Source organism: Schistocerca cancellata, chromosome 7 (assembly GCF_023864275.1).
Source record: "Schistocerca cancellata isolate TAMUIC-IGC-003103 chromosome 7, iqSchCanc2.1, whole genome shotgun sequence".
NCBI classification, from domain to species: domain Eukaryota; kingdom Metazoa; phylum Arthropoda; class Insecta; order Orthoptera; family Acrididae; genus Schistocerca; species Schistocerca cancellata.
The window spans coordinates 183,924,594-184,027,540 of record NC_064632.1 but is presented as its reverse complement, the minus strand read 5'-3'; the positions used below and the strand labels follow the sequence as shown (position 1 = coordinate 184,027,540).

The 102,947-nt window shown below is 42.3% G+C and overlaps 1 protein-coding gene across 2 annotated transcripts; it reads left to right on the top strand.

Annotated features, from left to right (window-relative positions):
• The first annotated feature begins 12,102 nt into the window (after window positions 1-12,102).
• Window positions 12,103-70,307, top strand: LOC126092100 (heterogeneous nuclear ribonucleoprotein A1, A2/B1 homolog). Of its 2 annotated transcripts, none has more exons than XM_049907526.1 (7): window positions 12,103-12,260; window positions 18,101-18,246; window positions 44,382-44,713; window positions 48,148-48,390; window positions 64,953-65,177; window positions 66,086-66,150; window positions 69,779-70,307. In XM_049907526.1, exons 1-6 carry the CDS (start codon window positions 12,240-12,242, stop codon window positions 66,130-66,132), a joined length of 1,014 nt encoding a protein of 337 aa, XP_049763483.1. In that variant the 5' UTR covers window positions 12,103-12,239; the 3' UTR covers window positions 66,133-66,150; window positions 69,779-70,307. The 2 variants fall into 2 exon arrangements, with proteins under 2 accessions (XP_049763483.1, XP_049763482.1); XM_049907525.1 differs by having other exon boundaries at window positions 66,077-66,150.
• The last annotated feature ends 32,640 nt before the right edge of the window (window positions 70,308-102,947 follow it).

The following is a 102,947-nucleotide window of genomic DNA, read 5'->3' as shown; positions in this document are numbered from 1 at the left end:
CAACAAATTCCTGATAAGTCCGACACGTCACTGCCACACCCCGCATCTTTTCCGCGGCTTGGCCTTCGATGTGTCCACACATGAATTCTAATTTTGCCTGGGTTGGCCATGATGCCGGTAATGAATTTGTGAACTGCATCACCCAGCTCTTCGGATGCATCGACCCTCCATTTTCTTTGAACTTCTGGAATTTTAGTATCGACAGGAAGTGATTGTGATCAAAATCCTGTCTGATCCTCGCACTGGTGTTGTCACTCGTTTCCGATACTTGCACGTCTGCTGAGTGTCCTGCTCTATCTTGCTGATAACTGTGATGTGCTACCTCTGTATCACTCAGAATTCACTCTCCTAAGTGGGCTATAATTATTGGAGCTATTACTCGCTGTTTCTGCGTGTGCATTGTTAGTTCCGCACTCGGTCATTGGGCTAGAGCACGGCGGGCTTTTCCTCGGAGACACAATTCCGTGTACTCCATCATTGGTATCCGAACGCGCAGTGCTCGTGTACCCGTTTCGCTCTAGTTTTGCTATTCGACTCTCTACTTCTTTCATTCGTTTCGTGATGTTCGTAACCGCGATATTACCTTGAGTTTTTAAGAATGCTAGGGATTTTGAGTGGGCTTGTGTCGCACGTCGCAAGCGACCTGCGAGTTGAGAAGTTACTTTTGCGATTTTCATTGCTCCTGTTGCTGCCGTTTTGGCTAGGCCTGCTACTTTTTGTGCTACCAATGACATTTGTTTTGCTTCTCCACATTCTTTCTTTATTGTTAGTAATTCCCCACGAATTTTCCCTATATGCGAAATTATTTCCTGAGTGTCCTTCTTACGCTGTTCGTCAGCTTCTTCCTTCTCCTTCTTACGTTGTTCATCAGCTTCTTTCATTGATCGTAGGAAGCTCAATATTGGGTTTACGACATCTTTTTGATCCTCTTCAAACGTGGGAGATGTAACACTGGACATCTGGGTGCTAGAGCTCTGACGTGGCCGAGCTAGCCCCTGTCTGCTCTCGTTCGTTTGATTATAAACTTCTGCTACCGTCTCGACCTGTGTGCCTGTCTCTGTTTCATCCTCTACTTCACTATCATAATCAGGGCCGCAACGCTGCTTTGAGATCGCGTCCAAATCACCTTCCTCATCAATGACCCTGGCGTCCTGTCCTGCTAAAAATGTGCCCATCTCATCTCCGAACCTATTCCCGTCAGTAAACTGCCCCTTATCCATTATGCTATCCTCTTTTGTTTCAGCTTTGCTCGATAATAGTCGTGCCTTACTTCTCGTTATCATTCATGAAAAACAAATTTATCTAAAATGCTCAATAAAATTAATCTACTCCATATATTTTTACACCTAGACATAAAATTTCAACAACGCCTCTCCAACACTGTAATTATACGCACGATTTGTTGTGGTACAGAAATCGCACACAAACCCGACAAAGCGTGATGTGATACGGACACACCATCAAAGGAACACAAAAACAATGAACAAAAGAATATATACACTGAAAACAAAAACTGTAATCATGCGCCGCTACTTAAAACTAAACGCAGAACTACCAGAAAAAAACTTGGGTATTAATCAATAAAAAAAATTAAGCAAAAAAAATTCTGAATGTCCCTACTACTAATAATACTAGCTTATCAGCGATTCACAGGAAAGATCCGAGGCTAAGGGTCGCCATTTTATGCGAGGTGCCGGGGCTAGCAGTGTATTTAACACTAAATTCTTCTAGAATCTACATATGTAAATGATGCTCTAAGCCCCCCCCCCCCTATTCTAACTCCGACTTTTGCTGTTGCACAAGGAGAAAAAAAATACGCGAACTGACTCTAATCAACCCTGCCAGTGGAGTAGAAGAGAGTTTGGCACCTGCAATAATTTAATTTGATAAATAAGTTAAATAAACGAAGGTTTCATTAACATAGTGAGGAATGATAGGGATACTCTACCGATTAACAGAATGAAAGTACTGCCCATAATAACAATATGATTTATTAAGACTAAACACAAAATAATAAACAAAAACATATGAAACATTTACAATACATCAAATTGGCTCAAATTGGATACTCAAACAAACGCTGTGAATGTGAAGTTGTCCCTAAACTAGATTGTGAGGATTATGACGAAGTGGTATGTGCAGCCAATTCCTTGCAACTCAAATCTTAGAGAAAACACATAGCCAACCCAACATTAATTGCTGCTACCCAAGACAGAACAAAGTTAGAAAAAGACGAACAGGCACGCTCTGCTGAGCTCTGATTATCACCTAGGAAAATCCCTGTCTGCCGGTGCTGCGGACATACCTTACCAATCTGTCTTCTTAACTGCCAGAACACGATCTGGCGTACCGGAGGCGATGGCTGGTTGCTTCGACGTCCTCGACCGAAAGGCGAGAGCCGACTACCTAGAGCAGCCGTACAGGCCGAACACACAACATTCCCGCCCCCACGACAGTGGCCGTGGTTAAACGTTCCAATCAGCAACTCGAAAACCGGCGGAAAATTCCCCTCCATTGCCGGAGCACTACCATTCCACCAATGGAGATTCTTGGCGCCAATTTCTGCGCTGATTTTGCTACGTCACGGAGCTATGCCCTGAGCAAGCCAATCACAGTTACTATTTTGCAGAAAGCGCTGGAATTTTCCCGCCACAACTGCCTGGGTACACAAGTCATTCCCACGCCTCGCTGGTAGCCCGCCAGAAAGTGTTTTCGCTAAGTTTCTGCGAAGTAACGGAATCTCTAGCCCAGCCGCTACTTCGGACCCCTCCGGGCGTGTCTTTTGACAATGTCGGCGTCTGCAAAGAATTCACTCGACTTCCTCACACCCGTCGGCTTAACGCTCGCCAGATCAGCAGAGCCCGCCTGTCACCGGACCACCCGGGTGACGAGAGACGCTGCGTGGGAAGTCCGCGTGTGAAGGAATAGCGACTTTTCACTGCATGCAATTAGAGAGGAAAATCGTAAGATAGGAATATGAGAGGGGGCACATGCCACCTCTCAAACTGTGACAGCGGATGCCATCTGAGCGATACATGGACATGAGCGCTCGATGCAGGGAAGCAGCAGAGACATTCCTCCCAACGTTTACGTTCCAACGGAAGCGGTGGCGCCACCAGCGCACACATTGACACCATCTGCAGTACATAATCACCGACCATTCACATCCGACCTATCAGAAGCCGTCCACGAGCTATATAAGGCCACCACAGGAGCAGTGAAGACAATCAGTTGCTCCTGACGATGGAGGCTATCGTCGAAAGCTTGAGGTTTTATCCTGAATTGATGCGGCGAGAAAACCGAGAATGTTTTACATCTAATATGCAACTAATTGACAAATTATTCACCATCAGAAATGTGCCCTTAAATGCTCCATTACCTGTAACAATTTCCACGAGCATCTGCCAGATGACATTCTTTGACTTGGCGCCAATGGCACCTACTACTCAACAGTTCTTTATTGGTAATGTGTGAGGTGTACCCTTCTCACATATATGCATATATAAACTGAGAGAAAATACATTAGCCAGTGCACATATGTCTATAAAAAAAATGGCTCTGAGCACTATGGGACTTAACATCTATGGGCATCAGTCCCCTAGAACTTAGAACTACTTAAACCTAACTAACCTAAGGACAGCACACAACACCCAGCCATCACGAGGCAGAGAAAATCCCTGACCCCGCCGGGAATCGAACCTGGGAACCCGGGCGTGGGAAGCGAGAACGCTACCGCACGACCACGAGATGCGGGCACATATGTCTATAATTATTACAGTAAGTACCTTATCTACTATCGCAGCAAAGGCAGCTTACACTACGGTTTTGTTCTTTACATGGGTTCTTGTCAGAGAACAGCTAATCACGCATATCTGTTGGGACATTGTATCTCATTAAATGTATTTGTTCACTTGTATTGCCCCCTACACTATTCCTGACCACTGGTTGAGGACACAAGGTGGCCAACTTCAGTCTGTTGAATTGCTAGTGTTGGGTTGATTATTCTCAATTACTTCTATGAGTCTAATGGGTTGATTATGTGGTCTCCAATTAGGGTTACCACTATTACTATTATTACCCTGACCTGGGTTAGAATTTTGCTGGTTTGCATTCTGGCTTGTAGAATTTTAATGCCAGTTACTTTGCAGATTGGCTCGCCAAGTATCTGACCTTTTATTATCGTTGTTTCTATAGCTGGGGTTAAACAGGTTGTCATACTTTCTTTCCTTGTTGTATGGGTGTGCTTCGTGGTCTAAGGCACCTTGTCACGGAAAGAGCGGCTGCCCACGTCGGAGGTTCGAGTCCTCCCTCGGGCATAGGTGTGTGTGTTGTCCTCAGTGTAAGTTAGGCTTAGGGACCGATGATCTCAGCAGTTTGGTCCCATGGAACTTAACACAAATTTCGAATTTTGTGTGGGGGCCAGTTGAAACTGTCATTACCAGAATTGTGCCCAAAGTTTTATTGTAGTGAGGCCCTACTTTTAGCATTGCCATTGTCATTACGGTTGTGATTATTACTATTACTATTATTATTATTATTGTGACTATTTTGTTGCTGTTCTTTGCCTTCCCTGCATTATTGCCATTCCCTTGATTATACATTTTAGTATTCTCATGGAGCAAATCAATTGAATCAACCACTGACATAAATTGTTCAATATCTGTTTCTGATGCATGCAGCAGAAATTCTTTTAGGTGCAGAGGCAATTCTGACTTAACCCTTTGCATGACATGTAGCCCTTTGTGGCCCATGCGGTAAGTTAACGGAGTTGTGTTGTCATCAATGGAGGTGATAGGAGCGCATATGTGAATACGTTTCAGGTAGTTACTGAGTGGCTGGTGTATTGATCGCGACCTCAAATGTTTTACGATAAGGTAAAAACTTGGTTTTTCTTATTATACTGTGGGCCATTTCGGCCTACGTGTCATGCAAAGGATTCAGAACAGGTATAACATCATCACAGTACCAAGATTTATTTACATATTTTTCGAAATATTTCCTTAAGTCCCCTATTTGCTGTTGTAACATTGTAACATTCTGGGCTATAAAACTCCTTTCTGAGATGTTCCTGAATACGTGGAGACCAATACTTAGCAATAAAAACTTTCTCAAATTGTTCATCTGAATCACATCAATCTATTACTTCAGATGTCCACCTCACCCTGGATGTGTGGTACGACAAATTGTACTTTCTGGGTGTCTGTCCCTAGTCTAGGGAGGACACCACGAAAACTCTTCATGACTCAAATGGGTGTGGACCTTTTTTTATCTGGTATGTAGACCTGAAACTGGATGTGTTTTAAAAGACTTTCTTGTATGAACAACGCCTCGCATTGCGGGTAGTTTGCGTACGGGCTTGTACGACCACTTGGTTCCCGGTAGAAGTATAGTATTCATTGCTGTCGGTGGCTCCAGCATCAGAGGTCTCACTCATATTATTACGCATGGTGGACAGCTCCTGCCGTAGCTTGCTCATGTGAGCCTCCATACTTTCCTTCCATTTCGGAAGTTCCTGTGCGAGTATAGGTCACCTAATTCGGATTTAACTCCTTCGCTGTTATCTTTACGATTAGCTGCAACATTTTCACTTGCGTTCTGTACTACCGATCTTAATTCGTTTTTCAAAGCCACATTAACCTGAGCATCTATCTGTTGAGGCCATTTAACAAATTCGTCATTGATCTTGTTGCTTTGAGCGGTTAAGCACTCGCTAATCTGTTCGTCTTTTTCGTACCGCCATCTTAACAAATTCAACAATATAAGCAAGGTCGGAAGTGTCAGTGGTGGCGGCCGAGTGTGCATGAGATGTGCTTGCTTCTGTGAAAATGTGTTGTTTTCTTTGCTGAGAAAGGCTCTGGCCGATAGCTGCACGTGTAAGAATCTTCTCGGGGTGCTTGTCTGCCACTCAGCAGGTCATCTTTACAGTATCAGTCTATCCCATTCCTTACACTAACACGCGCAAACAAAGTTGACTATCGGCGCATCGGCTGGTGGGAGCGACCGTAAAGGCATCTCATTGAAAACTGGAAATTTGTGGTAAGGTCTTATGGGACTAAACTACTGAGGTCATCGGTCCCTAAGCCTACACACTACTTAATCTAACTTAAACTAACTTACGCTATGGACAACACACACATTCGTGCCCGAGGGAGCAGTCGAGCTCGAGCCTCTGACGGGAGGAGCCGCACGGAGCGTTTCATTGTTCAACTAACAAATCCGCTATTTTTAGAAGTTAGCTGCTGCATGGTATTTCGTAATTCCGAATGGTTATCTTTCAGTTCCTTTACTTCTGATTTTAATTGCATTACCGAGTCCGGTGAACCTTTGCACGCTAATTTTAAATTAGGTAGGTCTGTCCTTATACACTACTGGCCTTTAAAATTGCTACACTACGACGATGACGTGCTACAGAAGCGAAATTTAACCGACAGGACGAAGATGCTGTGATATGCAAATGATTAGCTTTTCAGGGCATTCACACAAGGTTGGCGCCGGTGGCGACACCTGCAACGTGCTGACATGAGGAAAGTTTCCAACCGATTTCTCATACACAAACAGCAGCTGACCGGCGTTGCCTGCTGAAATGTTGTTGTGATACCTCGTGTAAGGAGGAGAAATGCGTATCATCATGTTTCCGACTCTGATAAAGGTCGGATTGTGGCTCAAATGGCTCTGAGCACTATGGGACTCAACTGCTGTGGTCATAAGTCCCCTAGAACTTAGAACTACTTAAACCTAACTAACCTAAGGACAGCACACAACACCCAGCCATCACGAGGCAGAGAAAATCCCTGACCCCGCCGGGAATCGAACCCGGGAACCCGGGCGTGGGAAGCGAGAACGCTACCGCACGACCACGAGATGCGGGCAATTAGAGGTCGAATTGTGGCCTATCGCGATTACGGTTTATCGTATCGCGACATTGCAGCTCGCGTTGGTCGAGATCCAATGACTGTTAACAGAATATAGAATCGGTGGGTTCAGGAGGGTAGTACGAAACGCTGCGCTGGATCCCAACGGCCTCGTATCACTAGCAGTCGAGATGACAGGCATCTTATCCGCATGGCTGTAACGGATCGTGCAGCCACGTCTCGATCCCTGAGTCAACAGATGGGGACATTTGCAAGACAACAACCGTCTGCACGAACAGTTCGACGACGTTTGCAGCAGTATGGACTATCAGCTCTGAGACCATGGCTGCGGTTACCCTTGACGCTGCATCACACACAGGAGCGCCTGCGATGGTGTACTCAACGACGAACCTGGGTGCACGAATGGCAAAACGTCATTTTTTCGGATGAATCTAGGTTTTGTTTACAGCATCATGATGGTCGCATCCGTGTTTGGCGACATCGCGGTGAACGCACATTGGAAGTGTGTATTCGTCATTGCCATACTGGCGTATCACCCGGCGTGATGGTATGGGCTGCCATTGGTTACACGTCTCGGTCACCTCTTGTTCGCATTGACGGCACTTTGAACAGTGGACGTTACATTTCAGATGTGTTACGACCCGTGGCTCTACCCTTCATTCGATCCCTGCGAAACCCTACATTTCAGCAGGATAATGCACGACCGCGTGTTGCAGGTCCTGTACGGACCTTTCTGAATACAGAAAATGTTCGACTGCTGCCCTGGCCAGCACATTCTCCAGATCTCTCACCAACTGAAAACGTCTGGTCAATGGTGGCCGAAATACTGGCTCGTCACAATACGCCAGTCACTACTCTTGATGAACTGTGGTACCGTGTTGAAGCTGCAGGGGCAGCTGTACCTGTACACGCCATCCAAACTCTGTTTGACTCAATGCCCAGGCGTGTCAAGGCCGTTATTACGGCCAGAGGTGGTTGTTCTGAGTACTGATTTCTCAGGATCAATGCACCCAAATTGCGTGAAAATGTAATCACATGTCAGTTCTAGTATAATATATTTGTCCACTGAATAACCGTTTATCATCTGCATTTCTTCTTGGTGTAGCAATTTTAATGGCCAATAATGTAGTTTCTAGATTTGTATTTAATCTATTGAATTCAGCAGATTGTCTATTAGCTAATCCCTCGCAATCCTTATTCATTCGCTGTTGGATACTAGTACTATTTAATACTGCTTGTCCATTCGAAAATCGTTTGAAATTTTCATCCATCCTCGCTGTTTGTTCCTTCGCGATATGAAAAAAAATCAAAACAAAAAAATCATCTTAGCTCTCTCTTCCTTTGCGAGGTGGGCAAAATTTTCCTTCATACTCTGTTTATATTGTTAGTAACCTCGGTCCGGCACACAGTTTTAATCTGCTAGGAAGTTTCATATCAGCGCACACTCCGCTGCAGAGTGAAAATCTCGTTCTATATGTTTAGTAATTTGTATCATCTCTTCATTTGCAAGTTGGACAACAACTGAGGCTAAACCTTTATACGTTTCAGGAAACTGAGATGTTAATGGGCGTGGTAATTCAGCTTTTCCTTCGAGCTCTGCCGGTAATTCGACTTTACTCATGGCAGAACTCACACTTGCAAACGTACTAACAAAACTTGCCTCCGTTCCAGACCCACACTCACAGGTGGATGTTCCAAGTAAGAACAAATATTCATTCGCCTCACAGATTTAACGTTCCTGAACTCGCCTCCAAGGCGGATAATCCATCTTATTCTTTAAGTTATTTCACATGATTTTTTTAGTTACCTGATCATGCTACAGCTTAAGTTATATTTTAGCGAGTTTGCTTAGGGGAATTTGGAGCGAACAGCTTGTTGAGAAAATCACAACAACCAAATATCTTATTTTAAAGTGTAGTTTCAGTTAGTTTTAGTGTTGTTCTCTTTCTTTATAACCTACAATTTTACTCATTCGAAATATTTTCTGTACATAGGTACGCACTTTACTGTCTCAATTTTGATTCAGTTTACTATGTGTCATTCATTTTACCATTGCTTCTTGGTTGTTTGCTAGTTTGTGGAGATAGGTAGCTACATTTTTTGCAGCTCCTTTCATTAACTACACTGGTGTCCAAAGCTAAAACAACAAACGAAAATTTTGCAAATTTTGCTACAAAACACTATAAACAAGCGATAGTAAAGTAGGAACAGTGTGTAGAATACAGAACGTAAACAACTGCAACAACCATAACGGTAGACAAAAATGTTCTTTTTTTTCTAACTTACCGGCTTTGTGCACACATTCCGACAACCGGTTAATGTGCTCAGTATGAGATGTGGTCACCTCTTACAGCAATACAGGCTGACAACTAAGGGGCATATTGTGAATGATGCTATCAATCTCATTCTTCTTGCAGAGCTGCTCGCAAGAGTTGGAGAGTGGTTGGTGGATGTTGACGTGATGCAATCCGTCTCCTTAGTGCATCCCAGACATGATCTATGGGATTGAAGTCGGGAAAGCGAACGGGCCACGCCAGGCGTGGAGTATCTTAAATTTCCAAGAAAACATAACCACTCATGCTCTATGAGGTCGAGCATTATCATCCATCAATACGAAGTCTGGGCCCACAGCACCTCACAACAACCGTATGTGAGGCCCAACGATACCTGACAGCATTTGAACCTTGCCAGTTCACCTGTAAAATTTCATAAAATGGTGTTAGAGTGGTTAACATAATCCCTGCCCACACCATTAGGGATCCTCCTGGACACTGGTCTCTTTCCATAATGTTTGGGTTCCTGTTCTACGTGTCCTCCAGATGCGAATCCGTCGAGAATCACTCTCCGGACCAAATCGGCACCCGTCAGTAAAACGAACATTGGCCCTCTGCTGGACTGTCCAGGTGGCATGTTGACGACTCCACGCTAGATGTTCCCTTCCGTGAAGACGCGTGAGAGGTAAACATGCAGCGGGTTTCTGACATTAAAGGCCACTCTGTCGAAGCCTTTTGTGCACCGTTTGCCTCGTTACAATACGTCCAGTGGGTGCTGCGAGGTTAGATGCCAGTTGCAGTGCAGTACTAAGGCCGTACGTCGTGCCCTTACAGCTAAATAACGGTCGTGTCTTTCTGATGCCACGCGTGGTCGGCCCTGCCCTCGTATCCGGGATACAGTTTCCGTCTCTATAGACTGTCGCCACATCCGAGAAACAACAGAACGATTCACATTAAGCCATCGGGCCACATCAGTTTGCGACTGTCCTGTTTCCATTCTTCCTACGGCTCTTCACTGCAGAGTTACTGGTCAGCGTCTTTTCTGTGCCATACTGCACCGTCTGTGACAGTGCACTCAGCAATTGTGGGACTTCCCGGCAGACACTACCCCGTTTCATAGGTGCCCTGACGCCGTTCTTGGCGTGGTTGTGAGTTGACCGGAATGCCATCTTCCATGCAGAACACGATCCTACGGACATCTGTTGACAGTTTGTATGACTATATTGTGAATTAGCACAGAACAGGGAAATTGCGGTTCGTTGCTTTAATTTTGAACACCAGTGTGCTTTCAGTGGGTAAATTGTAGCGTAGATTGTTCCTAACTCAGGCTGTTTTTTTAGAGTGGTATGACTGGAAAAATACCTGCAAATATGTAAAGCAGACGCAGACGAATTATGCAGATGACGGGGGAGATGCGTTCTGAAGGCTCTGCCTCTGAAGTTGACTCCACAGATTCAAATGCTCCTGAAGAAAACGATCTGCCAACGTAATGACACCGCTCAGGCTCAGAAATATACGGAAACGAACTGAATAGAGTATTTTGCTTGAAGAGAATGCAACTGTTACCAGTTGTAGTTGATCGTCGCCAACGTGTCACATACGATAAGCACGGAAATTAACCTTCCAAATTCGTCAGTTAATTCATATAAGATCTAACAAAGTGACTCTGTTCGTTACTTCTGTACAGCTAAAATACTGTACAAGACTGTTAAAACTTACTTTAAGACTGATGGATTTCCTTTCCGCAATTGAGCAAATAAGCTGGTCTTTTAATTTCAACGGTTTACTCATTTTTAATTTTCGGATAAATCCTAATATTAAGCAGTGGAAAACAAGGATGTTCGCCCAACAGGTGGATGTTCCAACAAACTGTCCGCCTCCCAACGAATGTTCCCGGAACGCACTGTAAAACGATGTTGCTAGCTGAGTGTTAAACAGCAGGACTCGTACCCTATATGCAGCATAGAAGGATCACTGGAGCCAACGGAGCGGCAGTTCATTGTCCCTGAGCACAACTGCGCCACGGAGGAAGAAATAACTGGAGCACTCAGCATTTTCAAATGTTGCTTAACATTACTTCTTCACGTAGCATAAAGATCAAATGAACGGTGGTGTGTTCTTGACATTGTTGCTGCATTCGCTGAGCCACTGATGGGTTGTGCACTGTTTTAGTGTTCGGTTCTTTGCACTCCAGTACGTTTGCTTTTTGCATTTCAGAAAGGAAGACTTCAAAACCCTGGTTTTCACTGCTAATTTATTGAATCTCGACATTGATAGCACGCAAATGCTTGAGTGTGTCTCCCATTGTCGTGGCACCATATTTAACTGACCGCAAAATAAACTGTACATACTTATACCTATTCCTTCATTATTGGGATCACCAGTTATTTGGATAAGATTTACGCACCACGTAACATAGCACGTATCAATCTGAAGTGTACAGAATTGCTTTTGTTATAATACAAATTCAGTTCTGTCTAAAGGCTAGTATTAACGAGAAATGTGCTTAATATTTGGAGAGTGAAGCTTCAAGTTCATTTTACAGAGTATGAGCTCAAAAAGTTTGTGAATTACGGTACTGTAATGTAAATTTTTGTTCTCGTAATCAGAATTTATATAGCTTTACATAGTGATCTCATTACTGAGAACTGGCCCATGCTGCTTCTGATACTAGTACAACTTTTCGTTGCGAGACCCTGTGTTTTTTGCTTATCATGGACCGCCATTTTACTAATGTAATCGCCTGATAAGAATGTGGCAAAGCTTATCCAAAGATGATACTAAACTCCGTATTGCTAATTCCATTTTGCGAGGGTATTTTGCATACATTCCAGTAAACTTTTTTTCCTAATGTGATAACCTAAAATTCTTACTTAATCATGGTTAATTTTTACAAGAGTTCATCTTTTTACGTACTGGTGAATAACAGTGTTTTTTCGTAGGACTAGCTTTTGGCATAAAGTACTCACGAAACAGTTGGCTACAGTGAGTTTGGAGTTCATTTTCTTTTCTTCGCTGGACGTGGACGCTGGCATAGTGGAATTCAAGCGTGTTTTAGTTTGGAAGGCGATATTGCTGAAGGTGTGAGGAGAAAATGGTCAAGTCGGAACCGGAGGTGAGCCAGAACATTTGCTAAGTTTCTGATTAATTCTGCGCGGTGTTCTTTTCGTAATTTTTCTGTAAAAACATTACATGTAAGTGGAGCGGGAACATTCCTTAAATCATTATGGAGGTACTTTGGAATATTGGCATAGAGAATCCTTCTATGCCGGTTGGAAATATTTGTGTGAAAACCATAATATAATTAAAGAGTGCTGCGAACGTGAGGTTTTCAATATTAAATCTCTTAAAATCTAGCAGTGAAATGTGCAAATACCGGACTCGATTCGGCAACATGTGCATAAAATTCAAAATATTTGCACCTCAATCGACAGAAACATTACTGTGCTGAAAAACAGATAAAATATATGGTAATCTCGGCACGGAGTAAAATATATGGTAATATCGCCACGTAGTGATTTTTATACATTAGATTTGTTGCCTTTTTTCCCTGTAGGCTGGTGACGATGTAATTCCTTCATTTGTTTCTTATCTCTAGATGCTTCTTCGGAACAAACTTTGTAAGTTACATTAAATCACATTCGTCGTCAAGAAACGAACAAATTGACTTCCGCGTTTGTTAGGACTTGGTTTATAAGTCAGATTTGTTACGTGCATGTAATACGTGATGATAATAGATGTGCAGGATAAGGACAGTTTCGCTCAGTGCTATTAAATAGTAGGCCTACTGGGTTGTGCATTTTACTGCGAGGAGTATCTTCACGGCTGCGTACAGCAGCTATGGGAAAGTGTGTGTTATTGATAAGTTTATCCTACTTAAAGATTGAAAATTTAACACATGTACTGGTGTCTGAGAGGTCAAATTATATAAACAAATTAGATGTAGGCTTGTTGTCGGTGCCCTACTCTAGCAGCCATCTGGGTGTTTACTGCCTGAGCGTAGGTCCTGAATATTGTGAAATTGTTGAATGTTTATTGTTCTCCTTTTTCAAAATCAGGTTATGCATTCGAAAATTATGGAATGTATGGAGGAAAGGTATTTTATGAAGAGAAAAAGCACGCTGTTGTTGCTGTACACTGAATGACTAATTCGTAAAATTTTAGCTCTTTACTTGAGAAATACAGTACTGAGGTGTGATTTGGGGGGGGGGGGGGGTTTCTATTGTCAAGTGGGACAGTTGCACTAAGTTTTTGAACAGTCAAAGACTAATATGATGAATAGTGTAAATAGAAATAAAGATTGATGGTAATCATAAGGAAAGTTTTTACCTTCTCTTTAACTCTGGATGTTTGAAGTTAACTCCGCTGTTACCAACTTTAAAACTTTGTCATGAGTAGTACAGCAAATGGACATCATGTTGCTCACCATTATATAAGAGCGGTGTGAATTACAATACTTATTTTCTTTTGAAAACATTGGATTCACACTAACAAGTTTTCATTTAGTGTGGTATTGGACAGACTGAGCAATAGTGCAACCTGAGGTCTTAAGTTCAAAGGTGACACTTCTTAGTTGGCTCTGCCAACGAACGTTAAAGCTGAGACTATGTGGTAACAAATTGACCTGTAGTGAAGCCTAGAAAAACAAAAGGGGATCAAATTTTCTACATGATGAAACATCAATTTACATTATTAAAACTTGTAAAAACTGTAGTCGAAGTCACTGGTGGGAGGAAGAATTGTCAGAGGTTAAACTCATGCGAAGTTGTCCGCTTTGTTAACTTAGAATTAAATTTTAGTGTCACTTGAAAATTGAATCAGTAGTTTACACATTTAGACCTCACTTCCTAATGAAACAACTGGTGGGGAAAGTTTTGGTAACTATAATTTCAGTACAGTATTACTGTAACAGGAGTATCCAGTTATTTGGCATAAAAATTTACCACTTAAATATTAAGCTCACCAACTAACAAAAATGTCTAATTTCCTGAATAGTTGTAATATAAAAAATGCAAAACCATAAACAAATTTGTAAGCAAACACAGTTTCTGTGGTGGAAAACTTGATCCTTTGTTCTTTAGGGTGCCCCGGCGAAAGTCGGTACCTTGGTGGTCACTGGAAATTGCTGAGGCCGTTAAAGAACTTCGACGAGCTCTACAGTGACATCAGCGGCATCCTTCCCTAGACCACCTAATAGCTTTGAAACGGTTTTGTGCCCATGTTCGCCAGCTTATAATATGACAGAAACAGGAGTGTTGGGAGAGCTGTGTGTCGATCATTGGGTGTCATACATCACCTTCCCAAGTCTGGACGATCAGATGTGTTTGTGGTTACCAGACCCTGACAGGTGTTACTGGTATTAACATCAATGGTATGTTATCCACTGATGCAAATGCTATTGCCGAGCACTTTGCTGAGCTCTATGCTCGAGCCTCAGCATCAGAATATTATCCCCCAGCATTTCGCACCCTCAAACAATGGATGGAAAGGAAAGCCCTCTTGTACACTGAACGTCACAGTAAACCCTATAATGCTCCATTTACAAAGTGGGAGCTCCTCAGTATCCTTTCACATTGCCACAACACAGCTCCTGGTCCAGATTGGATTCAGTCAGATGATCAAACCCATCTTATCCAACTACAAGTGATATCTCCTCGTCATCTTCAACCAGATCTGGTGCGATGGTGTCTTTCCATTGCAATGGCGGAGAGCACCATCGGTCTAGTGCTTAAACCTCGTAAAAACCTGCTTGATTTGTATAACTATTGGCCCATCAGCCTCACCAACATTCTTTGTAAGCTGTTAGTCGGCGGTTGTGTTGGGTCCTGCAGTCACGTGGCCTACTGACTCCATGCCAGGGCAGTTTCCATTGGGGATGCTCTACCACTGATAATCTAATTTCCGTATAGTCTGCCATCTGAACAGCCTTTTCCAGGCGCCAACACCTGTTTGCCGTCTTTCTTGATTTGCAAAAAGCATATGACGCCACCGGGTGGCCTATCGTTGCCACATGATGCGAGTGGGGTCTCGAGGCCCGGTTCCCGTTTTTTTAAATCCAAAATTTCCTATCGTTCCACACTTTGTGTCAAAGTTAGTACCTCTCATAGTCCTCCCGCCCCCCCCCCCCCCCCCCCCCCCCCCCCCCCCCCAATATCCAGGAGAATGGGGTCCCGCAATGCTCTGTATTGAGTGTGTGTCTATTTTTAGTGGCCATTAACGATCTAGCAGCAGCTGTTGGGCCATCCGTCTCACCTTTTCTGTATGCAGACTTCTGCATTTTGTACGCTCCTCCAGTAATTGAGTTGCTGAGCGGCGCGTACGGGGAGACACCCACAAGGTGCAGTCATGGGCTCTAGCCCACGGCTTCCAGTTTTCAGCCGTGAAGTCGTGTGTCATGCACTTCTGTCGTTGTTCCATTCATCCAGAACCAGAACTGTACCTTAATGATGATCCACTCACTGTAGTGGAGACATATCAGTTCTTAGGATGTCACCTGAAGTGGAAGTGCTGGCAGCACCTCAATGCCCTCCGCTGCCTGAGCAACACCAACTGGGGTGCAGATTGCTCTACGCTGCTGCAGCTCTACAGAGCCCTTGTTCAATCCCACCTTGACTTTGGGACTCTGGTTTATGGTTCGGCAGCACCCTCAGTGTTGCATTTACTCGACCCATTGCACCACTGTGGTGCTAGACTGGCAACGGGAGCTTTTAGGACAAGTCCAGTGACCAGCATCCTGGTGGAGGTTGGAATCCCTCCATTGAAATTTAGGCATGCACAACTTCTCGCCAGTTAAGTTGCACACATTTGTAGTTCTCCTCCACATCCAAATTACCGCCTTCTCTTCCCGTCCACAGCAGTTAATCTCCCGCATCGGAGGCCCAGTTCTGGGCTTACAATTGCAGTTTGCACCCGATCTCTTCTGTCTGAAGTGGAGACCTTGCCTTTACCACCTATACTTAGTCCATTCACGTACGCCTGCATGGCATACACCTAGGCCGGTACAAGCTGTTGACCAGTGCTACCCCCACCATCCTTTGGAAGTGACCATCCAGGAGTCCATCTATGCCCTGGAATGGTCCAGTCGTTCTGTGGTGTTTGTGTGGACCCCAGGCCACATTGGAATCCCAATAAATGAACTTGCCGACTGGCTGGCCAAACAGGCTACACGGAAACTGCTTTTGGAGATGGGCATCTCTGTAACTGACCTGTGGTCATTACTAAGCTGCAAGGTGTTTCAGCTTTGGGAGATGGAATGGCATAATCCCAGTATGCACAACAAACGGCATGCCATTAAGGAGACTAAGAATGTGCGGAAGACCTCCATGCGGGGCCTCTCGCAGTGACTCTTGATTCTCTGCCAGCTCCGTATTGGCCATATGTGGCTAACACACGGCTACCATGACAAACTACAATAAAGTGTAAGAAATATTTGCAACAATGGAAGTGAAAAGAAATAACTGCAACGAAGACAATAGAAGTATACATTGTAACAAAGAAATTAGTAAGAAAAAACTTCGTGAAGATATACATTACCCTTGAAAGTTAAGAAAATGTTTTAAAATAAAACATGTTCAGCTTAAAAGTGGAAGCTTTCCTTTACAGAGAATGTAGTACTACATGGTACTAATCACCAGAAAAACCAGACTTTTCTGGATTGGCATTTTTGAAAAACATTTTTTCTGTGAATTATAAAAAAATTCAAAAGGCATCAGTAAAATAACTTTGACAGGTATGTCCAAACAGAGGATACCATTGTAATTGTAAAGCAATTATCTTTCAAATAAAAAACTTGTAACAAAATATCTAGAACTATTAAAAAAATTCTGAAATTTGCATCTTCAAATTGGTGTTCACAATGTCATCTTTGGAGGCACGTACCTGGGGCAGGAATTTTTTTGGAGAAAACAAAAAATACAGGTTTCTTACTCCTGAAATTTAACATGTGCGAAATTCAATAGCATCAAACACTGTGTGTCTGAGACAAACTATCTTCATTTCCCACTAATCTATCCTTTAGATACCCTTAAATTTTTCCCAAAAATGCCACTACTATTTTCTTCAGTTTCTAATCAGATTTCACGTTGTGGGAGATTAACTGCTTTTTAGGAGTGCTCCAATCTGTCACTTCACTACGAATGCTTCAGCAGTTAACTGCTTGAGTTTTAATACTCTCACGAGAGAGGAGGAGGAGGAGGAGGGGGGGGGGGGGGGAGAGAGAGAGGAGATACTGTTCTTTGGATCTTTCACAGATACTTATGGGTATTCTTCATCTGTGTGTTGGATGGAGAGTTGTCTAATCTAAAAAAAAAAAAAATTGTCTGCTCCTCACAGGTCAGCTACCTGCTTGGTAGCAGTGTGATATTACTAAATCAACTGTGTACTATTCGTGCTTGCAGCCAGATGCCCCCATGATTTAGACCCTTTGAAATACTCATGGCAGTTGTTCCTCATGTACATGCTGGTCACTTAGTCATTTGCTGTGTGCTCTTCATAAAGCAACCATGTTGTGAATTCTGTTACAATCCCAGTGCTGCATTCTTCAGTGTGTGACAAGATTTTGTAAATGAAATGAATGGTCACTATCAAAAGTATCAACTACCACCTCGAGACCTACCATGCTGTTAATTTCACATGTTGCTATGCAACAATGTGGTCATTCTTTTCAAAGACTAACTTCTTCAAAGTGCACAGGTAGGAACTATTCCTTGAGTGCTATATGAAAAAGGTTGTCCACAAGTTTACCCACTGTATAGAAAATGTTTACTTTTTGGTTATCTGCTTCATCTTAAAAATATGAACTTAATTATGTATTTTGTACAAAAAAGTAATCCCAGACTTGATTTTCCTTTATTTGTAGCTTTGAAACCCCTGTGTGCTGCTTTTACAGGTATTGTTGAATTGTGAACATGATTATATTGTTATGAAGTTTTAGTATAATTGATTTTCTGCTTTTAGGGGGACAGGCCAGAACCAGAACATGTCAGGAAGCTGTTCATTGGTGGTCTGGACTACCGAACAACAGATGAGTCCCTGAAGAAGCATTTTGAACAATGGGGTGAAATTGTTGACGTTGTAGTCATGAAGGATCCTGGTACAAAGAGGTTGGTGTTAATGAAAGAAGCTATAATTTTCCATATTTTTTCTATATCATGTAAGTTTTTTGTAAATAATGAGCACCTTAGTAATTATACTAATGGTGTGTGTGTGTGTGTGTGTGTGTGTGTGTGTGTGTGTGTAGCATGGAGAAATACGGTAGCAAGGGGTAGAGCACAGTATTACACATACGGTCACAAGTATTTTGGAGGGTATGCTGATAATTTAGTGTTTGTTTCTAGGTAATTTCATGACAACTATTTTACAATTGGTCATCTAAATTCACTTAAATACTTCACAAGCCACTATATGGTATGTGATGGTGTGTACCTTGTACCATTACTAATTATTCCATTTCCTTATCCCACGTGCATATGGAGTGAGCAGAAAAGGACTCTGCTTGCCTCCATATGAGCCTGAATTGATCTTACTTTCTTTGCTTCCTGTGTGTGAAATGTAGCTTTGTGCCAATAAAATTGTACTGGCATCAACTGCAAATGGCAGAATGTTGTCTTGCCTCAAGCAATTACCAGTTTGAATCTGAAGCATATCACTAATAATTTAATGTTGATGGAACCTACTGGTAACAGATTACAGCACTCCTCAGAATCGCTTCAGTGTTTCTCTCACTTGAGCAGTACTAAATAATGGAGTGTACTAATGTTCTATACTTTGTCTCCTTTATAGGTAAACCACACTTAAAATTGTCAATAAACCAAAGTTGACCATTTGCCTTCCCAACTGTGGACCTTATATGCTTGTTCCAAAGATAAGCCTAGATATTTAATTGGTGTGATGAGAGCAGGCCGCCATTCATAATACCAAAATAGAAATTCTGTCCAAACATTTCTGTATTCTTCTACAGTCACATAACGTTTACACTTTCCCATGCACTAAGGCATCATGAGCAAATTGTTGTAGATTGCTGCTCACCCTATCTATCAGATCATTCGTGTACATAAGAGAATGAGAGTGTTTCTATTGTAAATTTGTCTATAAATACTCTCATCAAGGATAATATACAAAAGTGGTCCTATCATTCTGACAAAACCCTTGTCTGACGAATACTCACGGTCACATACTAGGCTCTATTACTTAAAAGTGAAGGCTATGACATTGGGACCACATATTACTTCAAACTTTGCACACCTTTAGTAGGCCATTAAAACATAATGGGGCAAGTAGTAAGGTGCACTACTCTGGCAGTTCAGAGAAAATTGCAAGAGAAGTTTCTCGCGTCTATTAGGTAACTGATGTATCTATGTGAAGGTAAGAAATCATTGGGCTCAAGCGGTTAGTGTTTGCAATTTGAAAGAGTTTCGTGGATGAGGTGACTGTTCGAAACTTGCCAACACTTATTTTTTAATCACTGGTCCATTATGACATTTGATAGGTAATATAATGAAAAGAAATCACAAGCGATTTCATGAAGTTGTAGTAAATTTCATATGTTGGCTATTTCTAATTCAATTTCCAAGGACATGGATCAGGCTTGGAAAGATCAAGTCAAACCATGATAAAAAGTGATGCAAATGACATTATTCACAACCAGTGATGTAGTAAATCACAACATACTAGACCACAAGAGTAATGTGCACTCATCGGATGTGCTCTAGACATCACACATAGCAGAATGGTATATATGATACAGACATGGAAAACATGAATTGAAACTTCATTTACAACATCAAATGCAGTTTTGCTGCATGTACTGGGAATTTTCTTCAGATAGTTTGGATGCAAACAATGTGCTAGTGCAACATTTTGGCAAATATAGGTGCTTACAGTTGGTGGTGTACAGTGGAATGGATCCTAATAGCATATATATGAAAAGCAGTTTTTCGTTCAGTGTCAATCCGAAATGAACAGTTCTGAAAGTGCGTGACTAAGTTTTTTACTTGGCAAAATAAATAAATGGTGCATGGTTGACTTTAACTGTGCAGGTGGGAAGACCATTGATAAAGGTGAGACTTCCTGACAGATTAAAACTGTGTGCCGGACTGAGACTCGAACTCGGGCTGTGGCTGAGCCATGCCTGCGCAATATACTTTCTTTCAGGAGTGCTAGTTCTTTAAGGTTGGCAGGAGAGCTTCTTTTAAGTTTGGAACGTAGAAACTGAGGCACTGCCAGAAGTAAAGCTGTGAGGACAGGGCGTGAGTTGTGGTTGGGTAGCTCAGATGGTAGAGCACTTGCCCACGAAAGGCAAAGGCCCCAAGTTCGAGTCTCGGTCCGGCACACAGTTTTAATCTGCCAGGAAGTCTCATATCAGCGCACACTCTGGTGCAGAGTGAAAATCTCATTCTGGGAACATTGATAAAGGTGTCACCATATAAATCAGGATTCTGGACTTCTTTGCACCTGATATCCAGCACGGTAGCCAGTCCGTTGTGGTGGGGTTACCATGTACCCTGTTGGTTGTAGCCCCCTGACCACACAGGGATCGCTCTGCTGATGCTTGCGCCATTAACTCCCCATGTATGCTAAGGGGTAGAGGCCCATTCCCCTGGGGCATCGGGACTCCTGGCTATGGCCATCCTGCCAGGTGGCCTTTGATGCAGCTGGGTGGCACCCATGGGGAGGGCCCCTGGTCAGAGTGGGTGGCATCAGGGCAGATGACGCGATAAAGTGTAGTCCATCATCTCTTGCTGGTGGTGAAACACCAGCAGTCTCCAAGCGTTCACAAGCTCAATTAAATGCACAGAAGTACGAACCCAAATCGTTCCACCCTGGCCACACTATGGGAGGAACATCAGGCTAGGATGGCAGCGGATCTTATTTGCCCCAGTACCTCGTATGTATGAGAGCTGATGGGAATCTTTCATGACAATGAAGCCTCAGTTTTTTGTTGAGCATTTAGAGGAAAAGTTTGGGGCTTGTCCAAAAGGAGATCTGGGTCAGTCTTGGTCAAAACAGCATCCTCTGCCCAGTCATGGGCGTTACTCGCTTGTGACAAGCTGGGGAATGTTTCTGTAACAATCATGCCCCATAAGAACTTAAATATGGTCCAGGGTATCATATTACACAGGGACCTTCTTTTGTAGTCTGATGAGCTGCACGCCAATTTAGAGTGGCGAGGTGTACATCTCGTCCAGCGTGCCCACTGGAGTCCGAGGGATATTCAGGTTGTCACTGTTGCGTTCATCTTAACCTTTGAGGGTGATACGTTGCCCGAGTACGTCAAGGTGATGGCCTAATGCTGTGATGTAAAACCCTATATCTGTCGTCCCCTGATGCAGTGCTTTAAGTGCTGGTAGTTGGGCCATATGTCTTCCCGCTGTACTTCTAGTGTCGCATGTCGAGGTTGGGGACACCCATGACATGCCTATTCTCCATGTGCCCCACCTACCATCTGTGCCAACTGTGGAGAGCACCATTAGCCATGCTCGCCAGACTGCAGGATTCTCCAGAAAGTAAAATCACGGAGTAAAAGACCGTGGATCAATTGATGTACACTGAGGCTGAGAAAATTTGAATGCCTGCGTCCTGTGCGTATGACATCGTCTTAGCCACCGCTACAATAGCTCTGGGACCATCAGCTCCGCAAACTCCAGTCACCTCTGAGCCGGAAGACTACACTACACCTGCCCCCTTGATGGTGGCAGTCATTTCCCTCCCTGTTGCTCCTGCATCATCTACTTTTGGAGCAACATCCCCCTCCCACCCCAACCCTCGGGGATGTCTGTCCCCCCTTCTAAGCCGGAGAAGCGTAAGTCTTCTTTGGTTTTTCTCACTAAGAAGGGGGTCCCTAGGGTCACTCCTTTCCCAGGTTTCTGCTAGTGGGAAAGACGACACCCACCTGTGGCTGAAGAGCCCAAAAGCAGCTGGTCGTAGGGCTTCATGCTCATCTACAGTCCAGGAGACTTGAGCCAGCGAAGTCCTCCCAGCCAGGGAAACCAAAGGAGCAGCGAGACAAATCCAACAAGAAAACCCCCAAGACCAAGAAAATTGCAGTGGCGCACACACCACCACTATCTAAAAGCTCTGTGTCTGAGGATGGGGTGGAGATTTCAGCGTCCGCCGAGGACCTAGATCTCGCCAGACCCTCGGACACAATGTATAGAGACTCCTTAGGCAGTGGCAGCAGGTGACTCTGAGGTGTAAACTACCTCATTAAATGTTCCATACCTTCCCAGAGGAATTTCGGTGGCTTTTTCCACCACCTGGCTGAGCTACGGCAACTGTTAAGCAGTAAAACTGGTATCTGAATTGCCATCCAGGAAACCTGGTTCCCGGCAATGCAGAATTCTGCCCTCCGCGGCTATAAGGGTTGTAGTGACTATAATATGTGTCAGGTGGAGTTTTCGTTTGTGCTAAACTCAGTATGTAGTGAAACTGTGCCCCTTCAAACCCCTCTTGAAGCAGTGGCTGTCAGAATGATGCCACAGGAAATAACTGTCTGCAATGTATATCTTCCTCCAGATGGTGCAGTACACCAGAACATATTGGCTGCACTAATTGATCAACTCCCTAAACCTTTCCTACTTTTGGAAGATTTTAATGCCCATAATCCCTTGTGGGGTGGCACTGTGCGTACTGTCAGAGGCAGAGATGTCGAAACTTCACTGTCTCAGTTTGATCTCTGCCTCTTAAATACTGGGCCTCCATACATTTCAGTGTGGCTCATGGTAGTTACTCAGTCATTGATTTATCAATTTGCAGCCCAGGACTTCTCCCATCTATCCACTGGAGAGCACATGACGACCTGTGTGGTATTGACCACTTCCCCATCTTCCTGTCACTGCCCCAGCATCAGGCACACGGACGCCTGCCCAGATGGGCTTTGAACAAGGCGGACTGGGGAACTTTCACCTCTGCTGTCACCACCGAGTCTCCCTCGTGTGGGAACATAGTGATGGTTGAGCAGGTGACAACAAGAATTGTTTCTGCATCAGAAAACACGATCCCTTGCTCTTTAGGGTGCCCGAGGTGTAAGGCAGTCCCTTGGTGGTAGCCAGAAGTCGCTGAAGCAATTAAGGAGCGTCGGTGAACTCTACAGCGGCATAAGCGGCACCCTTACCTGGAGCACCTCATAGCCTTTAAACAGCTCTGTGCCCGTGTTTGCTACGTTATCAAACGATGGAAGCAGGAGAGTTGGGAAGGTGACATGTGGCACCTAATGGTCGAGACATATCTCTTCCAAGTCTGGGCAAAGGTAAAACGTTTTCTCAGGTACTAGACCTCAACAGGTGTTCCCAGTGTTACCATAAATAGCTTGTTATCTACCGATGCAAACACGATTGCCAAGCACTTTTCTGAGCACTTTGCTTGAGCCTCTGTGTCGGAGAACTACACCCCAGCCTTTCGCACTCTCAAACGGCGGCACAAAGGGAACATTCTGTCATTAACTACATGCCACAGTGAATCCTATAATGCCCCATTTACAGAGTGGGGGCTCCTTAATGCCCTTGTGCATTGCCCTGACACAGCTCCTAGGCCTGATCAGATCTACAGCCAGATGATTAAACATGTGTCATCTGACAACAAGCGACATCTTCTCGTCATCTACAACTGGACCTGGTGTGATGGTGTCTTTCCATTACAATGGTGGGAAAGCATAATCATTCCGGTGATCAAACCCGGCAAAAACCTGCTTGATGTGGAAAGCTATCGGCCTATCAGCCTCAACAACATTCTTTGTAAGCTGCTGGAACATATGGTATGTCAGTGGTTGGGTTGGGTAGGGTCTTAGTCATGTGACCTACTGGCTCCATGTCAGGGTGGCTTTCGCCAGGGTCGTTCTATCACTGTTAATCTTGTGTCCCTTGAGTCTGCCATCCGAACAGCAACACCTGGTTGCCGTCTTTTTTTACTTATGTAAAGCATATGACCCAACCTGGTGACACCAAATCCTTGCCACATTGTGCAAGTGGGGTCTCTGGGGCCCGCTCCCTATTTTTATCCAAAATTTCCTGTTGCTCACAAGGGAACATCCCCATCGCACCCCCCTCAGATTTAGTTATAAGTTGGCACAATGGATAGGCCTTGAAAAACTGAACACAGATCAATCGAGAAAACAGGAAGAAGTTGTGTGGAACTATGAAAAAATAAGCAAAATATACAAACTGGGTCGTCCATGCGTAAAATAGGCAATATTAAGTGCAATGTCAGGCGAGGAGCGCCGTGGTCCCGTGGTTAGCGTGAACAGCTGCGGAGTGAGAGGTCCTTGGTTCAAATCTGCCCTCCACTGAAAATTTTGCTATCTTTATTTTCGCAAAGTTATGATCTGTCCGTTCGTTCATTGACGTCTCTGTTCACTGTAATAAGTTTAGTGTCTGTGTTTTGCGACTGCACCGCAAAACCGTGTGATTAGTTGACGAAAGGACGTGCCTCTCCAATGGGAACTGAAAACATTTGATTGCAAGGTCATAGGTCAACCGATTCCTCCACAGGAAAACACGTCTGATATTTTGTATACGACACTGGTGACAGCATGTGCGTCACATGACAGGAATATGTTGTCGACCCACCTAACTAGTACACTTGGCGAATGGGTGAAAAGTTTCTTCTACCTTGCCCGATTTAGGTTTTCTTGTGGATGTAATAATCACTCCAAAAAAAGTGATGAAAACATGAGTTTTTCACATAAACTGAAAATAAAAAGTTAAAATATTCGGTCGAGGGAAGGTTTGAACAAAGGACCTCTCGTTCCGCAGCTGTTCATGCTAACCATGGGACCACGGAGCTCCTCGCCTCACAATGCCCTTAATATTGCCTATCTTACGCATGGACGACCCAGTTTGTATAATTTGCTTATTTTTTCATAGTTCCACACAACTTCTTCCTGTTTTCTCGATCGATCTGTGTTCAGTTTTTCAAAGCCTATCTACTGTGCCAACTTATAACTAAATCTGAGGGGGGTGCGATGGGGATGTTCCCTTGTCAGTACTTTTCATGTCCAAGTTGATGCCTCCCATGGTTCCAGCCATGTCCAGGAGAGGGGAGTCCCGCAGGGCTCTGTATTGAATGCGTCTATTTTTAGTGGCCATTAATGATCTGGCAGCAGTTGTAGGGCCCTGCGCCTCACCTTATCTGTATGCAGACGACTTCTGCATTTTTGTACTGCTGCTCCAGTACTGGTGTTGCTGAGTGTCGCCTACAGGGAGCCATCCACAAGGTGCAGTCATGGGCTCTAGCCCATGGCTTCCAGTTTTCAGCCGCAAAGTCGTGTGTCGTGCACTTTTGTCGGTGTCATATCATTTATCCAAACCCAGAACTTTACCTTCATGATGATCCACTCACTGTAGTGGAGACGTATATATTCTTAGGACTGGTTTTTGATGCTCAATTGACTTCGCTTCCTCATCTTAGTCAGCTTAAGTGGAAGTGCTGGCAGCACCTCAATGTTCTCTGAGCAACATCAATTGTGGTGCAGATAGCTCTACGCTGCTACGGCTCTACAGAGCCCTTGTCCAGTCCCAAATTGGCTATGGGTGTGTGATTTATGGTTCGTCAGTGCCCTCAGTGTTGCATTTACTCAGCACTGTGCACCACTGTGGGGTTTGAATAGCGACGGGAGCTATTAGGAAGAGTCTGGTGACCAGCATACTGGTGGAGGCTGGGGTCCCTCCATTACAGATCAGATGTGCACAACTGCTTGCCAGTTATGCAGCACAAATTCGTAGTTCTCCTGAGAATCCAAATTACAGTATCCTTTTCCCGTCCATCTCCTGCATCGGCGGCCCAGTTCGGGGCTAATGATTGCGGTTTGCATGCTGTCCCTTCTCTCTGAACTGGAGTCTTTCCCTTTACCACATCTACTCGCAGTGCATTCACTTACGCCTCCATGGTGTATACCTCGGCTGCAGCTTTGTCTGGACATTTTGCATGGCCCTAAGGACTCGATTAACGCTGCGGCTCTCCGCTGTCACTTCCTCTAGATTTTGGCGTGTTTTGGGGCTCTGAAGTGGTTTACACAGAGTGTCGATGGCTGATGGTAGCGTTGGCTTTGACTAAGTTCACAGTTGCCATATTGAACAGCATTCTTTACCATTGACTACAATGTATTCGCTGCAGAGATGGTGGCTATTTCTCGTGCACTTCAGTATCTCCATTCATGCCCTGGGGAGTCTTTCCTATTATGTACTGACTCCTTGAGCAGCCTGAAAACTATCGACCAGTGCTACCCTTGTCATTCTTTGGTAGCGTCCATCCAGGAGTCCATCTATGCCCTGGAACAGTCCAGTCATTCAGTGGTGTTCGTCTGTACCCCTGGTCACATCAGAATCCCAGGAAATGAACTTGCTGATAGGCTGGTCAAACAGACTACACGGAAACCACTTCCAGAGATGGGTATCCCTGCAACTGACCTGCGTTCGTTATTACATTGTAAGGCTTTTCAGCTTTGGGAGACGGAATCGCAAATTCTCAGTATGCACAATAAACTAAGAGCCATTAAGGGGACCACAACTGTGTGGAAGTCTTCGGTGAGGGCCTCTCACCAGGACTCTGTGGTTCTCTGCCGGTGCTGCATTCGCAGTGCCTGGGCGTCCCACAGCTACCTCCTGTGCTGTGAAGACACCTCAGTGTCAGTGCCGTGCCTGGTTGCCAGTGGCCCATGTTCTTCTGCTCTGTCCTCCTTTGGTTGTCTTGTGACTTCATCTTCGGTTGCTGGACTCATTACCATTGATTTTAGCAGACAATGTCTCATCGGCTGATTTGGTTTTACGTTTCATCCATGAGATAGGGTTTTATCATTCGATTTGAGTTTCAGCGCATGTCCTTTGTCCCTCTGTGTCCTCCACCCTAATGCTTTTAGGGTGGAGGTTTTAATGTGTTGCAGGGTGGCTGGCTTTTTCATTTTATTTCTGTGGTCGGCCAGCCACTGTATTCTGCTTCCTTGTTTTACTTTGTTCCAACTGTTCCTTGCATCTGTATTTTCCTGTCCTCTTTTGTTCCTTAGGAACAAGGGAATGATGACCTTGTGGTTTGGTTCCTTTGCCCCTCTTTTAAACCAACCAAATCAGGATTCATTTGATGCCCAAGAATCTATGATTAGGAAAAATTCTCTTTCCACATTAGGTGGCATGACACTAGTGAAAATGAACTGTAGAGCTGTGTGGTAAGGTTCCCATACTTTCAACAAGTTACAATGACTTTTGAAAAGTCTGTTGTTAATTTCTTAACAGTTTGTTGCATTTTTGGTCCAAACTTACCTGTAGCCTCTCACAAACACAAACACGTACAGTGTTAACTCACCAGACACCATTATCGCATATTTGCTGTGCTCGCGTGTTACCGTGTTCATATTGTGCCTTATAGCATACATTTTTTGATTTTTCAGTGAGAGTTCTGTTTTAAGTTGACTGGTACTGGCAGCCTGTCTGATCTGTATCGATCACCAATTTTTTGTTGAACTTGGGCATAAAGTCCTTCATCTGCAGTTGAAACATAAAGCTTCCAATGTTTCTTCCCCCAATTCACAGATTCCCTGTTACTTACAAATGTCGTGATCTTCCTCTGCTGAATTATGTGTTATTGATTGAATTTCTTAGCCCATGAAAGTGATGCTTTGAAGATGATGCCCTCAGATTGAAATTGGCGTGCAGCTGCCAAAACTCACTGCTGTAAAATCCTGGTTGTTACCTGAAACATAAAATCAAAGTTGCATATCATGGTCATAATCTGTTGTTAAAATATGGTTGTTGAAGATGAAAAGTTGACAAAAATGAACTTACTTGCTGCTGCTTTTTTTTTTTTTGAGCCTCCATGAAGCGTTCATTAGTCCACGAATTAATTAGTGCATATTTATAGATTACTGAGCCTCCACTTCTTATATTTTCTTCTCCATCTTTTCCAATGGTCCTTTCTAGGAACTTAAAATTCTTTCCTCTGGAGGGTTTGTAGAGTCTGCATGGGATGTTCTTTTGTCGTTGTTACTGCTTCTATTTTTGTCTCCAGCCTTATTTTCAGCTGGTTCAAAATCCTTATTGTCAGAAATATCTTAAACTTCACGAAATAGACCTCACTCATCTACTTTGTCAGAATGAATGAGGTCTTCGTCAGTAATAAGTCTCCGTTCTCTTAAATTTTGACTATACAATGTTAAAGCACTCTCCAATCGCCATTGCATCTGTAGAAATCACCGGTGATTGCTCTTTTTCAATAAGGTCAACTTCTTGAAGACTTTCGCAGTAAAAGAATGCATCTTTTAACAAATGTTTCATAATTGCATTAAGCATTGAATCCTCATGACATTCATTTTCTGTGCTAGTCAAAGAACAGAGATATGTCTTAATTTTTGTAGTACAAGTGCAAATTCTGATACTCAAAAAATTTGCAGCTACACTATTCGTTCTTGCTACATTAGCAATGTCTCATCACTATGCAGGTTAATCGCCAAATAGGGCATGTCTCTGTGTCTGCAGCTCAAAGCATCAAGGTGCAAATAGTTCCGGGTACCTTACCTGATCGTATTTATAAGGGATTTTGCTAATCTCGATAGATACAAATTTTCAGGAAAACTGAGTTCTTTGTTTACTGTCAATAGTTTTAAATATGTGCTAATTATTAAGTTTAATTAAAAATAGTAAGTAGTCAAATAACATGAAATTCACTAACACTTCATGCTAATATATGTGGTGTTTCAAATGTTATTACCTCTCAAATGTCATATAAATTAAATATGACCAGTGATGAAAAAAGTAGATTAATAATTAAGTTTGAGAGAGAGTGGAACTGTTGCCACATACATCTTCACCTTACGAAGCTCAAATGCTAATCACTTGACCACCATGAACTCTTTAACGACCAGCACCTACACACAGATCCAAAAGTGACTCAATAGATGCATAAAACTTCTCTTTAGATTTTCTCAGAATCAAGAGTAGTGCACCTTACTACTTGCACATTGTTGTTTCTAATGGCCTACTAAAGGTGTACAAAATTGGAATTAAATCTCTGATCCCAACTTCGTGGCCTTTGCAGTGGGGATTGTGGTTTCTGTAAATCTAGAAATATGAAATTTGCCTGCCTTTCATCCATGGATTAGAAGAAATTGAGTGAGAAAAAGGTAATCTGAGTTGCATGACTGATACTTTCTAAGTCTTTGCCTATTTGCCGAGAGAAGTTTTTCTGTCACAAGGGGGACTTCTTATGTTCAGACTTAACATATGATCAAGACAAACCTGACGTTGAAGACATTAGCCTGTAATTCTGTTAAGGCTGTTCTTATACCATTCTTACGCAGGGGAATGGCCTGCGTTTCTGCCCCCCCCCCCCCCCCCCCCTCTCCCAGTCAGTTGAGACTTTGCACTAGGTGAGAGATTCATGATAAATGCATGTTAAGCAAGGTGCCAATGCTGAAGACCTGGACCTAGCGACTTTCTTTCTTAAAGTCTTTTAGTTGCTTCTCCATGCTGGGGACGCCTATTGCTATGCCGTGTGTGTGTGTGTGTGTGTGTGTGTGTGTGTGTGTGTGTGTGTGTGTTAAAACGTCAGCTTACCTTTGCTGTTTCCTATGCCACGCCACACTAGTCTAAAAATGACATATCCACTTAGTAATGTTACATATGACCAGAATTGTCTCGGTTGCTCAACAAGGCCTCTCACTGAGGTATTGTAGTGAAAGTTGTTGCTGTGTTCCATGCATCAATCTTCCTGTAGATGCAAAAGTTTCTGAAAACTTGCCTGTTGACTTTACCACATTCTTTTTGGACTGAGAATGCAACAATATCATGATCACTAATCCCCCTCTATACTCACACCATTGAAAAGGTCAAGTCTGTAGCTACAAGGTCCAAAATATTTGCATTGCATATGGGTTGTCAAACCTGTTGCTCAAGATAGTTCTTGTAAAATGTGTTCAGAACTACTTTACAAGACTGTGCACATACCACCTGCAATGAATACACATTTGTCAAAGTCTGTACTTGGTATGTTTGCTTCCAACTAATATTGCATGATCGGAGTACTGCTGTGCTGTTGAGTGTAGACTTTGAGTGATTCTACTACTGATAAAGTGAAATAGTGGCTGATAAAAACATTCAGTAATTGAGTTCACCTCACATCCAGCTAAATTTGTGGTCACACGTAATGTCATGTCGACAGACAGATATTTTCATAAAGTGCAGTGGATACTACTACCACTACTTCCACGGTATATAAACTGCCTTATTGGTATAAATGCCATGCCTCATTAAATACTGTGGAGCTTTCTACTTGGGTTTCGTCCAGAGCTCTCTTCAGAGTACAGTTCGAGTTACAGCTTTCCTGGAGGGCAGTAAATTTATGGATGTTGTTAAAAAAGCATCAGCAATTTAGTGTTAAAATTTTGATGTTTGAAATTCCTTCACTTTATGTGCAGTCTGATTTTGCTCTGTGTTTATCGGCTGGAGTGTGTTCATCAGAAGACATCAAACTACCACCTATGCTAAAAAAATGTGCACTCCACAAGTACTCTGCTACCAAGTAACTTCTTCTTTTGTGTACAGCACCCCAGACCTATTGACAGTCCTAAAATTCTCCACACCATAATGCAGCCCCCCAGGGGATCCACAACTCTTTTGTGGATACGTGCGTAGCGAGCACGGGACCCCGAGCTAATGTGGCCCTACTTCCTTTCCGGGCTGCATACCTTCCCTTTCCGCATCCTTCCCCATCCCCCATTTTCGCCCCCCCCCCCCCCCCTCACCTCTGGCTCTTTCCTTCCCTTGCTCCCCCTCTGGGAGTATGGTTTGCACCTACGTCCGGAGACGGACGCTCGAAACTGTTCCAACTTCCTTGCTTTCTACCCTTGCAAGTCTTAGTCCTTCCTCTGTCCTTCCCTTTTCCTTCCCGCTTCTCTCTGCACTTTCCTCCGCTGCGGCGTTTGAGACCCCTCTTCTTTCCTTTCCCTTTCTCTTTTTTCCTCCCTGTGCGTGTCTGAAGGCCGACCCACACACTTCCATGCGTAGCCGGTGACGGGGTAACGCGTAATTCCCCGCCCCGGGTAGACAGGTAGGACACGTACGTACCCCCTGGTAACGGCCAGGCCCAGGGAGGGGTGATTACCTGAGCTGATAACTTCCGAAAGTGCCGATTGGTCCCTCCGTCCGTTTGTCGGGAGGTGTGACCTGAGGTGTGAACAATCACCTAAGGCAGGAGTGCCCTCAGTGAGGGCCCCCACAAGGGAGGAGCGCGCCATCGGAGACGCTGGTAATCATGGGGGATTCTTCCGCAATGGTTTCCTCACCTTCCACTATGTCTGCTCACAAACGTAAGTTCACTGAGTCTCAGCCACAGCCAGTTCTTCCATCGTTGCCACAGTTCCTTGTTGTTTCTCGGTCTGACGAAGGTCACGACTTCTCCACGGTCAACCCTTTCATTATTCAGATAGGTTTCGACGCAATTGCGGGTCCTGTAAAGTCTTGTTCCAGATTACGGAATGGCACCCTGTTGTTAGAAACAGTCAGTGCCCTCCAGGCACAAAAATTGCTGTGTACTTCTCTGCTCCACATCTTCCCTGTCCGAGTGGAACCGCACCATACCTTAAATTCCTCGCGTGGAGTCGTTTATACACGCTCCCTCGATGGATTGTCTGACGAAGAAATTCAGCACTACCTGTCTGACCAGGGCGTAACGGCTGTTCATAGTTATGAAACGGGTTGATACGAACATCATTCCAACCCGCACTGTCTTCTTGACATTTGACAAAGTTCAACTCCCATCGAAAATCAAAGCAGGTTATGAGATAATTTCCGTTCGCCCTTATGTCCCAAACCCTATGCGTTGCTATCGGTGTCAGCGGTTCAATCACACCAGCCAGTCCTGTTCCAATCTGGCCAAATGTGTTACGTGTGGCAAGGATGCCCATGAGGGTGCTTGTCCACCTCCATCCCCTCGCTGCATCAACTGTATGGGTGACCACGCTGCTTCCACTCGAGATTGCCCCGTTTTTAAGGGTGAAAAGCTCATCCAGGAAATCAGAGTGAAGGAAAAGGTGTCGACCTTTGCTGCTCGAAAATTATTTGCCAGTCGCCAGCCCACCGTGCCTCAGACAGGAAAATACAGTACTGTCCTCCTTCTCCTTGGCCAACAAAGGAGGCGGCCACGCAGACTTGCGACCTCACCTTTAGTGCCACAGTCGTCAGATCGGCCAGTGCAAAGATCGCCCGTTCAACCTCACCACTTTCGCCTGCCCACTCTATGGCTCACCCTTCATCGGGTTCTGCTAAATCTCGAGCCCAAAAGTCAGACACCAAGCCTTCCAAAAAAGAGCATACTCGTGAAGAGTTTTTACAAGGCTACAAAGAAACCCAGTTCCTCTCCTTCTCCGCCAAGGCGTGTCCCATCTACGGCACCACCTGGCGGAAATCGCCCTCGGCCGTCTTCTGTGTCGCCGAGGCGCACTGCTGGTGGCCGGTCAACCGGCCGATCGCTGGTGGCAGGAGCTGCTCCTGACCAACCTATGGATCAGGATCTTCTGCCTTCGGCTGAATGCCATTCCATGCTGTCGGTCGCTAGCTCCGAGCAGTCTTTGAGTTGACAGCAACTTTGGTCACATTCCTCCATTTTCTGTTCACCCTATGTCCATTATCCACTGGAATATCCGCGGCATTTGAGCCAATAGGGATGAATTGTCGATCGACCGCTTTGTTCTCCCTCATTTTCAGTCCGTCCGATATGATCTCCCCTCTGTGGAAGGCACTCCAGCCCATGGAGCCCCCCTGTGGGTCCGGGGATTAGAATAGGCCCGAGGTATTCCTGCCTGTCGTAAGAGGCGACTAAAAGGAGTCCATCCCCCTCACGGGGGTAGTTAGCGCCTGCGTCCGGAGACGGACGGTTCCTCGACCTATTATTGTGGTCTTTTTGGTTTTTCCCTTCTCGTTTCTTCCTTCCTTTTGTTGGTTCCTTTCTTTGCTCTTCTCCTCCTCACTGTCTTCCTTACTCTTTCCCTTGACTTCTCCTTGCCTTCTCATTGCCTTCTTCTCCTTGCCTTCTCATTGCCTTCTTCTCCTTGCCTTCTCATTGCCTTCTTCTCCTTGCCTTCTCATTGCCTTCTTCTCCTTGCCTTCTCTGGTCTCCGCCTCGGCGTTTGAGACAGTCTGTCCTCTTTCTCCCTCTCTCTTCTTTTTCCTCTTCTTCCTTCCTCCCTGTGCGTGCCTGAAGGCCGACCCACGCGTTCGCACGCGTAGCCGGTGTCGGGGTAACGCGTAAGTCCCCGCCCTGGGTAGACATGTAAGGCACGCGCGTACCCCCTGGTAAAGGCCAGGCCCGGAGAGGGGTGATTGCCTGAGCTGACACCTTCTGACCATGCCAATTGGTCCCTCCGTCTGTTTCTCGGGAGGTGTGACCTGAGGTGTAAACATTCACCTAAGGCGGGAGTGCCCTCTGAGAGGGTCCCCACAAGGAAGGAGCGCGCCATCGGAGATGCTGGCAATCATGGGGGATTCCTCCGCAATGGATTCTACTCCATCTCTCTAGACTTCGACCCAAAAACGGAAACGTGACCAACCAACAGTGACAAAAGTACTACCGCCTGCCCCACAGTTCCTCGTAGTTTCTCGATCTGAGGACGGAAAGGATTTTTCCTCTGTCAACCCTTTCGTTATTCAGAAGGGCGTAGATGCCATAGCCGGATCTGTCAAATCTTGTACCAGGTTGCGTAACGGTACCTTATTACTAGAAACTGAGAATGCCTTTCAGGCACAAAAACTGCTTCGGGCCACCCTCCTGTACACGTTCCCTGTCCGGGTGGAGGCCCACCGAACTTTGAATTCGTCTCGCGGTGTAGTCTATACTAGCTCCCTCGACGGATTGACTGACGAGGAGCTTCAATCTTTCCTCGCTGAGCAGGGCGTGACGGCTGTCCATCGGGTCATGAAAAAGGTCAACAATGACCTTGTACCGACCCGGACACTTTTCTTGACCTTCGATAGTGTTAAGCTGCCATCGCGCATCAAGGCGGGCTACGAGGTTATTTCTGTTCGCCCCTATGTCCCGACACCTACGTGCTGCTACCAGTGTCAGCGTTTCAATCACACTCGACAGTCTTGTTCCAATGCGGCTAAATGTGTCACTTGTGGCAGAGATGCCCATGAGGGTGACTGTCCACCTCCGTCTCCTCGTTGTGTGAACTGTCAGGGTGACCATGCCGCATCCTCCCGCGACTGTCCTGTCTATAAGGAAGAACGCTGTATCCAAGAAATTCGGGTCAAAGAGACAGTGTCCACCTCGGCTGCTCGCAAGCTATTGGCTAGTAGGAAGCCCACGCTGCTCCCAGCGGGGAAATACAGTACTGTCCTCGCCTCTCCTCGGACTACCCGGGAGGTAGCAACCCAGACATGCGATCTGACCTTCAGCACCACGGTCGTCCGTTCGGCCAGTGCTAAGATCGCGCGGTCGACGTCTCCTCTTCCTCCCATCACCCCACAGACACCAGCCCCTTCCTCAGCTTCTGCTAAGTCGAAGACCCCGAAGTCAGATGCACGGGCCTTCAAGAAGGAACCATCCCGTGCAGACTTCCTTCGTCCCTCGACCTCCCAGCCTTCGACTGGTACTTCCACCAAACGTCCTTCCAAAAAGGCGCATAGGAAGCACAGTTCTCCTTCTCCGCCACGGCGCATTTCTTCTCCTGCGCCACCCAGCGGTTGCCGCCCCAGGCCGTCATCCGTTTCGCCTGGCCGCACCGCTGGTAGCCGTACATCTGGCCATTCACCGGCGGAGGAAGCTCCCCCTCCCGGCCATCCTCCCGAGATGGCCGATGACCCTATAGACCCCATGGACGATGACTGTCCGCCTACTGATAGCGGCGGCAGTGCTCGCTCGAAGCCAGGCCCTAAGCGGCCTTCGAGGTGACCCCTTCTCTCATCTTCCTTTTCTTACGATGGCACTTATTCACTGGAATATTCGCAGCATTCGCTCCAACCGAGAGGACTTGAAGTTGCTGCTCCGCTTGCATCGTCCGCTCATCGTAGCCCTCCAGGAAACGAAGCTATGCCCATGCGATCAAATTGCCTTGGCACACTACACCTCTGTGCGTTTTGACCTACCCCCTGTGGTAGGTATCCCAGCTCATGGAGGGGTTATGTTGCTGGTCCGGGATGATATTTACTACGATCCCATCACGTTGCACACCGGCCTGCAGGCAGTTGCCATCCGCATTACTCTCCCCACTTTTACGTTTTCCTTTTGTACCGTTTACACTCCATCATCTGCCGTTACCAGGGCAGACATGATGCAATTTATTGCTCAGCTACCTGCACCATTTTTGTTAACTGGAGACTTCAATGCCCACCATCCCCTTTGGGGCTCTCCAGCATCCTGCCCGAGGGGCTCCTTGTTAGCAGACCTTTTCAACCAGCTCAATCTTGTCTGCCTCAATACTTGCGCCCCTACTTTTCTTTCGGACACATCTCACACCTATTCCCATTTAGACCTCTCTATATGTACTCCCCAACTTGCACGCCGGTTTGAGTGGTATGCGCTTGCTGATACATATTCGAGCGACCACTTCCCGTGTGTTATCCATCTCCTGCAGCATACTCCCTCTCCGTGCTCCTCTAGTTGGACCATCTCCAAGGCAGACTGGGGGCTCTTCTCTTCCAGGGCGACCTTTCAGGATCAAACCTTCACAAGCTGCGATCGTCAGGTCGCACACCTCACGGAAGTCATTCTCGCTGCTGCTGAATATTCCATCCCTCACACTACTTCTTCTCCACGTCGCGTACCGGTCCCCTGGTGGACCGCAGCATGTAGAGACGCTTTACGTGCTCGTCGACGTGCTTTGCGCACATTTCAACGCCACCCTACAGTGGCGAATTGTATCAATTATAAACGATTACGTGGTCAGTGTCGTCGTATTATTAAAGAAAGCAAGAAAGCCAGCTGGGCTGCTTTCACAAGCACCTTCAACAGTTTTACTCCTTCTTCTGTTGTCTGGGGTAGCCTGCGCCGGCTATCTGGCACTAAGGTCCACTCCCCAGTTTCTGGCTTGAAGGTCGCGAATGAAGTCCTTGTGGCCCCTGAGGCTGTCTCCAATGCCTTCGGCCGCTTTTTCGCAGAGGTTTCGAGCTCTGCTCATTACCACCCTGCCTTCCTCCCCCGCAAACAGGCAGAGGAGGCTAGGCCACCTGACTTCCGCTCCTCGAATTGTGAAAGTTATAATGCCCCATTCACCATGCGGGAACTCGAAACCGCACTTGGCCGATCACGGTCCTCCGCTCCAGGGCCTGATTCTATTCATATTCAGATGCTGAAGAACCTTTCTCCTGTGGGTAAAGGTTTTCTTCTTCGTACATACAATCGCATCTGGATTGAGGGACATGTTCCCGCATGCTGGCGCGAGTCTATTGTTGTCCCGATTCCTAAGCCGGGGAAGGACAAGCACTTGCCTTCCAGTTATCGACCTATCTCGCTTACCAGCTGTGTCTGTAAAGTGATGGAGCGAATGGTTAACTCTCGATTGGTTTGGCTGCTCGAGTCTTGACGCCTACTTACCAATGTACAATGTGGATTTCGTAGGCGCCGCTCTGCTGTTGACCATCTGGTTACCTTGTCGACCTTCATTATGAATAACTTCTTGCGGAAGCGCCCGACCGCGGCTGTGTTCTTTGATTTGGAGAAGGCTTACGACACCTGTTGGAGGGCGGGCATTCTCCGCACCATGCATACATGGGGCCTTCGCGGTCGCCTCCCTCTTTTTATTCGTTCCTTTTTAATGGATCGACAGTTCAGGGTACGTGTGGGTTCTGTCCTGTCCGACACCTTTCGCCAGGAGAATGGGGTGCCACAGGGCTCAGTTTTGAGCGTCGCTCTCTTCGCCATCGCGATCAATCCAATAATGGATTGCCTCCCAGCTGATGTATCAGGCTCCCTTTTTGTGGACGATTTTACCATCTATTGCAGCGCGCAGTGTACACGTGTCCTGGAGCGCTGTCTTCAGCGTTCTCTTGACCGTCTTTACTCCTGGAGTGTCGCCAATGGCTTCCGTTTTTCTGCTGAGAAGACGGTCTGTATTAACTTCTGGCGCTACAAAGAGTTTCTCCCACCGTCCTTACGACTCGGTCCTGTTGCTCTTCCAATCGTGGAGACAACCAAATTTTTAGGCCTTACCTTTGACAGGAAACTTAGCTGGTCTCCACATGTGTCATATTTGGCCGCCCGTTGTACCCGTTCTTTAATTGTCCTCCGTGTTCTCAGTGGTATGTCGTGGGGAGCGGATCGAACCGTCCTACTTCGTCTATATCGGTCGATCGTCCGCTCCAAGCTGGATTATGGGAGCTTCGTATACTCCTCTGCACGGCCATCCATCTTACGCCGCCTCAACTCCATACAACATCGGGGTTTACGACTTGCGATCGGAGCATTTTATACCAGTCCCGTAGAGTCTTCATGCTGACGCTGGCGAATTGCCACTCAACTACCGGCGCGATATACTGCTTTGTCGGTATGCCTGTCGGCTACTGTCAATGCCCGACCATCCGTCTTATCGTTCCTTTTTTGACGACTCTCTCGACCGTCAATACGGGTTGTATGTCTCTGCCCTGCTACCCCCTGGAGTTCGCTTTCGTCGCCTCCTTCAACACCTTAATTTTTCACTCCCTGCAACCTTTCGAGTGGGCGAGAGCCGCACGCCACCTTGGCTCCAGGCTCAGGTCCGCGTTCACCTTGACCTCAGCTCGCTCCCAAAAGAGGTCACCCCCGGTTCGGTCTACCACTCCCGTTTTTTGGAACTTCGTTCGAAGTTCAACAACATGACTTTCATTTATACAGATGGCTCTAAGACCAATGACGGGGTCGGGTGTTCCTTTATTGTCGGGGCACAAAGTTTCAAATACCGGCTCCATGGCCATTGTTCGGTCTTCACAGCTGAGCTCTTTGCCCTCTACCAGGCTGTTCTTTACATCTGCCGCCACCGACATTCTGCTTGTCATCTGCTCAGATTCCCTGAGCCCCATCCAGAGCCTCAGTGATCCGTACCCGGTTCACCCTTTCGTACACCGGATCCAACGCTCTCTTCAGCAGCCGGTGGGTGTCGGTTCTCCGGTTAGCTTTATGTGGGTTCCTGGCCATGTCGGTATCCCTGGGAACGAAGCTGCAGATGCTGCGGCCAAGGCTGCGGTCCTCCAGCCTCGGACAGCTTCTTGTTGTGTCCCTTCGTCCGATTTTAGCAGGGTCATTTGTCGGCGCATCTTATCGCTGTGGTATGCCGATTGGCTGCACTTACCGACAACAAGCTTCGGGCCTTAAAACCTCTTCCCGTGGCTTGGACGTCCTCCTCACGCCCTTCTCGGCGGGAGGAGGTCGTTTTAGCCCGGTTAAGAATTGGACACTGCCGGTTCAGCCATCGCCATCTGCTGACGGCTGTGCCGGCGCCGTTCTGCCCATGTGGGCACTTGCTGACGGTTAGACACATTTTAATGTCCTGTCCAGATCTTAACACACTGCGCCTCGATCTTAACCTGCCTAATACTTCCGATGCCATTTTAGCGGATGACCCACGAGCAGCTGCTCGTGTTCTTCGTTTTATCAATTTGACAAACCTCGCTAAGGACATTTGATGATGATGTTTTTTAATCCTATGCCTGTCAGTCTGTCTTTTATCGTGTTTTCCCTTTTAGTTGTTGTTGTCAACTTGTGCCTCGCGGTGCATTCTTAGAGTAGTCAGGGCGCTAATGACCATTGAAGTTGTGCGCCCTAAAATCACAAAAAAAAACAGCCCATGGAGGACTCATGATTCTTCTCCATGATACTCTCCATTATCACCCAATCCCCTTAAACACTTCCTTCCAAGCTGTCGCCGTCCGTCTTTCCCTTTCCAGATACATGTTCTCTCTGTGTACTGTATACATTCCATCGTCCACACCAATGGCACGAGCTTATCTCCATCTTCTTGGTCAGCTTCCACCCCCCTATTTGCTGGTTGGGGACTTCAATGCCCACCACCCGCTTTGGGGATCTCCACATCCTTGTCCACGTGGCTCACTATTGCTAGACGTCTTCCACCAAGCGGATCTAGTTTGCCTCAACACTGGGATCCCTACATTTTTATCTGCCTCCACGCCAAATTTATCTCATTTGGAACTTGCAGTCGGAACTGTTCCGCTAGCTCGGCGCTTTGAATGGTTCGCCCTTGATGATACACACTCGAGTGACCACTTTCCATGTGTCCTTAGACTGCAGCCTCAACTGCCATCCATGCGCCCGCGACAATGGAAGTTTGCCCAAGCTGATTGGACACTTTTCTCGTCTCTAGCGACATTCGATGACCGTCACTTTCCTAGCGTCGACGATGAGATCACACATATTACCGACGTTATTCTTACGGCTGCGGAACATTCTATACCACGCACCTCCGAATTGCCCGGCGCCCCCCCCCCCCCCCCCCTCCCCCCAGTTCCTTGGTGGAATGAGGCATGCCATGATGCAATAAGTGAGCGGCGACGTGCTCTCCGTGTTTTCCGCCACCATCCTCCTTTGGCCAACTGTATCTGCTATAAGCAGTTCCGTGCGCGATGCCTTCGCGTCATCCGCGATAGCAAGAAGGCAAGCTGGAAATTCTTTATTAGCTCATTTAACACCTTCACTCCCTCCTCGGAAGCTTGGAGTCGGCTTCGACGGTTCTCAGGCGCGCCTAGTTTCTCACCGGTCTCTGGGCTCACTGTCGCGCGTGATACATTCGTGGACTCAGTCTCAATTTCTAACTCGTTGGGTCAGCACTTTGCTGAGATTTCGAGCTCTTCAATTACCCGCCAGCGTTTCTCCCGAAGAAACGTGCAGCGGAAGTGCGACCTCTTGCTTTCTCCTCTCAAAATCGCGAAAGCTATAATACTGTTTTCTCCATGCGGGAACTCCAACATGCACTCTCTTCTTCTCACTCCTCCGCCCCAGGACCGGATGGTATCCACGTCCAAATGTTGCTGCATTTATCAACCCATAGTCTGCATTACCTCCTTCGCCTTTATAATCGAATTTGGACCGACAGTACTTTTCCAGACGATGGCGGAAGCTATCGTCGTTCCCGTTCCGAAACCTGGAAAGGACAAACATCTCCCCTCCAGCTATCGCCCCAGTTCTCTCAAGAGTAGTGTCTGTAAGGTTTTGGAGCGTATGGTGAATTACCGTCTAGCGTGGTGGCTGGAGTCCCGCAGTCTTTTAACACCTGCCCAATGCGGATTCCGAAAGCATCGTTCTGCCGTTGACCATCTTGTTGCTCTCTCCATTTAAATCGTGAATAAGTTTCTCCGGAAACGCCAAACAGTAGCAATATTTTTTGATCTGGAGAGAGCATACGATACCTGTTGGAGGACAGGTATCCTCCGCACACTGTTCTCTTGGGGCTTTCGAGGTCGGCTGCCCATTTTTCTTCGCGAATTTATGGCAGAGCGCACATTTAGGGTGCGGGTGAACACTACTCTCTCCCGTACTTTCTCCCAAGAAAACGGGGTACCCGAGGGCTCCGTGCTGAGTGTTGTACTGTTTGCCACTGGCATCAATCCAATTATGGATTGTCTCCTTCCTGATGTCTCGGGCTCCCTCTTTGTGGACGATTTTGCGATCTACTACAGCTCTCAACGGACCAGCCGTCTTGAATGACGTCTTCAAGGCTGTCTCGATCGCCTCCACTCTTGGAGCATCGAAACCGGCTTCCGTTTTTCTCACCCAGTAAGACCGTTTGTGTTAATTTTTGGCGACGTAAGGAGTTTCTTCCACCCTCCTTACATCTAGAACCTGTCAACCTTCAGTTTTCAGACGTCGCTAAATTCTTGGGTCTTATGTTTGACAGAAAACTATGCTGGTCCTCCCACATTTCGTATCTTTCGGCTCACTGTCTGCGATCCCTCAACACCCTCCGTGTCCTGAATGGTACCTCCTGGGGAGCGGACCGAGTGGTCCTTCTCCGCCTCTATCGCGCCTTAGTGCGCTCGAAATTGGACTATGGAAGCATAGTCTACTCCTCTGCTCGGCCGTCTATTCTTCGGCGTCTCGACTCTATCCACCACCGTGGATTACGTTTAGTGTCTGGAGCTTTTTACACCAGCCCTGTGGAAAGCCTTTATGCTGAGACTGCTGAACCTCCGCTGTCCAATCGGCGAGCAGTCCTTCTGAGCCGTTATGCCAGCCATCTGTCTTCCATTCCTGCTAATCCAGCCCATGACATATTTTTCGATGCCTCCTTTGATGTAGGGTATGCAGGCCGCCCCTCCTCCCTACTACCACCGGGAGTCCGCTTCCGTCAACTGCTCCATTCTCTTTCCTTCCGCTTTCCAAAAACCTTCTTGACAACTTGGGGTACAGCACCGCCTTGGCTCCGTCCCCGGATCTGCCTGCTCCGTGACCTTTGTCGATTTCCCAAGGATGGTACCCCTTCACTTGTTTATCGTCAAGCAGTTGCTGCTCTATGTGCACAAATGACGGAAGCCACATTTATTTACACCGATGGCTCGAAAACATCGTTAGGTGTAGGGAGTGCCTATGTTGTTGGCGACACCCCAAATCACTTTCGGCTTCCTGACCAGTGTTCGGTCTATACTGCAGAGCTTTACGCTGTTCTCCGGGCTGTCCACTACATCCGCCGCCATCAGCGGATACAGTACGTTATCTGCTCCGATTCTCTCAGCTGTCTCCTCAGTCTCCAAGCTCTTTACCCTGTGCACCCTCTGGTCCACCGGATTCAGGACTGTTTGCGCTTGCTCCACCTGGGGGGCGTCTCGGTGGCGTTCCTCTGGCTCCCGGGACACGTTGGTATCTGCGGAAATGAGGCGGCTGATATTGCAGCCAAGGCTGCAGTCTCTTCTTCGGCCAGCTATTCCATCGATTCTCGTCGCCGATCTACGGAGAGTTTTATGTCGTCGTGTTGTTCATTTATGGCACGCGCACTGGTCGACACTTCCCCAAAATAAATTGCGGGACGTGAAAACTCTTCCTTGTGCTTGGACCTCTTCCTCCCAAACGCGTCGTCGGGAGGAGGTAATTTTAACTAGACTCCGGATAGGGCACTGTCTTTTTAGCCATAGACATCTTTTAAGCGGCGATCCTCTCCCACTCTGTCCCCACTGCTCTCAGTTGTGGACGGTAAGACACCTTTTAATTGAGTGCCCCTATTTTACTCCGTTACGCGCCCGTCTACAGCTGTCGCCTGATATATCGTCAATTTTAGCAGATGACACGCGATCGGCCGATCGCGTTGTAGAGTTCATTCGTGCCAGTGAAATGTCGTCAGCCATTTGAAGTTTTTTTTGGGACAACCAACCCCCTTCTGTAGTGAATTTTTAAGCCTTCCTTCTGCTTTTAGTTTCTCCAATTTTATGACTTTCGTTCCCATTGCTGCTAGTTTCAGTTTTCCTTTTTTTACTGTTTCCTAAGTCACAGACCGGGCGCTAATGACCTTAGCAGTTTTGCGCCCTAAAACCATAACAAAAAAAAAACCATAATGCAGGGCCAGAGATCTGCAACCTTGGAGGTCATAGAATCTGTGGAGCTTCTGGTTGGACCCTCCAGTAGGCTTCAAACAGAATCGTGATCAGTTCTGGACACCATACTGCAAACTATAATCTTTCACAAAGTGAGTGAGACCACCAGCTTTCACTTCCGCCATCACTCTTGAACTGCAGGTAGGCTCAGAATCCAACATGTCATTGGTGCCAAGATTAGGCATGACTTGCAGATGACTGTGGCCTGCACCCTGGATAGTTGCAAGTATGGATTTCTCCATATCTCTGATGTGGCCTCCACCCAGATTAAGAGTTCTTTCCAGCCCTGGATGATATTTCTGTAACTAGCAAACCCTGTCCCCCATGCGGCTGCTTTGACCCTGTTGGGGTAGTGGCCACTTGGCCCACTAACAGAGTGAACCGGCAAGGCTAGGCAGCTGGTCCCCAAATACCCCCGCCCCCTCCAAATTGGGTTTGCTATTAGGTGTCTTTGCAGCAGAGACTGTGGGTGAAACAATTGCTACTTGAGATGTGCCCTGTCAGCTTTTCTGATGGCACAACACACTGAAGCAGCAGCCTGCAAATGGCTGACCACGGGTGAAATTATTTTCATCGGATTGCGAACTGCAGCTAGCTACTCCTCAGTTGGCACACAGCACGCACACTTCCTATTCAATCTACTACCAAAATTCAAATGAAAAAATAGTTAACAATTAGATAATGAACCCTGTTGTCTTTTAGAAATGGATTTACACTACCAAACTTGTTTGGAAAAACAAAAACAAACAAAAAATGCGAACCCAAGCTACAAGGAACTACTGACGTCATTGTCACTGACAGTAGTTCACTGCCTGCTGATATCAAGTAATGCAGCTGAAAATTACACTACATAATTACATAACTCACTCAGTTAACAAATATGCAAACTCTTACAACAAAATAAATAGCACTGCTAGAAACAGATAAAAATCACTCTTCACTTCTGCTCAGCCTGTAAGACTGCCACTGAACTAACAATGTATACAGCCTGTGTACAGACGATAAGCTGCTGCTGAACTCCACTCTGCTATAAGACTGTTACTCTGTTTGGGATTGGTAACAGAGGAAGGGAAGAGCTTTTACATAAACAAATAAGCAAAATAGTGTTCATTGTGTACATGTGTTTGAGTAGTAGCAGAAATGATTCCCCATGTAAAGTGGGACTAATAGAGAAAGTGAGCAATTAGGCTGGGTAACAGTAGTCTCTCTGTCCAGAATATATAGCATGCCAAACTTGGTTTGTGTACGTCAGTTTTACCTTATGTGCAACTGGTCCAAAATGAGGGCAGAGGTCTTCTGCTACGTCTGTTTGTCATCTATACCTTTATTTTTGCTTTTATTTTTATATTCCTTTATTATCTCCTCAGTTTATTACCTCCTTGTTTGCCCAAAACTATTGAACTGCTTGTGGGAGGTTCACTCTTTGATATGTATAATATGTAATTATTGTCAATTCTTTAATTTCGTTGTCAAGGCACAGGTTACAGACCCCTTTCTCTCTCTGTGTGTCTCTGTGTGTGTGTGTGTGTGTGTGTGTGTGTGTGTGTGTTTTGAAGTTGATTTGAAAATTCAGAAGATAAGGTAAAGATATAACGGTTGGTGTTTCATTTATTGATCTGTTCTTCAAACATATTGCTCTTATATTAGCAAACCTATTTAGCTTACACCTGCAGTTTATTCCTTTAGGCTCGATTATCATTTTCAATTTCTTACTTTGAATTTGGGAGATGCAATAATTATATTGTTGCCTGTAGGTCCCGTGGCTTTGGTTTCATCACATATTCAAGGGCACACATGGTGGATGATGCACAAGCTGCACGGCCTCATAAAGTGGACGGACGTGTGGTGGAACCAAAACGTGCAGTTCCTCGCACAGAAATTGGCAGGCCAGAAGCTGGTGCCACAGTGAAAAAGTTATTTGTTGGTGGCCTCAAAGAAGAGGTGGAAGAAGATGACCTCCGTGAATATTTCCAACAGTTTGGCACTATTGTGTCATGTGCAATTGTTCTCGATAAAGAAACAAGGAAAAAGAGGGGCTTCGGTTTTGTAGAGTTTGACGATTATGATCCAGTTGACAAAATATGTCGTAAGTACTTTTTTATTCATTTTGGATTGTAATTAGAATAGTTGCAGCAACCAGATTTTTATTACTCATGCAATTTGTGGTAAACTGTGCTGAAAACTAAGAATTGAATTTGTAGGTATCAGCAGCTAACTTTTTGAAATGGTTCTTGGAGTATACAATTTTCTGTGAAAGGTATCTGTATAATTACTGTTATGTCTGCCTGGACTACTTTTGTTGAAATTCCTCTTTGCAGAGGCCTGGTTGGTAGAACATTTTCACATGGAAATGGATCTTCGTTCAGTTAGCTGGCTCAAGTGGACAGTGCAAACCTTTAAAACAATCTGGTTCATGTGAATAGTGCACACCTTAAAAATAATAATGGAAAACCTAAAGTTGAAGTGAATGACTGGTTAGTGGACAACCTTATGGACACCTGCTGCAACTCATTTATATTACGCTGGCTCAGCCTGATTCGTTAGCCTTTTTTGCACATGAGATGGTTTCCAGTTTTTCTTTGGAAAATGCTGCTGTTGGGGCAACTATCTGAAAACAATGCAAATTAACTGATGAAGGCATTAAATGCTCTAGATATCTTGGAATCAAACAATGAAAAATCCAGGGTGGAATGTAACTATATTAGGGAAGGAAAGTTGCTACTCCCTACATAGTGGAGATGCTGAGTTGCAGATAGGCACAACAAAAAGATTCTCACAATTATAGCTTTCAGCCATTAAGGTCTTTGTCAAAAACACATGCACATGCATGCAATTTGCACACAAGACTGCAGTCTCAGGCAACTGAAACCACACATTATTATGATCTTTGTTGTGCTGATTGGCTTAGCATCTCTGCTATATGGTAAGTAGCAACTGCCCTTCTCTAATATTGTTAGGGATCTTGGAATCTGGCTTGTGAATTGTAGATAATCACGTAATGCATCATCTGATGAGCAGCCAAAATTGTGTGTTTGAAATTAATTTTACTCAGATTTAAAACCTATTGAAGGAACTCAGTCTTGTAAATGACCTGGAAAAGTGTGCTTGCAGTAGAAACATAAAATTTTTAAAATGCCTCTCATAGTATTGCAGAACAAATAAGTAAAGGACTGAAGTCGATATAGAACATCTAAAACAGGGAAAATCATTGTGCCTATGTAAACCAAGCTTTAAAAATTTATTTCGCTATGTTACTTGGCTGAGAGACTACCTCTGTTGTGAGAGAACTGAAGGTAGTGGCAATATCGGTCAAGAACTGACATAATGTAGCTTTCTAATGATGATTTTAGATAGGCTGTAGAATCTGCAGTGCAGGATACACTATGTGGTCGACTAGCTCCTGTTCCTTTGCTTAAGCTGTTGGCGAATCTCGTTGTCATTTTAAACCTTCCAAACCAGATCAGAGCCACAGTTAATCACTGATAGGTCAACATGCCCACTGTTCTTACTTACACTGGAAAATTGTCTATTGGGGGAGGTTTCAACTCTGCTCCATGGGGTGTGGGTTCTGTCCGCTCACCTGCAGGCAGATGCAGGTGACTAGGCTACTAAGATACTTACGAAAGTTAATTAAAAGAACATGGTTCTTGTTAACATGACAGTCTGAATTGGAGAAATGTTTCAATTAAATGCTTATATTAACTCTCAATTAAGTGTGTACAACATACTCCTCCTTGAAGGTCTCCACTTCACACTCAATTTATTGACTACAATTTCATCCTTTTCCTTTGCTCATTAGCATGTGTGTCTGCATTGCTTGACATCAAAATTGGTAAAGGCACCAATTTCCTCCAAATATTGTCTCTTGAAACAGACCATTTGCCATCAAATAACTTAACTTCAACTTTACACAATATGAAAACTGGTGGGCAAGCTGCCTATTACTGCTGCATGTTAACGAAGTCTTGCACACTCACTTACAGTGAAACATGTTACACAGTCTTAATCTGTCTACACCTGAAGACATAAGCAGTGCCTGTAAGAAATCTGTCAAATGAACTGTATGTTCAGTTAACTGGGTGTATTTGAATGTAGTATTCAGGGATTGGTCATTAGATTATGAATGTCATCCACAAAGCTACTCATACATCTATTGGTCATCAGGACAACTAAGTAAACTGAGTCAGTACTGTCCTGCCAGATTATTCATACAAAAGAAGTGTTTCCCAAGGTAGTCTTTTATTATTACCATCACCTTCTTCTCCCCCCCCCCCCCTTCCAAATCACACACACACACACACCTAACTTTTTAATAATTTTGAAAAACATCCTTAAGAATTTTGGGGAAATTTTTGACCATTTAATTGTAGAAATTTTAATACTTCTAATGGTCTTCTGACAACAAAAGAGACAGTGTGGTACTAAGGTGCAAGATTCGCCCGTCTCTTGCAGTTGACTCACATGTTGTGTGCAGCCTATCTTCTTCTCGGGTCAGACGGCTGTGTCGATCTTCACACTCTTCTCCGAAGACTCTAGCTGGTTAAGGGAATTTCAAAATAGACTGATTCTGTGCTCTCAGGATACTTTTGGTCAGCTGTTATATTTTCAGCTCCACAATAAAAAACTTCACAAATTTCACACAAGCGTTCAACTCTAAAGAGTCAACCACGTTTTGGACCATTAGAATACAATTATAATTAGACCCATCCCCACTCTCTCACCCTTGTACTTAAAATATCGGGTGTCACAGACAGTGGAAAGCTGAGTGTCTCTAGAGAATTTACACTGAAATTCTTGAGGCACTACATACTTCATCATGAAAATACTGTTTTACTTTTTGTCTGTGTGAGGACTTTACCAAAAAGATTGCATTATACCATTAAAAATACTCTGTAAAGTAGAAGCAAGCTGCCATAAAGGAAACTCAAATGACTTGCAGCATATTTCATTAATTACGCCGTAAATGAGTGTAGACATATACTCTCAAAAGGACTTAATGGCACTATCAGAATATTGTGGTAACTGAGGTTGCTATATTCATGAAGAGTACAAGAAAACTAATAGTGAGAAAAAATTAGTGTGTCTTCAAAAAGGGCAATAATTTCCAATCGGTTCTTTGGGTAAAGATCTATAAGAAAATACTAGGAAGTTCTGACCATATGTGAAGTCAATGAACAAATCCAATAAACTTACAAACTAATCTTTTGTATATTATAATGGTGTTGGAAATATCAAATTGTAGATTACAAATTCTATTAAGCATGAAGAAACTGGCTCACCAATGTTTGGAAAGTGTCTGTGTATGTGTACTCACAGCCAGTGCCCCCCCCCCCCCTCCCTCTCTCTATCTCTCTATATCTCTCTCTCTCTCCCTCTCTCTCTCCCTCCTCCCCTCCCCTCCCCTCCCTCCTCTGTCCTCCAAATGTTGCCTCTTGGAACAGACCATTTGCCATTAAATAACACGCTGCACATTTTACACAATAGTCACTCTAAATTTCTGTTAATCTTATGGCTTTTCAGTTTCAAGAAATCACCAGATTAATGGAAAACACATAGATGTGAAAAAAGCATTGCCAAAGGGTGATGTAGGATTGAGCCGTGGAGGACCTGGTGGCCGTGGAATGGACGGACCCCGAGGGGGAGGAGGAGGAATGGGTGGTGGAAGTAGTTGGGGTGCCCGTGGTGGCAGAGGAGACTGGGGCAATGGCCCTGGTTTTGGAGGAGGATTTGATGGTGGCAGAGGCATGGATGATGGTTGGAGAGGTAAGTGCAGTAATATAATAATGTTTTGTTCTATGTTATGTAATATTTAGTGGTAGATAACATTATTTCCATACCTCACTTGTGTACTCTTGTATTTATGATGATGCCACGTGCGAATGCACTATAATAAAATGAAAAATACTTTCATAGAGCTATTAGAGGTTGTGTTTTTTCATTTGATTTAGTTTGGTGTCATTCAAAAGCCTCACCTGGAAACAGATTTTATTCAAAGATTTTCACTCTTTGCTTTTTTAACACTTTCTCTCACACCTTTCTTGGCTTTTTAAATTGTGGTTCCCACTTTGGGTTTGACCTCCAGTTTCCAAATTTTACGAAAGTGTGTGCTGTTTGGGGAGGACACCTTACTGTTGGGTATTAACTCTCCACTGTGCCTTCCCAGGGAGCCCACAACTCTTTTGCGGATACTTTTGTGTCGAGCATGGGGCCCCGAGCTAGTGCATACCTTCCCTTTCCACATCCATCCCTGTCCCCAATGCTTCCCCCCACCCCTGCCCCCTTCCTTTCCCCTTCTCCCTCTTTGGGAGTATGTTTTGCTCCTAGGTCCGGAGACGGACGCTTGTGAATGTATGATCCGGTTTCTTTTCTTTTATCTCTCTAATGGAAAGTCTCTGTCCTTCCTTTGTTCTTATCTTTTCCTTGATTCTTCTCTTTACCTTCTTCTCTGCTGTGGTGATTGAGAAATCTTCTCTTCTTTCCTTTTCTTTGTTCCTCCATTTCTCTCTTTCCTGCGCATGTCTGGAGGCCAACCCACGTGTTCCCACACATAGCTGGTGATGGGATAATGCGTAAATCCCCGGAGGGGTGATTACCTGAGCTAGTACCTTGCGAACATGCCGATTGGTCCCTCTATCCCTTTCTCAGGAGGGGTGACCTGAAGTGTGGACAATCACCTAAGGTGGGAGTGCCCTCAGAGGGCCCCCCACTAGGAAGGAGAATGCCATCGGAGGTGCTGGTAATCATGGGGATACTTTCATAATGATTTCTTCTACTACTTCCCACAAGACAAAACCAGATGAGTCTCAGCCATGGACCATTCTTCAGTCAGTGCCAAAGTTCCTAGTTGTTTCTCAGTCTGATGGTCAAGAGTTGTCCACAGTAAACCCTTTCGTTATTCATAAAGGTGTTGACCCAATTGCAGGTCTTGTAGAGCCTTGTTCGCGATTATGAAATGGCACCTTGTTGTTAAAAACACAGTGCCCTCCAGGCACATAAATTGCTTTAAACTACACTGCTACACACGTTCCTGTCCGGGTGGAAGTAAACCATACTTTAAACTCATCACGCAGTGGTTTATACAAGATCACTTGATGGATTATCCAATGAGGACATTTAAAATCACGGCGTTACGGCCATACATGGTCATGAATAGGGTACTCTCTTCTTGACATTTGACAGAGTTCAACGTCCATTGAACATTGAAGCGAGATATGAGAATTTCTGTTCACCCTTGTATTCCCAATCCTACGCATTGTTATCAGTGTCAGCAGTTTTAATCATACCAGCCAGTAGTGTTCTAATACAGCCTTTAGAGTCTGTCCTATTTTTAAACAGGGACGAATTATTAGGAAATTGGAGTGAAGGAAAGGGTGTGAACTTTCGCAGCTTGCAAGTTATTTGCCCGTGTGCTCTTGTGCTCCTGGTGGGTAAATGTAGCACTGTCCTTGCCTTCTTAGTTACTAAGGAGGTAGCCACGCAGACTTGCAATCTCACCTTTAGTGCCACGGTTGCCAGATAGGCCAGCCCAAAGACCACCCCTTCAGCCTCCGCACTATCACCAGCTCACTCTAAGGCTCAACCTTCGTCAGATCCTGCTAAATCACGGTTCCCAAAATTGGTCAGACTCCCAAGAAAGAGCCTACTCGTGAAGATTTTTTACATACCCAGACCTCACAACCATTGACTCCTCCCTAATCTCAGTGCCCTGCTTCCAAGAAGGCTCATGAGAAACAAACTTCCTCTCCTTCTCCGCCACGGCATCTCTCTTCTACAGCGCCACCCAGCAATAGCTGCCCTTGGCCATCTTGCATGTCACTGAGATGCACAGCTGGCAGCCGATCAACCAGCTGATCACTGGCGGCAGGAACTGCCCCCCCACCTCCCCCGAACAGTGTACGAGTCAGGATCTTCTGCCTCTGGCTGAATGCCGTTCCACGCTGTCTGCCACCGGCTCTCAGCGGTTGCTGAGTTGGTGGCAACCAGGACGAGATTTTTCCCTTTTCCATCTACCATATGTCAATATGGGAATATCTGTGGAATTGGCTCCAATCGGGATGAATTGTCGATCCTCTTATCCTACTCCCCAATCATCTTCTGTCTTCAGGAAACAAAGCTACATCCCCATGATTGCTTTCTCTTCCCTCATTTCCAGTCAGTCCAGTTTGATCTCCCCGCTGTTGATGGCACTCCAGCGCACGGACTTGATTCTTCTCCATTGTACCATCCATTATCACCCAATCCCCTTACACAGTTCCTTCCAAGCTGTTGCTGTACATTTTTCCCTTTCTGGATACATCTTTCTCTCTTTGTACCATGTACGTTCCATCACCCACACCACTGGCAAGAGCTGATCTTGGTCAGCCCCCCCCCCCCCCCATTTGCTGATTGGAGACTTCAACGCCCACCACCCACTTTGGGGGTTTCCGTGTCAGAGAGGCTCCCTATGGATTGACCTCTTCCACAAAGTGAATCTTGTTTGCCTCAACACTGGGGAACCTACCCTCTTCCACAAAGTGAATCTTGTTTGCCTCAACACTGGGGAACCTACATTTTTGTCTGCCTCCAAGTCAACCCATTCTCACTTGGACCTTTTGGTCGGGGACTGTTCAGCTAGCTCGGCACTTTAAATGGTTTGCTCTTACTGATACACACTCAAGTGACCATTTTCCATGTGTCCTTAGATTACAGCCACAACTGCCATCAGGCACCCAAGATGCTGGCCGTTGTCCCCAGCCAATTGGACACTTTTCTCCTCTTTAACAAAATTTAATGACCGTCAATTTCCTAGCATCGATGATCAGGCCACTCATGCTACAGAAGTTATTCTACAGTTGTAGAATGGTCAAACCTCGTACCTCTCCTTTGCCCTGGCGCACTCCAGTTCCTTGGTGGAACAAGATGTGCTGTGACGCATACGCGAGCGGAGACGTGCTCTTCTCATTTTCCGCCGTCAACCTACGTTGGCCAACTGTATCTGCTAAAAGCAGCAACATGCGTGATGCTGTTGCATTATACGCTGTAGCAAGTGGGCAAGCTGGCACTTCTTTCCCAGCTCCTTTACCACCTTCACTCCCTCATCTGTAGTTTGGAGTCGAATTCGATGGATATTTGGCATGTCTAGTTTCTACCCAATCTCTGGGTTAACTGTCGCACAAGATACCTTAGTGGACCCAGACGCAATTATAACTCAATGCTTTAACACACTGCTGAGATTCAAGCTCTCCAAATTACCCACCAGCCTTTCTCCTGAAGAAATGAGTAGCGGAAGTGGACCTCTTTCTTTCTCCTTTCAAAATAGTGAAAGCTATAATACTTTTTTCTCTATGTGGAAACTCCAACACGCACTCTTCCTTTTGCTCTTCCGCACCAGGACCGGATGGCATCCACGTCCAAATGATGTTGCATTTATCATACTGTAGTCTGCGTTACCTCCTTCGCCTTTATAATCGAATTTGACCCGACAGTGCCTTTCCCAGATGATGTTGGGAAACTATTGCATTCCTGTTCTGAAACCTGGAAAGGACAAACATCTCCCATCTAGCTATTGCCCAATATCTCTCAAGAGTAGTGTATGTAAAGTTTCGGAGTATATGGTAAATTGCGGGTTTGTGATGGTGGCTGGAGTCCCAAAACCTTTTAACACGTGCCCAATGCAGTTTCCGAAAGCATCGTTCCGCAGTTGACCATCTTGTTGCTCTCTCCCCTTATATCATGAACAATTTTCTCAGGAAATGCCAAACGCTAGGTATATTTTTTGATCTGTAGAGGGCATACGAGACCTGTTACAGGACAGGCATCCTCCATACACTGTTCTCTAGGGGGCTTTCGAGGTTGGCTATCCCTTTTCATCCGTGAATTTATGTTAGAGTGCACATTTAAGGTGCAGGTGAACACTACTCTCTCCCGTACTTTCTCCCAAGAAAACAGGATGCCCCAGGACTCCGTGCTAAGTGTTGTACTGTTTGCCATCGCCGTAAATCCAATTATGGATTGTCTCCTTCCCGATGTTTCGGGCTCCCTCTTTGTTGCAGATTTTACAATCTGCTACAGCTCTCAGCGGACCAAACTCCTTGAATGACATCTTCATGGATTGCCTCCACTTGTGGAGCATCGAAACCAGCTCTAGATTTTTCACCCAGTAAGACCGTTTGTGTAAACTTTGGGCGTCATCCAGAGTTTTATCTGCTGTCCCTACATCTAGGCCCTGTTGACCTTCCGTTTGCGGATGTTGGACAGAAAACTGTGCTGGTCTTCCCATGTTTCATATCTTTCGGCTTGCTGTCTACGATCCCTCGATACCCTCAGTGTTCTGAGTGGTAACTCCTGGGGATTGGGCCGAGTGGTCCTCCTCTGCCTATATCACACCTTATTGAGCTCGAAATTGGACTATACAAGCTTAGTTCACTCTTCTGCCCGGCCGTTTATTCTTCGGCACCAAGACTCTGTCCATCACTGTGGATTGCATTTAGTGTCTGTAGCTTTTTACACCAGCCCCGTGGAGAGCCTTTACGCTGAGACTGCTGAACGTCCACTGTCCAATCGGCGAGCTGTCCGTGTGAGTCGTTATGCTAGTCATGTCTTCCATGCCTACTCATCTGACCCATGCCCCTTTTTTTCGACACCCTAAAGGGTATGCAGGCCACCTTTCGTCTCTACTACTACTACCACCACCACCACCACCGGGAATCCGCTTATGTCAGCTGCTACATTACCTTTCCTTCCATTATCTTAAAACTTTCTTGACAGATGGTGGTACGACACCACCTTGGCTTCTCCCCTGGACGTGCCTTCTCCGTGACCTTTGTCAGCTTCCCGAGGGTAGTAACCCACCTCCCTATAGTTTGTTGGGCATTTGCTGCTCTATGCACACAAATGGAGTATGCCACGTTTATTTATACTGACTGCTCGAAGACTGCATATATGGGAGTGCATATATTGTTGGCGACACCCCTGTTAGATTTTGGCTTCCCGACCAGTGTTTGGTTTTTACTGTGGTGCTTTATGCTGTTCTCCAGGCTGTCTAATACATCAGTCACCATAAGTGGATTCAGTATATTATATGCTTGGGTTTGCTCAGTTTTCTTTTCAACTTCCAGTCTCTTTATCCTGTGTACCCTCTGATCCACTGGATTCAGGACTGCCTCCACATGCTCCACTTGGGGGCATCTCCATGGCATTCCTCTGGATCCCAGCGTGTCTTATCTGCAGAAACGAGTCAGCTGATAGAGCAGCAAAGGCTGCAGTCTCTCGTGCTCGGCACACTGTTTGCATGGTTCTCTTTGCTGATCTACAGAGTGTTTTATGTTGTGTTGCTCTTTTATGGCATACACATTGATCTGCCCATCCCAATAAATTACGGGACATCAAACCTCTTCCCTGTGCTTGGACCTCTTCCTCCCGGTCTCCTTGTCGGGAGGAGGAATTTTAACTAGACTCTGGATTGGGCACTGTCTTTCTAGCCATAGACATCTTTCAAGTGGTGATCCTCCCCCACTTTGTCCACACTGATCTCAATTGAGGATGGTGAGACACCTTTTACTTCAGTGCTCCTATTTTAATCTGCTGTGCACCCGTTTACAGCTGTCGCCTGGTATATCTTCCCTTTTAGCAGATGACACATGCTCAGCCGATTGCATCCTTAAATTTGGACTTTTTACCCTTCAGTTAGCCACAGGAAAAATAAAAAAACTCCACTGTGTGCTGTTGTCTTTTGCACCTACCATTCAAGTAGATATTTCGCTGCACCTGAAATCCAGCACAGTAGCGAGTTAGTAGCAGTGGGGTTGTCATGTAGCCTCTCGGTGGTAGCCCTCCGACAACACAGGAATCTCACTGCCGATGCCAGACCCGTAACTTCTCTCTGTCGGCCAAGGCATTGATGCCTCTAAGCTTCAAGTTACCGGGACGCGGGACAACAGCTACTGAGGCAGGTAGCCTTTGCCCTGGCAGGTTGTTACCCATAGGGAGAGCCTCCGATTGCAGTGATTGGTTTTGGGATGGGTGGTCTGCAATGACATGGATCAAACTTACTGGTAGCCTTGCCAGCACAAACATCCCAGCAGTCAGGAACAGTGGCTTTAAGGAGAGGTTTACCATACTACGGTATTTACTACATTCTCAGTTTCTCTAGATGAGAGCCAGATAAGGAGAAATGGAAGTGAAAAATTTGCTGAGTTCTTGGTACGTTTCCAAACTGATGACAGATCTTTTGCTACAACAAAGCCACTCTTTTTCATTGAAAATATGGAAGATTGGTTTGGGGAGGTTGCAGCAATAGAAAAGATAAGAAATGAATCTTTGCTGATCAAAACATCATGCCAACCAATCGCCTGCACTTCAGGCATGTTTAAAGATAAATGTACCAGTCACCATTTATCCTCATAACAAGCTCAATAGAATTCGATGTTACCTTCCACCAGGACCAAATGCTGCAAACTGATGATGAGATGTGTACTAATCCAGTGCGGTGTAGTGCCTGTTCTGTTCCCCACATCCACAAGGAAGCCAAAGATAATACAATGGACACTGGAGATTTTATCCTAGCCTTTGATGGCAACATTTTGTGTGAGAAGGTTAAGGTCATGGTTTATAGGTGTGATTTCAGGCCTTATTTTCCTCCACCGATGAGCTGTTTCAGCTGCTAGTGGTTCAGACACATGTCCTGGAGCATTAACGAGGCTACCTGTCGGACATCTAGATCAGCATCTCATGAGGGCAGCCCTTGGTGACCAACCCCCTCAATGTGTCATCTGTCTCGAACCGCACCCTCCTCATTCACTGCAATGCTCAGTGTTTAAGAGAGGATAAAATTGTTGTTGTGGTCTTCAGTCCTGAGACTGGTTTGATGAAGCTCTCCATGCTACTCTATCCTGTGCAGACTGCTTCATCTCCCAGTACATTCTGCAACCTACATCCTTCTGAAGCTGCTTAGTGTATTCATCTCTTGGTCTCCCTCTGATTTTTACCCTCCACGCTGCCCTCCATTACTAAATTGGTGATCCCTTGATGCCTCAGAACATGTCCTACCAACTGATCACTTCTTCTAGTGAAGTTGTGCCACAAACTCATCTTCTCCCCAATTCTGTTCAACACTGCCTCATTAGTTTCGTGATTTACCCATCTAATCTTCAGCATTCTTCTGTAGCACATTTCGAAAGCTTCTATTCTCTTCTTGTCCAAACTTCCATACATGGCCACACTCTATACTTTCAGAAATGATGTGCTGACACTTAAATCTATATTCAATGTTAACAAATTTCTCTTCAGTAACGCTTTCTTTGCCATTGTCAGTCTATATTTTATATCCTCTCTACTTTGCTCTGTCTCATTCCCTTCCCATCCACTGCTTCCCTTTCATGCCCCTCGTCCCTTACAACTGCCATCTGGATTCTGTACAAATTGTAAATAGCCTTTTGCTCCCTATATTTTACTCCTGACACCTTCAGAATTTGAAAGAGTATTCCAGTCAACATCGTCAAAGGCTTTCTCCAAGTCTACAAATGCTAGAAATGTAGGTTTGCCTTTTCTTAATCTAGCTTCTAAGATAAGCTGTAGGGTCAGTATTGCCTCACATGTTCCAACACTTCTACAGAATCCAAACTGGTCTTCCCCTGAAGTTGGCTTCCACTAGTTTTTCCATTCATCTGTAAAGAATTTGCATTAGTATTTTGCAGCTGTGACTTATTAAACTGATAGTTTGGTAATTTTCACATGTCTCAACACCTGCTTTCTTTGGGATTGGAATTATTATATTCTTCTAGAAGTCTGAGGGTATTTTGCCTGTCTCATACATTTTGCTCACCAGATGTTAGTTTTGTCAGGACTGGCTCTCCCAAGGCTATCAGTAGTTCTGATGGAATGTGTCTACTCCAGGGCCTTGTTTTGACTTAGGTCCTTCAGTGCTCTGTCAAACTCTTCACTTGGTATCATATCTCCTATTTCATCTTCCATTTCTATAATATTATCCTCAAGTATATCACCCTTGTATAGACCCTCTATATACTCCTTCCACCTTTCTGCTTTCCCTTCTTTGCTTAGAACTGGGTTTCCATCTGAGCTCTTGATATTCATACAAGTGGTTCTCTCTTCCCCAAAGGTCTCTTTAATTTTCCTGTAGGCAGTATCTATCTTAACCATAGTGAGATAAGCCTCTACATCCTTAAATTTGTCCTCTAGCCATGTCTGCTTAGTCATTTTGCACTTCCTGTCAATCTCATTTTTGAGACATTTGTACTCCTTTTTGCCTACTTCATTGACAGCATTTGTATATTTTCTCCTTTCATCAATTAAATTCAATATTTCTTCTGTTACTCAAGGATTTCTGATAGCCCTCATCTTTTTACCTACTTGATCCCCTGCTGCCTTCACTACTTCATCCCTCAAAGCTACCCATTCTTCTTCTACTGTATTTCTTTCCCCCATTCTTGTCAATTGTTCCCTTATGCTCCTGCTCAAACTCTCTACAACCTCTGGTTTAATCAGTTTATCAAGGTCCCATCTCCTTAAATTCCTACCTTTGTGCAGTTTCTTGTTTTAATCTACAGTTCATAACCAATAGATTGTGGTCAGAGTCCACATCTGCCCCTGGAAATGTCCTACAATTTGAAACCTGGTTCCTAAATCTGTCTTATATAATCTATCTGAAACCTTTCAGTATCTCAGGGTTCTTCCATGTATACAACCTTCTTTTATGATTCTTGAACCAAATGTTAGCTATGATTAAGTTGTACTCTGTGCAGAATTCTACCAGGTGGCTTCCTGTTTCATTTCTTACCCCCAATCCATATTCACCTACTACATTTCCTTCTCTTCCTTTTCCTACTATCGAATTCGTCACCATGACTATTAAATTTTCGTCTCCCTTCACTATCTGAATAATTTCTTTTATCTCATCATAAATTTCATCAATTTCTTTTGTCATCTGCAGAGCTAGTTGGCATATAAACTTGTACTACTGTAGTAGGCGTGGGCTTGGTGTCTTGTCTTGGCAACAATAATGTGTTCACTATGCTGTTTGTAGTAACTTACCTGCACTCCTATTTTTTTTATTAATTATTAAACCTACTCCTGCATTACCCATATTTGATTTTGTATTTATAACCCTGTATTCACTTGACCAAAAGTCTTGTGCCTCCTGCCACCGAACTTTGCTAATTCCCACTACATCTATCTTTAACCTATCATTTTCCCTTTTTAAATTTTCTGATCTACCTGCCTGATTAAGGGATCTGACATTCCATGCTCCGATCCGTAGAACGCCAGTTTTCTTTCTCCTGATAACGACGTTCTCCTGAGTAGTCCCTGCCCGGAGATCCGAATGGGGGACTATTTTACCTCTGGAATATTTTACCCAAGAGGTTGCAATCATCATTTAACCATACGGTAAAGCTGCATGCCCTCGGGGAAAAATTATGGTTGTAGTTTCCCCTTGCTTTCAGCCATTCGCAGTACCAGCACAGCAAGGCTGTTTTGGTTAGTGTTAAAAGGCCAGATCAGTCAATCATCCAGACTGTTGCCCTTGCAACTACTGAAAAGTCTGCTGCCTCTCTTCAGGAACCACACATTTGTCTGGCCTCTCAACAGATATCCCTCTGTTGTGGTTGCACCTATGGTAAGGCTATCTGTATCGCTGAGGCACGCCAGCCTCCCCACCAACGGCAAGGTCTATGATTCATGGGGGGAAAATTGAAATTGATGTATAAAACATTTTACCACCTGTCAATTACAAGGTCTCGCGAGGCATCTCCTGGCCTGGTCTTATTCCAGGGCCTACCCCACAGTTGGGGGAGAGTGTCAGCTTCCACACCCTATACTCTTGTAGCACTGGTGGTTCCCACACCCTCAGTGTGGCCAGAGAAGCCTAGTCATCTTCTGGTGTTGTCAGGGACGAAGACACCTGTCAAAGTGCCCACACTCGGGACAATGACCAGCAGTCAGTCTGTGAGCAGACGAAAAGTGTGGTCCTTGCATCTCCCGGAAGATAAAGTGGGGAAATCTTCACAGAAATCAGTCTCTCGAGGGTAAGCAGAAAGGTAAAATATTTTCTGAGGCTGTGGGAGTTCTGTCCACATACCTGCAAAGGTCGACTGGGTACATATTCTGTAATTGGTGTAGCACTACAGGAAACATGGTTTAGGGCAACACACCTACCTGCTCAAAAAACTGCAAACCATACTGTACCAGTTGCATTAATGTTGAGTGTCCAGTGGGGTTTTTACCCTTATAAACTGATATTTTCAGTGAGCAGGAGTCCCTTACCACTGAACTAGAGCCATGGCCATTAGTGTCTGTCAGTTTGGACGACAGTTGTAATGTTTATATATCCCCAGATGGACCAGTTCATTGCCACGAGCTGTTACTTCATGGAACAGTTACCATCCCCATTCCTCTTACTTGAGACTTGAATCTTCACAGAAATCAAAGTCTGTGCGGTGACGACACTTGCCTCGGAGGCTGGGTACTAGAACACCTCCTTTAAGAATTGGGTGTATGCTTATGCAACCCTGGAACTGCAACACATTTCAGTGCAGCTTGCGGGACATAATCATCTGTTGATCTCACAGTTTGCAGCCCACGTATCTTATCTCTGGTTCAGTGGCATGTCTGTGGCGATATTTGTGACTGCGACCATTTTCCTGTCATTCTCTCCCTCACCACTCAGACATCTGCAATATGCTCCACGTTGATCACTTTGGAAAGCTATCTGGCAGGCTTTCTCCTCTACCGTTGCTTTTGTAGCCAGTTGTGTGATGGATATTGACAAAGTGGTACAAGATACTATTGATACTATTATTCATCCCGCAGCAAAAATGATAGCCTACTCCTCCGATGACTGCCAGTACCATGATGATCTGAAGATGTAGCCACAGATATTAGGGAATGCTGCAGGACCCTTGAACTACGCAAGTGCCATCCTTCAATGGATAATTAATAGCATTCAAGAGACTCGAGGCAAAAGTGCAGTTTTTATAAAGAAAAGGAAAATGAAGTGTTGGGAGTAATATTTATAATTTTTGCAATCTCATACCCCACCGTCCCGAGTGTGGACTGAACTCTGCCACATTTGTGCCCATTCACCATCTGGCATCCTTGTCAGTGGTAACATCTGCACTGATTCGTGGATTTACCAACTGTTTTGAGGTTCACTTTGCTGAAGTGTCTGCTTGCAGTAATTAATGCTCCTTGTTTTGTGACCTGGGAACACCTCACTGCCACCTATCTATCTGTCCTTGCACATGGCTCTATCACACAATGCTCCTTTTAGTGAGTGGGAGTTTCGCAGTGCTTTGGCAGAGTATGAAGATAAAGCCCTTGGACCTTACAGAATCCACAACTGAGTGCTCAGACATATTACATGCCTACATTATACAATATATCCTCAGACTTTTTAATCATATTTTGTGGGAAGGAGAATTTGCCTCTCAATGGCAACAAGGTATTGTTATTCTTGTCCTGAAACTGAGGAAGGATCCGCATATTTTAACTATCTACTGGCCTTATCTCTGAGTGGGCTGTGTAAGTTATTCGAACGAATGATCAGCCGCTGTCTTTGTTGGTTCCTTGGAGCTGGAGGGCATATATCGCAATTTCAAAGTGACTTTCGGTCCTTCTGATCCATCACAGATCACTTGATTCACCTGGAATCTGCAGTGCACAATGCTTCTGTGCATCGCAGACATCAGATCCCTGTGCTCCTTGACATACAGAAGCACCTGACGCCATCATGTCCATTCTACACTGCACGAGTGGGGGTTTCTGGGGCAGTTTACCCATTTTTATCCAGAGTTTCCTATCTCTGGGACTTCTTCAGCTCTAGATAGGTTAGACTCTCAGCAACCAATATGTACAGGAAACTGTAGTACCTCAGGCACCAGTTCTAAATGTAACGCTGGTTTGCGACTCACTATTGCCGTAAGTGGGGGTGCTGCCTCTGCAGCGTGTGGCCCCCATCAACTATAGGTTACTTTCTTCCTCCTTCACCTTGTTGTGCCCTTAGATCCTCTCGTTCACGATGCTTCCTGGGTTCTCAATTATCATGTTACAACTACTGTAACACCCTTTTTAAACTCTTGACTTCTTTATGTAGCTGGAACAGCAAAGTCCCCCACTTTTTCTTTTTTTACATTTCTAAATGTTTCTGTGCTGAAATGGAGTGTCTGCTGACCCAGTAATTTAGTCCTTTTAAACAAATAATCATCAATCATCACAATGTTTTGATAAATTTCTTGCTCATGAAATTAACCCTTTCAGACCCCCTGGCTACAATTATGTACATTAACTTTTACAGTGTCTTGCTTGTAACATATTTTTCCCAGTGGAAACCTGAGATGCGCATTTGTGAATGTTCAACCTTTTCATCATGCGAAAGTGCTGCCAGCTGTTGGGCATCGTGATAAAAATATCAGCAATAGCAGCATGCAGCAGCTCATGGCCACCGTAATACACGGGTGTGGTTGGTTCGCTATATTCCACTGTGTAATTAAATATTGTTATTTTGCATGGTAATTGTTGAGTGATCTTTCTACTGTTTACTACAGTAGAGAATATTTCAGAATTAGTTATTTTAGTCCCTATAATGAAGCAAAGTTTACAAAGTATGTTTTGAAAATGGTTCCATATTTTCGTATAAATCTTGCATCTAAAATCATCTGAGAGCATTACCAAAAAAAGAAAAATTTTCGTTACTCAAGAAAAAACTTCAGTGAGTTAACAGAAACATGGCAACAATGAGCACAAACATTTATTAGATATTGCAAATGGGCATTTCTTGAATCCTGATCAGTGTATGTGGCTCCTACTGTTTACAGTAAAAAATTTTAAGTTGTAACTGACTACTGATAATTTAACTTTGTTAGCCCAGCCCTCGTGGACTGGCTCAGAGTTCACTGTAGGGTATATGTGTTAAGGGGTCAGTTATTAAAATGCTGCTGGTTTGACCTTTTCAAGGAAACAGTTTAATTGTATTTTTGTTTTGTAACTAGAGATAAATTATGAATATTTGACACAAAAAAGAGTAGAGGAATATACATTACTGGATTCATTTTCGGAAATTGGCCCCAATACTGGGCTAAATGTGCCCCCCCCCCCCCCTTCACACACCCTATCTCTCTCTCTCTCTCTCTCTCTCTCTCTCTCTCTCTCTCTACACACACACACACACACACACACACACACACACTATTCATCTGCTGCTTTGGCATTATTTGGATTCACAAGTAGTTGTCCTACCTCCAAACACTGAATCATGGTGAGGATGACTATAACTCTCAGACTTCTACATCTACACTCTACAAAGCACCATGAGATGTACTATTTATTAGGGTTTCTGCCAGTTTCATTCATGTATGCAATGTGGGAAGAGTGATTGTTTGGCACTGTGCGTGAGTACATGTGTGTGTGCGTGCAGGAATTATTCTTGTCTTATCCTCATGATGGCTATGTGTGCGATATGTAGGGGTTTGTAGTATATCCGTAGAGGAATCGTTTAAAACCAGTTCTTGATGGTTTACGTCTTTCTTCAAAAATCTCCCAGTTCAGTTCCTTCAGTATCTCCAACTCTCTCCCATGCATTAAACAAATGTGTCAATTTGTGCAGCCCTTCTGTGTATTCGTTCAATATTCCCTATTAGTCCTATTTGGTACAGGTCCCACACATTTGCACAATATTCTAGAACCGGTTGCCCGAGTGATTTGTAAGCAATCTCCTATGTAGATTGATTGCAGTTCCCCAACATTATATGTATAAACTGAAGTCTACCAGCTGCTTTACCCATGACCGAACCTAAGTGGTCGTTCTATTTCATATCCTTGCAAAATGCTACATCCAGGTATTTGTATGTATTGGCCGATTCCAGCAGTAACTCATAGATATTATAGTCACAGGATACTATGTCTCTTTGTTTGCTTAAGTGCAAAATTTTACATTTCTGAACATCTAGAGCAAGTAGTCAATCTTTGCACCATGTTGAAATGTTGTTAATATCTGAATATTTATGCAGCTTCTTTCAGATAACACAGGGTGATTCAAAAAGAATACCACAACTTTAAAAATGTGTATTTAATGAAAGAAACATAATATAACCTCCTGTTATACATCATTACAAAGAGTATTTAAAAATGTTTTTTTTTTTCCACTCAAAAACAAGTTCAGAGATGTTCAATATGGCCCCCTCCAGACACTCGAGCGATATCAACCCGATACTCCAGCTCGTTCCACACTCTCTGTAGCATATCACCCATTCTCTGTAAACTGTTTATACTAACGTTTAATACACCACCTATCAGGAAATTTAACACCATACTTCGTTCGAAATGCACGCTGAACAACTGTCGTCGATTCACTTCTGCCGTACTCAATAACACAAAAAGCTTTCTGTTGAGTGGTCGCCATCTTAGCATCAACTGATGCTGACGCCTAGTCAACAGCGCCTCAAGCGAACAAATGTACAACTAAATGAAACTTTATAGCTCCCTTAATTCGCCGACAGATAGTGCTTAGCTCTGCCTTTTGTCGTTGCAGAGTTTTAATTCCTAAAGTTGTGGTATTCTTTTTGAATCACCCTGTACTTCATCGTAGATAACTGCCTTGGCAAAAAGCCTGACTCTTATATTGTGTGCAAGGTCATTAACATACAACATGGACAACAAGGGTCCCAACACACTTCCCTGGGAATACCTGAAGTTATTTCTACATCTGACGATGACTCTCCATCAAAGATAACATGCTACATCCTCCCTGCCAAAAAGCCCTTAATCCAGTCACAAATTTCACTTTATACTCCCACATGAATGTACTTATGACAAGGCTTCACGCATTGCTCTCTTGACAGCTAAATGAGTTTCATTCACAGTCTATCTACAACCCTACACTTTTACACTTATTATGCAATAATCTCTGTTTCTTTCCTAGTTTCTTCACAGTGGAGGTGCCCTCACCTTATGAACTGTTCTATTGGCTACATATCTGTCCACTGTCTGGTCAAATATTCTTTTAAACTTTGCATGGTCAACTGTTCTTTTAAATTTGGGACAGAGTTCCTCTACATGTTTCTGCCCTGTGTTTTGGTTGTCCTTTTTACTTTGGTGATAATTGTTACCACAACCGTGACATGGTCACTAATACCAGTTTCGATGTAGGCATCCTCAGATTGTCAGGTCTGTTTATTGCCATTAGATCCAATATATTTTCTTCATGACTGGGATTCCTAACTATCTGCTCTAGGTAGTTTTCAGAGAAGTACAGTTTCACAGGATGGCTTATCATGCCAACCACTAACAAAACTGTAATTTTCCCAATTGTTGGGTGATTAGTCTCCAACAATTACAGTATGATTGGGAAACTTATGTGTAAGTGAACCAAGGTTTTTTCTGATGTTTTTGATTATGTCAGGACATGAGTCTAATGGCTGATAAAAGGATGCAATTATCCTTTCATGCCTACCTTGGTACTGAGTCTCATCCAAATAATCTCACATGCAGCTTTGGTTTCTACCTCAGTGGATTTGAATTTCTCTTCTACTGTGACAAATACTCCACATCAGTTTTCCATTAGCCTATCATGTAGATATACATTTAAATTTTCCCCAGAAATCTCGCTGCTCAATTTTGTTTTTCAACCAGCTTTCTCTACTTAGTAGTATGTGAGCTTCATTGCTTTTCACAAGCACTTCAAACTCTGGCACTTTGTTGTGAATTCATTGGCAGTTTACCATTAGAATTTTAATACACTAATCTTGGGAGGCATTTCTTCCAATCTTACACCGATAACATCTGGGTACAGCTATTATCTAGATTGGATGGAGAGTTGCCTAATTTCAAAAACTGTTACGTGCGCAGCCTGTGATTGTAGTACATACCTAACCCATTCAGGGGAACCCTATAGTTGTCAATCCCATGCACAAGCCCAGGAAGTCGGAGCAAAGCTTGTCATTGAACTTTCGAAGTATCTGGTTCAGGCCTTCCACTGGACTTGGAACCATAGGACTATGATCAGTTTTGGGGACAGTGCTGCAAATTTGGATCTTTGTTGAAACTACATGCGGAAGGCTGGGCTCAGCCTTCTGTAAGTCGCTGGAATGATCCAAGAATGTCCTTGGAACCCAGATGGCAGGCATCAATTGTTCCAGTATGTGCCACAGTCTTGTAGTTGGTTGGGAACTTCCTAAATCTTAAAAACTACTGATTAGTATCCTTTGTCAGTTAAAGCTTTACTAGTGCAGATATTTTGAAAATAAATAAAAATCAGATTTGGTGATTGATGTTATTTTTTTTCTTAGAAACTAAGATATGGATTTTTGAATGTTTACTTTGAACATTTATCTTTTCAGATGGCCCATGGGATAACCAGGGTAGGGGTGGTTGGGACAGCCAAGGAGGTGGTGGGAACTATGGAGGTGGAGGGGGCTGGGATGATGATGACTTTGGTGGTGGATACCAGAGAGGAGGTGGTGGTGGCGGCGGCGGTGGTGGTGGTGGTTATGGCGGTGGACCAATGAGGGGTAGTGGTGGCGGTGGAGGTGGTCGACCAGGCCCATACTCAGCAGATCGATCTCGTAAGTCCGTATTCAGTGTAAAAGTGTGGTGATACATTATAAACCTTAGCATATTTAACTTTGAACTGGTCACATGTTAAAATTATGATTTTCTGTTTGTGACAAACGTTGGATTTAAAGACAATAAAGAGTTGTCTCAAAGTGCTTCAGTTTACATATTAAGTTGCTACAAAACATATGCACTATGGTTTGTAGTATTTGTTAAGTGTCAAGCACATGTTAACGTGGCACGTTAAAGATTGATTTTTTAACTGCTATGAATTTTTGGGCAATATCCCATTTTGTTAAAGTGTATACATTCATATGTGTGTGTCCATCTTTAAATTTCTTTTAATGATGAAAAGAAGGAACATAAAACTGACTACAAAGCTGCTGTATTCGACAAGAGTAAAATCTTGCCGAGTAAAATCTTGCCATTGCTGTGTGGAAGTGTGTGTCCTCAGTCATACTGACAGCTTAGGAGCAGTTCAAATACTAATGTTTTTAAGGATTTAAATGCTGTAAGGGTTTAAATTATGAATGCCTTTGGGCTCATTGTATATATCACTATTTTTTCATTGACTGTTAGATAAAACATCTTCAAATTTAAGAATTCTTTTAGGATTTTGGAGTAAATCAGAAATATATCACTATCTGATTCACATGTAGGAACAACTTTTGCAGGGTTTGTCTGGTAGTGATTATCGTTTAAACAAAATTAAAGGATTCTGTCCAGAATTTTATGCATTTGTTGCAAAAATTTAACATTAAAAAGCTGCAATTGTTTTTTGTGGTCAGTTTTATGCTGTAAATTGCTGTGGGCTGCTTGCCTGTAACATCCATGTAACAATTTTTTTTTCTTCCTTCATTTTGTGTTAAACCGTATTGGCCATTTGAAAGGTAATTCTTTCATATTACAGGTGGGAAAGGTGGTTACGGTTCTGGTGGTTATGGCGGAGGTGGCAGGAGATACTGAACACTTGACAGATCTCAGGTTTGTATAAGTATCAAGTATGTTTTAGTGTAGCTTATTTTGTAAGTAAATTGTCATGGACCCAAAGACTGGCTTTCCCATCTCAGTGCTTTACTAGGTCTGGTCCTATATGTCTTCGGACCTTTGATCTCTGGAAGTGACTTACCCACCCATTATAGAGGGATCTACAGTTTAATATGGATTCTAGGCCACATTGGAACTTGGTTATTTTGCATAACAAATCATTGCCAGAGGTGAAAGTACTGATAAGTAACAAAAATATGCCTGGACCAACTGAGAATTGACTCTTGACTATTTAATTTGAATTCACTGAGCTACCAAGCAACATGTTTGGCTTGAAATTTGAGTTTTACTAATTGAAAATAAGGCCCTTTAGGCTACCAGCAAAGGATGAATGGCAGTCAGTTGGTCTGTTTGGAGAGTGTTTAGTTTCTAGTACCTTGTGAGTAGAAATGAATACCATTGCAAGTTACTGAAGTGAAGTGTAACCTTGTGAGGTGTTAAAATAATACCAGCAGGGTAGCTTTATTGCTTTGGAAGGGTCTTTCATTCTAAACCCCAAACAGTGGCAACTTGTGTCCCATCAGCCATAATGCTCAGCATTACTGTGCACTGCTACTTTTCAGGACCACATATGTACAAATTTGCATGCTACATACCCCTAAATTATTTACGGTAGTGCTGTTCGGCATATCAAGATAAACAGACATGGGGTCTGAATTGCCTATTTGGGAATTAAATAAAAATTTTGCATCAAAGTTGGAGCATGTAAGAGTGAAAATATGTCAGGCAGTTTTTGTAAGCTTGAGGCAGTTTTTTTTTTGTAAGCTTGAGGCAGTTTTTTTTTTGTAAGCTTGAGGCAGTTTTTTTTTTGTAAGCTTGAGGCAGTTTTTTTTTTGTAAGCTTGAGGCAGTTTTTTTTTTGTAAGCTTGAGGCAGTTTTTTTTTTGTAAGCTTGAGGCAGTTTTTTTTTGTAAGCTTGAGGCAGTTTTTTTTTTGTAAGCTTGAGGCAGTTTTTTTTTTGTAAGCTTGAGGCAGTTTTTTTTTGTAAGCTTGAGGCAGTTTTTTTTTGTAAGCTTGAGGCAGTTTTTTTTTTGTAAGCTTGAGGCAGTTTTTTTTTGTAAGCTTGAGGCAGTTTTTTTTTGTAAGCTTGAGGCAGTTTTTTTTTGTAAGCTTGAGGCAGTTTTTTTTTGTAAGCTTGAGGCAGTTTTTTTTGTAAGCTTGAGGCAGTTTTTTTTTGTAAGCTTGAGGCAGTTTTTTTTTGTAAGCTTGAGGCAGTTTTTTTTTGTAAGCTTGAGGCAGTTTTTTTTTGTAAGCTTGAGGCAGTTTTTTTTTGTAAGCTTGAGGCAGTTTTTTTTTGTAAGCTTGAGGCAGTTTTTTTTTGTAAGCTTGAGGCAGTTTTTTTTTGTAAGCTTGAGGCAGTTTTTTTTTGTAAGCTTGAGGCAGTTTTTTTTTGTAAGCTTGAGGCAGTTTTTTTTTGTAAGCTTGAGGCAGTTTTTTTTTGTAAGCTTGAGGCAGTTTTTTTTTGTAAGCTTGAGGCAGTTTTTTTTTGTAAGCTTGAGGCAGTTTTTTTTTGTAAGCTTGAGGCAGTTTTTTTTTGTAAGCTTGAGGCAGTTTTTTTTTGTAAGCTTGAGGCAGTTTTTTTTTGTAAGCTTGAGGCAGTTTTTTTTTGTAAGCTTGAGGCAGTTTTTTTTTGTAAGCTTGAGGCAGTTTTTTTTTGTAAGCTTGAGGCAGTTTTTTTTTGTAAGCTTGAGGCAGTTTTTTTTGTAAGCTTGAGGCAGTTTTTTTTTGTAAGCTTGAGGCAGTTTTTTTTTGTAAGCTTGAGGCAGTTTTTTTTGTAAGCTTGAGGCAGTTTTTTTTTTGTAAGCTTGAGGCAGTTTTTTTTTTGTAAGCTTGAGGCAGTTTTTTTTTGTAAGCTTGAGGCAGTTTTTTTTTGTAAGCTTGAGGCAGTTTTTTTTTGTAAGCTTGAGGCAGTTTTTTTTTGTAAGCTTGAGGCAGTTTTTTTTTGTAAGCTTGAGGCAGTTTTTTTTTGTAAGCTTGAGGCAGTTTTTTTTTGTAAGCTTGAGGCAGTTTTTTTTTGTAAGCTTGAGGCAGTTTTTTTTTGTAAGCTTGAGGCAGTTTTTTTTTGTAAGCTTGAGGCAGTTTTTTTTTTTGTAAGCTTGAGGCAGTTTTTTTTTTTGTAAGCTTGAGGCAGTTTTTTTTTTTGTAAGCTTGAGGCAGTTTTTTTTTTTGTAAGCTTGAGGCAGTTTTTTTTTTTGTAAGCTTGAGGCAGTTTTTTTTTTTGTAAGCTTGAGGCAGTTTTTTTTTTTGTAAGCTTGAGGCAGTTTTTTTTTTTGTAAGCTTGAGGCAGTTTTTTTTTTGTAAGCTTGAGGCAGTTTTTTTTTTGTAAGCTTGAGGCAGTTTTTTTTTTGTAAGCTTGAGGCAGTTTTTTTTTTGTAAGCTTGAGGCAGTTTTTTTTTTGTAAGCTTGAGGCAGTTTTTTTATTTGTAAGCTTGAGGCAGTTTTTTTATTTGTAAGCTTGAGGCAGTTTTTTTATTTGTAAGCTTGAGGCAGTTTTTTTATTTGTAAGCTTGAGGCAGTTTTTTTATTTGTAAGCTTGAGGCAGTTTTTTTATTTGTAAGCTTGAGGCAGTTTTTTTATTTGTAAGCTTGAGGCAGTTTTTTTATTTGTAAGCTTGAGGCAGTTTTTTTATTTGTAAGCTTGAGGCAGTTTTTTTATTTGTAAGCTTGAGGCAGTTTTTTTATTTGTAAGCTTGAGGCAGTTTTTTTATTTGTAAGCTTGAGGCAGTTTTTTTATTTGTAAGCTTGAGGCAGTTTTTTATTCTGCAATAATTACTTTGATGCATAAATTGCCAAACCCATACGAATTTTAAATTTCATTGATGAACTGCTCATTTCTATGAGAGCCCAAAGCACATTATTATTACTCTGTGCTGCTTAGTTATGTAGAGTTGTAAACATAATTTAGTGTATGCATCATGTAATTAGTAGTAGTACTTCATAATTTGAGTTATATTGGCTGTTTTATCTGAAACTCAAGCCGTTGATTGTGATTATTAATATGGGAACAAGGACCACCATGAAATATTAGAATGGTCATAATTATGTACTTGCAGGAATTGAAGGGGATGGGGGTGATGCTACTAAAAGTTCTATCTGAATGAACCTTCTTGTGCTATGGTTGCAGGTTCGAATCCTGCCTCAGGCATGGATATGTGTGATGTCCTTAGGTTAGTTAGGTTTAAGTAGTTCTAAGTCTAGGGGACTGATGACCTCAGAAAGTCCCATAGTGATTAGAGCCATCAAACCTTCTTGTAAATTTAGTAGTGTGCCATATATTAGTTTTTTTACTATACTGTTGTCAATAGTTTTGGTTTTGATGGTCCTGGCATGTAAATAAATTTCATCATTTATTTCTGAATAAAATTATTTACTACTTCAGAAGTGCTGTGTAAAATTCCATGATTTCACATAGTTTACACAACTGATTTTTTTTATGATGGCATTGTTGTAAGGGTGTATTAAGTTTTATTGGAGTAATTGTTCAATATTGGGGACACTGGCTTAGTTTTAGTATTTTGTTTTACAATAAATGAAATGTAACTCATAATCTATTGTGTGAAATTTTAGGTGTGCCAGGCTGTTTCTGCTGCTGCCAGTACCACCACCAACACTTTCACCTTCATAGCACTGACAACTTGATTGGATTGTAATGATATGTGATGTGTGGAGTGAGACAATAAGACAATGCAAAACATTCAAAAAGCAGTTTTAAGGTTGGCAGATGTTTCAGTGTTAATGTTAGCACTCGTGAAAGGAAGTGATTAGGAAAGAAACTTTTCCTCTGTTTGCTCATTTCCTTTTTTAAATTTACTGTGTTTTGTGCTGTCTTGCCATGGTGCAATATTCATAGAAATAAGAAAATGACACTTTTAAATATTTGAAACTGTTGACTCATGGACATCTGGAGTGTCACATAAATTGAGTATATATACTCAGATAATGAATGAATGAAAATATATTGATTTAATTGACCCAAGTTCTTTCTGTAATGTACCAAGCAATTTATCAAAAAATTGTATCCTTGTTGCAACACTTCCTGTAACAGCACATTCTTAAGTTTTTTTATCAAAAATAAAGACTGTTGTACACTGGTTTATTGAATCGGTTCAGATATCAAGTGGGACAAAATATAAATTTAATGAATATAGTAATGGAGATAGGCATTATTTAAAAAGTGAAAGGTGATGTATTGTGGTAAGATGGATGGAGTTACAGCTGTTTTCACATCAAACAGTTCAGAGAAATAAAGAAAAAATAGCAAACAGTGTAAAATAGGTGAAGATTTCAGGTTTTAGGAGATTGTTAATGTCGGTCTGATGTAATGACATTGTAATACTGGCTCATGAACACTTTTGGATTTAAATTCGCATTCCATCACTACCAGTAAAGATATCAGTTACGTAACTGATACATGGAGTACTCCAGTATATATTTAAGTGCACTTGCAAACAAGTATATTACTCAGATATATGTACTAAACTAGAACAGCGTTAATATGGTTGACTATACCAAAGAATTAAATTAAATATTGGCTGACGCCAGAATGCCTAAGGAGGGTAAGTATCAGATTTATTTTTATGTATAGCATTATTGGAGTCATAAAATTAGTGGTATTGTGAAAATATTCTTTCATCAGTATCGGTAATGATTTTAAATTAATGTAATAAAAGAAAGAAAGCACCTCTGGGTCACTGGAAATCGTGCAGACTGGCATACCAAACTGTTTACACGGTGAATGTCTTTACCACATTCACGAAAGTTAAAAATTGTAATATAAATAGTCTTGCAAAAAGTACCCAATAGTGGCACAGTGTTCGCACATGTAAATTTGGTATAGCTGACTCGTGACCTGATTTTTCTGAAATGTGGCCTGTTCAACAGATGGTGTGACTGTTGTGAAGATTACCATATCTTTGAGTCTTTATTTTGGACTTTTTAATGCTGTACATGAATCTCTGACTAATGGTAACATAATGATTCTAAATTGCTGTAGTACAGGGATCTGTACAGATTTGTTGCAGCTGATGGATTGTGTGAGGGAGGACATTTTGATAAATGAGTCAATGGAATGGAGATTTTAAGTCACAAGCATTGATTTAAACGCATTTTATTAGTAGCACACATTTAAAAGCATCATTAATAATATAAAAAGCACAAAAATAATGTTCTCTCAGATCTGCTGTAGTGGCAGGAGTAAGACCAGTCCTGCATCTTTTGATCAACAAGCAAGAAAAGTCTATTTGACAGACTTGGTAACATTACATATTGATTCCCCATGAAAGCTTCTTTGCTATATTGCAATAAAGCTGTCCCAACCCAAAGGCTGATTTCAACTTGCTATGTAAATTTATCTTGTTGGTTTCAAGAAAACAGCAAAATTCTTGAATATTGTAAAACATCTGTCACAATGTGCTACACTGACAAGATAGGCAAATTAATGCACTGTTAATGTTAGAGCTACTCTAAAGTGTGGTTATTTACTTCTGCCACATGTCTACAGGTCTCAAATGCTGCTGGTGGTGCTGCGCATGCTAAAAAGTACAGTTGAAGTGGCTTATGAAGTATAGATTTGGATGAAAAAACATCGTACAGAGTGTAGTACTAAGCATATTTTGTACAACATTTCAGAACAATTAAGTCTTGTAATTTAAATCTGGAAAATAATGGAGCCTCATGGAGTACTGGACTAAATGCAATCTGATAAGTAATTTCTAGAAGCCTTGGGGAGATATCAATAATAATGTAATTAGTTGAGGTTGTCACGGCAGTAGTAGTGTAAGCCCAAGAAAGCTGTTATGGAAAGACACTGCAAAGTTCTTGGTGTTAGAAAATGGTGTTATTTCGATGTGCAGGCATGATTTTGGTATAGATATTTATAGTTGAACTTCAATTTGTAAGTTCTCCAGTCTTTTTTTCACCGTAAATTCATAGCCCCTGTGAAAAACTCAGAAGATAAATGCTAAAAATTCCCTGATTGTACACTTCTTCCTAGTAAGGTTTACCTCAATTCTAAGTTCTTACTCAACATCTCGCTTGACTTTGTCCCATTTTCTTCCAGTTGACATTTGATGTGACTGAACAAGTTAAGTGGCACAGACAGACAGACAGTCACTTTGCACCTTGGGTGGTGTAGTAGTTAAGGGAATATTTTAGGCTGTTGTGGAGAGAGGAGACAAGAGAGGAAATGCTGACGTAATCCACAATTGGTGTTGGGAACAGAACTTGCAGCATATATAGTCTGTCTGTAAACTCAAGAGCGAGCAGCGCTTTTGGTGGGGAAGAGGCCTTTCCCGGAAGAATGCTGCCAGCGGACTGCAGGGGTACCCTAAATTTGTTGCCTGTTACCTGACTAGCGGTGTAGATCGGCATGCAGTGATATACGTCGTTTCTGTTTGTAGGATCTTAGTTGCCAGTGTCAGTTAACTTTGTATACTTACTGATATACTTAGATATCCGGAAGTGATGGAGAATTTTCTAGCATTGCAAGCAAATGTGCAGAAGACGAAGAAGAGGAAGTATTTGCTGAGTAATGAGTGTTCGATCATTTCTAATGTTAGTACAGCATATGTTAGAGGTGATGCAAAAAGAACTGTTAGCTAATATTACCACTCCCAACCAAACGGCTGCAATTTATGCAAATGTCAGCCTCGCCCAATAGGATGCATAAAGAAGGAACGCGGAAATAAGTTGCATGGTTTACTGGAATTGCCACGAAGGAAAACTAATAATTTTGTGAGGAAACCCATTGTTATAGACAGTTTCAAAATCACATAGTCTTTGATGCTGATGGAACACTAAATATCTATCTCGGTCACTATTCACCCGATTCTAAGATATATTGCTTAAAACATGTGCGCAATAGCTATTCTAAACACTGCTGAAATTTCCTTCGAAACACATACCCTGATTCTGGACTTCTAAGCAGAAAGCTTGACATCAGAGGTGTGCTTACATATTAACTTTTATTTTTTGGTAAGAACTTTATCTGTTAGTCTACAGCAATGTTATATTCTTCAAAATATTCCCCATTACATTCTATACACTTATGCCAGTGCTTTTTCCAATTCCCGAAACACTTTAGGAACTGTTTCTTGGGGATAGTTTATAGGTCTTCTAACTGTGCATTTTTAATCTCATCCATACTTGTAAAACTGCTACCATTTAAGACCCACTTTCAAATGTTTATACCACTTGTATGCCCTTGGTTTACTCATAACAGGCTCACCAAAAGCAATATTCATAATTTCTAAAAATTTCATACATTTTATTCCATTCTTACAACAAAATTTAATACAGATTCTCTAGTCTATTTTTATACAAAACAAGTAATTGTTACTACCAAAACAAATGTAACCTTTTGACAACTGACAACAGAGTAAATAGCTAATATGCATAACATTGTACACATACTTTTGAGACATGTTTACGAAGACAGTGACAAAAAAGTAGTGCAAATCAGACTAACAAACAAAATTACAAATTTCTGCTTGCTTTTTAAACACTCTTCATGTTGCAAGAATTGTTAAGTTTCAATACAGTCCTTCAAAGGAAACTTCTACCTTTCAGTAGAAACACAAAGTAAGAACAAGCCTTAAATTCTACAGATTGATTGCATTATGTGCGGTTCGTTTTACGAATAGAAATAGAGGAACGTATATTCACATGAACAGGCATTTGGTTCTGTTTGTAGTAGAATCCTGACTTCTGTTCTTATATTATTTACTCTGCTGATGTGTTTCGAAAGAAGATATCGTTTTTTGCATTCCTTTTGGTCTTAATGCATTTGTCTAAAAATAAATGCAGCAGAGACGTATCTGTACATGGCGTCGCCACAGATTTAAATCGCGCACCGTGGCAGGGCCGATACTACGTTGTGAAACAGCCTGTAGAAGCGCCTTGTGACGTAGCTGGGTTGGCAGAGTGGGGACTCACTCGCTCGCTTTCTCTTCAGTTTACTGACTATTGCTCCACTGCACACTTATGAAACTGCTACCATTAGGTTGCAGGAGTAATGGAAAAAAGAGAGTCAACGCAAAATTTTCAGGATCAAGCCAATATGCAATGAAGAGACAAGCCTACACCTTTTCTTGTGCTACATATAACTGTCTCATCTTTTTGCACATAATTCTGATATACTGCTGAGCAACCACATCACACCACACTACACTACACTACACTAACACTTGTAAAATGAGCTCGCCTACTGGATGTGTGGAGAGAGGGAGTAGCCCTTCAGTGTCGGGAGTGCAAGTAGGGGTGAAAGTGTTTCGTGAAGTGCTGAAAACACTTTTCGTACAGATGATGTGCTATGACAGATGTCACACGAAAGTAGAGTGAGGGTTTTGTGGTAGCTCATTTTGACTTTGGTGTTCAAATCTGACACAGTACAGTTGCGACAAGTGCACACCTATATGCTTTGCACCACACATTATAGATTGGAAAGAATGGCACCAATGACAGAAGGCATGAAGTGAAACTCTAGTTGCTGAGCTTTCTTTCAAATTTACATTTTATGTGGTGTACAGGAACCAACTTCTGATAAGCTTGTAATTTAATAAGCTTGTAACATCAAGTGGGGAAGTAAATTCAATTTTTACATGTTTCAAGCCTAAAATAAAACTTTAACAATGGTGAGCATGTGAAATGCAACTGGTAAGCAGAAAATTAAACAGAAACAGCCATGGTGGTTATTAAGCAGACATGTATTGGGCACTGCATTTTTAGCTATCGTCATTTGGTGAGTGGCACTACCCCACCACTTTGTACACATTGCGCCCAAATTTTAACTGTCCGCCACTTCCTGCAGGCATGGCCTTTAACAATTTACGTTCCAGCTTGAGTTTGCTGTCTGATTTATCAGCCGTTTTAGCAAATGATGTGCGGGCTGTCGACCATGTTTCACTTTTTATTCTCTGAAGCAATATGGTGAAGGCCATTTTCAGTTTCAGACCTCCATTTCTGCATGGTGTTTTTAGCCATTTTTGCACGTGCCTGTTTTTAGCTGTCTCCTGTCCATTGGGACTGACTTTTAGTTTTTGACACCTCTGTGTTTGTGTTCTGTAGTTTTAACTTGGGCGCTTATGGTTTAACCCCTTAGCTGCTGTGATGTTTTTGATGTAATTCAGCATGCTGATCAACTTTTGCTTTTTTCCTGGGGGAACACAAAGGATGATCTCTCAAAAAATTCATGTTTTCAATGTATAAAGAATTGATGAAATTTGTTAACATAGATTGTTGTATGAACATTGTATTGTACATTTAATTTCCTTCACTTAGATTTTGTACAAAGTATTGAAGAGGACTGCAGCTTTTAATCATATATGCTAATTAAGTTTGTTTTTGCTCATATTTTAGGGGGTTTAGCATTTCCCTCAATTTTGCATTTTCTACATATTGAACAATGTCAATGGTGAGGCCAATATGGTTATGGTAAAATTGCCAATGGGCTGTGAAACATTTGCATTAGAATATTAGTGTAGTAAAACCTGTATTCGGAATATTTGATGAAGAGTTACAGCATTAATATTAGTATCAGCAGACTGGTTTGGAGATGTGCGTGTTGTAATGGGAAGTGGTAGGTTAGGGGTATCAGCTGCCAATAAGAAAATCAAATTTTTTTCTTTACATTGGTAATAATGGATTCATTTTGGTACAAAATAGTGGACAGAAATAAGTTTCAATCCACATTTCGCAAGGTTAACTTTAGTTATATTGTTTGTTTGAATATTTGTAATACATTGTTCGGGGGCAATTGGCTTGAGAAACCTAATGAGTTTTTGTTGTCCTCTCCTCAAAATGCAGCATTGAAAATAAATCATTGTCATTGTTAAGACTGTGAACATTTCCTTTCATGCAGTAGTAATATGTTACTCCATCAGGAAGTGTGTAAATGTTGTGGTAAAATTTTTCGCAGACACTGAAATCCTGATCATGTGCCTGGTATGAATGTCCACTAAGAATGTTCTGGTATTAAGCCTGAACGAGCAAATAAATATTGGTACAATATAGCTGGCACAGCCCCATCTTCTGCAGTCCTTTCTATGCATCACATTCACTCTTTAAATAAAGGGTGATCATAGTGACTAAACATTTATGTGAAAATGCTAATTTATTAAAGATCTATTAATATGCAATGTAATGCATATCACAGAACTGCAAGTAAGTAAATCACAATGAAATAGCCCTCAAAGTCTAAGCATGGCTGCCAGCACTCTTCCATGGACTGACAATGTTCAATAATAGCTGCAGACATTTGATCAGCTGTGTATCTAGTTGTTTCAGTTGTGCTATACTGTTAATCTTCACCTGCTACACATCCCTCGACAAACACCACACACAGAAATTTGAGGGGGTGTAAAGTCTGAAGAATGAGGGCCTCAAAGCCTTTGGGGAACAACATTCAACCCATCTACCATGAAAAGCATACAGTCTTTGTATTTGTGGACAAGTAAAGCAAAATAAGTGGTGCCCCAACCCACTGGAAACATTAATCCCAACTTGTACCACCTGTTGCTACTCTTAGAAGTGGTGTGTGGTTATTAGTTTGCCCAGAATCTGCACTCTCATCTAATCAGATATGTAATGTTGATCACTGAACAGACACCTGTACCAAAGGATTCTCATTTTCTGCAGCCTGTAACAGATTTTACTCCACTGTCTGCCAGGTGCAGAATCCTCAGATTCAAGCTTATGCAAGATGTAGACATGGTATGCTTGTTCCTTCAGTATGTGTAATGGGATTCTCTGGACCATGGGCAGTGAGATAAATTATTCAGATAGTCATGGGAGATGAAAATTTAATTATCATGGGGGATTGGAATTTGATATCAGGAGAAGGAAAGTAGTAGTTCAGTATGGACTGGGGCAGAGGAATGGAAAGAGGAAGCTGCCTGGTAGAATTTTGCACAGAGCATAATTTAACCATTGCTAACACTTGGTTTAAGAATCATGAAAGAAGGCTGCATACCTGGAAGAGACCTGGACACAGACGGTTTCAGATTGATTATATAATGGTAAGACATTTCCAGGAGCAGATGTGGACTCTGACAGTTTATTGGTTATGAACTATAGGTTGAAACTGCAGAAAGGTATGAGTTTAAGGAGATGGGAACTGCATAAACTGAAAGAACTAGAGGTTGTAGAGTGTCTCGGAGGGAGCATTTGGGAACAATTGACAAGAACAGGGGAAAGGAATACAGTAGAAGAATGGTTAGCTTTGAGAGATGAAATAGTGAAGGCAGCAGAGGATGAAGTGGATAAAAAGACAAGGGCTAGTATAAATCCCTAGATAACACAATTTAATTGATGAAAGGAGAAAATATGAGAAAGCACTAATTGAAACAGGCAAAAGGAAATACAAAGTTCATAAAATGAGACCGACAGGAAGTGCAAAATGGTTAAGCAGGAATGTAAGGATTTAGAAGCATCTATCACTAGGGGTAAGCTGGATATGGCCTACAGGAAAATTAGAGGGATCTTGGGAGAAAAGAACCACCTGTGTGAATATAAAGAGCTCAGATGGAAAACCAATCCTAAGTAAAGAAGGGAAAGCAGAAAGGTGGAAGGAGTGTATAGAAGGTGTACAAAGGCGATTTACTTGAAGACAATATTATGAAAATGAAAATGGAAGAGGACGTAAATGAAGCTGAAATGGGAGATAGCATACTGCACGAAAAATTTGACAGAGCACGGAACGGTGTAAGTCGAAACAAGGCTCCAGGAGTAGACAACATTCCTTTAGAGCTACTGATAGCCTTCGGAGAGCCAGCCATAACAGAACTCTTCCATTTGGTGAGCAATATGTGTGGGAGGCGAAATGCCCTCAGACTTCAAGGAGGATTAATAATTCCAGTTCCAAAGCAAGCATGTGTTGGCAGATGTGAAAATTACGGGACTCTGAGTTTAACAAGCCATGGTTGCAAAATACTAACACGAACCCTTTATAGAAGAATGAAAAAACTGGTAGAAGCCAACTGTGGGGAAGATCAGTTTGGATTCAGGAGAAATGTAGGAACAAGTGAGGCAATATTGATCTATGACTTCTCATAGAAGATAAGCTAAGGAAAGACGAACCTACTCTTCTAGCACTTGTAATCTTAGAAAAAGCTTTTGACAATGTTGACTGGAATACTCTCTTTCAAATTTTAAGGGTGACGGGTAAAATACAGGGAAAGAGGGGGTTATTCAATCTGTATATTGAGCAAGTAGTAAAGGAAATGAAGTGTTCAAAATTGAAATCATAATTTATCCAAATGTGTGCTAGGTTATATTATGCTGATAGCCTCAAATTAAGAACTGCCTCCAGAAAGTACGTATGCAGAAGGAAGGACATCTGTTTATGATGATCAGTCTGAAACAAATTACTTCCTTTAAGTTGTAACCTTGAATTTTCAGACTTCTCTGTATGCTGATACTGTCGTTATTTACTTCATGTCTAAAATGGAATAGACTACGGCTTAGTGTATTTTTATTATTCAGTGTTTCATTTTTAATTATTTTGTATGAGACATGTCAATCACTACAGCATCTACAATCTGTAATTAATGTCTTAGATAGCATGAGAATCTACACCACTAAAGAGAAAAATTATTAAACAGTGACGCAAAGTGTTGTTGCATGAGTAGGACAAAAAATGTGTTCATTAATGTTACAACTAATTGTATATACATAACCTGTAAACTGACTCATTCCACATTTCCATAAAAGAAAAACTCTGAGAATTTAGTGCACAACAAGATTTAATTATTGTTAATACTAGGAACTGTGAAAAAATGTTATATAAATGGACGAGAGCTGGAGAAACTTGAAGGTCTCAGATTATATAGTTGTAAGACAAATTTTGCAATCAGATTTAAAACTGCAAAACACCCAGAGGCAGATGTGGGCTTTGACCACAATTTATTGTTATAAACTGCAGATTAAAATAGGAGAAGCTGCAGAAAAGTAAGAGATGGGACTTGGATAAACCAAAAGAACCAGAGGTTAAGAGATTCAAAACCAGGATTAGACAATGACTAGCTGAAAAGGGGAAGAAATTCAGTAGAAGACAAGTGGATAGCTTTTAGAGAATAATGAAGGCAGCAGACAATCAAAAAGCCAAGAGCCAGTGGAAGATAACATGTGGGATATTAATTTAACTTATGGAAGGAGTAAATATAAAATGCAACAAACAAAAGTATGCACAAGCGAATACAGGTATCTAAAAAATGAGTGGTAAGTGTGAAGTGTCAGAGCAGGTTTGTTGGAGGAGAAATACACAGCTGTAGAAATACATATAACTATGAGACAGATAGGTGCTGAGTAGAGAGACCTTTGGAGGTAAGAAGCAGCTGTATACATCCTGAACTAAGCAAATAAGTGGATTGTTGAAAGTGGAAGGTGCATGTAGGTCAATAAAAGGGAAACTTAACGACATTAATGTTACAGAAAGGAAAGAAGTAAATGGAGACGGGAGATATTACTGTGACAAGAATTTGGAGTACTGAAAGACCTTAGTGGAAATAAGGTTGCTGGAGTAGATGCTTTTCCTCTGTGAGAATCATGTGAGAACCACCTACAACAACTCAACAACTTGAAACTGGCATGCAAGAATGAGGCAGTCAGAATACCCTCTTACCTCAAATTCCAAAGCAGGCAGTTGTGAATATTAATGTCAATCAGCTTAATCGGACATAATAGCAAGAAACCAAATATTATTTACAGCAGAGTGGAAAAATTGGTAGAAACTGAGTTCAGGGAAGATTAGTTAAGGACCTGTCACAAACAGCATATCCCCCCCCCCCAGGTCATCAGTCTTTGCTGAGTACGTGCTCGGCTACCACAGGGCCCCAGTTGTTTCTGTGGTCTATCCTCCAGTTATTCTTTTCCCCTTCCTTGGGGACAGAGTTGTGTACCTTCTTTGGGAAACAGAGGTTCTTCGTAAAACTGTGTATGGATTTGTTGTGTTCCTGAAGGCCGACCCACGTTTGATGTATAAAAGGTGACAGCATAACGCATAATTCCCAGCTCTGGGTCGACAAGTGGGGCTCGTACGTACCCCCTCGTAAATGCCAGCTCCAGGGAGGGGTGACTGCCTGATCTGGTACCTTCCTCTATGTTGCTTAGTCCCTTTGTTCGGAGTCTGGGAGGAATGATCTGATGAGTAGACAATCACCAAGGTGGGTGAGCCACAACTGAGGAGGCCACCTAGCAGGAAAGAGCGCACCATCGGAGACGCTGGCAATCATGGAAGATTTCTCTGCAATGAGTTCCTCATCTTTAAATGTAAATGGGTTGAGATGAAAGAATCAGCACCTCTCCCGGTTGCACCCCAATACCTCGTGGTGTCAAGCATGGAAAATGGTCACAATTTCATGACAGTTAAGCCAAGCACAGAAACTGCTTGACTTCCGGAAGGCGTTCGATACAGTTCCGCACTGTCGCCTGATAAACAAAGTAAGAGCCTACAGAATATCAGACCAGCTGTGTGGCTGGATTGAAGAGTTTTTAGCAAACAGAACACAGCATGTTGTTATCAACGGAGAGACGTCTACAGACGTTAAAGTAACCTCTGGCGTGCCACAGGGGAGTGTTATGGGACCATTGCTTTTCACAATATATATAAATGACCTAGTAGATAGTGTCGGAAGTTCCATGCGGCTTTTCGCGGATGATGCTGTAGTATACAGAGAAGTTGCAGCATTAGAAAATTGTAGAGAAATGCAGGAAGATCTGCAGTGGATAGGCACTTAGTGCAGGGAGTGGCAACTGACCCTTAACATAGACAAATGTAATGTATTGCGAATACATAGAAAGAAGGATCCTTTATTGTATGGTTATATGATAGCGGAACAAACACTGGTAGCAGTTACTCCTGTAAAATATCTGGGAGTATGCGTGCGGAACGATTTGAAGTGGAATGATCATATAAAATTAATTGTTGGTAAGGCGGGTACCAGGTTGAGATTCATTGGGAGAGTCCTTAGAAAATGTAGTCCATCAACAAAGGAGGTGGCTTACAAAACACTCGTTCGACCTATACTTGAGTATTGCTCATCAATGTGGGATCCGTACCAGATCGGGTTGACGGAGGAGATAGAGAAGATCCAAAGGAGAGCGGCGCGTTTCGTCACAGGGTTATTTGGTAACCGTGATAGCGTTACGGAGATGTTTAACAAACTCAAGTGGCAGACTCTGCAAGAGAGGCGCTCTGCATCGCGGTGTAGCTTGCTCGCCAGGTTTCGAGAGGGTGCGTTTCTGAATGAGGTATTGAATATATTGCTTCCCCCTACTTATACCTCCCGAGAAGATCACGAATGTAAAATTAGAGAGATTAGAGCGCGCACGGAGGCTTTCAGACAGTCGTTCTTCCCGCAAACCATACGCGACTGGAACAGGAAAGGGAGGTAATGACAGTGGCACGTAAAGTGCCCTCCGCCACACACCGTTAGGTGGCTTGCAGAGTATAAATGTAGATGTAGATGTATATTTGATTTCCCTCTGGTACTATAGTTGTTACATTTTTGTTCTGTAGCAGTTTGCCTGTTTTCAGGAGGTAGCCCCTAGTGAACAAGATAGTTTCATAACTGAATAAACTTGGAACATTTAGAACACAAAGCTCAGTAAATTGGGATTTACAGGGCTCCATCTTTTTAAGGCCACAAATTATTCTTAGAGTTCTTTTTAGCATTCTAAAAACCTTTTCACTGTGAGTTGAGTAACCCAGAAAACGATCCCATATTGGACTAGTGAGAGGAACTGTGCATAGTATGCCTGCAGTACTGTTGTTTTGCTTGTTTGAGCCTTTAAAATTCTTAGGCCATAGCACACAGATGGTAGTTTTCTAGATAAGTTATTTATATGTGTGTCCCACTTTGTCTTGCTGAACCCATAGACCCAAAAATTTTGTGACACTTACATTTTATAGATTATCATTTTTTAATTGTGCTTGAATAGACATTTGATTAGTTGGAGGAATTAAATGAAAATCGACACACACAGTTTTTCAGTATTTATAACAAGTTTGTCTTTTCATAGAACTTTCTGCTGTGGACTGCGAAGTTTCTGGACTGGATCCAGTGAGCAATATGCTGGTGTAATCGGCAAACAGGATAGTTTTTGTATGACTCATATATTCAACTAAGTCATCCACATAAATCAAGAAGAGTAGTGGACCTAAGACTGAGCCCTGTGTTACATCATATTTTATTAGTAATTTGCTAGAAAGTAAGGAGTTGTTTATTGTGTTATTCATTTTGTTGAATTCATACTGAAGTGATACTTTTTACCTATGGTTTTTTAGGTATGAACACAATCAGCTATGTGCTACACCTCTTACTCCTTGTCTTTCTAATTTTTTGAGCAGAATGTTATGGTCCAGGACATCAAAGGTTTTTGATAGATCTAGAAAAATACCTGCAGCTAATTTATGCTGATCAAGGGATTTCAAAATGCAGTGTAAGAATTCGAAAATTGCTGTCTGTGTAGATTTAGACTTTATAAAACCATTTTGTTGTACTGTAAGAGGTGCATATTTATTTTGAAACTTAAAAGGCTGTCATAGAAGAGTTTTTCTAGAATTTTTGAGAAGGAACTTAACTGTGATACAGGTTGGTAGTCTGATATTTTTTCAGAAGAACTTTTTTTTTTAGCAGTGGTGACACTTTTGCTATTTTAAAAATATCTGCACCAGTTAACAAAATTTAACAAAATTACGCCCTCTCAATTACTTTCACCTTCCACACTTCACTTCAGTCCGTTCTGACCTTTCCCCTGAGGCGGGGACTCTGGCTCATGGGGGAGTCATGTTGCTCATTAGAGACAATGTCTATAGTCACACCATTTCCTTGCACACCCAACTTCAAGCTGTTGCTGTCCGTCCTTCCCTGGCCAGTTCCACCTTCTCTCTGTGCACCCTCGTATTCTGCTGTCACTGGGGCGACATGTTGCAACTTATTGCTCAACTTCCTGCTCCCTTTTTTGCTGGTCGCCATCTTCAATGCCCCCCATCTGCTTTGGGGCTCTCCACACCCCTGTTCGAGAGGCTATCTCCTAGTAGATATCTCCAACCAGCTCAATTTAATCTGTTTGAACACAGGTAGACCCACATTTCTTTCCAATTCTACACACCCCTTTTCCCACTTGGACCTTTCGTTCTGAACTGTTCAGCTTGCTCATCGTCTTGAGTTGTCCGTTCTCTCAGACATAAACTTGAGTGACCATTTCCCCTATGTCATTCATTTGCTAAAGCGTGTCCCATCTGAGAGTCCAATCAACTGGCAGCTTTCCAAAGCTGACTGGCAGCTCTACTCCTCACTGGCCACTTTCGATGAACACCATTTCCCCCTCTATTGATGACCAGGTAGAATACCTTACAACCAATATCCTTACTGCTGCTGAATGTTCCATACCTTGCACCACTTCCTCGCCACAATGAGCCCCCATCCCCTTGTGGATTGAGGCATGTTCCAACACAATCCACGCGCAGAAACAAGCTCTCCCCAAAAAAGCCGTCCCACGATGGCAAACTGTATCTGTTATAAACAGCTACGTGCACAGTGTCACTGCATTTTCAGGGATAGCAAAAAAGCTAGTTGGCTTTCTTTTCAAAGCTCTTTTTAACAGTTTTAGTCCATCTTTTGTTGTTTGGGGTAATCATTGGCTATCAGGAACCACAGTTCATTCCCTGGTTCCTGGTCTGACCATAGCAAACAATATCTCTTATATTTTGCAGACATTTTGAGTTCTGCCCACTAACATCATGCTTTCCTCGCTCTGAAATGGGTGGCGGAGGCGAGGACCATATCTTTCTCCTCCCAGAATCGCGAATGTTACAATACTGCTTTTACTATGAGGGATCTTACACACGTACTTTCTTTGTCCCGGCCATCCACTCCAAGTCTGGACGGCATTCACATTCCGATGCAACACCTATATCCTGAGGGCCTACAATGTCTCCTCCATACATATAACCGCATTTGGTCACATGGCACATATCCCAGTCACTCGCATGAGACCATTGTCATTCCCATAGCTAAGCCTGGTAAGGACAAACACCTTCCTTCGAGCTGTGGCCCAATTTCCCTCACCAGTAACATCTGCAGGGTGATGGAATGTATGATTAATGGTTGGCTAATGTGGTGGCTCAAGTCTCTGAATCTCCTCGGTAATGCCCAATGTGGGTTCAATGTGGCACCACTTTGAAGTTCATCATCTCGTCACCTTGACAACTCGTATTATGAACAATTTTTTCTGGAAGTGTCAAACTGTGGCTGTGTTTTTTGATATGGAGAAAGCAAGTGACATCATGTACGAGTAGGGCTTCCGGGGTTGCCTACCGATTCTTATCCAGGAATTTTTAAAAGACTGTGTATTTATGGTATGTGTGGGCTCTGCTCTGTCAGACACTTTTATTGAAGGGAATGGGGTACCTCAGGGTTCTGTGCTCAGCATTGTCTTATTTGCCGTAGCCATTAAGCCTAAATGGCTTGTCTCCCGCCAGGTATCTCAGGCTCTCTTTTCGTTGATGACTTTGTGACCCATTGCAGCCATCAGTGAACCTGTCTACTTGAGCGGCATCTTCAGCAATGTCTTGATCATCTTTACTCATGGAGCATCAACAATGGCTGTCACTTTTCCACTGACAAGATTGTCTTCATGAACTTGTGGCGGTGTTTGGAGTTTCTTTCCCCATCCCTATGTCTTGGCCCATTCCTTCTTCTGTTTGTTGACACAACGAAATTCTTGGGACTCGTGTTTCACAGGAAATGCTGTTGGTCTTCTCATGTTTCTTACCTGGCACCTCATTGTACTCCCTCCCTCAAATGTTCTGCATGTTTTTTGTGGTATCTCGTGGGGAGCAAATGGGACCATCCTTCTCCATTTATCCAAGTCCTTTGCCCGTTTGAAAATGAATTATGGATGTATCGTATATTCATCCATATGTCCGTCTATCTGACGATGTCTTAACACCATCCACCATTCTGGGATATGTTTAGCCACTGGTGCCTTCTATGCTAGTCCAGCTGAGAGTCTTTATGCTGAGACTGCCGACTTACCATTGTTTTATCGGTGGGATGTTCTCCTCAGTCATTATGTGAACCATCTGTCTTCTCTACCCAGTTACCTATCCTGTCCTCCCTTTAAAATGATTCTCTTGACTGCCAGCATGGGCTGTGCCCATCTTCTCTATTGCCTCCTGAGTTCGTTTTTGTTTGCTGCTTTGACAGTTTTGCTTTACGACCCCTGCCACGTTCCCCAAGGGAGCGACTTCTCCATCGACCTCTCCACTGCCCTGGCTTTGTGCCGAGGTATGTGTTCATTTTGGACTCCATCCGCTTCCTAAGGACACTCTTCCTGGCGTAGTGAATCACTGGTGAATCACAGAGAGTTTCTTGCACTACACATGTAGCTTGGGGCAGTGTCTTCATCTACACCAATGGTTACAAGACCAACCATAGCGTGCCTTTGTACTTGGCAATGATAATTTTCAATATCAGCTTCTTGACCAGTGGTTTGATTTTTACCGTAGAGCTCTATGTCCTAAGCAGGCCACCAAGTGTACCTGGCAATGCACGCTTCGAAATTGTGTTATCTGCTCAAATTCTCTCAGTGCTCTTCAGAGCCTTCATGTGCTGTACTCAGTCCACCCTTAAGTACAACAGATCCAAGACTGACTCCACTCGCTTACTGTGGGGGGAAGCCAACAAGGTGTTTCCATGGGTTCCTGAGGGTTCTCAGTCACTTCCGCATGCCAAGGAACGAGGCTACTCATGCTGCTGCACAGGCTGCAGCTCTCCTCCCTCGGTTTGTTAGTCATTCTGTTCTCTCGAATGATCTTCATGTCTCTGTCCGTCAGCATGTAGTATCACTCTGGAGTTCACAATGGTCTTCTCTCCAAGGGAATAAACACCGGGACATTAAACATCTCCCAATAGTTTGGTCGACTTCCTTTCAGCCCTCACATTACGAGGTCATTTTACCCCGGCTGCCTATAGGACACTGTCATTTTAGTCGCCACCATTTGTTAATTGGTGACCCTGCCCCACTCTGTACCTACTGCTCTCAACCCTTGATGATGCACCACTTTCTGATCCGGTGCCACTTTTTTAACTGTTTATGTGTATGTCTATGTTTGCCATCTACTTTGTCAGATGTTTTAGTGGATGACACGCATGTATAGATCGTGTCTTACTTTTATTCACCCCAGTGGTATGGCGAAGCAAATTTGATCCCGACCCGCATGGACCTCCACTATCTCGATGATTTTTTGAGATATTTTCCCTCGGGTTGTCCTTGTCCTTAGCTGCTCCTCTTTTAAAATTGCTTGATTGGGTTTTTGCCTTTTTCACCTCATGTTTTTATTTAGTAGTTTTTTTTCGTATGTAACGGTACGGACACTTATGACCACGGCAGTTTTGCACCCTGCAGCACCAACCAACCAAAAAGAAAAGGCAAGGGGCTTGGAAGAGCATTTGAATAGAATGGGTAATGTCTCAAAAGTGGTTATGAGATGGATATCAACTAGTGTAATGCAAGGAAAATGGAATATAGTCTTAATTACATCAGGCAGCACTGAGTGTAGTAGATTAGGAAATGAGACAGTAGAATTAATGATTATTAGGTTACCATCTCCTTTCACATACTGAATTACATCTACATCTATACTCTGTGAACTACCGTGAGGTGCATGGCAGAGGGTACATCCCATTGTACCAGTTATTAGCGTTTCTTCCTTTTCCATTCACGTATGGGAGAATGATTGTTTGAATGCCCCTGTGCATGCAGTAATTATTCTGATCTTATATTTACGATCCCTAAGTGAGTGATACATAGGAGGTTGTAGTATATTCCTTAAGTAATCATTTAAAGCCAGTTCTTGAAACTTTGTTAATAGACTTTCTCGGGGTAGTTTACATCTATCATTAAGAATCTTCCAGTTCAGTTCCTTCAGTATCTCTGCGACACACTCCAATGGATTAATTGAACCTGTCACTAACTTTGGTGCCATTAACAATCTTAACATACAACCCAAATTTCTTTGGGTTGTGTGGAAGACCACTTCACAATATGCTGCTACGGTAGTCATTGAAGGCATCACGTATTGCTCTCTTGACAGCCAAATGTGTTTCACTCAGCATCACTCTGTCTTTAGCCCTATGATTTGTTTATGCAGCAATCTCTCCTCCCCTCCCCTCCCCTTATGAACTGTTCTACTGGCTACATATCTGTCCAGTGCATGGTCAACTATTCTTTTAAACTTGTGCCAGAGTTCCTCTACATGCTTCTGCCCAGTACAGAAAGCTTCAAGTTCCTCACTGAAATATGACACTACTGATTTTTTATCTAGTTTACTAAATGTATATATCTTTCTGTTTTAGTTGTCCCTTGTACTTTGGTTATCATTGTTGCCACAGCACATCATGAACACCGATACCAGTTTCAATGTGGACATCCTCAGAGAGGTCAGGTCTGTTTGTTGCTGTTAGATCCAATACATTTCCATCATGACTGGGGTTCCTCACCATCTGTTCTAGGTAGTTTTCAGAGAAAGCATTTACTAAAGTTTCACGTGATGGCTCATCACACCTACCACTAACAAAACTGTAATTTTCCTGGTTAACTGATTAATGATTAGAGTCTCCACCAATGATTACAGTATGACTGGGGATCTTGTGTAAAAGTGAGCTGGAATTTTCTCTTAAAGATTTTGGTTACATCAGGAGGTGAGTCTGGTGGGTGATTGAAAGATCCAATTATCCCTTTATATCCAACCCGAATACTGAGTCTTGCCAAACAATCTCACAAGCAGCTTCAATGCCTACCTCAGTGGGTTTGAATTTCTCTTCTACTGTGACAAATACTCCACATTCATTTCCCATTAGCCTATCCTTTCAATATACACTTAAATTTTCCCCAAAAATGTCACTGCTATCAATTTTACGGTTCAACCAGTTTTCTGTACCTAGTGTTACGTGAGTTTCACTGCTTTTCTGGAGTGCTTCAAACACTGACACTTTGTTGTGAATCCTTCAGCAGTTTGCTATTAGGATTTTAATACTCTGATCTGTGGGAGGCATTTCTTTCGATCGTACACTGATACTTCCAACTTTCCTACAGCTATTGTTATCTGGATTGGATGGAGTCACCTAATCTATGAAACCCTTGTGTTCACCCCATACAGTCAGCTACCTGAGCAGCAGTCTCTGATGTGTAGTGCACTCTTGACCCATTCAGAGTGACGTTACAGTTCTTAAACCTGTGGCGCAAGTACAAGAAGTCGCTTGTCACTGAACTTTTGAAGTCTCTAGTCCACTTGACTCAGAACCAGAGGGCCATGATCAGTTCTGTGGACAATGCTGCAAACTGTAAGCTTCATTGAAACTCCATGCACAAGGCTGGTCTTCTCAACCTTCTCTGCCTGTCGCTGGTATGACCCAAGAATGACCTCGGAGCCCAAGCAACAGGAATCATTTGTTCCAACATATGCCACAATCTGCAACTTGTCACACCCCGTTCCCTCAATGGCTGCCAGAATATCCTCTTCAACACATACAATGAGAGCTCTAAGCATACTCACTGAATGCACCTGTTGTCCTTCCCTGTCTCTTGCTGCCATTTGCCTAAGAGGTTCCATCATTTGCCATATGTTTGAACTGCCGACAATTAATAGACCTCTACCCTTTTGTGTTTCCCTCCTCCTGACACCGGACTAAACAGTTTCACAGGTGAAGTGAGTCCCACTGGCTCAGTTTCACTTTCTGTGAAAGACAGCACCTCAAACTTGTTGATTGGGGGGATCACTTCAACACATTGAGTCTTCGCTGGTCCCTGTCCGACCTGTACAGGACGCCCGGATCTACCATTGACAGGTGACTCGTAGTCAAGTAATGGCAGTTCCTGTACTTTCTGCAGAGGAGACAGAATCCACGGGAGAGGGTAGTACTTGAGGTATTTCTGTTACAGGAACCACAGGTACACAGCTCTTGGGAGCTCTTCCAACACACCGATTCGTAGCGGCTGCCAATCATTTAACAGTAGTCAGGGCGATTTCCAGTTGCTTATGAACGTCAACAAGATCATCTCGTGTTCGAAAACAGCATTCACAATGGGACTGCATTTTGGCTGGTGCAATGTATTATAAGACAGTAAACAAATAACATTAAATTAAGCCTGCTGATTGTCTCTTAATCTGTTGTGCTAAAAATTTACTAATTCCCTATAAGAGAAGCAAATGCATAAAATGAGATTTCTATTAATGCAACACAGATTCCGAGGTTAATTGTAGTTGTTAGCAAACTTGAAAATAGAGTTAATTTATGATAAATGCAGATAATATATAGGGCTGTTCCACGTTAAGGGAAAACTAGATGTAACACAATATGTTAGAAAATCTGCTGTAGTAACTAAATCACAAACACCAATTTGCTACAAATTGCTTGTAGGTTATGTAGAGGACAATGGTAGCTTCCCCAAATTCTCAAAAACACACATTTATTTGTGTTGATATACTATGAAATCCAGGGGTGATGTTTTCTGTGCCAGAAGTGTCAACCACAAACATTGATCTGCTAAGAAATAAATTATGTATTCAACACTCATTGCGGTAACTTATGAAAATATAGTTTTGTAAGTGTCCGAAAAATTCTCAAAATAACCTAGTTCACATGTAATTGTAATTAAATTAGAGAACAGTCACTTTGCGTGATGACAGGCCTACTGTTCTCAAAAATTTTAAAAAGCACAATTACATTTAAGCCTACAATTGCCAATAACAGTATGAGATATCGCGTCACTAGCGAATCTTCAAAGATTCACAGTACATCACAATACAATGGGTACTGATACAGTCAATGAAAGATTATGCAGAAACTATGCGAACAGTACAATATGCAAATCTAGAACTTTAAATCGATACACAATCTTATACACGTGGTCTCACACAAAGGAAAATTTCTAAGTCCTAATTTCATATATAAATATACGTGCATACTGCACTTATTGGATGGGTTTTGCTATTTGAACAGTAAAAGAAATGACAATGTCCAAAGGAGATATAAAATGTGGACTTGAAACAGAAGGGAAAAAATTCCTGAAAGAGAAGAACTTAACATCTAATATCTATTTAAATGTTAGGAAGTCTTTCCTGAAGGTATTTGCTAGAGTGTAACCTTGTGTGGATGTGAAAAGTGGATGATAAACAACTCTGACAAGAAGAGAATGGAAGCTACTGAAATGTGATGCTACAGATCAGATGTGTAGATTAGACTAATGAGGCACTGAACAGAAAAGAAATGTATGGCACAAGTTGTTGAAAAGAAGGAGTTGGTTGATAGGACACATCCTAAGGCATTAAGAAATTGTCAGTTTGGTACAGACGGACGATTGGGAGTAAAAATTTTAGAGGAAGCCAACAACAAATGACTACAGTAAGTAGGTTCAGATGCATGTAGGTTGTAGTTATGGAGGGATGAAGAGGCTTGCATACAGACTATTGTGGAAAGCTGCATAAAATCAGTCTTCTGACTGAAGACATCAACAACAACTACAAAAAAAAACTGATCTGCTGTATACCTACACTGCGATAGTTTTGTGGACACAATAAAACACAAAGAGGAGCTATTAGCTGATGCCTGAGCCTGTGTAACATTACGAGTCAAGATAGCTGTAACGGAAATTGAATAGCGTAAAGTTATCATTAAAAATGCACGCCGCGCGATTTGTGACGATTTGGTTGGTCATAATAGTAGTAACATGCTTTTGAATACAATTAAAATATAACGGCGATACCTGTTTAGTGTTATTGGAAATAATATGTAGTAAATTAATGAGTAAGGTAGCCGATCCTATAAGAAGAGGTGAAATTGGGCATATTAAGGTGTTTTGCTTTATGTCGACTAAGCCGATGATACGGCGTCTTTTTTTCCGTTTACTCTTAGAAAACAAAAAATAAGTAACGAAGTGCTAATTGTGCATTGTGAAAAATATAGGGGCGAATTTTAAATAGCTACAGTGTATAATCAGACTAACAAATGGACATTCAGTTACGCGAAATAGCGGACAGCGAAGTGTGGTCATTAAATTGAGTACATCTACAGGGCGGTCAATTCCGGGATAAGTCTATTCGCATCTCACGAGGGACGCGGTATTGAGACCGTTTTTTTTTTAATTATACCACAGAGAGCGGGCTTCAATTTATAAAAAGGAGAAAAGATGTATCATTATCATTGACTGTTGGTGTTAAGCAACCAAAACTGTTCACCAAAGGGTTTCGGTGAATGAGTGGTGAATGCGAAATGAAACTGTGAACGAAGTTATGTTAAATAAAGCAGAAGAGACAAGACAGTTTGGTCGTATCTGTTATTATTCCATAAACCGTAACATTTCTTCTCGTTGTACGAAGCCCTTATAGACGATCGTTATGACCATTTGCTTTGAAGGGATCTCGTTACGAGTTAAATTTTGGGGACCTAGTCAACAGGGGATAGTTCGTAGATCTTAACTACTGCAGCTATTCTGGAATCAGGTGCTACTGTGACCGTTGTGTGCTGTCAGTGGCTTAAGGTCATCATATCTCATGCTCTAAGATCGACGCGCCTTTCCTCTTGGTATAACGGTGTCTCACGATAACAACGACAACGCCGACGGCGAAAGAAGATACGGTAGAAGTGGCGCCACAACGTGCGGCTCGATCGAGGAGGAGTGCTGCATCGAGTCGAGTGTAATCCGGATTCACGAACCCTAGAGTTGGAAAATATTGTAGCAGCCAGTGAGTCTATCCAATGAAAGAGGTATTCTTCAATAATCGCTAAAAGTGAGCGATACTACAAGGTATGATTAAAATAACTGTATAATTATAAAAAAAAAAAGAAGTTGAGACTTGTGATTTCGGTAGATAAATATATATAAATACATAGTGAAAATAAGTGTGTGTCTTGGTAGTGAATAATCATGTCAAAACGAACGAAAAGAATACATGATAATGTGCAGTTGAGTAGAGTAATGAGTAGAGAGAGAGAGGAAAGTGAAGAGGATATGGATGATGCATCCCATGAGCTCAATCTGGGACAGGAGACATGTACAGATAATAATACAGTTATTGATTTAGAGCCGTTAGGAGATTCAAATACAATGATAAGTAAGGTAAGCAGCGTGGGAGAACATAAAGATCTTGAGGTTTCGGAAGTAGATCAGCAAGTTGATCCTCAAAATGGAAATATTAATCAAAAAATGTTTGATATGCTGGTATCAATAAATACTCAAATAGGTGTAATGAATGGAAGACTTGGTTCACTAGAAAAAGATAATAAGCAATTAAAAGAGGACAATCAAAAGTTAAACGAAAAATTTGAGGCCAAATTTGGTTCATTAGAAGTTAAAATGGATTCTTTGGAAAGCAAACTGAACACCTTTGATTATAAACTGGAAAATACTAAGAAAGAATTAAAGGTGGACTGGGAGACTCAATTAAATGCGAAATGTGGAGAACTAGATGTAGAGTTTTCTAACACCTTAGAAAGGCAATATAATAATTTAATGGGAAAACTTCATGACGTAGAAAAGAAATATGAGGTAGTTTCTAAGAGTTATGATGTCCTGTCCAATAGGATGGTTAAGTGTGAAAGCAGTTGTTTCAATGCTAGCGCACAGATAGAAGAGCTTTCGAAACAAATAGTCGAGTTTGAGTCCGATGCTCGTAAGGGCATTGACAAGTATTTAGTAGATCAAACTAAAAGACTTGACGAAGATCTATCTGAATGGATAGAAATAAAAGGAAATGAAATTGTAGACAAGGTTAAGACTACTATTGGATCCCAGCCAAATGAAAATATCAATGAGCACCTAAGTAGAAATGATGAATTAATTAAGCTCTTCACTAGCGAAATTCAGAAAATAAAAGAGAAAATAGTTGATGAGTTACCTAAATGGCAAAAGGAAACCAATCATAAATTGGCGGAGTTAGAACGAAAGTCATCACAAAATTTGTTGACAGAGGACGAACGTTCGGAGAATAGGTCGAAATACAACCGAACATGTGAAAATACGAAGTACACTTGTGGTGAAAATTTGCATTGGGAAGTTGATGATTCGGTTGGTAAAGATAATGATTCTTTTGGTCAGCGAGGATATTTGTCTTCTTTAAAGGTGGAGAACAGCATTTTTAAAAGTAGACAATTCCCAACATTCTCCACTAAAAAGAACAACCTGCATCCAAAAATCTTTATCAACAATTTCAAAAGAATATTTCCACGTAGCTGGTCAGAACACGACCGACTTCAATTTATAGTATCCAAAATTACCGGAGAAGCCGCATTATGGGCCGCTGAAGTAAGTGAAAGTTGCCATACTTGCGCTGAGTTTGAACAACTTTTTTTGGCTAAATACTGGTCGTCGAGTAAACAAGAGAAATTAAGAAAAGAGGTTTACCAACCTGAGTATTTTAACAGTAAAAGGAGTACTTTAAGGCAATATTTTGAAAAGTACATAAATAAGACACGTTATTGGAGTGATCCAATTTCTCACAAAGAAGTGATCAGAATTTTGAAGGGAAAGTTGCCCATAAATATACGTGAAAAGGTAATAAATGTTCCTGACCACGATGTAGAACAGTTCTTGTCGGTGATTGACTCTATAGATATGATTATGGAAGACGCAAGACAAATGAGTGGTAATCAAATGTCGACTCACACTCATAGTAATACGAATAATAATAATAATAATAATAATTTAATGTATGATAATAATAATACCGAAAACCAGGTCAAACCCGCATCACAGGAGCGTGGACAATCTTCATCCTATGGTTGCAATAAAAACAGTGATTATAATAAATATAGAAGAGATACTTACTGTGCTAGAGGTAAACCTCGATGTGGTGACGCGAATGTGCATAGTAGTGATATTAAGAAGAGTAACAGATACCCAAGTGATGAACCCAATTGTATTCGACCTTGGGAAGATAATTCGAAGCATAATGTTCATCGGCAGGATGGAACAAATGCCTCGAGTCCTCATCCAGCACAAGGAGTTATACCAATGGGCGAAGGAGCCTCCAATGTGCGACGGGGTGAATACCATAACTTGGATCATACTGTACGGATTGTGGAAGTTCATGAACCCCCACCGATGACTCAACGAGATAGATTAAACTAATACCAGTCACCAAATGCCTTCCTAGGATGACTGGAAAGGAGAAGGAAGGCATGCATCAATTTGAACTGAGAGTATTAAGGTACAATAATGATCAGGATATAAGGAATGAATTAATTGAAGAAAAACCTGAAGTTTCTAATAAATGTGGACAAATTTTACAGGCAATAATTCCAACAAGTATAAATAATGTTGATGTTGAAATATTAATTGATACTGGAGCAACTATTAGTGTCATGACGCTGGACTGTTTAAAACAGATAAGCCGAGGGGTAAAAATACCCACTTTTCCTATCACAGGATGTACCGTGTCTAGCGCGTTCAGCGCAAAAAGTTGTGAAACAGGTACGTGTCGACGTTACAATACGGGGGGCTCAAATAGAAAGTACATTCCTGGTTGTTCCTAAAATGACAGTACCATGTATCTGGGGTTTGGATTTTTTATGTAGGACCGGTGCAATCATTAATTTAGAGAAAGGTGAATGTATATTTAATTCCAATGGTAATGTTTTGACAGCCACCCTGAGAAAGGGCCGAGTAGTTCCAAATCAGTTGTGTATGAATCTAATGGTAAAATATGTCAGTATTTATGATGAAAATGTGTACAATATATGCCTTATTGAATGTTCTGAAGAAATGATTGATAAAATGTCATTGCAGGAAAAGGTGTTAGAATCAGAATATTTATCTGTTATCCAAAGGGACGAACTGTACTACTTGTTGGAAGCATATCAGTCGATTTTTAGTAAACATCCGAGTATAATAAAAGACTTTGAATTCCATATAAAGACGTATGCACATAAACCCTTTTGTCGTACTTCCTATTCTATCCCATGGACAAAGAAAGAAGTAGTCAGAAAGGAAATCAATAAAATGTTAGAATGGGATATTATTGAGCCCTCAGATTCCGAATATTGTAACCCTCTTGTGGCGATAATTAAACCCAATGGTGACATCAGATTGGTGTTGGATGCCAGAGAGATCAATAAGATCATTATACCTGTACAAACATGACCGGAGAACCTAGAAGAGTTAGTACAAAAGTTTTATGGTGCCCGCTTCTTAACTTCTTTGGATATGCGTAGTTCATATTGGCAAACTAGAATATCGAAAGAATCTAGAAAATATACTGCATTCATTATTCTGGGCCGAAGTTACCAGTTTACCGTCATGCCATTTGGGTTGAAAATAAGCGGTGGTGTTTTCATATCGGCATTAGATACCGTACTGGGCAGAGACCTTTTGAATGAAGTTACGTTATATGTGGATGATTTGCTAATTGCTTCTGAAACTTGGGAGGAACATTTGGACTTATTAAGAAGAGTTTTTGCGAAATTTTTGGAATACGGAGTTACTGTAAATTTGAGCAAATCCAAGTTTGCTCATAACCAATTGAAATTTCTTGGACATATAATCACTCCTGAAGGGATAAAAGCAAATCCTAAAAAGATGGATGCGATTAACAGATGTGCTTCTCCAAAAAATAGGACGGAATTAAAGTCATTTATCGGCTTAGTTTCATTTTTTCGACGATTTTTACCCAATCAGTTAGGAAGCCAAGACTGTTTGTTATGGCTGTTAAGAAAAAATGTCATGTGGGTGTGGAACGGGAATGCACGCAAGCTTTTGATAACATCCACAATGCTTTGACTAATGCTCCACTGTTACATCATCCGAGACTTGACCAAGATTTTTATATTGATGCGGATGCTTCTGAAACAGGATTGGGTGCCACTCTTTTCCAGATGGACAATCCAGAAGATATCAGTACCATCAAAATAATCATGTTTGCCAGCAGAACACTCTCTAGCTGTGAACGTGCATATTGTATTACTGAATTGGAAGTATTGGCCGTGGCCTGGTCCCTTAGAAAGTTTCGCTATTTTGTATATGGAAAGAAGATCATTGTATTCTGTGACCACAAAGCTTTATCTTTTATTTTAACAGGAAGGATGTTCCATTCACGATTAACCCGGTGGGCCTTGCTACTGCAAGAATATGATATTACGCTCAAATACATCAGAGGGAAAGACAACATCATAGCCGATGCTCTTTCAAGACTACCGAAAAGAAAGAATGACGACGAGTGTGAAGAGCGGACTATTGACTTTAAAGTCATGAATTTATCAGGGCAATATTGTGAGAGGCAGATTTCACAGCTATGTCGAAGTCTTCCACAACTGCAAGAAGATGATAGGTTGTGGAAAGCCATTGGGCATGCTGTTGAAAGCAAAACGCTAAGTCACTCTCAAGAACAGTATCAATTAAAATCCGGTATATTGTATCGAAAGAAGGATGAAGAAGATGTTTGGAAAGTTTGTGTTCCAAATAAATATTTAGAATCACTAGTATGGTACACTCACTTGAATTGGGGTCATTTTGGTGCCGCTAAATGTACAGCCAAAATAGCACAATACTGCTATCATCCAAATTTGGGACGTATAGCTACAAATATTCTTAAGAAGTGCAAAATATGTCAGAAGGCGAAACCCATAAACTATTGTCGGAAGATAGAATTACATCCTATCATCCCACAACAACCTTTAATGTTGGTGTCATGTGATGTCTGTGGACCATGTTCCATGACACGTGGACGGTTCAGATATGTATTGGCTTTCTATGATCTCTTTTCAAAATATGTGAAATTATATCCTTTGAAAAATCTCCACATTCGACCCATGTCACGCAAATTTATCAACAACTATATAACTGAGATTGGCAAACCTATAATTATCTTGACAGACAACGCTGCTTATTATACAAGCAAAGTATGGAGAGGCACTATGAAAGAACAAGGAATCCAGCACATTTACATCTCAAGATTTTACCCTTGTGGAAATCCGGTTGAGAGAATCTTCTGAGAGTTGAACCGATTTTTACGGACGTACATACCCAAGCAACATTATAAATGGATCGATTGGATTTATGAATTTGAGAAAGTGTATAATGACTTACCACACTTATCGACTGGTTATTCACCTAACCAAATAGTATTTGGTGAAAGTATTGTGCCAGAATGGATGAAGAAATTACCTGCAATAGAACAAAAGATTACCAAGAAAGAAGATATGGTGAAGAAGTTCTACGAAAACCTGAAGCATCAACAACAATTGAGAAAAACCCGTTTTGATAAAAATGTGAAGAAAGTAGTCACATATGATAGATAGATTCAAGAAACACTGAATGATACCAAGACTACACTCAGTGGACTAAATAAAAGCACCAGTGGATAAATACGTACTTATACTAACTTACAAAGAAAATTAAAGAATGTACCGACGATTTCCATGAGGTACCTTCTTGGTATCAGCAACAATGTCGACGCTGAAATACGATTTATCCTCTCACTGAACAGCGAGGATGGATGATTTAAAAGTGGAATTAAGAGGAACAGAAGAGGACCAAATCCTCTCTGGTTAAACAAGTGGCCTAATAAGGGTTTTGGCCTAGGATGCCAATCGTCGAACCCGGCTGTGATCCCTGCCTTGCACAGTCGGTTGAAGAACTGAGGGCTTCATCCAAGAAAAAAATGTGGTGTGAATATGAAGTGATTAGTGCGAAGTGTTTCTAAGACAACCTATAAACAAATGTGGAATTTAGTTAAGGGCATTTTGTCTAGGCCCATTAACTCAACTTAAATATTGTAGAATGTATGTACTGACTTGTTGAGTGAATCTGAGAGTGAGTATATTCGCCGAAACAAATACCCTCTCCTGTCACTGTACAAAAAAAAAAAAAAGCCTGTTCTGTCTGGAACCCTCTTCAAGACATCACAGTCTGGGGGGCCGTGTAACATTATGAGTCAAGATAGCTGTAACGGAAATTGAATAGCGTAAAGTTATCATTAAAAATGCACGCCGCGCGGTTTGTGACGATTTGGTTGGTCATAATAGTAGTAACATGCTTTTGAATACAATTAAAATATAACGGCGATACCTGTTTAGTGTTATTGGAAATAATATGTAGTAAATTAATGAGTAAGGTAGCCGATCCTATAAGAAGAGGTGAAATTGGGCATATTAAGGTGTTTTGCTTTATGTCGACTAAGCCGATGATACGGCGTCTTTTTTTCCGTTTACTCTTAGAAAACAAAAAATAAGTAACGAAGTGCTAATTGTGCGTTGTGAAAAATATAGGGGCGAATTTTAAATAGCTACAGTGTATAATCAGACTAACAAATGGACATTCAGTTACGCGAAATAGCGGACAGCGAAGTGTGTTCATTAAATTGAGTACACCTACAGGGCGGTCAATTCCGGGATAAGTCTATTCGCATCTCACGAGGGACGCGGTATTGAGACCGGTTTTTTTTAATTATACCACGGAGAGCGGGCTTCAATTTATAAAAAGGAGAAAAGATGTATCATTATCATTGACTGTTGGTGTTAAGCAACCAAAACTGTTCATCAAAGGGTTTCGGTGAATGAGTGGTGAATGCGAAATGAAACTGTGAATGAAGTTATGTTAAATAAAGCAGAAGAGACAAGACAGTTTGGTCGTATCTGTTATTATTCCATAAACCGTAACATTTCTTCTCGTTGTACGAAGCCCTTATAGACGATCGTTATGACCATTTGCTTTGAAGGGATCTCGTTACGAGTTAAGTTTTGGGGACCTGGTCAACAGGGGATAGTTGGTAGATCTTAACTACTGCAGCTATTCTGGAATCAGGTGCTACCGTGACCGTTGTGTGTTGTCAGTGGCTTAAGGTCATCATATCTCATGCTCTAAGATCGACGCGCCTTTCCTCTTGGTATAACGGTGTCTCACGGTAACAACGACAACGCCGACGGCGAAGGAAGATACGGTAGACCTGACTGCCTACAAATATTTTATAGCTCTTCAAATGCTAAATCACAGCCATTGCATTTCAGCTTTTGAAACTAAAATGCAGGAAATAAATAACAGATTTCAATATATATCCTGGTGGAGTCAAATTACTGCCGTGGTGCACGCACCGCAGTGTAGTGTCTAGCGTCAGTGGCTGGTGTGCTGCGGGTCACATGTTCAAACCAACCACCAGCAGCTTTTGTTATTTGGTATTTATGTTTCATGTTAAGACTTTGAAATAAATTATGGCTGTAATTTTTTATATTCAATACTATTCAGTGTTTGTGTAAATAGTCGCACACACTGTCCAAGAGGACAGTTTTGGGTTGGGTGTACACTGATGTCAGTAATTAACAAGTGCTCAGTTCTAAATGTTGTAATTAATTGACAAATCTGCCTTCAGCTTCAGATGTGATTGTAGTTGCAACTTGGCAGTGTTTGGTGTATGTACCAAGTACTTAAAAAATATCTGCATCACCGTGACTCCAGTTTGGTAATGTAGAAGCTTATGCCTACATCGACAGGAACCGATTTCAAAACAGCAGTAAGTCAGCTGTACATCAAGCATCCTTTAGTGTTTTCCAAAGGCACTAGTAAGGACAAAACAAAATGGCTGTAACGATTTGAATGAGTTGCCAAATATAACAGGTGGGACTGCAACTGCATGATGTGTATTCTTACTTGTACGGCACAGCCAAACAGTGGTAGAGAACAATGAAGTGAAGCTCAATAGTTGGTATAAAGTCCAGGCCAAACTAAAGGAAACATCTTATGACAATCAAGAGTGAGTCTGTTTAGAACAACAACAATTGAAGAACAGGACCCTTTTGCAAAACTGTGAATCCCAGTATGACAGAAGCCAAACTTTGATGAAAGGTTTCCAGAAGACATGTATCAAGCTCTTCTGGTAAAGTTAGTTAGTTACAGTAGAGCGTCGATTATCCGAATGTCGGTCAACCGAACGACCACTTAACCAAACTGTGTACTCGCTCGCACCTCTCATAAGAATATTGACTTGAAAGACGCATCCTACATGATCAGTGCAGCATGGAATAGTATAAAGGAAGAGAATTTGAAGAAAGCCTGGAACAAAATTTTGGACACAGAAGAAAATTCACAAGGTATGATTGAAAATAACGAACAGAGTGATATGTCCGAAATTCTCGGTATGCTAAAAGATATAGATTGCTACGAATGTGATGAATAAGACGTTCATGAATGGATGAATATCGATGATGCAGATCCAGGACACCAAATCATGCAGGACAGCAAGATTTTAAATGTTGTCACTGATAAAGATGACGCTGCGAGCATCTCGTCAATCAGTGCTCCAGAAAGTGAAGATGAAAGTATACCAACAGATTCTGAGGTGTTCACTTGTTTAGATACTGCCTTGCGATGGTTTGAAGCCCAAGATGAAAGTGACCAGTTTCAGATATCTGCATTAAAAAAGTAGGTGACTTAGCTGCTCGTAAACGAGTATGTTGGCTTAGACAGACCAAAATAAAGGACTTTCTTAAATGTTAATTTTGTATACTGTGTGTATTGTTCATTCAAAATGCGTATGTAATATGTATATATTTTTGTTTAATAAACTGTGCCACATACTATGTATTCCTACTGAAGTTGCCTTTGTATGTTACTTTGTAACACTAAAAGAGATGCCTGTTTTTATGAATAAATTTACTATACAGTACTTCTTTTTGGCAAATAAACATGTACAGTTTGATTATCCGAACAAACCAGTTTTCCGAACATCCATGTCCCCCAATTACTTCGGATAATCGATGCTCTACTGTACTTTCATGTTCAATGGATCACTTTGCACAATAAATTGTCATGATGTGGAACACATCATTTTACATTCATATTACAAATTAATTTGTACATCTATTTGTACTCTAAACATCACCATATTATTATTATTATTATTATTATTATTATTATTATTATTATTATTTATTTTTTTCCCTGAAATGAAAACAAGATATACAGATTGAGTTAGCAAATCCAACCCACCACTTTTTATACATTACAAACATAGAAGTTCTTCTATGGAATAAAAGGAGTTGTCAAAGAGAAACTTTTTCAACTTATTTTCAAATTTTACCTTGCTTTGATTAGACATTTTAAATCATAATTCTTCTACAGAATAGGAGTTGTCAAGGAAAAACTTTTTAAATTTATTTTCAAATTTTACCTTGCTGTCTGTTAGACATTTTATATTACTAGTTAAGTGTTCAAACTTTTTTGTTACAGTGTTGTGCACCCCTTTCTGTGCTAAAGACAACCTTAATGTTGAGTAATGAATGTCATTTTTTCTTCTAGTATTGTAATTATGTACTTAATTGTTCCTTTTGAACTGTAGTTGATTATTTACAACAAACTTGATGAGCATATAAATATACTGTGAAGCAGTAATCAGAATGCCCAACTCCTTAAACAGATGTCTACAAGATGAGCTTTGGTGAGCACCACATATTATTCTTACAGCGGGTTTTGGGCAATGAAGATCTTCTTTCTTAAAGCTGAGTTACCTCAAAACATTATTCCATATGACATTACCAAATGAAACTAAGCAAAATATGCCAATTTACTGACTTCTCTCTCCCCAATATTTGCTGTGATTCTAAGTGCAAATGTTGCTGACCTAAGTTGTTTTAGGAGTTCCAATTTTTTTTTTTTTCAGTTTAAATTCTCATCAATATGGACACCTAAGAATTTTGAAGTTTTCACTGTATGTATTATTTCATCATCATGTGTTACACTTATCACTGGTGCAGTACCCCTAGCGGTGCAGAACTGAATATGCTGTGTCTATGTGAAATTCAGGATGAGACCATTCACAAAAAACCAGTCAATGATACTTTTGAGAACCTTATTCACCATTTCTTCCATTTCTGTATGTACAATGGGAGTGATTACAATGCTGGTGTCATCTACAAAAAGAACTAATTATGTTTGTTGTACATTAGATGGTAGATCATTTGCATATATGAGAAACAGTAGTGGACCTAAGATTGAACCTTGGGGAACCCCATAGATGATATCTCCCCAGTCAGAATTATGTCCCTGGATTCTGTTGGTTGCTTTACTATAAAGTGCAACTTCCTGCATTATTTTGGTTAGATATGACGTGATCCATTGGTTGGCTATACCATCAATCCCATAAAACATTAATTTATTTAGGAGTGTACTATGATTCACACAATCAAATGCATTGGACATGTCACAGAAAATACCTACCAGTGCTATTTTGTTATTTAATGCTTGAAATATCTGGTGTGTGAACATGTAAATCGCATTCTCAGTAGAGCAACCCTTCTGAAACCCTAACTGTGATTTGCTGAGGATATTAGTGTTGCCACGGTGAGATACTATTCTAGAATACATCATATTCTCAAAAATTTTGGAAAACTGACGTCTCTCTTATCACCATTCTTAAAGAGGGGTTTAACAACGGCATATTTTAGTCTCTCTGGAAAAATACCTTGAGTTAGTGATGCATTACATATTTTGGACAATACCGGACTTGTTATATGGGAACAAATCTTTAGTACTCTATTGAAAACACCATCAAAACCAGAAGATCTTTTGTTCTTGATAGAATGTGTGGCCCAATTAATCTCAGAAGTAGAAGTTTGTGGTACATTCAAATGATGTAATTTTATGAGAGTTACTTCTTCAACATATTGCAGTGATCTTTCTCTAGAACTGTTGGTCCCTGTGCTTTCTACTATGTTAAAGAAATGATTATGAATTACATTTGCTGCCTATGACT

Bases quoted from the DNA above. Each gene is read 5' to 3' on its own strand.
- LOC126092100 (XM_049907525.1), top strand. From the start codon at position 12,240: ATGGTCAAGTCGGAACCGGAG. The intron at 48,391-64,952 runs GTAAGTGCAGTA...TTATCTTTTCAG, and splicing joins CATGGATGATGGTTGGAGAG to ATGGCCCATGGGATAACCAG. The intron at 65,178-66,076 runs GTAAGTCCGTAT...TTCATATTACAG, and splicing joins ATACTCAGCAGATCGATCTC to GTGGGAAAGGTGGTTACGGT.